Consider the following 144,179-nt stretch of genomic DNA (forward strand, 5'->3'; position numbering starts at 1 on the left):
CTTTGAATGTTTATTATAATGGAAAATAAACAACCCTTTTGCTAAATAAAATTAAAAACTATTTTAATAGTAACTTATACTCTAAAAAATATTTATATAATAAATAAGTTTTAGAGCATATTTTATAAATAAACGTGTATACACAATATACAGCAGATAAAAAGGTAACGGTCATAGAACAGTAGTATGGTTATAAAGTAACCTTCATTATTTTTCCTTTTTTTATACCGCATTAACAAATTTTTATAGCTTTCATGTAGATTATGTAAGTATCTATGACAAATAAATAAAATTTTTCGAAAAATTAAAATATTGAATTCAGTTACATATGTACATACTCACATAAGCAAGTATTCAAACGATTATATAATTATTACACTTTTAAATTATTGGTTGAACACGTTCTAATGTTTTAGAAAGAATTCTCTCTAACCTTAGTATAGAATTTAATTTCAAATTTACCAGGTTCTATACTGGGCCACGGTTGGGGTTTAATATCTACTGTTGTGAACATGTAAATTGGATTCGTGTCTGTCCCTGCAGAATAACTGCATACTAATGAATTTGATGTTAACATTTCTCCCCCACTAACCAGCAGTACTACTTTGTCTGCTGATAAGCCGTGACGTTTTTCAATAATATCCTTTAAATTCTGCACACTAAAAAAAATTAGCTTTGTTTAGTTTTTTAAATTAAATCTTTACAATCCAACATTAATAAGGCAAGAAAAATTAATAATAAAATACATATGTATTATTTATAAGTATGTATAAATATTATTGCTAAAAATCTAATTCATGTTGAGCTTACCTTGTCAAAGCCACATTCATATCGAATTTGATCATTCGACCACTATCAACATGGAAAACGTACAACATCTTCAAAATACTTTGACACTTTTATTTAAATATTAACGAAATATTAAATACCAAAACCAGCAAATTCAAATCTTAAAAAAATTAAGTTTTTGTAAATTATATAATTTTTTTTTTATAAAAAAGCATAAGATGGGTAGTTGTTATTGAATATTTTCTAAATCTAATATTGTTTAACAATTCGCAATTGTTTTCTTAATGTTCCTATTTATCAATTAACTTTGATTATTATGTATTTATTTAATATTAGATTGATGATAGACTATAAAAATAAAAGTAAAATGTTAAAACTTATATACGTATGTACGTAAACTGTGATATATTATGTACACACTCAGCGCAGCTTCTCTTAGTATTTACTATTCTTTTTTCAATATTTATAAAAATTTATTAAATACATTCATTAATTTACAACTTATAGTTTAATTCACCAAGAGCACGTTTTGTGTTTTGCAAATTACAATACCGTTAAAATAAAATGTACACATAAAATAAAAAAGTATTATATTATTTTGTATTATTATAACTTTATATTTAATATTACACGTGAATTAAGTTATTCACATTTTTGTTTTAAATTTTAAGTTAAAAAATAATTTTTCTTTTAAAGACTGTATCAAGAGCATTTGATTAATTAGTTTCGCCTAATCGGATGTTGTTCGCTCTTCTGTTAGAGATTTCAAACTTATGTTTGACCTAAAAATATAAGAATTATATTAATAAAAAAAACCAATACTGGAGTGATATTTAGTAAGCCTGTAACCTTCTTATTTTCTAAAACCTCTAATTTTTAAAAATCATAATTTGTGTAGGTACTCGTATGTCGAAATATTTAATTTCCATAAGCCTTCTTACTTCGATGTAGTTTTTCATTATTAAACCTTAGTTAAGTAATTTCTGTTAAGCCTAATCGTCATTTTAACCAAAAAATTTTTAAAAAATTTTGAGTTTTGCTTATATACATACATATGTAGTATATCTATATTTCATAACATATTATAAGGGTCATGCATGACAAAAAAGAACATACATACGTATATACATATTTGTAGCTCTACGCAAAATACTATAAATTATATATGAGTATCACTTGTGTGTAACTATATAATTTTACGAGTTTCAAAAAATTTAATTAACAAAACGCAAAATTCGAAAAAAAAATATTGCTAAGAAAACATAGGTAATTTGTAATTTGTAGCTTTTTCTAATTCCTGAATTATAGTGAATGCGAATGCCTTATAATCATTTTAGAGCGACTGTGTTCTTAATAAAATCAGTAGAAAAATTTAGCATTTGTTTAAAAATTTCAGCATCATCATACAGTGTGTGGCCTCTTTCATCGATCCATTCTTACGAAATTCAGCATTTTTTAATTTATGCGAGTGATTTTCGTTTTGCAATTTTTTTCATTTTGAAGGAAATATCTTTCTACTTGTATTTTCTTGTTACATCTTGCAACAATAAATTACAATAATTTTGCGCAACTTTACTTTTGCTTAACTAAAACAGTTTTAATTAAAGCCTTTTTGTCACCGATTTTATATTCAAAAACAATGTTTGACGGATTCTTCACTTCACAGATTTAGTAGATATATGTACGTAGGCAATAAGATCAAAATGCTAAATTTTAAAAATTCAGAATCAAAGTTTGTAGATTCCTAAGATAACGGCAAGCTAATAGGAACATATAGCCATCTAAGAAAATATATTTAAATATTATTAAATTAGAAAATATAATTAAATTAGTTTATCAATTTCATTTTCAGATATTTAAACATAGGCTGTTTATATAACATAGACGAAAATTTCAATTACAATAAACATTTAACTTTTTAAAATACAAAAAGTTTTTTACAATTTTGCCTCTAAATAAATTTGGGATTTAACTCATTAAAATATGTTTTCCAAATCATTATGGCTATTTGCTCTAGACATTTTGTTCATTAAAGTAAATTTTTTAAAAAATTGAAGCATAAAAAAAATTCCATCAGCTGAGTTTTGTTTTCAATTCACTGCAGACGTTTTGTTGTTAATATTAAAACACATACAAAAGCGAAGTAAATATATGTACATACTTATCTATTGTTTAAAAAAAAACAGTTAATTATTCTTTGTCATCTTGAAAATTATACAATAACCAATATTATTTTAACATCGTCAGTAAAAAACAAGCGAGGTATTCAAATCAGATTAAAATATTAGGTTTAAAATAAAGGAAGTATTTTAATTAAGTTTGGAATTAATATTATGCATGTCAATAGTGAATAAAAATATAAATATACAATCGTACATATAATTCATTTCACGCACACTCTTTGACGATTTATATTCCAAAAAATAACACTTGCGTTAGTATTGGTTTTTTTTCTTTTAATTTTCTAAAAAAAATTAAATCGCAATTTCATTGATTTAGAAATATTTAAAAATTTCAGGAATTAAATTTTTTGGTAAATAATATTAAAATATTTCTAAAATTCATTATTGTTACCTTATATAATATTTCATCTACCTTTTCTTCTTGAGTAAAAATGAAGTTCATTGATAAATAATTTTCAACAAAAGAAATCCAACTTTTTTATCCTTGATTTTTTATCACATGTCGAGTTGAAATTAAAAAAAAAAAAAACAATTTTCTACTAAACACATTTACAAAAAAAAGGCATTTGTTTTGTGTATTTTAAATACGTTAATTATATTCAAAATAATTTATTTTAAGTATTTTTTATAAATAGCAAAAATTAACGCGTAATCACTTTGTTTTTGTTAAAACTGTCACAAAAAGACTAGTGGATGGAACTACTACCACTTAGTCCAATTTTGTTTGACAGCAATTTTATAATATTATATTTATAAATTTCAATAAAATTTTGTATGAACTGTGGACACGTCATACAGAAAAGAACGTCACATTAACTTTTTGATATTTACCTATTTATGTGGAATCGAACAAAAATATAATGACATAATGCAAATACGTACTGTAACTTCATAAACAAATTGTTAAAAAAAATCTCGAGAATTAAAATTTGATTACCTAAAAACCTTTTATTAAAAAAAATCAGTTGTGCATTTGTAGGTTAATGAACGTTTCCATTCTTTACCTCACAGCGGTTAAGGCTATAAATATAATCAGAATGCACAGAAGCACTTCAAGATTTGACAGATACAAACAAAATACTCTGATTACCAATCTTTGATTGACATGTAAATGGTGGCTTTACGGGATTAAATGGTGGTACATGAAATATAAATGCAACTTAAAATATAGTTGAAGAAATTTGTTTTATTGTCAAATTTTGAATTTACTGCCTGTCAAAACATGAGACTCGATAACATTATCAGGATGTCTGATTTGTTAAAAAGATTCGAGTTTCTTTTTTACCTCGGATTCGGAGTGCTAAAAGATCTTGTTCTTCTTTTAGACTCATGTTAAACCGAAATCGCTCTTTGCAATCTCAAAACAAACAGTCACATTTCACAGAGCTTGTTCTGACAAATATTAAAATTGCAAAACGCCAGCTTGACATAGCAAAAATATCAAACATAACAAGGCTTTCTTTTATCTTGAATATATGTGTTAAGATTGCGAATATAACTGCTTATTGCAATGACATTTCAGAACTTCATATTTATTTTAATAATATTTTTTCCGGAGTTGGTATAACAACGTTAAACGCATAATAAGTACAGGAATTCGAGTAAAGATCAACCTTCAGATTTTTATACCAAATATAAAGTATAACATTTCATAACTGGATATATTAAGTAAGAACACGTAATATTTATGGATAATGTGGCCAATTAAGTCCAAAATCGGTTAGTGTGATAGATGAATTTGAAAAAAAAATGGAAAAACTCAGTCGTAGATAACCCAGCATTTACACATACAAGTTACTTGCAAGCAAGTTTGTATAATATTAATTGTCAATTAGTTTTTCGAAATGTCAAATTACTTGCTATGATGACGTAGGCGTTTATGAAGTTAATTTTTGAAAATGTCTTTGAGAAGAAAACAACTAGCAATATATATAATTGTTTATAAATTTTAGAAACCATAAGTTTGCTAAGTTTAATTTTTTCAAAACAAAATTCAAAAATTTTAAATTAAAAAAAAAAAAAAATCAAAACAACAAATTTTTTTTTGTGAATTTCTCAATATGTCAAATTACTTGCTCAAATTACTGGCAGCAAAATTTTCTTGCAAGTTGAACTGCAAGTAAACAAGCAAGTAGAAATATTTCAATTTTTTAGTAAAATTTTTGTATGTGTTGCAACTTTTTTGTACCATGTCAGACAACATATGTGAGAGAAATCACAGACATCTTTATACTCAAGACTCCGTAATACCATAAACTCCTGTAATGTATAAAGATGTCTATGGTAATACACAATTCAAACATAAACTCCTATAATGTACAAGCGATGTTAATATTTTTGTATTTTGGTCTATTGAGGTTGTACAAAAAATGAGACTAGCATTCTTTAGTATATAGTCAATTTTTACTGCCCGTATTGTGTATACAATAGGTAGGTCATGTGATGGCAACAAATTTTGCATATCGAGTTTTCGATGGGAATACACTTCTCCATAGTAGGGAAGTGTAAATAAACTACATGTTTTTAGCAACCTGTCGATCTGGCGTTCTGTCGGTCTGACGGTCTGTGTGTGCACGCATGTATCTCAAGATCTGCTAAACCGATTTTGATGAAATTTTATGTGTAAGTTTATTCCGAATGTGGCACGGATTGATCAACTTTTGGGATATATCAGGCCTCGGGAACTGCACTTTTTAGCGGGCCTGCTTTACATTTTTTACCATTGTGAAGAAAATATTCAACCGATTTACTTGAAATTTCATATATACATAGGCCTTGCTCGACCGTCCGCGAAAGGTCCTAACTTTTGAAAGAAATCAGGTGTCAGCATCTGGACGTTTACTACGGGCCAAATATACATTTTTGCGTATATGAAGAGAAATAATCAACCGATTTCATTGAAATTTAATATTTAAATTTTTCATATTGAAACAATGAACATATAAATTTTTTGGAAAGATCAGGGCTCGAAAAGAAGTATTTAACAGTCATTTTTATAATATTCCGTAACACTTTCACTTAACTAGACAATATACATTGCAGTCGGTTATGTGCTGATCACATCAGATTTTTTGTGTATATAATATATGTATAAATTGTAATAAGAAAATTATGTGTACTAGTATATAATACATAAACTTCGTATGGGAATTTATTTGCTGTTTAAAATTTAATTTTAATTTAAATTTAGTGAATAATTATATTAATTTTTTGTGTTATTAAATAAAATGAAGTTTTATAATATATATGAAAAAAAGATGGATTTTGAAAAATAGTACTAAAATTTATTTAAAAAGAAAAATTGGTGTACTTTTTAAAGTTTTAATTGTAATCATATTTAAATAAAATATAATAGTATATTTGATTACCTTCATATAAATAGAAATGCTCCAAAAGTGTTGCTTCGAAGGATGCAGAAGCAATAGTCTACGAGAAAAGGAGAACGTAAATGCTAAACCAACATTTGCTTCGCCAAAGATCGAAGTCATCAGGGATAAATGGATACAAGCATTAGGAAAAAGCGATTCGACACCAACGAAGTATTTTTAATTTGCAAGAGCTTTAAATTTTATTCTGTTGCCTGTGGCAAATTTAATTTAATCAATTACCTACCAATGATAAGATCATTTAATCAATTACCTACTAATGTTAGGATTTGAACAATATAAATAAGTATGTAGTTTAATCTCTAATAAAAGAAAATTAAAAAATTTTTGTGAATTTAGTTGAAATAAAAGTACCTATGATTTATGTCATAAAATTAATTGATTCTCTCATCAAATATTACTAGTTTTAAGAAAAATGGCTTACAAGAACAATTTTTCTAAATGTAAGGAACTAGAAAAATTTTTCTACCTTTAAGAACAATATATTTTGTTACCTGTAATTTATTATAATGTAATTTGGTACCTGTAATTAGTAACTAGTTTGTAAAAAAAAAATTAATTTTGTTAATAATTAAACGAAATCAAATAATTTCTCTATAATATGTTTTGTTTTTAATCGTTTTTTATTTTCCAAGCATCCCAAATCACCATGAACATTACTAATTTATTTGAAAATACCTAATATAAGAATATACTTATTTCTTAACAAAAAGTAATATGCAAAAGTCACGTTAATATGGAAGAGTCACGAAACTGCTTTTTTGAGAATTTTGAGTTTTATATATAGAAAATTCAGAATTTTCTAAGCTATCTACTATGTAAAAAACCCACGTAATTCTAACGTTAATATTTTCGGAAAAATAACGTTGTAAATTTTACACTTATCTGCAAATTGACATTATTGTGTATATTTTCAAATGCGTTTTTCTCGAAATACAAAAAAAATGGTTTCGTGACTCTTCCATATTACCGACCATATCATTTACACTTAATATTACTCTCAGTCAAAGGTTCAAAAGCTACATCTTTTGAAGATTAAAAAAAATTCAATTGAGACCTCTACTTAATTTTTATTAATGTAGAAAAAACTGCTGCTGCAAAGAAAACAGCTGACTAGATTTTTGTACACCTGTTATTTACGTAATAAAATGTTAAAGTCGTTAAAGTTTAAATTCTGTCTAGAACCTTGACTCTATATAGGATTTGAGATTTTAAAAAAATTCAAGCATGGCGACTTAGTAATGACGAGGCGTACATTCAAAAAATGTCCAATAAATAAGGCAAAGAACTCTGTGCGTATAAGCAGCATCATATGTTCTGATTTTCAAATTTTGTCAGTTTTATTCCATTAAACTAAAACCAATATTAATAAAATATATACTCGTATTACATCAAAATAATAAAATACATTTGAAATCAGAAATATATATATGCATGTCAAAATTCTAGACAAAAATATAAAAAAATCTTTAGCTGTATTAACTACCGGTCAGTTGTAAACTAAGGTATAGACTGAAATATGTCTTGTTTTAAAAATTGTATTATTTATGTAAAGAAGTTAGATCGCGATAAAACCAATGCTTAGGATCTTTTACGTATTATGTAAATTTCTTTTTTTTATGAATAATAATTGCAATTCTAATTGCCATATTTTAAGTCTTCTTCTGCCAGCAGCGCAGCCCTGCTGTCTGAGAACACATAGATGGTGCGGTTTCTATACCCCCTTTCCAAATTGATTCTCAGACAGATCTCTATTGCATGTATTTCGGCCTGGAACACTGTGCAATACGGGTCAAAGGTTGCATATATACGCGTGTCCGGGCGGACACCGTATACGCCCGAACCCACACCCGACTCCGTTTTGGACCCGTCCGCATACCACACGCTCGAACCCGACCTAAGTACCGGACCACCCCTATCCCACGTCCATCGATCGGGAAACAGAACCCTGTACCTGTGGTCGAAGTTGTACCGCGGCATACAGGTATCTGACATGGTTATTCTTAGAATCGGATCGCGCTCAATGAAGTCTCTGTGAGTTCTGTGGGCCAACTTTAGCCCTGCCCCGTCCTCGCCAGAGAGAAGTCGATAAGTCACCAGCCGAGCTTCCTTCAATATATGGAGGTGCAGTGGCGGCAATCCGATCATCACCTCCAATGCAGCGGTGGGACCCGTCCGCATCGCCCCGGTCGCTCCCAGGCAGGCCAGCCTCTGTAGCTTTTCCAGCTTGGCCCGCACATCCGCCTGCTGAGCCTTACGGCACCATACAATCGACGCATAGGTGACGATGGACCTAGCAAGGGCCGTATATAGCCACAGTGCTATTCTGGGACTAATTCCACAGGTCCCCCCGATGAAGCTCCTACACGTCCACAAGGCCGCCGTAGCTCTCCCGATAACTCTATCGATATGTGTATTCCAAGAGAGACGATCATCCAGGGTTACCCCCAGATACTTCACCTCCCTCGAGTAACTAATACGTTCACCAAACAGAATTGGGCTCGTTAATCTGTCCCTGCTTCTGCGTCTGGTGAAGGCGACCAAAGTTCTCTTGCTTGGATTTATATTTAACTCAACGCCTTTGCACCACCTTTCCACAACATGTAAATTTTGCTGTAGAAGATCAGAAATAGTGCTCTCAAATTTTCCCCGCCCGACGAAGGCCACATCGTCAGCGTATCCCCAGACACGCGCCCCGGAGCCCCTGAGAGCAGCGATTAGATCATCCACTACAATGGGCCACAGGAGGGGCGAAAGAACCCCGCCCTGCGGACATCCTTTTGCAGCGGAGATGAAGAGTATATCGTCAGCTATGGTGAACTTAATAATCCTATCCTGTAGCATCCGATTGACCCATCTGCTAGTCGTCGCATCAATCCCTCGTTTGTGCAACGACTCACAGATGACATGGAGCTGCCTTGCTGCACTTATAGAATTGGCATCGGAGAACAGAGTGATGCTCATTTGGGTGCCGGGCCATAGTGGTCATGCGGGCAACGAAGTTGCCGATGAGTTGGCGCGGAGGGGATCTGGGGCTGCCTTTCTGCGGTCTGCCTTCTTCCGCCGTGGGGGCCAGGCTTGCCAGCCTACTCGCGGCGGAATGCGGCCGTCACTGGCGGGACACGAAAGGGTGCCGTCATGCGAAGGTGTTTCTTCCGGCGTGCTCCGGCGGATTCGCCGCGGAGTTGCTGGGGATGAGCAGGAGCCGGGTTCGCACTATTGCGAATTTCTTCACGGGGCACTGCCCGGTGAAGTACCACCTGCATAGGCTGGGGAAGTCGGGCTCCCCCCTGTGCAGATTTTGTGGGGGTGGCGATGAGACCGCCGTGCAAGTTATATATCCAACTAATGAGATATTATCTAGAATAATAAAACTGAATTCTATTTAGCTCTAAGAGTAATAAAATATAAAATTTATTATATGATTCTTATAATTTCCACTTAAATAATCTAAATTCAAACATAAGAATCATAATTTCTTATTATTATTCTCAAGTACTTGACCTATCCTAATTTTTAATAAAGAATTAAAAAATATAAAGATCAAATTTCACATTTATTTTTCAAGTTCAACACATTTATTTTTCAAATTATTTTTTTTCGTTCATTAAAGTTGAGGAATCATGTTACAAAACGACAAAATAAAAATTGTTTCACAATTTCCTTTTCAAGTGCAACAAACTAAATTTATTGCATTTGAAAAGAAGAATGTTACGTAAAATATAATTTTTTTCTTGTTTTGATAAAATATGTTACTATGTAAAAAATTGAACAAAAATCGATTTTCGATTTTTGAATACTTTAATAATAAGATTTTAAAAAATAAAATTTAGTTTAAGTTTTGGTTTCGTCAGATTTAGTAATATAAAAAAATAAAATAAAATAAATTCTTTTGTTGTTTACTAAAAAACCTTTTGTTGTTTTATTAAAAAAAGTAACAAATTAAACTGGCGCAGTCGGTAGGATCGCCAACTGACGCCATTCGGTATAAAGTAATTAATTATTAAAAAAAAAAAAATGCAAAACAATTAAACTTTACCGAAATAAAATCATTATAATATTAATAACAAAAAGTTATTTATTATTACTAAGACCATTCGTTTAAATTAATCAAGATAGTATCAATAATTTAAAACGGGTCTGAACTAAAATATTATTTGAAAACAAAAAAGTGCGTTAGTTTTTTTCTTAAAAAAATTTATGGCGATAAAAGAACATAGTAAAACAAAAAGAATTTCATAAAAAGAAAAAATCTAAAATTAGATGAAATCATACCTCAAGAACACAATTTTGTCAAAAATTCAAGGAGAAGCAGCTATTAGCATTAGGCGATTAGAAAATGCAACGTGGGACGAAATTAAAACCCAACTAACAAAATCATTTGGTATCCCAGAGTCGTACCTGAAATTAAAGGAAATGGCCGACGCTGTCAAATTTATAAATGTAAGTCAATTTTATTCAGAATTAACTATAATTTTAGATAAATTAAATTTAAAATATAAGTTAGATCCAGATAGTCCGATAGATTTTAAGCCTTCTAATAATGAACATAGTATATTAGAAAAATTTTTGAACAAACTTCCGCGGTCAGATAATATGTACCTGAGAATAAAAGGTGTAAAAAGTTTAGAAGAAGCATATTCTGAACTATGCCAAACTGGCATTACGTGTAATTCAAATTATAATAATAAAAATCAAAATTATATTGCAAAAAGAAATCAAAATCATGCGGGACTTCCAAATCAAAGAAGTAACCGAAATATATTTCACAATAATAACAGATATAACAATAATAATAATAATTATAATAATAGTGGTAGTCGTAATGTTTCTAACTTTAGTAGAAGTTTTAATAACAATTATAATAACTCCGGGCAAAGTAAATTCAATAGAACAATAAATAACTTTAGTAGAAATTCTGGTAATAATTATAATAACTCAGAACAAAGTAGATTCAATAGAACAATAAATTTTAACAATAGTAATAGAAATCACCAATCTCCAGAACCGATGGATGTTGACGTAAATACAATAACGCAAAATAACACACAAAATAACTCTGAACAAAATTTTCATTTACAGCCTCGGACAACACTCTACCAATAGTAGAATTTACTATCGGTAATAAAAAATTTAATTGCTTGATTGACACAGGCTCCACAACTTCTATCATTAATGACTCACTATTCCCAGAAATTAAAAAGACAAAATTAAAAGAGCCTGTAGAACTAAACACTTTATTTGGAAAGAGCAAAATTTATTACACATTAATAACTGATGTTCCCATCGAATTTAATCATAAAGCTCAGATACTTTGGAGGGTAATTAATTTAAAAAATAAAAGTTTTGATGCAATTTTGGGTCAAAATGTTCTAAGAAATATTGTTGCAAAAATCGATTTAAAACAACACTTTATTGAAATTATGGGAAAAATAACAAAATTTAAATTTTCTTGTCCTTATGAAGTTGTTGACCAACTATATTCTTTAGACTTTAAAAATAACAATATTCTTGATTATATCAAAACTGACCATCTCAATAATGAAGAACATAAAATGTTGAAAAAAATTGTTTATGAAAATAGGGACCTATTTTACCAAGAAGGTCAAAATTTAACCAACATCAATTGCATAAAACATCAAATCATAACAACCGATAGTCGACCTGTTTACTCAAAAATTTATAGATTTCCTAAAATTCATGAACTGGAAGTCGAAAATCAGGTTAAGGAGATGCTATCACAGGGGATAATTAAACATAGTAGCTCTCCCTATAATTCTCCAATTTGGGTGGTCCCTAAAAAACTAGATCAATCGGGACAGCAAAAATGGAGAATCGTCGTAGATTATAGGAAGTTAAATGAAATAACTGTAGAAGACAAATTTCCGATTCCAAATATAGAATCACTTTTCGATAAATTGGGAAAAGCCCAATACTTCACAACACTTGATCTCGCTAAAGGATTTCACCAAATCCTTGTAGACGAAAAAGATCAGCAAAAAACAGCCTTTTCGACTCCTCAAGGACATTATGAGTTTGTCAGGATGCCATTCGGTTTAAAGAATGCTCCGGCAACATTCCAGAGGATGATCAATTACGTTTTACGCGACTTCATTAATATTAACTGCGTTGTATATCTTGATGATATATTAATTTTCAGTACTTCACTTCAAGAGCATGAAAATGCTATAATAAAAATTTTTGAAAAACTTAGAAAATTTAATTTAAAAATTCAGTTAGACAAATGTCTCTTTTTCTCTAAGGAATCGGAATATTTGGGACATCTTCTTACAGACAAAGGAATAAGACCCAATACAAAAAAAATTGATATTATAAAAAAACTTAAACTTCCAAACTCTCGAAAATCAATTGAAAGCTTTCTTGGGATAACCGGGTATTATCGGAAGTTTATAAAAGATTACGCAAAAATTGCGCAACCTTTAACCTACTGTTTGAAAAAGGATAATAAAATCGATGTAAGTAATCCAAAATATATTGCCGCTTTTGAAAAATTGAAAGAAATTATTATAAGTGATCCTATTTTAAGATATCCAAATTTTAATTACAAATTTACCTTGACTACCGATGCAAGTGATTTTGCGATTGGAGCTGTTTTATCGCAAAACGGCCATCCGATTTCATTTGCCAGTAGAACATTAAATGACCATGAAACTCGCTACAGTACTATAGAAAAAGAGCTGTTAGCAATCGTATGGTCTACAAAATATTTTAGACCGTATCTTTATGGTGTTAGATTCACGATAAAGACGGATCACAGGCCTTTGGTGTGGCTGAACTCTTTAAAAGAGCCAAATTCAAGACTCCAAAGATGGAGAATAAAACTAAATGAGTTCAATTTTGATATCGAATATGTGAAGGGCAAGGATAATAAAGTTGCCTATTTTTTAAGTAGAATTAATGTTGAAAATAATGAAATTAATGTATTACAGAATAATGTTTTGTCAGAAAATCAAAGCGGTGTAGCTACAATTCATAGTGGCGTCGAAAATTTGGGCGATCACATTCCGACTGTAGAAAACATCGTAAATAAATATTTAAATCAGATTCATCTTGTAGCAAAGAAACCTGGTGAACTGATTATAAAATACAATAAATATAGAAAAATTTTTATCTCTGAAGAAGACTTAAACAATGAAAATTATTTAAATGATTTCTTAAGGCGATTTATAAAAAACGGTACAACTGCAATTTATTCGGAATTAAATGACAGTAAATTTAATATTTTACAAAGAAAATTAATTGAATTGTTTAGTAATAATAGAAAAATTAAATTAATTAAATGCACTAAATTAGCTCAAGATGTAGAAAATGAAGATGATCTCATTAATATTATAAAAAATTTTCACGAAAAAACTAATCATCGCGGAATATTAGAAAATTTTAATGAAATCAAAGATAGTTATTTTTATCCAAAATTAAAAGATTTCATTTATAAATTTATAAATAATTGTAACACTTGTAATTTGGCAAAGTACGATCGAAGCCCAAATCAATATAAATTTAATTTGTCCGAAACACCTTCTGAACCTAACCAAATAGTTCATGGTGACACCTTTTATCTAAAGAAGGAAGTGTTTCTCACTACGATCGATAAGTTTTCAAAACACCTCTCAATTTCAAGTTAAGCGATAGAAATAGTGTCACAATAGTTCAAGCGTTAAGATTAAAAAATTCCATGTTTGGGAAACCAAAAAAATTTATATTTGATAATGAATTTGATAGCTTAAATATGAAAGATTTTTGTAGATTAGAAAATATAGAACTGCATTTCACTTCACCAAGAAGTCATATTGGTAATTCAGACATAGAAAGGGCTCACGGAACTGTCATAGAACATATAAGAATATTAACTATATCCGACCCGAATCTAGACACTGAAAGCAAAATTTTAAAAGCCGTAGAATATTATAATAATACGCTTCATTCAGTAACTGAAGTTAGACCATCGGATTTTATTAGTGGAAAAATCTCAAACTTTCAGGAAATCAAAGATAGGCTACAACAAAAAAAAGAGAAAATCTTAGGTAAATTAAATAAAAATAGAAAAGATTTCAAAATCCCAAATGACTCTGAAATATTAATACAAAACCCTGCTATAGTCCGTTATAAAGAACTACCTCGCTACAAGAAAATTAAAGTGAAAAAATACGAAAATAAAATTACAGATACTAATAATAAAAATTTACACCCTACCAGGATTAAAAGAAAATATAAATTCTTTTCAGGCAATACCAATTTTGAGTAATGAAAAAGCTATTAAATATAAAATATTTGGACTACCAAATTCAAAATTTGAACTAGTCGATATTCCAAATTCTGATATTGTATCTTTTAAAAATAAAACATATTATCTTACCCAGGAAAGATATATAAAGAAATTGCAATTAACTTCAAATTGTATTTCAAATCTTTTTATAATGGCATATGGTGACTGTTCTAAGACTACTGAAAAAAATTATAAAATAGAAGAAATTAATAAAGGTATGATTTTAATAATAAATGCCCAAAACCATACTTTAAAGAGCGATTGTAATGATATAACATATTTACTAAATAAAAATTATATAATTTACTTTAGCAATTGTACTATTGAAATAAATAATATTAAATTTTCAAACAAAAATAAAGAGTTTAAGTATAATATCGTTATTCCGAATTATACCACAATTAAAAATATTAATAATACAATTAAGTTAGAAAATTTAAATCTTAAGCAATTAGAAAATAATAAAGAAATTCATGAAATTAAAAATAAAAGAAAGTTTAATGAAAATTTAACATATTTTAATACAATTTTTGTAATAATAATGCTTTTTATTTTAATCATTTTAACTTATATGTTAATTAAAACAAGAAAAGAAAAACCTCTAAATAATATAAACAAAATTGATTCTCAACGTTTTGTCCAGGAGAACAAATATCTTAAGGATGGGGGAGTTATATATCCAACTAATGAGATATTATCTAGAATAATAGAACTGAATTCTATTTAGCTCTAAGAGTAATAAAATATAAAATTTATTATATGATTCTTATAATTTCCACTTAAATAATCTAAATTCAAACATAAGAATCATAATTTCTTATTATTATTCTCAAGTACTTGACCTATCCTAATTTTTAATAAAGAATTAAAAAATATAAAGATCAAATTTCACATTTATTTTTCAAGTTCAACACATTTATTTTTCAAATTATTTTTTTTCGTTCATTAAAGTTGAGGAATCATGTTACAAAACGGCAAAATAAAAATTGTTTCACAATTTCCTTTTCAAGTGCAACAAACTAAATTTATTGCATTTGAAAAGAAGAATGTTACGTAAAATATAATTTTTTTCTTGTTTTGATAAAATATGTTACTATGTAAAAAATTGAACAAAAATCGATTTTCGATTTTTGAATACTTTAATAATAAGATTTTAAAAAATAAAATTTAGTTTAAGTTTTGGTTTCGTCAGATTTAGTAATATAAAAAAATAAAATAAAATAAATTCTTTTGTTGTTTACTAAAAAACCTTTTGTTGTTTTATTAAAAAAAGTAACAAATTAAACTTGCACATTCTCTGCGAGTGTCCGGCACTAGCTGTTCGGCGCCGCAATTGTCTTGGACATGGGTCCCTAAGTGTTCGGGAACTGTTGTCCAACTCCCTTAGGGATATCTCCGGCTTTGTGATTGGGACGGGGATATTATAGACGGGAGAGTGGGGGGGCTACAATAAGTCAAAAATGGCTGCGGTGGCTTGGGGGGATGCTCCTGTCCCACTCGGTTCCCTTAGAATCTACAATCTACAAGTCTTCTTCTGGATTCTAACGAAAATGGTTTGAAAAAAAAAAGTTTTTGTGCACTGAAACGAACTTTTAATATTTGCAATAGATTTTCTGTTGTTCGTCAAAACGTCCATAGCATGAGAAATAACTTCGATGTGTTTTTTTCACATTTGGCTGTAGTGGATCATTTACGTGATATATAGAAATATATCTTATATTTCTATCTGAGGTTTGGATGTTTTCTAGTGTAAGAGAAATTGCTCTATTTCATAGATCTAATGTGGGATACGTGGTAGAAGGTATTAGTAGTGTTTTATAGTTGTGATATAGTGTTGGTGAGTTAAGTGATTAATAGTGCTCTCTGCTGTTTCGTTAGTGTTTGTCGCCTTCAAAGATGTACTGTTGTAATGTCTTAATTGTTTTTTGTTTTTAAATACAAGTGTTAAAAATCATAGAAAGACAAAAATAGGCAGAGCCAAACTGTCGTCAGACGTATCAATAGTGAGCTCTCTTAATCTAACCTAACACGCACCTGGATGGTCATTAATTCCTAAAACAAGTCAAACTGACTAACCATTAGTTTTTTTATGGTTGTTCTCTGATTCTATACTTTTCTTCTTTACACGTTCTTTCCATCCGAGCTTCACATCTAAAGTCATATCTAGGTGTGGCTTTATTCGCTGTGTTTTGGATTGATTTTTAAGCATCATTCAAACTTAAATGTGGTGGGTTTACTAAACTTTTGTTTGTGAAATTTACATGTGCAGATTTACGTTCATTTAGGTTTATTTTTCATGTTGTTTTGAACTACGTAAAAACATTTGTACAAACACACACAATGAATGACACTACGGAGACACACACTTACTGATAATACTCCAAAAGATTGAGTTCATGACGGTTCACAACCAAATTGCATTCGCAACACGAACCAGGAATACGTGCCGGCCCGCGGCCTGCCAGAACACCTGGTATTGAGACTTCCAAGCTTTGCTCTAAAAATCACTAAAATTCAGACACACCAAAGGGGAATGGACTTACAATTCCATTAATATTGTACTTAAAGCCTAGATTTCAAGTTAAATAGCGCATTATACCTTGTAACTAGTGCAATTGTGAAAAAAAACTTCTACAAAGAAAAAAAAAACTTGAATTTTTTCTTTTCTTTTCCTTCATATTAAATTTAATTAAACTTAATTCTATTTTTATTTTATTTAACTTTTCCATTAATAATTCGACATAATTTGTTTTCCTTTTTCCAAAAAAAAAAAATTTTCTTTTTTCTTCTTTTTGTTCTACAAGTACATATACGATATATTTTTCTTTTTCAAGTACTGGCGTACTTAAACTTAATATAAATCTGTTCCAAAAAGGAACATAGTAATAAAAATTATTTTTATAATTAAATTATTTTTTCCAACAAAATATATTAACAAATTTTCCAAAAAAAAATACAAAAAAAAATTGAGAAACAACCAATTGGAAATATGCATATAATTATTGTTAATTGAAATTAAAACTTTATTATATCTTTACTTTAAATATAACTTTTCATTTGCATCTTGCGAATTCTTTTACATATTTTTTTTCTTTTTCTAGGATCCCACGTTGTTGCTTCCTTTTTGCTTTCTTTTTATATAAATTAAAATTTTTTTTTCTGTCCTTTTACTCTTTTTTTTCTTCTTCTATTTTTTTTTCTCCCTTTTTTTTGTAAAAAAGGCATAGCATAACGGGTACAATTATTGATACTCCGAAAAACTGATACAGTTATTGACACCCAAATTGCAATAGCGCTTTTCGAGTATTTAAAATTATTAATCACAAAAGTTTATTCTGGGTTCAAATTATTTGACATTTTCTTCATTCTTCGTTAATTATATAATAAATTTTAATTAATTAGTAGGTAATTTATTAATTATTTTATAATTAATAGATTTTTATTAATTATATAATAAATTTCAATTAATTTAAAAAATAAAAAAAGAATATTACAGAATTTATTTGAGCCAAAAAAAAATAGTCAAAATCATTAAGAACTTTAATATGTAAATTTAGAATTTTTTAAGATTCCTGCTATATTTTTAGCACTTTTCCAAATTCTTTGAAAAAAAGTGCTTATTAGTTTCACTCTGTCCGTCCGTCCGTCCGTCCGTGGGCACTTTTTTTGTTTACAAAACTTCTACACCCTATATAAAGTCCTTTTCTTCTAAATTTTTGATGTCGTTTTTCTTCTAGACCCCAGCCTGCAGAAGCTTGAAATATTAGGGACTTTTAGACAATTAACAAATAGTGCATTTCGTCAAAAGAAAATTTTTTTTCATCTCCACCACCCCTCAAGTTATCGCCTCTTGAAATTTGTAAAATTTGAATTTTTGACACCTTATATTTCTGAAACCGTAAGCTTTTTCAAATTTCTATAAACCCAAAAATCTAACAGTAAATTTTATGACATTAAAAATTATAATCATTTTTCTTAACTCACACAATTAACCCTTAAAATCGAGCATTATGTTAACCCCACTTTATATTAATTTTTGCTTTATTTCAAAGACTGCATAAATCATTCATCCTAAATATATGCAATCCTAGAAATAGGATTACATATATTTGTATATCAATGAAAATAATTTTAATAGTTATAATTTTAATACAGTATTTAAAAGCAGAATTTTCACTTTTTGAAGGGAAAAGTCAAACCATTGGTTTGACCCAACTTTATTAGTCTAATTGTTGCACTTTTGGAATGAATGAACTTTTTTATGTTTATATAATCAAAATGAAAAACAAGTTATTAACGGTTATAAAATAAAGGTGTCAATAATTGGTTCAATTGTTGATGAATTTCTGTACAGTCAATAGCTGTATACTATGAAGGTACTCGTACAATTATTGACACCAGCTAAAAACTGCACATTTTGCAATTTTTGTAAGAATAGATAACTCGGCAAAGTGAAGAGCTACTGAGAAACGTTGCTTTATTAAGATAAAATATTTATAATAATTGTTAAAACTTGTGATACAACTGATATTTGAGAACATATGTATGTGTGTGTTCTCATATGAGTATAAGCTCAGATATGGGTTTTTATAAGCTTCTCTAACATTTTGCTATTATGTAATAAAATTTTATATATCTGACCAATGGTGCAGTGGTTATGGCACCGATCCTTTAAAAAAAGAGTCTCGAATTCAAACCCCAGTTAGATCATTATAAAAATTATATATAATATTATAACTTATTATACAATACTTATAAATATTATACAAGTAATTTTCATATATTCATAATATTCGATATTAAAAACTAAGAAAAATAAACAGTAAACATTAATAAACTTAAATATTTAATACGAAAAGAAAATCACCTATCTAGTTAAAAGTCTATGACGCAAGAAAACTAGGGCATGATATTATGCACCAGCCCTATGCTCATCGCAAGAAGTGAAAAAAGAAAAAAAAATAAATAAAACTTTATAGCTCTTATATAATAATTATGTAGTATGTAAACTTACTTGACGGTGTGTGATCCAAAATTGGTAATAACAAAGTAACTTCTGGATCAAGGCGTTTAAAATTAACTTTTTCTTTTCTAGATTGAGAGTTGTGAACTTCATATTATTATAACTTTGACTACTTTTCAAGCACTAGGAACATAAATCAGATTTAATGCTGTAATTATCAGTGTTTTAAAAAATGTCAATGCCTTTCTCGGCAATTCCCTTAATATCTCAGAAGTAATGAAATCAAAACCTGGGGCCTTATTCAATTTAAGCGACTTTATTGCTTGGCAAATTTTCATCCATAACAAGACCTCCTACTAAACAAACACTTGTATTCAGTCTATTTTGTTGAAGAATTTCTTCCAAGTGATCAGTAAATATTTCTGCTTTATCCCTATTGCCTTTTGACTATGATTTATCTAGTTGTTTCAGTTTGGGGTCTAGAACAAACAATTGGTTTCTTTAGTTGCCGATAAGCTCTTTATAAAAATGTGGTATGATACTGATTTAAAATTTTCTATTTTTCTTTTGTGTTTTTGAGAAGGTCTATTCACAATCATTTTATCGTCTGCGTTAGGATTATTACTCGGTGCAGGTCTGAATTCAAAGAATTTTGTGTTTTTCGAGGCGACTTTCTGTATCAATTTAATGAAACCCTCTATTTCAGAAACTAGTTGATCTATAATCTGCAGTTTAGCGTTGGGATTTATATTTCTAACAACACCATATTTGAAGACTAACCAATCTGTGGCTATTTTCTAATTCAGGGTTAATATTACAGCAAACTGATCGGGATTCAAATTTAAATCATCTTCCAAATTCAAAATTTGCCGAAATCCTTTTAGATATAAAAAGGTCAATAAGATCAGGGACTTTTTTGGTATCAGTAGGCCAATAAGGAACATCCCAATTTTCGGATAGCTTTCCTTAAGTCTCTACCTCTAGTTGAGGTCAATTTAGAGCCCCAATCGACATGTTTAGCATAACAATAGCCACCTCCCAATACAAATCCATTTCCATCCACGCATAGGAGATTCTAAAAATATCCTTTTTTATGTTGCATCTTGATGGAAAATATACTGTAATAAAATTAATATTGAATTTCAGAATTAATATTGAATAGAATAAAATTAATATTGAATAGAACTCCATTACCGCTGCACGTACCGAGCTTATTTTGTTTATTGACATTTTTCAGAAATTTTGGTATTGCTAGATATACGTTAGTATGTCTATTCTCCATAGTAGTTAATCTCATTGAGGTTTCGACAATTTTTTGTAGCATGTCTTGCATCATTTGCATTAAGCAACTGTCAATTTCTTTAGGTTTTTGCATTGCATTATTGTCAGTTTCTTTAGTTTTCGTGCCTTTCTTAGGTTCTTATCTATATAATCTTCCGAAATTTTGGAAGCATCTTCTGAGTATCTAACAGCACTTTTTACGTTATTTGATGTAAAAGCATTGGTTCTTTCATGATTGCCCAGGACGCATTTGGTCAATTGATAAGTTTATGGAAAAATTTCCAGAAATATTAGCTTTTTTCCAAAAACATTATTCAAATACAGCCATTATTGCACATAATTTAATGATAATTTCATAGCAATAGTTGAAAATTAACATTTCATTCAAGAAGTATTGATAAATATAACATCTTTCAACATTCCAAAACTCATATTCTTTTATCTCGGCTACTATACTTGAACTGTAAAAAAACATAATGGCCGTTAAAATTTACCATTACATAAAATCTGTATTTTTCAAATTTTGGATGTTGTTTTTCTTCTAGAACCCAGGATGTGGGAACCTGAAATTTTAGTAGCTTTTAGGCACTAACAAATAATTCATTTCGTTAGAAGAAAATTTTTTTCCATCTCCGCCCCCCTCAAGTTATCATCTCTTGAAATTTGTAAAATTTAAATTTTTGACGCCTTATATTTCCGAAACCGCAAGCTTTTTCAAATTTCTATAAACGTAAAAAGCTAACGGTAAATTCCATGACATTAAAAAATATAATGATTTTTCTTAACTCACACAATTAAACCTTAAAATAGGGCATTATGTTAACCCCTCTTTATAGAAATTTTTGCTTTGTTTCGAAGACTGCATAATTCCTTCATCCTAAATATGTGCAATCCTAGAAATAGTTTCGTATATGAGTCAAAATAATTTTGGTAGTGTGGTAGATTGTTTTTCAAGTAAACATCGATTGTTTTTCAAAGCAGTATTTTCACTTGTTGAAGGGAAAAGTGCTACAATACAAACCATTGGTTTGACCCAACTTTATTTATAACGTATTTAGCAAAGTATATCTATTAATAAGTAGTTCGACTCTCCGTCTACATCACACTCATGCAATCACTCACCAATATTTGTATATAAAAAATTCCTTTTGATAAATGAGTTAAGCAGTATACCTTCTTATTTTCATTTCCATACACATAAGAATTATTGGGAGAGGGAAAAAATACGCAATAAATGTCTAACTGTTTTTTTATAATTTATTTTTAAATACGGGAGTTATTAATTTTTTCGTATATAAAATATAGGAAAGAATATTAAGAATTTTAATAAAAATTTTAAATCACTTCGCTTTTATAATATGGATACACCATTTCTGCCACCTCGTACTGGAATAAGTTACAGAAATTCTTAATATTTTTTCCTATACTTTATACACGAAAAAATAAATAACTCCCGCTTTTAAAACTACATTATAAAAAACAGGTAGACGTCTATTGCATACTTTTTCCCTCTCCCAAAAATTCTTATGTGTTTAAAAATGAAAATAAAAAGGTATACTGCTTAACTCTTTTAACTAAGGGAATTTTTTGTATATCAAAATTGGTTAGTGATTGCATTATTGTGATGTAATCGCAGAATCGAACTACTTGTACTTTGCTTATCAAAAGATATAGTGTGGCCTAGACCCTGATTTTTTTGCGAATGGGTTTGTAAAATTGCTATATTTTTTAGTGAAGAATACATGACTTAATATAAAGTTAATAAAAATTTTATTAAATTTTAATTTAAGTTTCTAATTATTTGATTTTAATTTTATAATCGTTATAAAGATGCCACGTTTCAAGTTGTCCCCTATAAAAAACAAAAATAATAAAAAAATTATAAAGGAACTTGCATAAGTTTTAAAGTTTTTGATGCGGTAGTTTAGGTAAATTATCCAATTAGCCTTACTAACAATGTGAAAATAATTCCTAATAAAACTATAATCATATACATATGTACATACATATAAAAAAATTATATGGACTTTTAATATAAAAAGAATTCACATATGCAGTAGTGTTTATGAATTATGAGGCATATAAGTTTAATTAATGTAGTATACACATGAAAAATATATAGATATATATGTGATTATATCAGAAGTATGCATTGTGGGAGATATATCATACAAAATTAGCAAACTCGTTAATATTAAATGTACAATTTTCTAAAATTTGAAAAGAAAATTTTCAGTTGATTTTAGTGCAACTAAATACTTCGAAAAAAAAATGCACTATTTTTTTTCCTGTAGTATAGCATTTATTGAAATCTTAAAAAAATGAACGGAACGTGGAAGATTTTTTTTAAATCAATTTTTTAATGTTTTAATAACACAAAACTTTAAGAATGTAAGCACTAGTAAAGTAGAAAAAGATTGAGTTTTAACTTTTTCCAATTAAAAATTTGAAAAAAGTTGATCTTGTATGAGATTTATGGTGTTAAAAAGGGTCCTCTATAGATCCCATAAGAATACGTATTTAAATTCGTCAGCTGTGAACTGTTACTCTCTCTTAGGGTTGAGGCCCTAGAAAGCGTGTCCCAGACGCTTTGCATGCAAAAACTTTATAAAGTTTTTAAAAGTTTTTAAAAACTTTCTTATTCCAGACAGATCTAATAAGAGCAAACTTTTAAGAGTCAGAGCGTGTATAATGACTCTGCAAATAACGAAAATGACCTGAAGCACTCTTTTTTACAAGCAAGAAAGTATGTAAAATAAAAAATCGAAAATTTTCGATCATTTGCGCTTACAATTAAAGTAATTGTAATATGTTTAAGGTTTGAGTCAATGACGTTAAGGTATCCAAACTTTTAAGAAGCAATAATGTTCATTCTTCAATGAATGTTAATAACGACTCAGACAACTCAATAAATAAGTTAAAAATTTTAATAATTTATTTTTTTAAATGCATTTTTCTAGGAAATTTACAGTAATATCCAATATTTACCCAATTTGATTTAGTTTTGAATACGTATTTATTAAAATACGAAACTATTTTTAAGTTGCTCTTATAAAATCATTTTTAAGTTGCTCTTTAAGGGCTGTGACTTGACAAAACATATAAATATGTGTATATACATGTGTATATTCAACATTAACGAAATAATTAAATAATTTTATATTTTGAATAGTTTTATTCCAGCAAAAAATAAACTTCTCAATGAAAATTACAAATTTGAATAATTCACAATTTTTTTAAAGTATTTTTTTTATATTTTCAAAATGCAAAATTCCAAAACTTATTATTCACAAATTTTCCACATACTTATATATTAGGTTAGCGATTCTGATAAAATAATTTGATACATTTATGTATATAAATTTATACAACTTGAATATTTGTGTAATTTACTTTAGATTTAATTACAACTTCGAAAAAAATTTCCTAAACTAAATTAAATTTTAATTTGTTGTCCTATTCCGCAAACATTCTTTTGAACTAAAAAAAAATAGTTTTATTTTGTATTTTTCGCATAACTGAGGGTTAATTTAGAACTACGAATGCCTAATATAAGATTCTAACTTTTTAACATTACCTAAAAATGTTAGACGCTTGTTGCGAATTCCTAGCGTTCTCGTGTGTTATAATAAATTAAAATTGAAAGATAATTACATTCTAAACGCCAAATAAAAATGCCAAACAAAAATATTTGTGCTATAACATATATGTATTAGGTATATACTGAAATAATTTAAAATAAATTGTCTAACAGTACATATTTTATAAAAAAAATATTTTTTATTTGAAATTTTTTTTGGATATTTCATTTGGCTTTTTCTTTTATCAAAAACTACATATATACATAATATGATTTTCCTTTTTCCCTTATAGATTTCAAATATTATTTTATATTTAAATTACACACACACAAATGTGTGTATAAGTGATGTGTGTATGGATGTAAATATTTAAAAACTTCTGCCTAATACAGATTAGAGAAAATTTAATAAAAATCTGTCTGAGGTAGAAATGAGAAATTTTTGTAAAAAAATTTTTATATTATTATTTAAAATTAGTCACTCACAAAGAAGCCATTTTTGCGAAATTTAATATTTTTTCACATACTGTAATATAGTATGTGAAAAATAATAGTAATATATAAATTAATAATAGTAATTATAGTAATATATAAATTATATGCAAAAATGTCTAATTATAGTTAAGTATGTGCATATATACATGTATGTATGTATATATTTATGACAAATTGTAAAAAAACAAAATTTTACAAGAAACATTAAATTTATTTAATTATGATAATAACAAGAGTATATTTTTTTTTATAATTTATATTTAAATACATAAAATTTTATGATAAAAGTAAAAAATTGCATAAATTTTTTTATAAAATTCATAATAAAAAATAACATTTTATTTCCCATTCAATTGGGTGTTTTTATAACAATTATATAGAAAGAAGGAAGAAATTCCTGTTTATTTTCTATAACTTTTTCCTTAATTTTTTTTATTTGCATTTTTCGTCAATTAAAAAATAACTTTTTTATAACTCTAACAAAAGTTTAGATTTTTACTTAACGAAGGCATAACATTACAATTATATTATAATATGGTCAATGTTTAAAAATAAAACATGTATGTACATACTATAATCAATAATTATTGATACTATTATGTATATAAATATATAAGTATGTAAATATAAATATGTACACACATATGTATACATATATATATATATATATATATATATGTATGTTTTATAAACATATATAACTATGTATCTGCTAAATTTGTATATTTAAATTAATTTATATGCATGGGTATACATATATATTTTAGTCATGAACATAATATTTTTTATTACTTTTCTTTTTACATTGTTTTTTTTTGTCAGTTCTTCTAAAATATTGCATTTATCTTTAATTACACATTAAAATTTAATTAAAAGTTTTTGCTTTTTTTAAATATATCTAGACTTCATAAAAAATTGGCATTTAAATAAATCGAGAATAGTTAAAAAAATGAATTTTAATATTAAATTCTAAGTTTGATATTGTGATTAATTTTTGTTTTTAAAGTTACAATTGTAAATAGAGTAAGTATATAATTGTATGTATGTATATATAAACTGAAGGCAATTTGATAGAGAAATCATGTTTTTTATAATTAATATTTAATTTTATATTTTCGATCTCGATTTTTGTTTTATGATTTATATCAAACGATTTTTTTTGTTTTTAAGTTTTCATATTTCTTGGTTTTGTTTATTAAATGTACACATATATACGATTCCAAAGTACACATATATTTTGTATTTAAAATTTTAAATTTTAGTAAAAAATTATTAAAAAATTTTTTATATCTTTATATATATGTATCTTCTTATATTGTATATGAAATTAATTTATAAAATTTGTTTTTATTGAAAAAAAACTCAAATCTTTCTTATACTTCCCTATCCAAAAATTTGCACAAATTATCTCGTAAAAGAGACCATTTCTCTTCCAATTTCATTCTTTTAAAAATTGTAGTTTCTCTTATATGTAGATAGTAAAATAAATTATTCATCCTGTTTGCATAGATACTGAATAACAAGATTTTGGTGGATATTGAGTGCCAACATTTAGTTGACGCTATGTTAACATCTTGAAAAACATTATTGCCAAGACTACATTGACGATTAGCACCAATAGGACCAATTGTTGACGAGAGAACCAATCCTGTATAACAAATTTTAATAAAAAAGTGTTTAATACCTTTTCTAATACAAATAAAAATTTAGAAATTAATTAAAAATCAGTTTAATTTTAATTAATGCGTGCTTTAGCATTTATTAACGTAATTTAAATTTAAAAAAAATAAAACTAAAAAAATATTTAAAACTAATTTTAGTTTTCAAGTTAATTTTTTTTTTAAATGAACAACGCTTGGAATTTAATTTAGTGCAAAATTCAATTACTTAAAATTTAAAATGAATTTAAATGATAGATAGTAAAAAAATTATGAATTTGAATATATTAAAAACAGTTAAATTATTTATTTTGCAATATGCCTGCAATATTTTTACAAACCGAGCGGGTTTTTGTTTCTTTCTGCTATATGTATATTTAAATATTTTTAATTTTGCTTATATATGTATAATTTTAAATTTTGGGAAATTGATTGGCATAGACTTACCTTAACTTGTGGACTGACTAAATATAATAAAGGATTAGCTTTTAATCTTTCATTAAGTTCAACTTGTCTGCGAACTTCTTCACGACGTGCAGAACCTAATGCCGAGACTTCTTCACGACTCATCATTGAAGTTGCAATAGGTAATTCTTGAAAATCTGGTAAAGATTTTTTCCTCTGCAGATTAACGTTTATTGGTACGCTCTATAAAATACATACACATTTTTTGCAATTAACGGTTTTATTACAATATTGTGTCTATCTAAAGTATTATAAAATTGTCTAATATTAGTTTTCTTTGCTAGTAATTTTAATAACGTTTTACTTATTCCAACCTGATTTATTTTGCAGGCATATTTCTAGTTTTTTAATGTTTTTAATTAATGTTTAAAATTTAGTACAAATGTTTTTTGTAGGGAATTTTAGAATTAAAGCCATCTCATATTTATGAATTTTAATTTACGTCACATTCATTTGTATTTTACTACTTATTCACCTCTTTTAATTTCTTATTTTGCTTTAATTTGTACAGTGAATAATTAAACCTAAAACCAAATTAAAAATAAAAATATACATATATATATATATATGTATATATATGTATGTATCACTATATATTTTTGCGCTAAAAATACAATATGTATGTAATGATAAAAATTTCATTTACAACATCACCTCAACTGGTGGTGCTATTATCCAACTTTCAGAAGCTCGCCTGGCTAACAAAGCTGGTGAAAATTGCAATTCTTCTTCTTCCTCATCCTCTGGATACCATTCCATATTTAAAAATTTTTTTTAAATATTATATCCTATTTTTCATAAAGTTTTAAAAATCTTTGTCTCTAAAACGCTTCACCTAAATTCCTAAATTTCAGAATATACTTTTATAATTTTTGATATACAAATGTATGTATACGATTTGCGTGGCTTTGCCTTTTCTCTTCTTATTTGTGTGAAAACAATTGTCAAAAATTATTGTTATTTTTTATGACTCCCACACACAAAGAAAACGCACTTAATATTTTGTTGTACAACATATGTATGTACAAATGTAGAATATATTTTATTTTTAGTCTAATAATTTTTTGAAGTTAAATTTTCAAATTAATTAATGGAATTAAATTAAATTTAATTAAGTCCAATACTTAATACATTAATAAAGTGCAGTTACTGCAATATTGGCGATATTCTGAATAATTTTAATAATTTTTTGTAACCGAGCTCGTACACTCGAAAATTCACTGTTTCAAATATACGAGTATATACAATATATTTTTTTTATTTTTATGTAACAATTTGTCAGCCTTCTTTTCATTTGTTACTTCTTTTGCGTAATAATAATGAGTCAATATTTTCGAAAATAATTTTTTATAAATTATTTTTAATTATCGTTTTTATTCAAATTTTAATTATTTTAAAAAAATCTACTTTAAAAAAAACTTTTGAATAATATTAATTGTTTTTTTTTTTAATTTGATTTTCTTTGTCATCGTTCTTTTCTGCGGTTTACTTCAAATTTAATTTTTTTTTGCCCGAGAAATTATTTTGCTGCTATTGCAAAAGCTAGACTACTCAATTAGTTATGTTTATGAAAAACTGTAGCAACAAAATATAAAAATCTTATACCAACAAAATTTATATACTATAAACGTATTCAAAAAAGTTCATTTAGAAAAACAACTCAATTTGAGTATTTTTATTAATAGGACAAAAAGGAGAAAAAAAAACAAAATTATTGAGCTAAAAAGTTTTAATTTTGAGAGTAAAAAAATTTTTGAAAAAACCAAAGTGATTAAAAAATCTAAAATTGCAAAGCTATTTTATTTTAGAAAAAATGTTTTGAGCATTTAAAAACCAGAGATTAATTAGTTATAATGAATACATATGCACTTAAAATCAAAGTATATTTATTTAAGAAGTAGTTCGACTATTCGTTTACATCACACTAATGCAATCACTCACCAATGTTTGTGTACAAAAATTCCCTTAGGTAAAAGAACTAAACACTATACCTTTTTAATATTATTATTATACACATACGAATTTTTGGAAGAGAGCAAGAATACGCAATAGATATCTACCTAATTTTTTAAATATATTTTTAGAGGCATACAAGAGCATTTATTTCGTATATAAAAAAACCATTTCTGTATTTTTTTTCATCACAAAGTTGCCACCTTATGATGGTGTATTCATATTATAAAAACGAAGCGATTTAAATTGAGTATTAAAATAAAAAAGTAATTATTTATATGTAAATTATTTTTAAAAATTATAAAAAAAAAATTAAAAAGACAAATAATATTAAAAAAAAGAGAAAAAATAGAGTTGACCGTATCAACTCTGTAATACCCGTACGAATTTCTTATCCCATGTGCGTATAAATATACCATAGCTAACTATGTGACAGACTAGGACTTTAAGTTGGCATATTACCATATTAATTTATGCAAAATTTCAGTCCTAATAATATCCTTGTTTTCACGAGATTTCTATATTATAGTTTCAATAACTTCTGAGATAATGCCAAATAACTTTTGGAGTTGTATGGCTGCTACCAGAAAGAGTCAAGCAACTTCAACGACATTTATCAAACACATTGGCCTTACTTAAATATTCATTTGTGTGAAATTTCCATATCACAGCTTTTATAGCTTCTGAGATACATTTAGCCAAATAACTTTTGAAGTTGTATGGCAGCTACTAGAAGGAGCCAAGCAATTTCAATTATTTTTAGCAAACACATTGGCCCTACCAATATATTCGCTTGTGTTTTTAATATCATAGCTTTTATAGTTTCTGAGATATAGCCAAATAACTTTTAAAGTCCAGAAGGCGCCAAGCAATTTAAATGACTTTTATAAGACACATTGGCCCTAATAATATATTCTTTTGTGTGAAAATTCTATACCACAGCTTTTATAGTTTCTGAGATATTAGGGGTCTATGAAAAAAAAATGGGGGTATACGAAATGAAAAATAAATATGTTAATTGACTGGAAAAGCACGTGATGATTGAATTTATTTTTTGTTTAGTTTTGCTCGTGCAAGATTTACTTTACTCTTATTTAAATCTAATAGCTAAATTAATTAAATTTGAATTAAATAGTTTCATTTAATTTTAGTTTTAATTAATTAATTAAATTTAACAAAAAATATGAATTTAATTAAATAAGTTTTTTATTTAACTTTTTCATATGATAGGTCTACCTTGGTACTGTTAGAAATTTAAATCCATTAAAAAAGTAAAGGGGTAAAAACACAATAAGAGGTTTACGAGAGAAAAAAGTTTCGGGGCCTCTGGTTTATATAGCCATAGGCTTGAAGCAGCCATATAAACGAGATGTATACATATTACTATATTATATTGTGTATCTACGATGCATAGGTACATTATATACATACATATGTACAATTAACAATTAAAGATAAAATTTTTAAGTTGCTTTCATACACTCGAATGTTTGTACTTAACTTTTATGAAATGAAAAATGAAATATTCTGAAACATAAATTTTGTTGTTATAAAAATAACAAACTTAATTTAATTTTAGTTCAGTACTGCGTTTTTGATAGACTCGTTTGTTTAAAATATTTAGTTTCCTTCTTGCCTACACAACTCTCAATACCATCTTTTTCTTAATAAAAATGGAATATTTTGAATATTGAGGGTGGCAAGCAAACGAGAACTGACGGAATGGAACGAGTCGAACTACTTCTTAGATAGATATAATTTTCTTAAAACAAAAATATTAATAACCCTTTAGCTTTCTTTTTTAAAATTATTGGTTTTGTTGTAGTAAACCAAGTCAGAATTTAAAATTTGTTTTATTATTACTATGTATGTAGGTATACTCGTATCCTGCCCGTTATCAAAATTTAAATTAATCAATAGTAATTAAAAAGTTGTTTACCTTGTCTACATATGAACATTTTGTATTTATAAGGGGTGTTTTGCATACGGTGGCAAAAAATTTCAGGCATGATTCTTTGATAAATTTCCAGCAAAAAATTATGTGAGGGGTAATTTTTTTTCTCTTTATCTATCTTTCATAGTTTTTCCAGTAAAATTTGTTTAACGTAAGTATTTAAGAACATGTGAAAAATGCATTTTTTTTATACATTTTTCATGCACACAACATTCACAAATATTTTTACCGACCGTATTGTGTATACAATAGGTAAGTTATGTGATGGCAACAAATTTTGCATATCGAATTTTCAGTGGGAATGCACTTCTTCATGGTGGAGAAGTGTAAATAAATCACTTTTAACAACCTGTCGGTCTGGCGATCTGTCGGTCTGTCAGTTTGTCGGTCTGTCGGTCTGTGTGTGCACGCCTGTATCTCAAGTTCGGCTGAACCGATTTTGATGAAATTTTATATGTAAGTTTATTTCGTCCATAGTGGGGAAGTGTAAATAAACTACTTTTAACAACCTGTCGGCCTGGCGATCTGTCGGTCTGTCAGTTTGTCGGTCTGTGTGTGCACGCCTGTATCTCAAGTTCGGCTGAACCGATTTTGATGAAATTTTATATGCAAGTTTATTTCGTATATGGCTTTTAGGATATATTAGGCCTCGGGATCTGCACTTTTTAGCCAGCCTGTTTTAAATTTTTTACCATTGTGAAGAAAATATTCAACCGATTTACTTGAAATTTCATATATAAGCTTCCGCAAACCTCCTAATTTTTGAAAGAAATCAGGCATCAGCAACTGGACGTTTACTACGGGCCAAATATACATTTTTGCGTATATAAAGAAAAATAATCAACCGATTTCATTAAAAATTTAATATTTAAATTCACCATATTAAAACAATGAACATATAATTTTTTTTGGAAAGATCCGGGCTCGAAAACTGATCTGCGGGCCGATTTTACATTTTTCACCATATCTACGCAACGAATTGATGGAATTTCTTGAAATTTGACATTTGAGTTCTAGTTGTTGCCCAAACTAACTGGCGAGCATTTCAGGGAATTCGGATAGCACAAAGCGAAACCCTACTAAGAGCCAAATTTACATTTTTCTAGGTATGTTAACTTTAAGCTTACTAATGTCCTAAAAATTGGAAAAAAAGTGTTTAATAGACATTTTCATAATATTCTGTAACACTTTCACTTAACTAGACAATACACATTGCGGTCGGCTATGTACTGACCACATCAGATTTTTTTAGTTTAGTATGTGCAATTTGAACTTTATATGAAATGTATGAAATATGCATTTCTCGCATGTTTTTTGAACACATTTAACAGGTTTTACTGGCAAAATGTTATATGGGTTAACTTCTAGATCTTATCGCAGCATATCGTAAGAAACAAAAACAAATAACAAAAATTTTCGAGAAATTTCGAATTTTAAAAAAAATAAAGAAATAAAAAAAAATAAAAATTCAGACTTTGACAAGCTGTATCTCGAAAACTATGGCTCAAACCAAATTAATTGTAAAACCAAAAATAAAAAGCAATCAATCGCCTTTAAAACAACCTCCCAATGATAACTTTATGTTGTATGGTTTTTTCTTTATGTTGTATATGGTTGACCCGTTTTTTCAACAGGCTGTAGCTCGAAAACGAATATATCTGGACCTCTCCTTTCCCACCCTTATAACATTTTGATGGAAATTGATCAAAGAATCATTCCTGAAATTATTTGCCACTTGATGCGAAATATCTTATATATAAAATATGCAAAATATTTATTAAATTTTTATTATTAAATCATTAAATATTTATTACTAAATATTACAGTATTATAAAACAAAATATTAAAACTAATGTGCAATTTACATAACATAACGTAATATATAGAAACAAGTTCAATATGTGTTCTAAATAAAGTATATAAAATATAGTTTTTTTGTCGATAAGTCACAAGTAATTCTATTTATGAGCTCTCATTGTATTTATGTGACCACATGTATTTAATGTACAGATGTACGTATGTACGAAAGTAAATGTTCTAACTCCATTATTAGCCTTATATATTGCCTTAAAGCAATTTGTGAACAGCCCGCAAAATAGATTAGCCCAAATATCTTAATTTTTTTAAAATAAAATCTCCATTTCGAAGATTTCATAAAAAAAATCTTCACTAACCTTTTAAGACCGTCAAATAAAAATTCAATTGAAAAAAGTGGAAGAAATATCACGATTTCAAATCACGCACCAAGAAGAAAAATTAATGGCATGCACAACTACGTATGATGTTCAGCATTCCCACTTGGATACAATTGTATCTATTTGGATACATTTTTGCTTTAAATTTGAGTTTGAAACTTTGAAAAACATTTGAAAGTTTTGCTAAAATATGGATAAATTTTTTTTCCAAACACTAAATAAAGATTACAAAACAGCTAAAATGCTGCTAATATTAGATCGCGAAGTTATTAGTTTTTAAAAAATGTTATTTGTTGGCTTCTCTAAGCAGATTTCAGAATTTTTTAGAAGAAAGTAAAAAAGAAACTTTGTTAACTGTCTCTGGTATTCGAATCTAGAACATTTTTACAAAAACGTACTAGAAATATATCAGCGTAAGGTTGGTGTAATAGAAAATGCATTGGCTGTACATATTTTTTAAAATTTGTCCGTTTTCATAGTAAATCGTTTTTACCGCATAGTTCGACAACTACAGAACATATACATATGTTTTTTCTTACCTTTACTTTAACACTCAAAATGCAATAAAAGTTGTATGTGATTTCTTAAAGAATTTACTATAAATAACAAAACTCATATTGTGGAATAAAGCAAATTAATATTAATTTTGGGTTAATTTGTACACTAGTCTATTTAGTCCTTAGTCTACTTTGTACAAATTAACCAATAATTACCCATACATACGACGAATAATGCTACTCGTATTTTAAGAGGTTGAATACATTTTGGATACATTTTTTTCTCGAAATTGGATACATTTTGTTTTTACCGAGTGGGAACACTGATGATGTTATAAACCGCATACACATTTAGTTAATGCGCCAAGTCGATTAATATCGAATTAATGGTAGCGGAAGATATTAGAAATTTTTTGTCATAGAAGTAATGTTACCATACACACTTGTTACTTAATTAATCAACTTTTTGGTCAAATTTTTTGTGTGCTATGGAATATACGGAATGAGTGCAAAAAATTCAAGTTCTGAAAAATTTAGTTATTATCCGCTAAAAATTCTAATTCTGAAAAACTTTAGTAGCAAACACCTTAATTTTGAAGTTTCACACAAAAATATGACCAAAAAACCTTCATTTTGAACATAAATCTTCACTTTTGGGAGCGCTGTTGGTGAGATATTAAGTCTTTAATTGTACGTATGTATGTATATTGCGTATCGAGCAAAGTTTAACTGGAAGTTTAACGACGATTGAAAGTTTAACTGGACCGTAACATTGAGCTTGTTAAAAAGAACTTAAATTAGCAACAAGATATAATAATTTCTAAATGTTTTATTTAAATTTCTTAATGTTTGGTTATGCTATATGTACATAATGTAGTTATTCATGTATAATACTCATACTTCAACGAATGGTTTAAAATATATTAGGCGAGTATATCAAAGCCAGGCTCAAAATAAAAAATTAAAAAAAATTCACTGTACTCTCAGAACACAATTCGTTTCTAAAACATTACTTACATGTGGGAATAAAAGGACTTTTCAAAGCTTCCAAAGTGTTAATATAGAAACAATAAAACAAAGCAAAAAAAGACATAAATGATATTAATTTACCTTCAATTTAATTTTTCCAGCAATCCCACCCGCTCCACCACTACTTGGAGATGTTACTTTTTGTGTAACAAACAGGCTCTCAGTTCGTTTAGGTTGCGAAGGTGAAGGAATAATATCCTGTCCTAGTGTCCGTTGACGTAACAAAACATCTTCAAATGGCTGATTCGGTGATGAATACGTGGGTTTTGGTGTAGAGGTTTGGGTTATTATAGAAGACATCGTAAAACTATTTCCGGTTGGTACTGAACCGTTTCCAGTCGATATTTGCGGAGCCGGAGTTGATCCACGAAATTGTGAGCTTGCCCTCACATTCCGATTTGGGGTTGTGTCATCTGAGGAAGTTGTATTATTTATTATTGGTGCTACAGCAATATTACGATCAACTGAAGGTGGACGTGATTGTCCACTTAAACGGCTTGCAGCTCTAGTATAACGATCTACTGAATTATCGCGACTAGGCGGTCGTTTATAATGGTCAAAATGATCTATTGATGATTGAGTTCCAATTTCACCTAACATAGGCTTATTTGTTTGATTTACTGGGCGGGAATTTCTCCTCAGGTTAGTACGAGAACCGGACAAAGAATTTTGAGTTTTATCTGAGTTTATTAATTGAGACTGTTGTTGATTAGCGGCATTAAAAGAAGTGTCCGTCATACCACCATAATCTAAGTATGTTTGATTTCTACTATTGTAATTACTGTCATATGATTGATTTGTATTTGATTTTTGCGAAAATTTCTGCGTGGACTGTTGTTGTGATAAGTTAATATTGCTTGGGTTAGAAAAGTTCGTGGGCTCGTTTGTTACTGTATTTTGTGCTTGAGCTAATGTCGACGATATTTGTTGTGGTTGATTTTGATGTTGGTACGTTGATGGTGAGTTAATTTGATGTGATCTGGTTTGATATCTTTGCTGTTCATGCTGTTGAATTTTATTAATATGCTGAGTTAAATCTGTTCTTGGTGATACTTGCTGAGAGTACATTGTACTCGGAACTTGTGGATTGTCGAACGTCGATGGTGGAATCATGGATGGTTTGCGATTTAAAGCTGAAGTATCTAGGTTATTACCCATTATTTGATTACCAGAACTATTTTTTTGACCCTGTTTCATAGTAGGTAATACAGGGTCATCTGATGGTTGTGCTCTAACTCTTTCACGAAACCGTAAGCGCTCGAAACGCTCCAAAACTGATGGTTTAAAATCTGGTGCAAATTCACGTGCCGTAGCAACAGCACCCTCGCAATCTACCCTAGCTTTATCCGCTGCTTCATCTGCGAATTCGGCTTTACTACGAGCTGTTGCAGTACGTGATATTGCTATATCGGCCTTTTGTAAAGCATATTTAGAGGCTCGCTGTGCTGCTTGGATTGATGCTTCGATGCGTTCTCGGAATTTGCGGGAACGAATTAAAAACAAATGCTTTTTTTTGTTACTTGTTATTAATATATTATTTTTATATTTTCCTTCCTCCTTGTTACCATCTCTAAATGTTGTAACGCCATAGCCATGTTTTTTATTATTGTGCCATTCACCCTCATACCTAAACAAATATCTTGATAACTAAAATTATATGCTTGATAAAAGGAAGCACTTTTTACTTTAAACCATCGCTGCGTTCTGAAATACCATAACCATCACGTTTATCACGCTTCCATTCACCAATGTAAGTTTCTACAACACTTGGATCTAACTGCTCATCATCTAGGGTGAAACTAGCGTTTGACTCTGAATGGATTGATCTATAATGAGTATGAGTAAATGAGTAAACGCAAAAAAAAAAACAAATAAAATAAATCAATTCAAAAATAATCAAGAATCAAATGATATAAAAAGAAGAATATGTGTTTGAATAAAAAAAAATTGTATTAGGTAAATTTTATATGTAAATACTTTTGAGATAATACGGACTGTGAAGAACCGGTACTTATCCACGAAGCAGTCGAAACTGTAGATCTTATGCTACCAGATGCAGCAGTACCTCTTTTTTCAAGATCTCCTACACTTCTTTGTTTTCTCATTTTAAGTCCCTAAAAATTATTTAAAATAATATTTTAAATAATTAATAAATAACTTTAAAGCAATAAGGAGTAAAATCAAAATATTTACTGAAAAAATTCCTTTTTTTGATTTTTCTCCAAGACTATTTCTACGTGCTGGCTCATCATCTGATTTGGCTCGGAGCACAAATCCGCCTCGAATATCCTCCATACGGTGATTTCTTTTATCCGATGGATCCGCATTTTCATTGTTTAATGAACTCATAGAAGTGTGCATTGCAGTTTTTGGTCGATAATGAGATGCTAATCCATAAGGAGCCGAAGTACGCACACCATACCCATGTCGTTTACCTTCTTGCCATTGTCCTTGATATGATCCTGTAAGCACAAAGTTGAATAAGATCCTTGCAATTTCATATGCATAATAATACAAAATAATATGTGCAATAAATAAGTTCGCTTCGTGTTTCGCATTTCACTCCTATGCAGCGGAGTGTTTCTATAATAAACCATGTTTGCAAAGTTAAAGTAAATAAAATTCTACTCAAAATTTAATTTTTTAAGAATAAATTGCACGTTAGTCAGACGATATTATTCCGCATAAAACATAAATTTACTAATTTTAATGAAAAAAATGTTAAAAATATTAATGGTTTAACCATTAATTTTTATTAAATATCAAAACAGTACAGTTATACTACAATTAGAAAATTTTAATAGCAGCGCGACGTTAAGTGTATTTAGATGTAGTACAAACCTTTATAATACTATTTTTTTAAACCTTTATAAAACTAATTTTTAAACTCCTAAATACGAAAAACAACGAAAAAATGTTTTTTTTTGTTATAAAAAATACTGTACGAATTGAAATTTGATTACTCAAATTTTCTTTTTCCTTAGATCCGCCAACAGTTCGAGTGATTATCTAAAAATAAATTTTTGCCTCCCTTTTATTTTTCTGAATGCGGATTCTAAATCATTTCAATGCATTTTTTTTTTGAATAACATAGAACATTGAATATAATTATAAATACAAAAATATTGTAAGATATAAGTTTTGTAATGTTACACAAAAATCTCTAACTGAAAATAATGAAACTTGCAACAAATAGACGCAAAAAAATACCTACATATGTCCCTTTAGTTATTCATTTTTATTTCAAAAAAGTTAAATAAAATACTCTTTATTTTCAACGTTTTTTTTTAAGAAAAGCAAAGATAAAATAAACCCAAGTAACAATTTCCAAGAGTAATGACCTAAAAAATTGACCAAAAATCTCATAAAACACTCGTACCACACACGAATACTATCATAATTTCTTTTTCTTTTTTTTTCTTTTTATGCAACTCTTGTAAGGTTCTTACAATAAAGACTTAGCAAGTAGTGTTAAAAATTCTGCTACTCTCATAGCAGAACTACTTTCAGCAAGCCATAAAAAATTTTAATTCTCATAAAGTATTTTTTATAGGATGTGAACTCTTATAGAATTTTGTTCTCAAAAGAATTCCTTTGTTCTAGTTGTTAGGCACAGCCATTTTAGTATTGCCATTTTTCCTTATCTAAGTTTTAACCCTAATGAGACTAAGACTTCTTTTTTTGGAAAGAAGTCCGAAAAATATTTATTGTACAAAAATTATTAAATTAAAATTAATGAAAAGCAAAATTTTAGTTTATTTGAATATAGGAAAGCTTTAGTTGGAATTTATGGACATTAGTATATTAATTTTTTGCTTAACAATTCTTAAATTTCAAAATTTATGACAAAAAGGAAATAAGATATTATAGGGTTAGAATATAAAGAATATATACATACATATAATATGTATATATTCTTTATATGTATAAAAATTATCTAAAGTTTATTTATTTTTGGTTGGCGTTGCTTTTTTTCTAAGTGCAATACCAACTTTTATCAATAAAATTTTAATGCCATCAACTTTTTGATTTATAATCATGGCAAAAAAATTATTTTAATTTCCCATATTTATAATTTTGTAATATTAAACTTTTGAATACAAATATTTATTGACTACACATCATATACGTAAACATATGTATGTATATTTTGTTTCATTTTTGTTAAAAAAATAATTATTAAAAGCGGAATAGATATATTTTTTATAAAGTACGAAGTAAGACTGATATATTTATTCTACAATGTATTGTTTTCTCTTTCTAGTAACACTATTATAAATGGCTTGTGAAAGTTTTCGTATACCAAAACTAGTATGAGAGTTATATGCTTTAAAAACTTTTTTAATGGGAGCTTAACTCTTATTACAAGAATTGATAACTCTAGTAGTTGCGCTTTTAATGTTCTACAAGACTGAAATTATAAGAGTACTATTCTTTAAGAATTCTCATTATAGCTCTACAAGAGTCTTGTGTGATAAAAATTGTTCCTTGGAAATCACGCTTATTTCTTCTTAATTTATTATAAATTATTCAAATAAAAAGTCGCAGTTACCACCATCTGCATATGTTTCAGAGCCATATCCATCTTGCAGTCCATTGGCCCATGTGCCTTCATATTTGGCTGTAGAGGTTGTGCTTTGTCTCACTCCATATCTTCCTTTATAACCGCTAGTCCACTCACCCCTATACACTAAACGACCACGTTGTTCTACTCCAAGGCCATGTCGCCGGCCATTTTGCCATTGACCTTCAAATGATGAACCACTAAAATTAGATCGAAATAATTTTATAGTTTCTTTGAGAATGTTCTATATGAAAATTTCAATTTTCCAATAACCATTAAAAAACAAAAGTTAATTACTTGCACTTAACATAATTTCGAACTGTTGTTAAAGTTTTGGGGCTTATACTACATATTTCAACATATTAATTTAAGTTAACTTATAAGTTTTCTCCGATTTTCATTTCGATTGGGAAAAACTTTTATGTTTTGAAAGTTGGAATTAATGCCTTAATTTGCCTATTGTTCTATGTGCGACTTGTTTTCAATGCATATAAATGACGTCAATATTTTTTCGATGCAGTGTTAAAATCGGCGGAAAGTGAGACAAAAAGTGGAATTTATTTTTTGTATACTCTTATTACTGTTTAAGACAAAAATAAATTTGGATTAAACCAATGGTTAGTAAAATAGCACTTTTCTTTTCAGCAAGAGAAAACAAAATTTTTTTTTGAAAAACTTTTTTATTTCAATATTGTACCAAAAACATTTTATGCGATAAAATATAGTTATTGCATACTCAGAGAAAGAGCAAAAATTAAAAGAACCAATTATATAATAGTCGAACTCTTCGGTTAATTAAGTCTGTCAAGATAAATAACAACTTATGTTAGAAATTTACGTAATAATTGTACGCTTGTGTAAAGTTTGGAAAGGGAAAGGAAAAAAATTTCTTCTAACGAAATAAATTATTTACTAATTTTAAGAAGCTGCTAAAATTTCAGATTCAATTAAAGTCATGATATATCAGTTAATCTTAACGACCATACTCATATCGTCATTTTAATATTAAACTATGGCTTTTTTTGGTGAAACAAGCAAACCATTACTTTTTTAAGTTTGTAAAACATATACTTGCTTGTAAAATTTCAGCTTTCTATCGTGTTTAAAAAAGCTTTTTAAACAAACATATAAACGCACGGATGGCCAGATGGCGGCTAGGCGAAACGAGTGAAATTAATAAAACTTTCTTTAACTTTATTGGAAAAACGTTAAAAAGAAAACTGTATTGTATAAACTATAAATATGTAAAAAAATATTAGGGGTTTTTATCGATCGGCTATACTAACTTAAAGCATTTAACTATTCCTCAAGTTTTAATCTAACATTGGCCTATAAAAATAACATTTATTATATACATAATTACTCTCATTGCGTATATAAAGTATTTGAACACGGATTAAAAAAATATTTTTATATTATTTAAAACAATTTCAATGAAAAATTTATATATTACCTTGGCCAAATATACACACCAGATACTTCAAAACCATAATTCCAGGCACCAGCGTAAGCACCCTGATGTTTGGGACCTGTACAAACTCCAAATCCGTGTGCTTTTCCTTCTTCCCAGCCACCACAATATGTACCTCCATCTTCAAAATCGAATCTGCCACCATTTATTAGTGATCTTTTAGTATTCTGTGTATTATATGATCCGGGAGGTTGGGCTGTTGCTATTGATCCGTTTTGTAAATCAGGTGATTGTGGATGTTGCATTTTATTTTTAAAAGCAGTGTGATTTTGATCCTCCTTCTAAACTGCACTTTTGATTAATATTAACGATGTGTAATTTTTTATTTTTATTGAACTTTGTTCAATTCGAAATTCGAAATGTATTTAGACACTGTAATTTAGAAGCTTTATCTATTTTAACCAAAAATAAAATTATGTTTTTTAACAACATAGATGAATCTTTTATAATCATAAATAATAAAATAACTTTTTTATCAATTAAGATTACACCAATTTAAAATAGGTTAAATATTATTTTTTAAATTCATCACTTTCTGTCATGATTTTTAAGTTTAGACTATTTGTAATTTTATTTTTTTCTACATTGAAAAAAAGGAAATATCTCAATGACAAAAAAATTAACTTATGTATTTATGAATATTGTATGCATATTTATTTCTTGTTTTTATACAACTTTGAAGCTTTTTTGCAGCTGTTTGCCGCATACAAATAAAGTTTTAAATATTACGTGTTTATATATGTTTTTTTTTTAATAAGTTCTATTCATATACCGTAAGTTTATATACATATGTATATGTTTATAATTTTTTTCCTTTGATATCGTAGTTTATTACACCTGATGATTTTGTTTTTACCATTTGAATCTCTCACCGTTTTGTTAATTTTAATTATATAGTATTCCTTATATATGATAATAATTTTTAAAACTAATAACTTAATTTTATTGTTTTATAAGAAAAGCTTTTTTTAGCTTTTCATTTTCAGAATTCGTTAAATAATTTTCTTTATTCCTGTAAATAAAAACTAAAGTTTACGTAAAATTAATTTTATTAATCCAAATTATTATTTATGATTGATTCACTAATTAAAAATTATTAAATTATTTAAATTATAGATCTTATTGTATTTTAAAAATATTAAAATACATATATATTAGTATGCTAATAAATTTTAATTAATTGTATACATAATTAAAAACAGTTGAAGGTATTTAATGTTCTTGTAATTTAAACTTAACATGCCTTTAACATGATTTATAGGTATCATATAACAAACATATTCCTATGAAATATCTATGACCACAAATATGTATGTTTGTATAGAGTTAAAATTCTATCTTAAACTCTATAAGTTTCTTGTGATATAGCCAGTGGTCGAAGTGGGATACTCAAAGTGGTGGGATGGTAAAAAAAAAGTATTATTTTAGTTATTTTTTAAAAAAATAACTAAACAAAATTTACCAAACTTTGGAAGTAAACTAACGAGAATATTCATATTCAAAATTAAATCAACTAAAAATTGAATCAAAAACTGTGCAAATTGTTGCCAAAGAAATGCATAGACTACTATGTAGTAACGAAGTTTCACTAATAGAAAAAAATTATACGTTACTATTTGAAATTGGTCTTATTTAAAATTACATTTAATTTTTTGTTAAAAAAATTTTTAAAATTCATTAGAAAATATTCTTAAATTTTAAAAAACATGTTCCGGAACGCATTTTTCTCTCCTATTAAATAGTGGGATGGATTTCCAATTATTTAAAAGTACTGGGATGGCATCCCACTCCATCCCGCCTCACTTCGAGCACTGGATATAACCATAAAAATTCGAACAAGTTTATTTAAAAGTTAGCGAGTTTTAATGATACAAAACCAAAGATTATCGCAGGCATTTTTAATATTAAAGCTTATCAGATACAATACATATCATCAGATTTAAATTTTTAATAATATATTTAACGAAAAGGGAAATATAAAATCAATCAGCGAATTTAATGCATTAATTTGTTCATATGCATACATATGTACTCGTATGTAACATGAAATTTATACTTAAATTAAATCAGCTGTTTACTAGACCTATAAAAGAAAGTTAGTAAGTTTGTCAAGGCAGGTAAGCAAATTTTGAATTGGAAATATTAAAATATTCTGTGATATTATCTACAATGTCATAAAGTATTTTATGATAAACGATACTCAATATGTACGAATTTTTAAATACATATATTAATTTACATTAAAAACAAAAATTATAATTTCACACAACAATATTAAGCAGATTTATATGTAGTACGAAACGTTATATAAATTTGTTTCAAAACTAGAATTTCTTAAGGATAATTATACAATTAAGGAAACTTCTCTTTCTTATTTACATATTTTCTCTTTTCTGTTTTTACACAATTTTCACATACCATAGATACCGGTAAATAGAAAAAAACCAAAGTTTATATGTGGACTTCACGGGGAGTTTTTGAAATCTGATTTAATCACATGATTGTAACACTATCTAATAAAATAAAAGTACAAAAATGAAAAAAGAAAAGGTAAAAGAAACTTCTAATGAAATTTTTTTACTAGGTTATATTATTTAAATAAAATGAAAACATAATAAAATTCATTAAAATAAAACTAAAACAAAAAATAACAAGAAAAGACAAAAAAGATATAAAAAAATAAAAAAAAACAAAGGAAATTTAAAATACGACAGCAGAAAATCGAAAAAGTTTTAGGCTTTGTTATAAATAGATTTAACAGATTTAACAAGAGTGAGATAAAAATCAATGAAAAATATATTAGAAAATTTTTTAGAAAATAAAATTGCATAGTATATTGTTTAACATATCTGCCGATTTGGATTTAATGTTTTATTAAAAAATGTTTAAGAAATCAAAAAAAAAATTATTTCTTTTTATATAAATCACAGGATCCATCAACGTATCTTTTGCGCAAACTTGCAATAAACTTATTGAAATTGAAAATTTTCTAATTATAGAATCATACAATGAACCACATATGTATATATGCATGTAATACAGAAAAAAATAAAGTAATTTTTATTTTACTTGTTCATTAAATTTTTCCAATTTACTATTTCATGATCATAGTCTAATAATTATTATTAATTTTTTATTATATAAATATGAAATTAATGTTTTGCTTTTAAGTTAAATAAAAACATTTTTTTTTTAATTCTCCCAACAAAAATATTTCTTTAATTAGAAATAAAGTAAAACAAAACTTGCTATATATACATACATGGTTTTTTGTTATTTTATAAATTTAAATAAAATATTAAAAACTTTGATCTTTCCATTTCGATCACATTTTTAGACATTTTCGCTTTATTTTTACTGTTTTTATTTAATTATAAAAAAATTGCTGAATACAAATTTTTATTAACATGCATTTCAATTTCAACTTAAGGTTTGCAATAATAGAAATTTGTTTCACAACTTTAATAGAAAATTATTATCGAAAAATGCCTGTGTGAACATTTTTCTATTTTTTAATTAATTTGTAAGGGTAACGTAACTCCATCAAATTACTTTGAAATTCAAATTTGTTTAGTTCAACCAAATTTCTATACATTTTAGTATATATTTAGCGTAAATGGGTTGTCATAATAATTATTTTTTATCAGTTTACACGGGGGGTACCAGGATTTTTTAATTGATATTTTAAAATTTTAATTTAGAATTTTAGTTTAATCTTAATTCATTTCAATTGTATTTTGTGATGCATATTATTATTATTAAATATATAAAATATAATTCATATTTAATATTTTTTAAATAGTTAGCGCATTGATTTAAACTCGAAGGCCTAAAAATTTTTTTCACATGTATTAATATTTTAAATAAATTTTATAATATTTATACATACACGCATATATACTTATACACATACTTATATATACTTATACATATATAATGTAAGTCATGCAAATACTAATAAAATACACATGTAACAATATTTTTCCTAATATTTTTCTTTTAAAATTTTTTTAAACCTAATTATTTTTTTAATTATATTTTTTCCCCTTTCAAAATTATTCATTTACATTTTTTTTTTCATTTATAAAATAGAATATTATTTTGTCCTTGATAAAATTCCATTTGAGTGATATTTTCAAAGCATTTATTTAAAAATCGCTGCGAAAAAAGCTGAAAAACCAAAATTATAAAAAACCGTGATATCATAAAGTTTTTTTAAATTTATTTTGAATTTCCTTTTTCATAAAATAATTTTATTGAAGTTAATTTTTTTTTAAACTATTAAACCCGTTCTATTGTTTGTGTTGCACAATTTGTTCAAAATTTTCATGTTGATATATATAAAAAATTATATCTGCATTCATATGTATAAAAAAAATGTATTAATAAATGGATATCTCTTATATTTTTCCAATTTCAGCATATCAAAACTGGTGATTTTCTGTAAGATGAAAAATTAAAAACATATGTCCTTTTTTACTTAAATAACTTTTTAATCTAGGTTTCATTTTATTTCAAAATAGTTTTAGTTGTAATATTTTTACACCATATTTGGTATTTTTTTTTAATTTCACTTATACGTGTGTTATATTTTACACTACGTGTATGTAAGCATGTCAAATACATGTACATATTGTTATATACTATTGTAGAAATATAATATATGAACATTAATATAACACAAAGAATTACATTCAACGTAAAACTTCACATTTTTAAAACCAAAATATTTTATGTTCCGTTTTTATATAAGTTATTTTAATATTTATAGTTCTAGTATTAACTAAAATAAAACGCGAACCCTGTTTTATTATTCAGAATACGAAAATGACTGGGAAATCGCTCTATTTACACATACTGACACATTTTTCACTCATGATCAATGGAAAATTATAAATTAAAATAACTAATTGAAACTGTACGAGTATTAGTGAGAAAATTTTTGAATTAAAAAGAATCAGGGAAAATATTTTGAAAACTTTGCCAAATTGTGTGACAAAATGATTTTCTTTATGTTTTTTTTTATTTGTCAATTTATTTTTTGAGAGAAATACATTTTTAAGTGAGTTAATTAAAAATAAATTGTGTAAATATCTACGTTGAAAAAATTCAAATAATCAATGTATGTATATAGAACAAAAATTGTATACCCTCAGAAATTTCAGTGAATTTTTCAGTATTTCTTTAGATAGAATCGGCATATGTACATGTATATGTACATTAATATATAATGGACCTCTGTAAATCAAAGTAGTATTGCGGAATTTTAAGTTTTTTCTGATAAAAACTCAAAAAAGGCCAATTGCCATCTGTGTTATAAATGTCATTTGCAGAATATTTTTCTATTAATTTACGTAAAATTTTTCATTCCAATTGCGAAAAGATTCCATATCAACACAAGACTTGAATAATGTCATATCTTTTCTTAAATTTTTCAAGCGAGTCTGAACTGGCTTTAAAACTTTTATCACCAATTCTTTGCCAAAATTGAGAACATTTTTTTTTATTAAATTTCCAGAAACCAATAAGTTTTATTCTTTTGTCGATTGTAACCATTTAAGAACAACTTTGTCTACAAATTCGTATTTGATTTTTTTTTGTTTTTATTTTTTTTTAATAAAAATGAAAAAATCAAATGCTCATATATCAAATTTTTTAGAAACATTTATTTATCTTTTTATTTCATTTTTATTTGTAAAAACACTGTAGTAGTAATAGTTTCCATAATACACGTATGAGAAAATAATTTTTGAAGTTGTACGATAAATACCACAAAGAGTTGAGCGATTTCAACAACTTTCATCATACATTAGATTGAATAGTATATTTTAAAATACATTAGCTTTTGCGAATCTTAACACTAGGTATAGCTTTGATAATTTCTGAGATGTAACCATATAACTTTTGAAGTTGTATGGCACCTAGCACAAGCGCCCAATATATCTCAACAGCTTTTACCGAAAATGATTACCATTTTCTTATTTCTTTCAAAATTTGTATGGTATGGTATTTTGCCAAAATTTTATTTTGTCAAAATACCATACCATATTTATACTACACACAGCGTGATTCAGTAAAGAGTACAATACTATCACTTTTTATGCGTAAAATTTTAGTTTGGAACTAGTTATCAAATCTAAACGCTTCCGCGATACGAATTTTCACGAAAATTCTACTCGCCCAAGCTTTTTAACACATAACTTCCGTTCCGAAAAAGATAGAAGATTCATACGAACAGTTAATGAAAGGACTAGTAAACGGCTTGAAAGAAAAATATTATTCGAGTTAAGGAGAAATTCGGGTTGAGGAAATTCGAGTAATTGAACAATTTTTGAAAAAAAATCGTGCCAATGATGAAGGGACTGATTTTGCTTCGAGTTAAGGAGATGTTAGAATTGTAGAGGTTCCAGTTATTAAGGTTCCACTGTATGTACATACATCATTTTTCATTTTAACCGCTTTAATTTAGCAAAGTTGCACTTTTGATTATTATTATTATTATTATTATTATTATTATTATTATTATTATTATTATTATTATTATTATTATTATTATTATTATTTTTCTATTATTATTTTTATTATTTTTATTATTTTTATTAGTATTACTATTATTATTATTATTACTAATTTTTTCAATATTTTGATTCAAAGATTATTACATTTATTACTAGCAAAGAAAAAATTGGTTTTCTTCTCATCAGAATTTCGAAGCACTATGAAGAGTAAGCATTTTCTAAACTTCCTCAGAAAATAAATTCTCCGAAAATATTCCCTTATGAATTTTAAATATTCAAAAGAAGTTTTTCAATTTTGTTTGAAAGAAACAAAATTTTTAACTCTTAGAGAAATATACATACACTTGTACATTCGTATGTATGTATATAAAATAAAATGTAAAAAATTCTTTTAGATTCAAAATGTAAAATAACTTCAAATGTTTTTCCCTTTAACATACGTTACATGTATGTATGTATGTACGTATGTCTATAATGATAAAAATATGGTCGCAAAAAATAAAGAAGAGTCATTGTTGAGATCTTTCTCACAAAAGGTTCTACACTCCTGACTTGATTTTTAAATTATTGAAAAACACTTTCTTGAATATTATCATACTCTCTTAAACTTGGCTTAATTATGTATATTTAATTTACCTACATAATGATTCACTTACACAATAATAATTTAGTTTAATTTCGAAAAATGAATTAACTGTAAAATTCATTTTTCTCTCATCATAATATGTATAAATGATTTGAAATTCTATACTTATATTCCTACTCGATTAATGGTCACATTGCAGTTAAGTTGATTTAAAATAAGCATGTGTTTTCTTTTTAAGTGTAATAAAAATAATTATAAGTGTTTTAATTTGAACATTAAAAATAAATTGTATATAAGAATAATAATTATAAATGAATTAATAATTAAATTAAGTAAAATGTGATAATAATAATTTAATAAATGAAATGTTAAATTAAAAAATAAATTAATAAAATTGAAACACAAAATGGTCTTCTTGATAAAATAACTAGGAAGCCATATTGGTGACCCCAGACTAAAAAACACGTGAAACAAAAGAAAGACTAAAGTGAAATATTTATATGTTTTAAATATAAAAACTTTCATATATTTTAAATAAGTTATAATAAAAATTTAACTAATAAAGCAGGACATTACTAAATAATAATAATTAAAAGTTTAATGCAAAATTTATAAACATAATATTTTAATAAAAAAATGGATAACTAAACTAAATTTTAATTATAACACTTATAACAATAACCAAAAAAATAAAAATATATAGTGGTTAAATGGAAACATTTAGTTAAAAGTTTTACATGCACTCAATATTCATCATCATCCATTACAATTTTCATCATCATCACAATCTTACACAATCATCCAATCATCCAAAATCAAGTCAGGACATCCAAAATCAAGTCATTACACAATCATCCAAAATCAAGTCAGGAGTGTAAAACCATTTTTTATTGAACGCTAATTTAATTAATGAATTTTAAATGAAAATAATTTTAAATTAAACCAAGTTTTTCTTACCATTTTAAAATTTTTTTTTTAAGTTTATGATTCGAGGATTCATATATTTTTATGAAATTATTTTGAGGAGATTCTTGAATTTGCAATAGCTATTTTTGCATCGATACTATTAAATTTTTATGATTTAACTATTTTACCATTTTATACACTTACCGACCTATTAAGTGTATACTGAGCCCTATTAATACAATTCGTTTATTTTTAGAAGTATTAAAAATATTGATTTAATATCAAAGTTCAATTGAAAATTCTTTAAATTTTTCTTTTTTTAACCTTTTCGTAGTTTAGATTACCGTTCCGAAAATTTTTTTTTTCCATTTAAACATTTCATTTTAATTTGATACAAATTTTTTTTAGTTTTAAATCTTCTACCTTATACAATCAATTTAAATATGTCGAATGACGAGAAAATACCTATTAAACAGACCCATTCTACAAATCCTTTGATGCCTCCGGCTTCCGACCTTTTTCGGGCGAATCCTAGTGCTTTGGAGGAAGAAACAAATGCCGACTCAAACCCTTTCAGTCCTGCGACCGAGATAAAACACGAAGTAGACTCCGTGCGCGTTCGTTTACCCCCATTTTGGTCTGCCAACCCGGCGACCTGGTTCATTCAGGCGGAAGCGCAATTTGCGGTTTATAGAATAACCAGTAGTGATACCAAATACTGTCTAACTGTGTCTGCATTACCTCCAGATACACTAGATTCCGTGATCGATATTTTAAATAATCCACCAAGTTCGCAGCCGTATGAAACTCTTAAAGTTGCTCTCATGGAAAGACATTCGCTTTCCGAAATTAAAAAATTGGAATCTCTCCTGGATCGAGAAGATATCGGTGATCGTAGGCCATCCGAACTCTTTAGGTCCATGCGGATGCTAGCGGGTAGCTCATTTAATGAAAGTATTATCAGAAACTTGTGGCTTCGTCGTTTACCGCGCAACATTTACATCACCTTACTGGCCGTGTGTGATAAGCCTATGAATGAGCTCACTTCTTTAGCAGATAAAATATATGAGGCTTCTCAATCCGCGCTTTTAAATGCAGTTTCGAAAACGAACAACGCGAATATATGCGCTAGCTCTCCAGTTTCGGGTCAACTCACCGACACTTCGTCTAATTTTGAAAATCGTTTGTCGAGGATTGAAGAAATGTTAGCAAAACTCAATACGGGATCAACTTTTCGAAGTCGTTCTAGAAGTCGGAATTCCAGTCGAAATAGGTCTGCCTCTGGGCAACCCATGTGTTGGTACCACAAAAAATACGGGCGTGACGCGTTGAAATGTATAGGACGATGTAGATTCTCTGCCTCCTTTCATAGGGCGAACGCTACTTCCACAAAAACGAACTCCCCAAACTAAAGCGCCCCGTTATTGTTGCGGCTAATAACGGGAATTACTCTTCACGCCGCTTATTCGTAAGAGACGTTAACAACAACATTTTATTTCTTGTCGACACGGGCGCTGACGTCTCTGTTATACCAAATCGGGGAAACATTGGATGTAAAAATCGGCCTTCGGACTTCTTGCTTTCTGCTGCAAACGGCACTCCTATACAAACTTACGGTACTAAACTACTTCAACTAAACATCGGATTGCGCAGGCAATTTTCACACGCTTTTATCATCGCGTCAGTAGGTAGACCTATAATAGGGGCAGATTTTTTGGAACGTTTCGGGCTATTGGTCGATCTTAAGAACAAGAGATTGGTAGATCCAAGCACAAATATGTCGGTTGAGGTTTCGCAAGCTAAGGTTGACGTTGTTACACCTTTGCATTACGTCGTGGAAAGTGAATACGGCGAAATTCTTAAAAATTATCCAACCCTTACTCAGGATTCAGATTATTCCGTACCTGTTAAACATTCGGTCGTTCATCACATCGTAACCAAGGGACAACTTCCTTTTTCCTCTCCACGTAGACTTGATTCAGTGCGTCATAAAACGGCTAAAACAGAATTCGAATATATGGTCAGCATTGGGATATGTAGACCTTCTTCGTCATCCGTTTCGTCGCCACTCCATATGGTTAAGAAGAAAAATAACGTCGATTGGCGGCCGTGCGGCGATTACCGGCGTCTGAACGCGGTCACGGTGCCAGATCGTTACCCTATTCCTCACATTCAAAACTTTTCCATGAATTAATTTGGCAAGCGTATCTTTTCAAAAATCGATCTTGTTAGGGCATATCATTTGATCCCTGTTTCCCAAGACGACATGCATAAAACGGCAATAACTACTCCTTTCGGCATGTTCGAATTTAGTCGTATGCCTTTCGGACTTCGAAATGCCGCTCAAACCTTCCAACGATTTATGGACGAGGTCACTCGCGGCCTCGATTTCCTATTTGTATATATCGACGACATTTTGGTCGCCAGTTCTACTCCATCTGAGCATAAGCAACACCTGCAAATCCTTTTTAAGCGTCTGTCCGAATATGATATTAAGATTAACAGTTCTAAGTGTGTCTTCGGTGTTTCGGAATTGGATTTCTTGAGTCACAAGATTTCTAGTGCTGGTATATTTCCTTCACAGGATCGCGTAGAGGCGATAGTTAACTTCCCGGTACCTAATTCAGTCCGCCAAATACAACGGTTTATAGGTATGGTTAACTATTACCATCGGTTCGTACCCGATCTTGCTAAATTACTTTCTCCTATTTACACTCATCTCTCTGAGTTACTTAGGAGGCCAAAAACTGCCAAAAACTTTAGTTGGCCTGAAAGTCTCAATGACGCGTTTACGGCAGTTAAGGACGCTCTTGCCAAGATCACTCCTTTGGCACACCCACTTTCAGATGGAACATTTAGTATCGCTACGGATGCTTCTGATATTGCCGTCGGCGCTGTTTTGCAGCAGCAGCGTGATAACAACTGGGAACCACTCTCATTCTTTTCGAGAAAACTCACCCCCGCCGAGCAAAAATATTCAGCTTTCGATCGCGAGCTACTTGCTATTTATTTAGCTATAAAACATTTTCGGTATTTCGTAGAAGGACGTGAATTTTCAATACTTACCGACCACAAACCTTTAGTAACGGCTCTTTTCACCAAAACCGAGCGAAGCCCGTGGCAAGCCAGGCACTTAGATTATATTTCGCAGTTCACGACTGATATACGTCACATTCGTGGTAGTGATAACGTTGTCGCTGATGGTTTATCGCGAATAGATAGTTTGGATTCTTCTTCCGGCAAATTCATTGTCGATCTTGGAAGGGTTTCCAAAGCTCAGGAGACTGACGAGGAGTTAAAGACCCTTCTATCTGACTCATCATCGAGCTTCAAACTTCAAAAAATTTCTCTTCCTGGTTTGGACGTGTATTGCGAGGTCTCTACCTCACGATATCGCCCTTATATTCCAAGCCCTTTGCTTCGCAGTATTTTCGAACACTTACATAGTTTTTCTCACCCGGGAATTCGCGCTTCGCGTAAGCTTGCAACAGATAAGTATTTTTGGCCGAGGATGAATGTTGACGTCGCGAAATGGACTAGAGCTTGTTTAGCTTGCCAAAGATCAAAAATTCAACGACACACAAAATCACAATTCGGGAAATTTGACCTACCTTCGGGCCGATTCGAGCATATCCATATGGATCTAGTAGGCCCTTTACCGATTTCCTGTGGCAATTCATACATCTTAACAATTGTCGATCGTTTTTCGCGATGGCCTGAGGCTTACTCTATCAGGGACATGACCGCGTCGACAGTCGCGCGCACTTTCGCCGAGAATTACATTCCGCGATTCGGAACCCCATCTAGAATAACCACGGACCAGGGTTCACAATTTGAATCTAAGTTATTTGCAGAACTAACGAGTTTATTCGGTATTCAAAAGATCCACACGACCCCTTACCATCCTCAGTCGAACGGAATTGTAGAACGGTTTCACCGACAACTCAAATCCGCATTACGTGCCCGTGGTAACACGGTCCATTGGAGTTCCGAGCTCCCAATCGTGCTTTTAGGATTTCGGGCCGCAATCAAAGAAGACTTAGGATGTTCCCCGGCAGAAATGGTATACGGACAAAATCTCCGTTTACCTGGTGAGATTTTTGTCAACGAAAAACCAAATGTTAACGACTGCGACAATGTCATAACGCGGCTTCGCGAAACTATGCGTAATCTAATTCCAGCGGCACCGAGGGAAACCGAACAAAAAGTTTTCATTCCAAAAGATTTACATAATTGTCAACACGTTTTCGTTCGGGTTGATAAAGTAAAAACGGGATTAACACCTCCTTATGACGGACCATTCAAGGTCATTAGAAGATTTAGAAAACATTTTGTGATAGATATTAACGGACGAAATTCTTCTATTTCAATTGACCGTTTGAAGCCTGCATTTAGCATTTTGGCGTCGGAATCAAATAGTCACAGGGACCCACGTCACGTTGAGTTTAAATAATTATTGGAGATGGATAAATTTTTCTTACCTTTATCATCTTTTTTTTACTTTTAATTTTCATATTTCATACTACGAATTTTAATTTGAATCATATTAAAATTTTTTTTATCTCATTTTAAATACGTTAAATCTCGGGGGAGGGTGATGTTGAGATCTTTCTCACAAAAGGTTCTACACTCCTGACTTGATTTTTAAATTATTGAAAAACACTTTCTTGAATATTATCATACTCTCTTAAACTTGGCTTAATTATGTATATTTAATTTACCTACATAATGATTCACTTACACAATAATAATTTAGTTTAATTTCGAAAAATGAATTAACTGTAAAATTCATTTTTCTCTCATCATAATATGTATAAATGATTTGAAATTCTATACTTATATTCCTACTCGATTAATGGTCACATTGCAGTTAAGTTGATTTAAAATAAGCATGTGTTTTCTTTTTAAGTGTAATAAAAATAATTATAAGTGTTTTAATTTGAACATTAAAAATAAATTGTATATAAGAATAATAATTATAAATGAATTAATAATTAAATTAAGTAAAATGTGATAATAATAATTTAATAAATGAAATGTTAAATTAAAAAATAAATTAATAAAATTGAAACACAAAATGGTCTTCTTGATAAAATAACTAGGAAGCCATATCATCACTGCGTGTTGCCGTAATCATAATACTCAAGTTAAATACAACCAAAGAGTAAAAGACATCGTTTGTCGCCAATGAAAGGCAACGGCGTCTCAATAGTCAATACTTAGAAAATATGCAATACAAAGAGCAATTATGTGGTTACAAAACTCAAAAAAATAAAGTTTACTTAAACAAGTTAAAATACTGCTCTTAAAAGCAATCTGTTACATTTAAAACTACGTTCATTCATATACAAAAATATTCAAATGATTCCATATATACATATGTATGTATTTAGAATGAGACTAAAACAAAATTCAAAGACACGATTTACCTCAATTTTCTACATTCATAAAAATTTGAAAAATCTTCGGATTTTACAAAATTTGACGTGATCAGAACATAACAAACCTCAAGGTGTATTGCCTAGTTTATTGAAAGTGTAACAGAATATTATGATGCATTTGGCTCTTAGTAGAATTTCGGTTTGTTCCACCCGAATTCTCTAAAAAGTTTATACCAGTATATACTAGTTAGTTTCGGTACCAACCAGAACTCTCAAATATCAAATATCAAGAAATTCCATTAATTCGTTTTGTAGATATAGTAAAAAATCAAACCCCGGTTCGGTTTCCGAGTAAAAAGGAGAATTTACAATTTTACAGAAATCTAAAATTTTCCCGCAAAAAAGTCATGTTCCCGGCAGACCGGCATCTCTCTAAAAGTTATTCATTTGCGCTTTCCTACTATAAAGAAGTGCGTTCCCACCGACAGCTCGACATCCAAAATTTGGTGCTACCAGATAACCCACCTTATTGTAAAGAATGCGGTCGGTAAAAACATTTGTGGTTTTGGTACAATAAATAATCAAAACTGGCGTTTTTACAACTTTCAAAACAAATTTTCTTACCCTTCGATAATAAGTTTTTAGTAAAGATCTATTTTTATATAAAATTTCAGCTGTCTATCTTAAAGGGTTTATTTGTTTTGTAAACAGGTCCACGGACGGTCGGACAGAGTGAAACTAATAAGCACTTTTTTCAAAAATTTTTTTAAAAGAAATTTGTTGCACACCTTTTTATTGTTAAATACCTACGTATACAGTTGCACAAAAAATTCAAACCCGAAAGTAAAAGTTTGACACTGGAAAGGTAGAGCAGCGCAATTCTTTGTTTTTTGGAAAATGTTTTACAACATTTTAAAAATAATATAATAACTACCTATAAGCCTAAGTCTAGATTCACAATTTAGTAAATTGAATTAACGATTTTATGGGGGAAATGAACGAATTTTATGGAAGGAATAGGAAACAAGTAGTTGTAATCAGTCATTTATCAAATAGTTTTTAACTTAAAATTTTATAGTTACAACAGTCTTATGCCAAGTAAGACAGTTATTCAATATGTGTAACACATCTAAACAATAACGTATGTGGGAAAAATTACACATACTCGGCAAAGAACAAAATATAATTTAAATATGGTCTCTAATTAATTAATTTTTCACTTAAAACAATTGGAAGTCCTAGGCTGTGTTGGGACCCCTGGTAAGGTTAAAAAAGTAAAAACATTAATAATATTAAAGTCATTATTCTAATTAATAATTAGATTAATTATGACATTAACATAAATAAAATTAACCTTTAAGAAAATATTATATGAAATAATTTACATATTATCAACGCTTGATATTCCGAAAGTACATAAAATAAAAAATCAAAAAATTATCAAAAATTTCGAAGAGCAAACAATTAAATTTGCCTATTCAAAGAAAACTTAAAAGATACAACTCTTCATTCCAAGCCTATTTATATATACGAGAATAACCTAAATAAAACCCTTTACTTTTTTTTGTTTTTAGTTTCTATAGTTGACCTTGTAGGTCAATGAGTTTTCTTTTAAATAAGTCGGTATGAGTTATGATTGCCAAATACCAGAATTTTTTTTTCACCACTTTGTGTACTTATGTGTGGTAAATTTATACATATGTATGTAGTAAATTTTAAAATTACTTTTAAAAGTTATTTTGCTTAAAAAAATCTTTTGGTTTAGTTAAGCTCAAGTTTTAGTTCAGTTAAGCTTAAGTTTTTTTAATATTTCAATTTTTACACGTAGTTTGATTAATATCTTAGTAAAGTTCATAGTTCATATATTAAAAGATCGACTAAAAATTATAAAATATTACAGGTATCAGGGACATCTGACACCATGGATTGTTGTGAATGTTTTTTTTTATAAATACTAAATTTGCCTTACCGTTTGTAACGCTAAGAAATAACGATCTTAGATATAGACTCAAGTGTATGTTTTTGATCAGCGTCGAATTCTGAGTTGATTTAGCTTTGTCTGTCCGGTCGGGTACCGGTTTGGGTAGCTGAAATACAACTTCAAAATTTATTTGGCTATATCTCAGAAATCTGTGATATATCTGTGGTATTGAAATTTCACACAAATGAATATATTAGTAGGGCCGATGTGCTTGATATAAGTCGTTGAAATTGCTTGGCTCGTTCTGGTACCTCCCATACAACCTCAAAAGTTATTTGGCTATATCTCTGAAACTATGAAAGCTATTGTATTGAAATTTAACACAAGTGAATATATTAGTAAGGCCAATATGCTTGACAAAAGTCGTTGAAATTACTTGGCTCCTTCTGGTACCTGCCATACAACTTCAAAAGTTATTTAGCTATATCTCGGAAACTATAAAAACTATGGTATTGAAACTTCATACAAGCGAATATATTAGTAGGGCCGATGTGCTCGATAAAATTCGTTAAAATTTCTTGGCTCTTTCTGGTAGCTGCCATACAACTTCAATAGTAGTTTGGCACACACAGTATTTGGAAAAAATAAAACTGAAATTTTACATAAATAAATATGGCAATGCGGCAACTTAAAGTCATAGTCTGTCCCATAGTCAGTTATGCCATGTTTATTCGCAAACAGGATAACATATTTGTACGGGTATCACAAAGTTGACAAGGTCAACTCTATTTTTTCTCGTATTGAATTTAATTTTACAAATGTTTCACATTGTTTCACATTGTTTTTTTTTTAGACAGTCAGCTGTTTATGTCTAAGATTTGGATTACAGAAAAAATTAATAAATAGTTTATTTTGTCAGAATGAAATATTTTTTCACCTTCTTTTACTACCAAATTATCTTCTATAAATATTAGCAAAATTTTAACTCTTTATTTTTTGGAAACTGTTAGCTTTTTCCAATTCCTATAAAAAGAAAAACATTAAGGTAAATTTCTTGTGGGCCATCAAAAAATATACACTTTAACTATTTATTTATTTTAAAAAATGTATATATATTATAATCTTTCTTAATGCCATATATGTATATCTACAGGCCATCAAGCTCAGAGAGCAAATGAAAAATAAATTCCAAATTTATATGGAGCTTAAATGGAAGGTGTGTCGGAATTTATTTGTGTGACGGAAATTGGTCAATATTTTTGACTCTACTGATTCCACATATTTTTTGAAAATTAAAATTTAACTTTCAAAAAAATCGGTTGGTAAATTCCATCTGAAAAATGCATTAAAAAAAAAAATTGCAATTTTTAGTGCAGACAACCTTTCTTGTCTTCCAAATGGAAGGGTACTGAATTTTAGAGAAAAAATTTGTCAATTAAAAATAGAATTTAAAAATTAATTGAAGAAAAAAGCAAAAAAATAATAATTATAATCTAGATGTCTTTTTAAACTATACTAAATGAAATGAGATTCGTAAAGAATACACAAAAATTTCATAAAAAAAATAAAAAAATATTTCAATTAACATGCTTCGAAAACATAAAACATTAAGAGTTGTTTTTGTATTTTTTTCCGATTCAAAATTTCGGAAAATATTCTCAGCTTGGAGACCTGGAGGCATTAATCTTTCTACTATACTTAAAATCAATTTATACATACTAGATGTAGAAAAATTTAAATTTAATTTTTTTATTTTTTAAGAACTGGATATGTTGATCCAAAAGGAGATATGCAGAGAAGAAAAGAATATTATGTTGTTACCGTATATAAATACATCCTCGTAAGCATAATAACATAAAAAAATCTCATGTGAAGTCAAAATTACTGTTTTCACAAAGTCTTTCTTCTAACTTTGGTTTTTAATAACCATGTAAAAAATATTTAGTAAACTTAAATCTTTTAAGTTTGTAAAATATGCAAAAGTTCACTTTTTCGTGTTTACGAAATTCACAACACTATTTTATATACATAGCGTACCAGGTACAATTATTGACACTCTTAAGCGGTATTTCTCATAAAACTTTTCAATACAAAATCATAAAAATTTGAGCATGGGTAAAATATAAATTGAATATTTCACTTTCATAATCAAATACGAAAATTTATCAATTGTTAATAATAATATTAAAAAATGTACAATAAATTTTTTTCGTGAATACCAAAATGTACAATTATTGACACCCTGCTACAACTATTGACATTGCTTAATGGTACAATTATTGACACCCAAATATAGCTATTGTAAATGTATGTTTATCAACATGGAGTAAATGTACATTTATCAACATATTTTTATGAGAAAATAAAAATAATCATATTTGAAAACTAATTCGTACGTTTTTAGCCATTTTAAACAACTGAAACGTGTAGATAGCAGAAGGTATGCAATATTAGTTTTATTTGTTACATTTAGTATGACCTTCACAAATCTGAATCTGGAAAAGGAAAAGTGCAATTTAAATGCTCTGACCCATCAGCTGCTATGTTATTACCAATTTTGGATCAAACACCGTAAAGTAAGATTACATACTACAAAATTGTTCTATTAGGTATATATGCATTAAAAGCAATTCTTACGTAAATTCTTGTAAAACTGTGTTATGTAATAGAAAAAATTTGAAAAGCTTAAAAAATGTATATGTAAGTATGTACTCATATTTACTAAAATAAAGTTTCTTTGTAGCTCTTCTCTTTGCCGAGTTATTTATTCTTAAAAAATTTTGAAATGAATGTGCAATTTTTAGCTGTTGTCAATAATTGTAGCTTCATAGTATACTGCTATTGACACCACATGTAAATAATAAAAATTCAGCAAAAGTTCGACCAATTATTGGCACTCACATTTTATAACCGTTAAATATTTTTTTTTCATTTTGATTACATAAACAAAAAATTCAACAATAAACAAAGAATAAAGAAAATGTCAAATAATTAGAATACGTAATTAATTTTTGTGATTAATAATTATAAATACTTGAAAGGTGCTATAACAATTTGGATTTCAGTTACTGTGTGGATTTTTCAGAGTGTCAATATGTTAGTTGCTCCCATTACTCTAAGAATATAATATGTGAATCTGTTTATTACATATGTATATGTATAAGTATATTTCACTATATCGTTTCGTCATAAAGTTAATTTGGGAAACTTGTACTATTTGTATATTTGATATTAATCACAAATAGTTTTAATTTTTAAAAATGAGTAATCGAATTAGGAAAATAAATGTCCTTTCCAATTTAAAAAAAAAATGTTAAAATTATATATGTGAAGAGATTAAAAATTGTAAATAATTAAAATTAAATTTAAAATAAAAAATGAATTAAATGTCATTTTAGAATTCGAAATTTGCGAAAAAAAAGTAATAAACTAATTTAACTAACTAAAAAAATAAAGTTGGGTCTAACCAATGTTTTGCAATGTAGCACATTTCTCTTCAACAAGTAAACCTCTGCTTTGAAAAACCATCTCGCTATGTAATACATTATTAAAATCACTTTTATTCATATTCTATACAAATATATTTCAAAGATTGCATATACATATTTAGAATGAGCACTGTATGAAATCTTTGAAATAAAACAAAAAAAAAATTGAAAGAGGTGTTAACGTAATGTTCGAATTCAAGGGTTAATTATATGACAAAAAAAAAATTATATTTTTTAATGGCAAGACATTTATCGTTAACTTCATGTATATTTATGGAAATTTGGAAAAAATTACAGTCTTGGAGATATAAGGTGCCGAAAATTAGAATTTTACATATTTCGAGAGTCGATACCTTGAGAGGGAATGGAGGCGGAAGAAATTTTTCTTCTGACGAAATGAACTATTTACTTATTAGTTTCTAAAAGCTTCTAAAAATCTGAGGTCTAAGGAAATATCAAAAATTTGGAAAAGCGGATTTTAGATAACGGTAAATTTTAACGGCCAGTTTTTGTAAAGTGCAAATGTGGTATGCCACAGAAGAAGTCAGCCACTATTTTCCTGCGTTTGCAAAATTTGAAAAATGCTTATGATTTATTTAAAATAAATAGTTAAAAAATTAAATAAACCACGACGAACGGACAGAGTGAAATTAGCAAGCACCTTTTTCAAAAAATTGTGGAACTGTGCTAAAAATAAGCTGATAATATATTCGGCGGTATTTTTTCGTAAAGGTCGCGGCAAAAACACGGACATGGAGAGCATTTATAATTTTTTATTGTTTGCACTTTTTCACCAAAAATGCTTATTAGTTTCATCCGTCTACCCGTGGGTTTTTTTATAAGACAAGCAGTCGAAGTCGACCATTATTGTAGCAACATTTTTCTCGTATCTCCGAAGAGTATATACAAATTTTTTTTCGTAACATAATTTTGAAATACGATCGTTTTCAAAAAGTGTTTTAATTTGCTTAAGCGAATTGTGCTACTCTACAAACTATTCCTTTAATCAAATGTTTCTTAAGTTTATTAGTTTTAGTCTTCTTCCTATGGAGAATAAAAATCTTTTATTGCTATTAAAAGTATATGGAGTTTTAATCTGCTTCTGTCGCATTCTTCGGTAATTTTTAATTTTTGCAATAAATTTAAGATGTAAATTCAAATTATAATATTAAAGTTATAACGTTAATTAACTAAAAAAATGTTTTAATCAGTTTTCAGTTTTTCCACGTAAAATATTTATACGCGTACGAACGTATGTTCGAAGGGTATACTAAAATTGCCTCACGGTTTGTAACTCTAAGAAATAACGGTCTTAGATATAGACTCAAGTGTTGTCTGTCCGTCTGTCCGTCCATCCGTCCGTCCGTCCCGGCGATAACTCAAAAACTAATTGAGCTAAGTTCACCAAATTTTCTCAAATGATTTATTGTTGTAAGTACCAGACCTCTATTTAAATTGGACATGATCGGGGTACCGGTTCGGGTAGCTGCCATACAACTTCAAAATTTATTTGGCTATATCTCAGAAACTGTAAAAGCTGTGGTATTGAAATTTCACACACACGAATATATTAATAGGGCCAATGTGTCTCATAAAAGTCTTTGAAATTACTTGTCTGCTTCTGGTACCTGCCATACAACCTCAAAAGTTATTTGACTATATCTCAGAAACTATAAGAGCCATTGTATTGAAATTTCACACAAGCGAAAATATTAGTAGGGCCAATGTGTTTGATAAAAGTCGTTGAAATTGCTGGACTCCTTCTGGTAGCTGCCATACAACTTCAATAGTAGTTTGGCCATATCTCAGAAAATATTGAAAACACAGTACTGAATTATTATCATAAATTAACATGGTAATACGTCAACTTAAAGTCATATTCTGTCCCATAGTAAGTTTTGGCATATTTATTCGCACATAGGAAAACAAATTCGTACGGGTATCACAGAGTTGACAAGGTCAACTCTATTTTTTTTCGTTTTATGTTAAATTTTAATAATATTTCACATTCTATGATCATCCCTTTGATATAAACTGTACAAAAAGGAAGCTGCAAGACCATTAATGACCCTAATATTTATTTTTAAACATTAATTATAATGTACAAAAGAAGTAGTTATTTATTATTTTCAGACATGCTGTTCCTAATTTATATAAGTATGTGCATTTATTTGCTAGCCTTTACTCAATATACTGCTCTCTGGATTGCCCTATATTTATGCAATATACTTATGAGTGCTTTAGAATTAAATTATCATTAATTTTTAAAATAAAAAGCAGTCGTTATTATTATTTAATTATTTAAATTATTTTCAATTTTTTTTAATTAATGTTAATAAACGGTAAAAAATTCGTTTCAAGATGATTCGGAAGTCATCTTGATTTTTGCCCGTTATAGCAATAGTTCAACTCTATTCAAATAGATAATTTTTTTTAAGCTTGTTGAAAAACAAATTATGATAGTTATAATCTATTAAAAATGAGTTTTAAATATAATTAAAAAAATTAAAGAGAAATCTATGACGAATTTTTTTTGTGTTTATCAAAAGATTTTAGCTTAAAAATGGTGAATCTGCATATATTTCTAACAAAAAAGTAGAAACATTAATGAAACCAGTCTTGTTTTGCTAATAAAAAAATTTTGTTTTTACAGGAGTTTTTATTCCAAAAAAATTTGTCGCCAGTAGAAAATGAAAATGTATTTTAAAAATAAAATGTATGTATGTATGTATAATTATTTGATAATTTTTCTTTTTCGGCCCTTAAATATCTTTCATCTATTCAAAATTACTAATCATAATTACTCCAAAATAAAAAACTCAGTTTAATGATATATGTATGTAAGAATATTTGACAATTTTCAAAGCAGCTTTAAGTGTCTATATTATAAAGATATAAAAACATACGTTAAGTATGTATGTCCCAATTTTTTACTGAAACTCTTGAAAACACGAAAATTATAGAAAATGAAAGTTTCTATATATTTTAACTATGAAAAACGTATACAAAAACAGTTAAATAAAAAAATCAAATTATTTGAATGCACAAGAATTAACATTATTATCTTTTTTTCAGCAATTAAATTTTGTTAAATAATACATAAAAGCACGCACCATTTTTTAGATTTAATTTTTATATCATAATAAATATGAAGGATAATGTCACATCATTTCTTTCCACCTTTATGATACCAAACAATATATAAACGTCTATATTAAATTATTCCTGCACAATTATTTCATTTTGTGTCACATATACACTTAGTCAATACATATGTATTAGTACTTTTAATAATTAGATATATATTGCATACTCACATTTATATACTGTATGTAAATAAAAATAAAAAATATAAAAATTGGTTTATACATTCATATTAACATACATAGCTTCGAAACATATTTTTTTAATATGTATGTTTGTAAATACCTACATTATTTAAGTATTTTCATGACACACCAATACGCTTTAAATATATTTTAACTGCTATAAAACTTAAAACAAACGTACATCGTTATTTTTATAATTATAGTTTAGTTTTATCTATTTTTTCTTTTAATATTTTATACTATATGGCTTTTTCTATATATATATATGTATATATTTCATTGTTGGATTTTGGCACTAGAATTAAGAGAAAAATTATTAACATTTTCAAGTTTCGATATCTCTCTCGTGCAACGTCAACCAGTTGACAGTAGTGTGGGTGAGGTAATTTTATGCATAACGATTTTGTTTTACATTATTCAATATTGTTCTATATATATAAAGGCAAATTTTCACTAGTATATTAGAAGATGCATAATATAAATTTTAATATACTTATAAAACTAATTTATGCTCCTTATATTATTCATAATAACTTCAAAAAAAAAATATATATACATACATATATATGTATATATATATATATATATATATAATTTTGTATACATATTTAGGTATCTACTTCTGTTAATATGTGTAAAAATAAAAATTAACTAAATTAAAATATTAATTAATTTTATTAGATATATTGTATTTTCCTTGTTTATATACTACAAATATGTATATCATGTACACATATTACATCATGTACATATATATATTGCAGGCATGTGTAAAAGTTTAAGATATATTTATATTAAGATTTTCTGTATTATTTACATAATGCATTACATATGTATGTACAAACACACATAGTTCTTGTACAATTTTATGTGTATTTTTATAAATGTATAAATGAAAATATTTCTCTATGTTAGTATACTCGTATTATTTAGCGTTGCATACTTATATGCACTATATAATAATAAATATTATGTCTATAATATATATGCATGCACATGAAATAGGAAAAAAATCTAATAAAACCATTCTTAGATATTACAGTGATCAACTTAAAAAAATTAATATTATCCTTTAATGAAGCTAAATTATGATTTTTTTATATATATTAAAAATTTTGAGATTTAATAAATAAATGTACATATTTATGTAGGCATATATGTATAAAATATATGTACATATATGTATAAAAATTTCATTTTGTATGATTATTTATCAATTCACTTTTTATTTTACAAATTAGACAGTAAATCCAGTCGAATTAAAACGGTAATTTCATAAAAAAAATTATTTTCGAGGAAAAATTTTGTTTTATATTTTATAAAAATTATATTCTTTTTTAATTTTTGAAAAGAATATAAAAATACCGTATATAAGTTCAAATTGTTCGAAATAAGGAGATTTTCCATCGACAAACATCGCGACGTAACTGAGAAGGGACAAATAATTTTTATATATTTTCAAAAACGAAAAACTTTTAGGAAAATCATTTTACTCTCAGAAAATAAAATTTTCAAAAGTTTTCCTATTTAAAATTCAATACGTATAAATAAGTACATATATCGTATTCCGCCACACATACCATACCTATATGTTATATTATTATGTACAATAATTCATATACAGGCAAACCTCGTTTTGCGTTGATTGAACGTATTAACATTAAGACTGTTTTAGCGTAATATATTTGTATGTATTTACAATAATTGAAAATACTTTAGATTAAAACTTTCCTCCTTTTAAAAAAAAACGAATACTACCAACGTTGCTATACAGAAACCCTAAGGAATAAATTTCTTATTTTAATTTGGATTTTTATTCATCAAAATGCCGCCAATTATACAAATCAACTGGGCTCGCTGAGCTCGTAATGCTGCAAGCCACTGTGGGTAAACTAATGAGTGCAGTTAAAAACAGAAAAAAAGCGATTTTCCGCAGCAAAATGTCAGAATTCATTTTTTTCATGTCAGAAACAGTTTTTCTATATGGAATATAGAATACAAACATTTGAACAGCACACCCAGAATCGAGCAAAATTACCGTCGAAAATTTCACCACCAACAGTGAAGTAGAATAAATTCCTATTTTGTCACTGACCGCTTTTTTTTTATTATCTGTTTCCATCTGTTGATTTATCTGTGTGATATGCAAAACACTATGCAGTTGATTTTACCATTCCGCTTTTGTTCTGGACTAACGACGGAACTCGTGTGCCGTTGCAAGATTAACGGAATCGATTAACATTAGACAATACGACATAATTATGATTTACGACACAACCATTCCGTCTCAACAACAATTTCGCATGATCCAAATTGTAAAATAAAAGCTCACGAAAGCTTTATAGAAAACGAATTTGAAACACACATATGTCGCCTATAATAAATTTTTAAATACTATATGAAATCGAAGCGTACGGTGTTATCAAGTGGTTGAAAATGATTAAACCACTTGATTGAACACTTAGGGCCTGGTCGACTATCTCGGTATCTCGGAACTATGATATATTTGTATAATGTAATTTTCAAGTGAGAAGAATTATTCCGTATTGGGTATCTCGTTTTTTTCTAAAATGTATGCAAAAATTAGTCACTTTGTTTTTGAAAGTGAGACGTTCGGTCGATAATTTGAAAAAAAAATACAAAAATACAATTGAAAAATAGAAATGAAAGTGAAGATAAATGAACTGAATTGAAAAAATGAAAGTGAAGAAAAACTGTGTACAAAAAGCGAGATATACGTGTTAATATATTAATTTATTTTTTTTACTTAATTTATTTCTTAATTTATTTTTTTAAATAAAATATTAATACATTATGTCAATACAAAATATCTTTACATTGTCAATAATAAAACTGAAATATTTTTTTTTTTTAAAAATTGACATTGAAAAATCCTTTAAAAAAAGCAAAATCGAAAAATTGAAATTTTATGATTTGAATGCCTCAAACGACAAGGTGTACATATTTGCAATCACACACCTTTTTTTGTCTGTATTTAAAGTCCAACATAAAAGAAACCTTGCCATATTGTATCGTAAAACAATCGTATTTTGATATTTTAAAGTCAGAAAATATTTATTTGCGAAGCTGAAAACAAAACTAATAATGTTGTACATCACAAATTATAACAAATCTACATATGAACATATTGTTCGAAATGCCCACGGTACCAAGTTGTTTTATGATAAACATAACCTAGATTAGCCTGTACTATTGGACATGTTATCAATATTGGAACTTTGAGCTTTATGAAAAAATAAAAATATATACATATTAGTTGTTTTTACATTCTATAAGTTTAATATTCTTATTATACATGTAGGTGCATGAATAGGTATAAATGAATAGGTATGGATGTGTGAAAAGTTTTCAATACATGTGCACAATGAGTTGATTAAATAAAAAAATTTTATTTAAAAAAGGATTTTACTTTAGGACTCATTCCCAGGCAAATATATAGGTGTTGCTTAAAGCTCGGTAAGTTTAAAGTTTTTGAGTAATTAAATTTGTAAGCTTTTCACAATAAGCTTAAAATGTGAACATATACATAAGTATATGAACATGTAATAAAATGTGAACTATTATTTAACTAACACCACTATGGGATATGTATATTCGCTTGATTCTGATATTTTGCTTCTTTCTTAATTTTTTTAATATTACTTAACATAATTCGTCGGTTAAGAAGCAGAAAGCATTAAGTCAGGAAACTGTGTTTTGAGTAAATTCAATTTGAACAAATCGTATAAACTATATTCTGGATTTGCATGATTTTTTGCCACAACAAAGATTATATTATTCTGATTTAATTCATCTATGAAATCCGAATTCTCAAAAAATACACTTAGTGCTTTCTGCTTTTTAACCGACGAATGTTTGGAGATCTTCGATAATTCGGAAATGTACTTAAATTTCAAACTTAAATGCTGAAATCTTTTTTTGCATCATTAAACAGCTACATGAACTCACTAGTTTTCTCTTCAATTTTTTTTTTCTTTCAAGTAATATCTAAATTTTCCTATACAGGGTGTTTCACATAAGGTGGCAAATAATTTCAGGGATTTTTGATTCTTACTTAATCGATTCTTTGATCAATTTTCAGTAAAAAACAGTCCGGAGGAAGGTAAATTCATTTTCGAAATATGAATAAATGCTTTGTAATCATGCGACATAGGAAAACCATCAGGAACTTATTTTATAGGCGCTTGATTGCCCTTTATTTTCGGTCTTACAGTTAATTAATCAGAATTTTAATTTTTTTTTTTAACTTTTTTGAAAATTTGCGTTATTATTACTTTTTTTGTTTTTCACAATGTACTGCAATGTGAGCTAAAAGTTAACCTAAATAATATTTTCCTCTATCTCTTGTGTTTTAAAAGCATGCGAAAAGTATGTAGTTGATACATGCATTTTTCTCATACATACTAACAAATTAGAAGGATTTCTCCGAGCTTTTTTTGGTTTTTGGATGAAAGTGATGAAAAAAATCACCCGAGGCCCAATATGGATTTACTAGATTCAAAGTAAGTTTAAATTTCTTTTACTTTTATATTCCAAAATATTTTAATTCACTTACATACATTTCTTTCCATAGATTTATCCAAAACTTTAGATTCCATAAAAACGCTTTTATGTACATATGTACATATGTTTTAAACAAATTTAATGCCGCAAGAAAAATAGCAACAAGAGCTGAATTAATTAAGTTTTTCGAATAAAATTAATTAATATTGCTATTAAAATATACATCTAATTATACTTATAAGATGTTACTATTGTTTCCTTTTTCTTTAATTTTTTAAAATATTTTTCTCATTTGAAAGGACGAATGGAAGTTTCCCACAATATGTACATATGTATGTGAGAGTTATTTACAATAGAGTTAAGTTTAATTCATAATTTGTAAATTTATTAAGTTTTTAATATTCAAAAGAAAACATTTGTGTTTGTTTTATTTTGCACTAAATTTACTTCAGATGGCATTATTTTGTTAGGAGCGGATTTTCTAAGCAAAATTAGTTTGTATTTATTTTATTATAAAATGTTCATTCATACGATATTTAAAATGGACTTTTTTTTATATATTTACAGTTTTCCTAAAAATGATGAAATGAAAAAAAGTGGATTGCAATTATTAATAAAGAACTTTTCATTTCAAATACGTTCACAACATTTTGGTTCAAACAATAAATTAGAAATATTAAAGGAAAGAGCATCTTTGTTTCCATTTCGCTTACACATTTAAAAAATCGTATCTTGAAAAAAAAACATAGTGACGCCAAAAATTTCGGGTAAAACTTTTTTTTGCTCTAAGAATTGTCAATCTAAAATTAATATTAAATGCTAAATGTTGGTATAAAAAGTAAACAAAAAGATTTTGTTATTTTATTTATAAAATTAGTGCAGTTTGTAAATAAAAAATTCTAAAATATTTAATAATATGTGTTAAAAAAATAATACAATTTTATAAAAACTTATAAAAAAATTATAACAAGTGAAAAAAAGAAAAACATTTGTTGAAAAAGAAAAAGGTGTATAGTTTTAAATTGTTATTCCCATTTGCAAAAACAAATAGTTTTTTTACACCATATACACGTGAATATTATTCATTTCAATAAATACATAAATGAAATATTTATTCAATAACGCTTTGATTAGTGATTTGATTTTGCAAAGAAAATATATGTTTTTGTTTTGTTTTAAATTAAAATTACTTCGGATGGCATAATTTTACCAGGACCGGATTTTTTTGCACAAAATGAGTTTGTGTTTGACCAAATGTAGCATACAAACAAATATTTTAAATAAATCTTTTTTTTTTCGTATACATAAATACAGTTTTCCTAGAAAAGATGAAATGAAAGATATTTCTATTTATGGAGTGAAGATTTGACCAAAAAAATATAGAGGACATTCCGATGTCGTTTAATTCAGTAAGTAAAATAAAATATTACCGTGACTTATTTAAAAAATTTATTGTTTTAGAATAAATTAGTATGTGAAGCTCAATTCATAAATAAGAAAGAATAACGCAAAATATCATCTACTTCAGTGAGTAATAACCATTATATTGATTAAAATTGGTTAAAAATTATACTGTTTTAGAGTCATTAAAAAATTTGTGTATTTATATTTACAAAGCAGTACAAAATATAAAAAAAATATGCGGAGTTCAAAGGCAATAAGAATTTTAATTGTGATAATTAATATTATGATATTAAAATACATTTTTATACTTAATTTCAACTTATAATATAATTTTATTCAAATATTAATTGTTTAAAAATTAATGAGTTTTCTTCAAATTTAATTTTTTTACAGATATTTCAAATATAAAAATATTTTAAAATATTTTTGAGTTTTTACTTTAAAAAAAATTTTTAACTTTTTTGTTACAAATTAAACATACATATTTTGTAGTTCGACCTAATAAAAAAAATACGCTCGTGTTAGAATAAAAATAAAATGAAAAATAAATACGCTCATGTTTCACTTTGCCAATGCTTGGAACAAGAAAGAGACAACTAAGAGGACTTTGGCTTAGATAATTGTTTTTTCAAAATGCTCTTCCTTCAACATTTCAATATAATAGAATAGCAAATATGTTATCTCACACATTTTTTTATATGCGATGCGTCTAATAGAGTACTGATAATATTTTTTTCATCCAAATTTTTTTAGTCGAGTTGAGGTGGTAAAAAAACTATTACGTCACGTCACCTCAAATATGTTTTTCTGGTAACCGTGTCTGTAGGGACGATAAAAAATGTTTTTAGATTTGTGACAATAATATCTAACGTGGTGTCGAAAAAAAAAATTAAGATTGAATAATGTTAAAAATATTTTGGTAATTGACATATAGACCAAAAACAAAGAGAGCAATAATTAGCGATTCTTTAAGTCCTTGAAGCTTCCCATAGCATTTTAAAGAAATTTTATAAAAAAACTTTTATAATTATAAAAAATATTACAAAAAAAACTTTTTGTAAAGTATTTCGAAATTTCGCAATATGTTTTAAGCTTTTACACAAACATGTATATCAAATGTACAGTTGACATGTTTACAAAAAAGGAGATTTTATGTTTTATTACTTTTTTCTCTATAGTATAGAATATTAACAAAATCTTACAAAAGTTAACACAGTCTGGAAGATTTTTTTTAAACCAATTTTTAATGTTTTTATAGCACAAAACTATGCTATTCTACTAATGAAACTAATGATTTCTATTTTACTATTAAAATAGAAAAGTGGTTTTTGATTTAAAAAGGACGCTCTTAAAAAACAATTTATGATGTTAAAAGAGAGGACCCCTAAAACTTAAATAAGATACGTGTAGTTTCCCCAGCTGCGCAACGTCTTAGGGTCTAATATGTAAAAATGCGAAATTCGCAAATTTGCGTAAGTTAATTTGCCGCAACTAGTTTCGTACTATTTAACAAAATCGCATCGCAAAAATTTTAAACTGGCAGCACTTTTTTAAATATTTTGTTTTCGACTTTTCTGACAGTTTTTTCAAAGTCAAAGTATATCTACTAATAAGTAGTTCGACTCTCCGTTTACATCAAACTAATGCAATCACACCAATATTTGTATACAAAATATTTCCTTAGCTAAAAGAGTTAAGCAGTATACCTTCTTATTTTCATTTTTATACACATAAGAATTTTTGGGAGAGGGAAAGAGTACGCAATAGATGTCTACCTGTTTTTTTATAATGTATTTTTAAAAGCGGGAGTTATTTATTTTTCCCTATATAAAGTATAAGAAAAAATATTAAGAATTTTAAAGGCAGGATTTTTATTTTTGTAACTTATTCCAGTACAAGGTGGCAAAAAAGGTGTATTCATATTATAAAAGCAAAGCGGAAAAAATGTGTTTAAAAAAATTATTATAATATAATTTTGAAAAATAATAAAAATTAATTTTAAAAGGACGTATAATATTAGAAAAAATTTTAAATAGCTGTGAAAGAAAAATATTTTACAGTATTTTATAAACCATTCAAGAATTTCATGGATAATTTAAAGATTTTAGAAAATACTTTTATTAAACTTTTTAATGATATTTGTACAGAAAATAATTTTGAATGTAAAATATATGAACACTTATAAACTAATTTCAACTATGAATGTTGTGAGAAGTCCGACAAGTCATATTTCATTAAACTGTATATTAGAATTAGAATTTACCACATAATAAAAAGTTTTAATAAGACTATAAAACAATTAGAAAAAAAAATATTTTTAGTGTTAAGCATTTGTAATTGATAATTATTAATAAATAAAATAAATAAATCTTTAAATTCTTTATTTTTATTTCAATCTTAATAAATTTAGAACATATTTCAAATGAATCGGTAATAATTATATTTCATAAAGTAATCAGTATGCATACACCTTTTTTCTTTATAAATTACTTTATTTCTTTGTCACTACCTGATACTGATCAGACTGTGTATCTACTGTACCAGGTACATGCATGTGTACATTCATACATGAAATTTCAAATTCTTTTGATTTCATACATTTGAATTTTTTACCTAACTTTAATGAAATGAAAAATAAATTTTGTTATTATCAAAATAAAAATAACAGAATTTTTACCTAACTTAATTTAATTTTATTTCAGTTCAATTTGATACACACGTTTGTTTACAATATTTTGTTTTTTTCTTGCCTACACAACTCCTAATACCATCTATTTCTAAAAAAAAAATGGAATATTTTAAGAATTTGGAAGCAAGATGCAAATGAAAACTAACGGAATGGAACGAGTCGAATTACTTATTAATAGATATACTTTGTTTCAAAGTAAACATTTGAACTACATATTTTAAAATAGTCATACATTTAAATATATGTATATTAAGGAGGTGCTTAATGTTAATTTTTTAAAAAAATATGAATTGCGAAAATTTTTTAGTAGGTAGGTTAAGGTATCTGAGATATATGGTTCAGCAAACCATTGCACTTATTATAACCGAAGTTTGTAAGGCTATAGAAACAAAAGTTAAATACCGTCAAAATAAAACTTGAAAGAATCAATGTCAAGAAAAAAGAAACAAAACAAATTTAGAATAACGCACGAATTTCATCATTGGGATGAACCAGGATGGTTTTGTATTTTATATTGACCCATAATTATAATTATAAATTACAAAAATTTAGTTATCTGCACTAAATTTGAAAACCAGTTTTTTTAATTTAAAAAAGCAAAATAAATGTAACAGTGTGTCATTCAAATTGTCTCAAAACAAAGTTTTTGTTACAGTTTCTGTAACTTTAATAATGCTTTATAAAAAGTTTAAGTACGGTATTAATATGATTGTAGTACCGCATCAGAACTTTCAATACCTTTATAGTGTAAAAAAAACTGCTAAAGCTTTTGATACATTTTGAAATACAATTTTTACAATATTAATGCATACTTCGACGTTTGTTTGGAATTTTCTATATAAAGTTCTGTGCAAATGTTTATTTTCAACAAACGTTACCATATCATTAAAAACAGCGAGCCTTATTCTAGTTGTCGAAGTAGAGCGACAATTGTCGTCACGACTTGAATTTGATATTCTAAATGGCGATTACAGTGACACGTGTCGTGGAATAGCGGGAAAATGTGTTTCAGGTATATTCCAGTTGTCGTTGTAGAGCGACACATGTCGTAGTGAAACGACGTTTTTTGTCGAAATGTATTTAACAAGTGACAAGCGAGATGGATACACCAAAAATGTAAGTTTAAACAAAACAATTTAATAAAAATATAAAAAATAATAAATTTTGTAATTTAATACATAAATTAAACCATATAATATATAATTTAATTTTTATTTTTAACTTAAAAGTAACAACAAGGAAGCAATTTGAAGAATTGGGAAATTTTATGACGGAGAACGCCTTTATTGCGAAAGGCCTTAAATTTGCTGAGAATAGCTGCATAAGCAAATTCGAGTTTGATGCGAAATGGAACCAGCTAACAGAAAAGCTTAATAGCTTGGGTCCGCCCATTAGAAGTACTGCAGGATGGCAGAAGGTAATTTTAACATAAGTTTAATTTAAAATTTAATTAATTTATGTAAATTTCAGGTAATTTTCAATAAAGGAATCATGAGATGATCCCGGATTATTAGCATCCACATACCTGGTGCGCATTTTATGATCGCAAACCTTTAAGTCACATTATATTAAAATATTAAAATTGTTGTTTTTTTTTTCAATTTCATTACTCTCGGAGTCTGATGAATCCATAAACCATAATGCAAATGACGACATTTTTTATTTCCCTCGGATTAAAAATATAAATATATACACCGAATTTTTTTTTTTAGTTTGAACTTTACTCGCCAAAATTTCTTTTTAAAATGTATCAATTTCACTTGAAACGTTTCATTTTCGTTTATTTCTCGCAGTCACGTCACTCGACAACTAGAATACCACATTTCAAGTGATGTGACAGCGACAACGACAAATGTCACGTAAGTGACGCGACAACTAGAATAAGGCTCAGCATTTTTATGCTGCAGTTAAGGAAAGAAACTTAATAACTAAAACTTAATTGCTGAAAATATATGTTAGTTTATTATGACGTGATAAGAAAAGCATGCTCGATTTTGTCGATACCCAATTTACTTTTATTTGACGTATGCACTACGTATTTGATGCATTTAGGAAAAGTGTACAATGTCAAGAGCTTTTACTAAACTTTTTGGAATATGATACTTAATGTCTTTATATCTAACAAGTCCCAATGCTCAGGGAGAAACTTGAAAGCACGACCTTATTTTATATGGGTTTTTTTAAAGTATAAGTGGCTATTTTTTGAGAAGAAATATTAAAATAAATTCACACTTATTATAAAGCAGGTAAAATTTAGAAAATATATTTGAATTTAAAAAAAATATATTAATATTTTCATTGATAATTATTTTAAAATTATAAAAAAAGCGGAAAAACAACAAGCACATCCTTCGCCTTCAACGTATTATATGTTACTGAAAGCATTTCATTGAGCCTTATTCTAGTTGTCGAAGTAGAGCGACAATTGTCGTCACGACTTGAATTTGATATTCTAAATGGCGATTACAGTGACACGTGCGTGGAATAGCGGGAAAATGTGTTTCAGGTATATTCCAGTTGTCGTTGTAGAGCGACACATGTCGTAGTGAAACGACGTTTTTTGTCGAAATGTATTTAACAAGTGACAAGCGAGATGGATACATCAAAAATGTAAGTTTAAACAAAACAATTTAATAAAAATATAAAAAATAATAAATTTTGTAATTTAATACATAAATTAAACCATATAATATATAATTTAATTTTTATTTTTAGCTTAAAAGTAACAACAAGGAAGCAATTTGAAGAATTGGGAAATTTTATAACGGAGAACGCCTTTATTGCGAAAGGCCTTAAATTTGCTGAGAATAGCTGCATAAGCAAATGCGAGTTTGATGCAAAATGGAACCAGCTAACAGAAAAGCTTAATAGCTTGGGTCCGCCCATTAGAAGTACTGCAGGATGGCAGAAGGTAATTTTAACATAAGTTTAATTTAAAATTTAATTAATTTATGTAAATTTCAGGTAATTTTCAATAAAGGAATCATGAGATGATCCCGGATTATTAGCATCCACATACCTGATGCGCATTTTATGATCGCAAACATTTAAATCACATTATATTAAAATATTTACAAATATTTAACAAGCAATGTTATACATACCAACATAACGTTTAAGCTATGATAACCCTTCCGGTTATAATGTAAATGCTGATGATTTTTTGACGGAGTTATAATTCTAACGTGTGTTCCGTCTACACAGCCGATCACTCCCGGAAACAAAAATTTTTCATAGAATGCTAATTTAATTTCATTTCTTTCATTCTCTTCTGGAAACTTTATCAAACTGCTGCAAATTTCAGCTTCTAAAGTTGTTAGAACTTCTTTTAAAATTTTAGAGAACGTAGGCTGCCCTAAACCTGTATACACTCCATTTGGCAAATCCAATAGAGCTGTCCCTAATCTTAAATCTTTTGATCCTTAATTGTTGTTTTTTTTTTTCAATTTCATTACTCTCGGAGTCTGATGAATCCATAAACCATAATGCAAATGACGACATTTTTTATTTCCCTCGGATTAAAAATATATACACCGAATTTTTTTTTTAGTTTGAACTTTACTCGCCAAAATTTCTTTTTAAAATGTATCAATTTCACTTGAAACGTTTCATTTTCGTTTATTTCTCGCAGTCACGTCACTCGACAACTAGAATACCACATTTCAAGTGATGTGACAGCGACAACGACAAATGTCACGTAAGTGACGCGACAACTAGAATAAGGCTCATTATTTTTAAATGAACAGCTTCTCCTAGGGTAAGTTAACTCAAGATATGGGGAGTAACTGTGGTGTCAAGTTGAAAATATAATTAATGAAAGATAATTCTTAAATATTTATATAAATACATAGTAAAGAAAAAATTTGAAGAGGGAATTAGAAAATAATATCTAAAATACAATCAAATATTATTTGTTAAATATGTACAAATTTTATATAAACTTCAAAATTTTACCTCTATTTTTATTTGAAAAAATATTAAAAACTTACTATCATTTATATCAATTACCTAAGAAAAAAAAATATTTAAAATGTTTGGAAAAAACAATCATATATTTTTATGACCGGATTTGAATATTTTTTTATTTTTGAAATAAATGGTATTTTACCAAATGACTCAAACGTCATTCCGACTGTAAAAAAAATAACAGGTATTTTAAAATTTTTGTTCAGGTATTTTAAAATTCTTTCCGTTTAGAATTAAGATAGGTCATACATACACATGCAGGGACATTTTATAAATAGATTGCTCTTGTTTACCTGATAATAAAATATGAAAAAAGAGCACAGCAAAATTTTTGAAGCACTCAATATAACATGTTTGAAATAGTTTTTAAATAATTATTTAAAAAAAAATTTATTGTAAGTAGGTACATACATATTTATTTTTAATAACTTAAAAACTAACTGAAATTATTTGAAGCAATTTTATAAGTAACGTATAAATAACCGAAATGAGATAATTCAAATTGTTGAAATGTGTCAACCTATATTACTTTTAATAACATTTTTGTTAGCCGACACTACTCAACTTACCTTATTGGGAAATACAAAATGTGCATAAAAAATCATACATCCTTCCTCATTAACATTTGAAACCATATTGAAATATGAATTTGAAATTTTTTTTCATTTTTTCTTTCCTCCTACCTTTCTTTCTTTTTCGTGCAATAGAATTTAAATGGGAAGCTTTTTAAAAAATGTGTATAATATCCTGAGATTTTTTAAATATTAATCTCTTTTTTACTTAAAAAAAAAGAAAAAAATAATAAAAAATATGACACGATCAGTGGCATTTAAAGAAAAAAGCCAAAAATTCGTAATATTTCGTAAAAAAAATTGATTATTGGGACTTGTTAGATATAAAGACATTATGATACTTGTAACAGTGGTGTTTTTTTTTTTTGCAAAAATCAAAATTTTCCAGAAAATATGAAATAAAAAACAAAATGAATTATTTGCTAAATGTAAAACTTTTATTATTATTACATATTTGAATTTTATTTAATTAACTTATATAATTTTAGAATCCACAAAGCCAACGCAATAATAAAATATTGTCCTTGCGACTAAATATTTATGTAATTAAATTTACAATTTTTAACTTACATAAATTAATTTAAACGTAAACAAAATATTTAACTAAGTTGCTTTGAAATAAGACTTCTATCATTTTTTTTATTATATTTATTTATCATTATATTTTTTATTTATTTTAATAAATTAGAAAAAATAATTAGAAAAAATAAATTAGAATGATTTTTATTTAAATTCTAAAAACAGAACAAATTAATCAAATATACGAAAAAGGAAAAACATTTCAGCCTCCAGTTGATACATACATTCATATGTATATAAAGATTTAAAATTCATTTAAAAAATATGTAGTAGGCTTGAAAGAAAATATCAAAGATGAAGCATTGATATGCACATACGAAACATTTTCCAATCAATTTGGCACTATTTATTTGACAAAAATTATCTTTTAAACATGATTTTTCTGGTTGTTATAACATTGAACATGATAAAATATATTTTGCACCCAATTATAAAGGCTTTTTTAGAACAAAATTCGATAAATTACATTTCTACATAAATACTTCAATAATTGCAAAACTTTCATGATAACGTATACAGCCCTATCATGAATTCCGCTCGTAGACTTTTGAATGATCATAAATTCCTTCGTAAAGATTATTGATCATTAGTGGCGGGGCCATTTTTCAGAGTGTCAACGTCAGTATTTTATTTCAACTGCCAAATGTTAATTTAAATTTTTTGGTTGCTATTTTAGTAAATAACTTTTATACAAAGTTTTGTAGTTTTGTTTTTAAATATTTATGAAAAGTAAAAGGAAAAATTTTTTAGCAAATATGAATTTATTTTCATTCATAGTAACTCTGTTAAAGTAATTCAAACTCAAATAAAAGTATTCAAAACATAAAAATTTGGTACAAACATTTCCTTAAAATAACATGTGATTGTTTCTTTCGTAGACTTTTAAGGGCGCTTTTTCTACGAACGTAATTTATGACTCCTCTATTATGAACATTCCAAGCAGTAATTCGTAACTGGGAATATAATATTCATAATTTCCGAATTTAAGAGCTGCGAACTCAATTCATGATAGAGCTGAAACTATGCAAGTAATAGAAAGTTGTAAAATAGTATTATACTTGAATATCAAATAATTTTGCAGCCATTTTGCTTAAATGAATGTAGATATGTATATACAATAAATACGACAAAAAATTGACTAAAACTAAATTATATTAACTTAAAAAACAATCAATTTACTTAATAATACTTGTATACATAATTATATATACTAAAAATTGAAATAGTAATATATTATACAATAATTTTAAATAAAGGGTACCTATTAAAAAAAATTTGTATCACAACGTTATGGGTAACTGAAAAATAAAGAATTTAATTTACAACAATTACTGTAAAACCAAACTTTAAATAGAATTGAAAATACTCTGCCTAAAATATTATATTAGTAACCAATAACGAGCTTTGATTATAACTCAAATCTATTCAAACAATGCAAAAAAAACTGAAAATAACTAAAAAATTGTAAAATGTAGTGTTTCAAACTTTTTTGGTTTCCATATAGAAAGATATTGAATTATAGAGAAAACATTTGTAAGAAATTTTATTTTGGTTTTTCTATAGATTGTCGCATAGGGAGCCCCTGTAATTTGAAGCCGATAATTTTATTAAAATGTCACTGTATGTATACTGAATCCTGCATCCGTTTTACTTTTCATTAAAAATTTTATTAAATTCAATTTATGAGAAAAATATTGATTGTGCCCGATTTCAAATTTGATACTGTTAAATATTTCCTTGGAATACCTGCAAGTCTTCATTGCAAAATGTTATTTAGGCTTTCAGAATTTTAAAATATTAGACTTTATTGCAATACAATCATTCTCTTTAAATTAGGTAGCTTGTTTCTTTGGAAAATAATTTACGCTCAGTAAATTGTAGTCTGTTTATTTCAACTCCAATCTTATCCAAATTATAACAATGCATACAAATTTTATAAATTTTTATATAAAATCGTCTTGTAATATTATTATTATATAAAATTTATTTCAATTTGCATAAATTTATTTGCAATTATTCAAAAAAGGTTTCCAAAACATAAATTTAAAGTCTATACAAAATTTTCTCTATAATTCGGTATTTTTACTTTTGGAAGACAAAAAAGGTTGGATACGCTAAATTTTGCAATCTGTTTTTTTAAATGCAACAATATATTTTCCAGAGCAATTTACCAATTATTTTAAGAAATTAGAACTTTAAGTAAAATTAATTAGAAGCAAAATACATAGATGTATTGGATTTTTTTCAAACAAGTAATATGTTCAAAACCTAATTTGATTTACAGATGTGCATACAAGTTAGCAAATAATTTTTAATGTGATATCATAGAATAAGTTCCGCATTAGGAAACCAATTCATTTTTGTATTGTATTAATGAGAGTAATAAAAAATTTGAATCTTTAGTATATTGTTACCATAGAATATTCATGATATAGTGTATGTCGTTAAATTCAAATTTTTTATATGAAAAAAATTATTTTTATTAGCTCGCCCCTGTTCAATCATTTATTAATTTTGAATATATGTATGTTTATGAAACATATAATAACAAAATATAATATGACTAAAAATTTTTAAATGAAAAGTTAATCAGAATATATATCTTGCTTTTCGTGTAGTCAAACACCAAAAACATATAAACAAAAAACATAACTAGAAATAAATCTTCTATTTCAATTCTAAAATTTAGTAAACTTCACGAATCTTTATAATTAATTATCTTTTAAGCTTTCTATCCTTTTCCTTCTTGTTGCAATTTCTAAATCAGTTTAATTTTTATTCGGAGTCGAAACTTTATGTTTTTAAAAAGTTTAAGACATTGTATGTGTATAAAAAAGTTTTAAAAAGAATTAATAATTCTAACGATAAAGAGAAATCCAATATTCCAAAATCGTTTTTTAAATATTTCCATTATGGGTTAAATTTTTGAAAATCCTTTTTCCTTATTTATTTTAATTATTTTGCCTTTGTAGCAATTAATAAATTTTTCCAGAATAGCTGGTGTCAACTGCATTTTGCATCGCTGTTTTAGTACTAACTTTTCGCTAAAGCTTTTTTCTTTCTTTGTACTAAAATATCATAAAAAGGATTATGGCTAATCGATTGCGTTAAACGTTTTATCCATTCCAGTTTATCCTCTTCTGTAGCCGCTGACATGCGATAAACAGTATGTTTTCCTTCAACAACCTTTAAAATAAGCAAAGAATTATTTTCCTTTTATTAAGTTCATTAAAAATTGTTAAAGTATTAAATAATTATTGCAAAGTTTGTACTAAAAATGGATCGCACTGTAACAACTTTTAAGTTCCGTGACTTCAATAATGCTGTAAAAAAGATTTAAGTATCCGTGACTTCAATAATGCTTTAAAAAAGATTTAAGTACCGTATTAATACGGTTGTAGTACCGTCTCAGAGTTTTCAATACCTTTACATTGTAAAAAAAAAAAACTACTAAAGCTTTTCGTACATTTTGGAATACAATTTTTACAATATCGACACATATTTTGACGTTTGTTTGAAAATTTCAATTTAAAGTTCTGTAAAAAGGTTCATTTTTATAAAACGTTACCATATCTTTAAAAACATAGCATTTTTATTCTGCATTTTAGGAAAAAAAACTTGATAACTAGAACTTAATTGCTGAAAATATATGGGCTTTTTCGATAATTCAGTTCTGTACTGAAAGATCTAACTTGGTTTGTAAAAGCTTATTACGCATACTTACAAACTTCTACAATCTTAATGACATATCTTTGCATGTCTGAAATGTCTATAATTTTTTTTAACAAGCTTTTTTTTTTGTTGTTTGCAAATTGTCAATTTTATAAAAATAAAAAAAGAAAGATGTCTGAAGAACAAAAAAAATTTTTAAGCAAATATGTTACAGATCAGATAATTTATCTACTTAATGAAAAAATTTAAAAAAGTAATATACGTTTTTATCTGGAAAATAAAAGAAGACGAAAGCATTTGTTACTAACATACATTAAAAAAAACGAAAAGAACCTTGTACCTAAGGTACCCAATTACTTAGAAACAATCAATTTGATACCGGATACTATATTTTTTGAACATTTCAGGATGGAGCGCGTTTGTTTTGTAGTAAGTTTGTTTCATCATCAAGTCTGGCTTGTATCAACATTTTTAATTTACATTTATCCCAAAATTTTTCATTTTCTAGCTCTCTATGAAAGAAAAATATAAATTATTAAATGTACAAAACAAAAATTGCATAAATTTACCCCATTAATTCTTCAATATCCGACATTTTTCTATTTTACTAATTTTCACTTTTATTGCAGTATTAAAAAAAAATCTTTAAAATTGCCTAAGAACTTAAAGCTCAATCGTATTTTCGAACGAGCTTTTTTTGCACGAGAACATTATCGAACATGCTACTCTTACAGATTTTGCAGATTCGATTTATCGAACGTGCTTTACATTCAGAACTAAGTTAGAACTGAATTATCGAAAAAGCCCTATGCTTGATTATTTTATCGGTTATTTCTGGCAACATTTATATGTCAAGGTATAAGAAAAGCGTGCTCGATTTACTTTTATTTTACGTCTCCGCTACGTATAAAACGCATTTAGGAAAAGTGTACAATGTCAGGAGCTTTTACTAAACTTTTTTTAATTTGATACTTTGTAAAATTTACGTCGTAAGCGCATTATTGAAGTCGCGGGTTGTTGTAAAAATTTGCAAAAATGTATAACGAAAATGGATAGTATAGAAACTTGTAGGGGATTCTCAATAATTCAATTCTTGTTTTTTTAACACTTAGTACCATTTTGGCATTTCGTTAGAAATGTATTTCGTGTTAGAAATGTAAATACAAACTGTTCTAAAAGCGTGTTTAAAAAAAATTGTGGCTACTATTTTTTCAGAATGAGCTTTTATTTTCTATGCTGCTTACTTACCATTTTCGAACTTCGCATATTCATTGAAAAAGGTACCATTAAAACATTTTTAAATGTTGTAAAAATACTTTAAAAAGAAATCGTACCTTAAGTCAAATTAAGAACCATTACAATGCCAAAATTAAGAAAGCCAATTCAATGCTTGTTTTTATAAAAAGATGGGACAAAGACCCATAAATCAAGAATACGCTTGTCAAGTTTTACCAACCCACCATATTTTTATCACATTCGTTTAGAAAAGAATTAACCAACAGAGATAGAAAATAATAAACCAACACAAAATAAAAAATTTTGTAATATTTATTAACATAATACTACTGACGGACGTGTAATAAATAAATGTGTCCTTTCTTACACATATCATATAAATGTTGCCAGAAATAACCAATAAATAAACTATCAAATATTTTCAGAAATAAAGTGTTTGAAAATTTCAATTTAAAGTTCTGTGCAAATGATATTTTTTAACAACGTTACCACATGATTAAAAACATAGCACTTTTATATTGCATTTTAGGAAAAAAACTTAATAACTAGCACTTTATTGCTGAAAATATTTACTAGTTTATTTAATTTAATGACATTTATAGTAGTTTATATAATTTAATGACACGTTTAAATGACATCTATAAGAAAAGCGTGCACGATTTTTACGATGCCCGATTTACTTTTATTTTACGTATGCACTTCGCATAGAACGCATTTAGGAAAGGTATACAATGTCAGGAGCTTTAACTAAACTTTTTGGAATGTGATACTTTGTTAAGTTTACGTTGTAAGCGCATTATTGAAGTAACGGACATTTTTACTTGACCTAACAATAAAATGGTAGTAGTTTTATGTAACTTCAAAAAAACTTCAACAATAACAACTTGAGCGTGAATTTATAAATTTGAAAAGCTTAAATTTTTATATATGATACTACATTTACCTTTCCTTCTGAATCAGTCTTACAAGCTTTAATGATATCAGCACCTCCGCTGGCGTATAATTCAAAACAATGTGGTTTACTACGATCCTGAATTTCCCTTACCTGCGGAAAGTATAGTTAGTTATTTGTTCAAATAATGAAAGGCGTATCTTAAAATTTAGATACAAAGAAGTATAATACAATAATTACCGAGATATTTTCTAGTGGAATAATTCCTCGGGGTTCCTTATCCGTAGTGTATTCAAAATAGTACAAGCAGTTATCGTTTAATATAAACCATCTACGTTTCCATGATTTGTATCTAAAATGTGTATTGGTTATCCATTATCAAGTGTTTCTAATTAACGTAATTACTATATTTTTATATTATTGAACAATATTAGATACATATTTAAACTTTACGGTGATATCGAAATCACTGAAAGTAGAAATTTTTTTTATTTATTACGCAAATTTCGAAAAAAAATAAAAATGTACGATCTTTTGACAATCATCCGTACGAAAAAAAAAACAACTATGAAGAGCTTGTCTTCAATGGTTTAAAGATGGTCCTATCTTTAGTATTACTATTTTGTTGCTAAAACTTAATTTTTTTGTTTTTTTTTTATTTGAATTTTTGTTATTTGAATTTGATTTTTTTTGTTATAAATAAAATTATTGAAAGTTGTGTTAAAATTAGATATGTACATACATAAATAAAACTATTGTAGTCAAATAATATTGTTAGAATTATAATGATTTGAACAACTTCGAAAAAGTTTTCGATGCTTTTTATACATATGTACTGATATTTTTTTGGTTATATATACATTGTAATTATAAGTATAATCTGTAATCATATATTGTGACACTATATGGATAATATATTTTAATATATATTTTAAATAGATAAGTATATTTTAAGTAGATGTATGTTGTACAGAAGTTATCTTATATTTTGTATGTAATTGATTTACAATTCTTTATTCTTATTGTTAACTTGAGGAATTAATATAATTTAAAGGAATCTTTAATATTTTAAATCCTTAAGAATAAGATATGTGCAATACATTTTAATAGATTTCCTAAAACATGTATAATGCGAAAGTTCTGAAGAATATAACTACCGCATATAGTACGGCGGGCACATATACTGCAACCCTGGACAACGAAATTGTTTCTAATATCCATTTTCGTAGCCACATGACAAGTAGTAAAAACCTTATTATTTCATTTATTTAGTATAACTACTTGAGCTGCAGGTGTGCAAATGCATTTAAGATATCGAAGAGAGAGAGCAAGCACAAAACGGTATGAAATCTTCACGTTGTCTAATATCCCATAGATTGATACGATTATTACTTCTAATATGGAACAACATAAATGAAATATTTCTGATATAAGATGACATATATCTTAATAATATTGGCCCAAGTAAGATCTTACAGAAGAAATAACACACTAAAAGAAAACGAAACAAAAAAAAAAACATGTAGAAAAGGAAAAAGATAAAATGTACACCGATTTTCTGCTTATTAATTTTCGTTTTATTTCAATATTCTCATAAATTGAATATGATTTAGCTCGCTACACAACATATGCGATTACTTATGGATAAGATATAATAATTATTATTCTTTTTATTGTTATTGATCGTTATAATACAATATATATATAGATTTCTGCAAACTAAATTAAATTAATTTATGTTACCTTTTTATATTTGGTTTTATTTATGAACTTAAATAACCAAAATGGCTCTGCATCAACTACATGCACTTATATTTATATATACTTACATGTAGTAATTAAGATTCAATTAGTTTGCAGAATAGGTGAATTCAAAATTTTTAAACATTCTCATATACATTGTGTAAAATAAATTTAGGCAATAGAAAACACCAAAAAAAAAATTACGTCATGCTACACAAATTCAATAGCATTAATTTTGTTTACAGGTGAAGTTAATGTTATAATTTTCTACATGCACAGAATTGGTTCCTACATGCCGTTAAAGGTATGCTGTAATTACGTTATCAGGCAATAACATATTTATCTGTTAGAAATATCGTGTTCATTTTACTTTTGGTATTTGGTTTGGCAATGTATTCGATTGCGATTAAATTTTTGAAAATTCAATCATAGATAATAGATATAGAAACATAAAATTCCATACAAATTTATTATTTGTCAAAAGAAAACATTCAATAAAGTCAGTTGAAAATATAATTTTTCTTGTAAGTAGGTAGTGTAAGAAACTCGAGTGGTCCTTACTCATACTCACATAGGATATATTTACCCATAACCCACAAAAGTTTGCCGACGGCTTATATACATAATCTTGCAAAATACAATATTATAACATGTTTCTAAGATTTTAGTTGAAAATAGAAGAAGTGCGATTTACCGCGGTAAAATGTGAAAATTGTTATCGAGTATACATATATAAATGATACTGCCTAGAATAAAGTGAAATTTCCGCTGCCGAGCTTACAGTTTTCGTTGAAATAGTCTATAATCACGTTTTACCGCTGATGATTTTTTGCATCATTTGTTTCATTGGTTTTATGTGCAAAATGCTGGAACTTAATTCTTCCGGTCCGTTGTTGTTCCGGGCTAACATTGAATATCATCCGCCGTTGTCGTTCACCGCTTTGATTTTGTTTTTGCATTTATTATACATATTCTATAACGTGCATATAATGAGTATTTTACTTCAATAAGAATGCATTTACAGAGTCCTATAAAATTAGACTATAGCATTCTTGAATCCATATAAAAATTTCGTGTCGCTGAACAGTAAAATAATTTATTTGCTGTTTAAAATTTAATTTTAATTTAAATTTAGTTAATAATTATATTTATTTTTTGTGTTATTAAATAAAATGAAGATTTATAATTTATATAAATAAATTTCTTCTTGTGTTCGTAATATTTTGTATGAAACAAAGGTGGTATTTAAAAAAAAATAATACTATAATTTATTTAAAAAGAAAAATCACTTAATAAATTTACTAAAATTTGGTGTACTTTTTAAAGTTTTAATTGTAATCATATTTAAATAAAATATAATAGTATATTTGATCACCTTCATATAAATAGAAATGGCTCGAAAGTGTTGCGCGAATAATGCAGAAGCAATAGTCTACGAGAAAAGGAGAACGTAAATTCTATACCTACATTTATTTTGCCAAAGAACGAGGACATCAGGGACAAATGGACAGAAGCATTAGGAAAAACGATTCGACACCAACGAAGTATTTTTAATTTGTAAAAGCTTTAGATTTTATAATTGTGGCAAATATAATTTAATCAATTACCTACTATTGTTAAGATTTTAACAGTTTATATAAGTATGTGATTTAATCTCTACTAAAAGAAAATTAAAAAATTTTGTGTAATTTAGATGAATACGTAGGTACATTTATGTGATAAAATTTATAGGTTTTCTGGTCAAATATTACTAGTTTTAAGAAAAATGGATTACAAATTATATTGTTTTAGTTAAATATGCTATGTAATTTTTTTAAAAACAATTTTTTTATATATTTACTATTTTGGTTTTACCTAAAAATATTTTGTTATCTGTAATTTATTATAATGTAATTGGTACCTATAATTAGTAACTAGTTTGTAAGAACAAAAAATGTAATTTTGTTAATAGTTAAACGAAATAAAATTATTTCTACATATTTTTTGTATTTAATTTTTCAAACATTCGTATTTTGTATTTTATTTTTCAAACATTCCAAATCATCATGAACATTTCTAATTTATTCGAAAATACCAAATATAAAATGTATTTAAAAAGTACGATGATCAATTTTCAAAACACTGTATGAATGCACCCGTGACTTCAATAATGCGCTCACGACGTAAATTTTACAAAATATCAAATTCTAAAAAGTTTAGTAAAAGCTCTTGACAATGTACACTTTTCATAACTGCGTTTTATACGTAGTGAAGACGTAAAATAAAAGTAAATCGCGTATTGAAAAAATCAAGCACGCTTGTCATATAAATGTTGCAGAAATAACCGATAAAATAAACTAGCATATATTTTCAGCAATAAAGTTCTATTTATCAATTTTTTTTCTTAAAATGCAGCATAAAGATGCTATATTTTTAATGATGTGATAACGTTTTAAAAAATGAACATTTGAACAGAACTTTAAATTGAAATTTTCAAATAAACGTGAGAGTTGTATGGATATGGTAAAAATTGTATTACAAAATGTACGAAAAGCTTTAGTAGTTTTTTTTACAATGTAAAGGTATTGAAAGCTCTGAGATGGTACTACAACCGTATTAATACCGTACTTAAATCTTTTTTAAAGCATTATTGAAGCCACGGTATTAGTAAATTATGTATTGTCAAGTCTTATATAAAGATGTCTGTGACAGAGTACAGGTGCTAGAGAAAACGAAATGACATACAGACCTCAAAGCAAATTGTAAAATTTACTCATTGATTGATTAGTACTGGCATATGAATGCAATTTTTTATATTTTGTAAGTCAACGGCTTATTACCTAATATAATTTTTAAATTTCCTTTTTTCATTAAATTAAATGTTTGTGTACATAATGTATACTTTGAGTACCAATGTATCAGCCTATACTCAACGGGGATCACAAAAATAATCTATGCTCCAATAATCCAATGTGAACTTTTTAAAACATCACATTTTTTTTGAATAACTAGAAAGATAAATTAAGTTTCTTTCGAAGAAGAAAAAACTTAATAATTTAAATTTATGAATTTCATCCGCGATACAGGAACTTGTGGTAAGTTTTTTTAATTTGCAAACTTTTTAAGATGCTGCATTATACAGGATTCAAAATCATCAAATAAAAGTTGTACGATTTTGTTAAAAAAAATAAAATTTCAATTTAAATTTTAATACAATGTATCCTTTTTTTATAAATGCATTGTATTATTTTACATTTGAAAACTTAAAAATCTTGATGTTTTTTATTATCTCATTTCATACTTTAATAAGAAATTGTTTTTACAACTGAAATACGAGTGACTATATAAAAAACCATATGTATCGAAAAAATTTTGGATACACAATTTGACAAATATTTCAGTGTTAAACAAGGTCTCAGACACAACATCAAATAAATTCTGAACATGACACATCGTCAAACTTTTTTGTTGATATTTTAGAAAATGATACAACTTGTCTGATTCGTCGTAGATGCAATTTTGAAGATACCTACAATGTATTGTTACCGACGGCGGGTGCCGCTGACGCCCTCACGCATGCTAATATAACTGGGCTACCTACTAATAATTTAAGACCTTAAAGTAACGATCGCAAACTACCAAAAAAAACCTTAAAAATATTTGAAAAAATATCCAAATTGCAATATTTTATAAATTTTAAGCAGGGAATTGCTAAAAGGAAACGACTAATTTCTACGAGGCAAAAGAAAATATTTGAATAACTTGTATATCAAATCAATGGTAATTTGTGCGATTACAATACTCACTTAACTGTGAATAAAGTTCTTAATTTTCAAGGAAAATATTTATTTATAAATGTTAACAGTTTTGGAAAATGGAAAAACAAAAGTAAAAAATTATGTTCAAACATTAATATGGATGAGAAAAATTAGGCGGTTAAACATTAAATTAGCTTAGCAAAGAACGTATCACTTTCGTGACTATCACGTGTATTACTCCTAGCAAGTGAGTATCTTTTGATCTTAAATTATGTTAAAAAAGAAAAGTTTTTAATAAAATATTTATGTTTTGAAAAGATAACTGCTAACACTATTGCAATATACAAAATATTTTCAAAAAAACTTCTATAAAAAACATTAAAACTCTCATGAGCTTTGCTTCTACAAATAGAATTCGCTGTTTGACCTCATCATAATAATTAAGTAATAGTAATGTGATTCTTACCTTCCACCTTGTTTCCATAACCACCCTTCCTTATCTGGATTGAAAAAAGTGTGCATCAAATCATTTCCATCATCTTGTGGTATTTTAAATGGCTCTGTTCTTATAGATTCATATAAGGATTCTAATAAACTCCTTGGTAAGTCTCCACCATTATTAATGCCACGATTCATTGTTATAAATTGCTCCACAGATGGTTTATCTTTTACTGAAGGATTGTGTAGAGATGTATTTAACATAATAATAGCAAAACTAAGTACATAACATGTATCCGTATTTGTGAAAATATCTGGATTTAATTGACAGTAACGTTGAGCAAAACATTCCATCATGCGGTCAATTTTTTGTGCTTCACCAGGCAGTCGAAATGACCACAAAAATTGTCTAAAATCAGGAAAATATATTTATATACGTCGTATATGTTTTTGAAATCTTAAATTTCTACCTTAGAGCCTGAACCAAAATCAAATTAGTGAAATCATGTAATTCGACAAAAGCTTTTAGAACCTGTTCGTTGAAATCATTTTTTTCACCTAAGTAGTCTCCTAAAAAATTATGAATAAATAGAATTAACTTTGCTATACCATTTTAAAATATGTTTTAATACTCGTATATGTAACGTATGTGCATTTTGCTGTGGACAAATGTATCTAGATACATATGTATATTATGTGCTGTTTCAATATTAAGTTTTAGTTGCATTTAATTTTTGTACATACATATTTTATGTACAAAACATAATCAAATAAAATTCATATTTTCTTAGCTTATACAAGGAAATACTAAATAAACAATAATATATGTATGTACTTTGTTCATAACATTTTTAACTTGTGGTTTTTACTTTGAAAAAATATATTTTTAAAAGTCGTGTAGTTTTTGACAGAAAAAAGTAATCTGACCTTCAGTTTGATAGAAAAAATAGACTTAATATGTACTACCATGGTTTCGAATAGAAAGAATGCAAGACTGTCAATTGTACTAAAATTTCCGCGAGCAAATTGATGTCTTTAAAATACTCATAATTCTAAGCTCATCATTTTTACGGTTGTGAAAATTTGTTTTTCAAAGTTTTTTCCTGTTTTGAAAATTTTTAAATTGGTACAATTTTAAAAGTTGAAGGTCGTATCTTAAAAATTATAAAAATGATGTTTTTCACCATTCGCGCCGCGTACCCAATTGTATTTTATATGAATTTAAATATATATTATATGAATTTAAATATATATTTTCACTCATAATTAGTAGCATCACTTGAAGAGATGGCATATTATTGAAAAATATTTTGATTTTTGATACAAAATTTGAAATTTCGAAATTAATTTTATTGAGAAAATTACAAAATTTTTGAATAACAACCCGATTACGTCAAATGATGTGATTAACAAAATGGGTGTACAAATAGTTACACATGTTTTTAAAGCTGCTTACCTATAGCCGTTTTATTAAGTCCTTCCCCTTTATACAAAAAGTGTGCAACATCTTGTGGATCCATTACTAGAAGGTGGTTATCGACTAGATACTCTATACCTAAAAAGAAAGCATAGTAATTTATAACTTTATAGTGTTTAACATATTTTTATAAAATACGACAAAAATTCTACTAAACTTATTTAAACCAAGAAAAAGTAAAAATAATATAATTGAAGATAGTAGAACCCAAACCTATATATTTGCGGATTAATAAGTTTTGAGTAAAATACAAAAAATGTTTTGTGAGTAATTCAGCACCTCATATTGCAAATTATGTTATTTATACTCGTGAAAAAATTTGCTTTCTGGGGGGGCCAACTATTGCTTTTTGATTCAACATCAACATCGAAAACGACGACACCATTCATCGCAAGAAGGAGTACCTTAACCAAACGTACCCCACCCATAGGAAACACAATTGATGAAGCAACTGAAGGAGGAGATCATCATCGTGGGAATCCCGAAGATAATGAGAAGTATATCCTAAAAGAAAGGCTAGCACAAATTGAACAGCTATGTGAAAAACTAAAAAATGAAGTTGAAGACCTGAAAACTGAAAACTTAACTTTAAGAACTGCTTTACTAAGACTCAACAAAATTAATTCAGACAGCACTAGCTCGTCAGAACTGACTCATTTTGAGACTGATTCTGATACAAATAAAAAAATTGCAGTATCAAGAAGGCCAAGTAAAAAAAGGAAAGCTAAATGCTCTCCGGAGGCTACTACTCAGGCGAATCGGGCGTGTGGTGGTAGTTCCGATGCTAAACAAAACAATAACGTTGTACCTAATCAGCAAAGACAACCAACCAATCCCAGCACTGTAAGCAATATTCCTACAGTCAACAAAGTGGCAATATCCACGAGCGAAAACAAGGCAACAAAAGTTCATGCACCACCTCCTATAAATATTGTAGGTATAAATTAATTTAAAACTATACAAAACATAGTCAACGCTGTGACCAAAAAACACAAAATTGTATCATTAGCCAACAACGTCTGGAAAATCAATACAGAGACTCCTGACTGCTATAGAGCCCTAGTACAAAAACTAGAAGCCGACAAAATACAATGGTTTACGTACGAGAACAAAAACGATAGACCTATCAGTGTGATGGTAAGAGGTCTGCACTCATCATGCGGAATATATGATATTATAGCAGACGTAAAGCAACAAGGCTTAAAAATCACAAATGCTGTTAACATTCAAAAAAAGGAAAGGGTTGTGAATAATAACGGAGAACAATCTTCAATTATGAGAAGTCTCCCACTATTTAGGCTAACCTTTGATAATAAAGAAAACATTGATAAAATATACAACATCAAAGCCATCTTAAACATAATTGTAAAAATAGAACCGTTAAAAAGGAACCCTAGTCATATACCGCAATGCAAGCGTTGTCAGAGCTACAATCACACCGAAGCGTACTGCAAAAAAACACCTAAATGTGTTAAATGTGCTGAAGAACACTTAACGGCGAATTGCAGCAAAAGCAAAGACTCTGCCCCACTATGTGCCAACTGTAATGGAAGACATCCTGCAAACTACCGAGGTTGTGAGATAGCTAAAGAATTTCAAAAAAGACGTAAGCAAAAGCTAAAAACAAAAAATCCAAGTAGAAAACCTACCCAAGTTCAAATTGACAATGCAACTCCCAACCTTAACACGCCACTAAATTGCAACAATATTACTAGTAACTCGTATGCGCAAATATTAAGGGGTAAGCCAAACCAAGACAACAATAACTCTATTGAAAAAACATTATTACTAATATTACAAAAACTTGACGAGCACAATCTTGCGGACAAAAGAATTAATGATAAAATAACTCAGCTAGAAAATAAGTTAAACCAGATTAAAGCTAGAACAAAATAATGCCAGACCTAAGAATTTTAACATGGAATGCCAATGGGATTCTGCAGCACTTAAATGAATTAGAATTAGTATTACGAAATGATGATATTGACGTTTGCTTAATTTCGGAATCTCACTTAGTTAGTGATTTATATATCAAAATAAGGGGTTACAGCTTTTACCACGCTTGTCACCCAAATGGCAAAGCTGAAGGGGGTTCTGCAATATTTATTAAAGAAAATCTAAAACACAATGAAGAAAGCAAAATAGAACTAGAAACTATGCAAGTAACAACAATTAAAATTCACTCCCTTAAAAGCATACAATTTAACATATCGGCATTCTACAGCCAGCCTAAGCATAATCTTAAAAAGAATGATTATGTTAGTCTCTTAGAAAGCCTTGGCCTTTTCTTTATCATTGGAGGAGATTTCAACGCAAAACATGTACATTGGGGGTCAAGATTAACAACGACAAAAGGGAGAGCACTGTATGAAGCATCTAATGACTTAAATTGCAAATTTATCTCAACAGCGAAACCAACATATTGGCCAACTGACACTAATAGAATTCCCGATCTACTGGATTTCTTTATTCTAATAGGGCTAGCAGACAAATTTACTAAAATTGTGGAATGTCCAGATCTCCACTCTGATCATACTGCTATTATTCTAACTGTTAGCAAAACAATAATAAATAAAGACAATAAGATAGCGCTGGTAAATCACAAAACTGACTGGCAAATGTTTCGGAAATGCCTGGAAGAAAAAAATATTTTAAAAATTCCATTAAAAAGTGCTTACGATATCGAAGAAGAATTAGATAACTTTGTCAAAATATACAAGACGCGGCTTGGCAAAGTACTCCACAGCAAAATAAAAACGCAAGAAATCAAAGTTCAGTTACATATCCCGCTGAAATAAGGCAATTAGTTGCAGAAAAAAGAAGACTTCGTAAGAGATGGCAGGTAACCAGAGCTCCCTCTGATAAAACAATACTAAATAATGCAAGCAACAAATTGAAAAAGGCACTAAAGGAAAATAAAAACAAAACTATAGAACACTTTCTAACTGGGTTGTCCGCAGGCAAAGAAAATGATTATTCCCTTTGGAAGGTAGCTAAAAGTTTAGATAGACCCACACAGCAAGTACCACCAATCAAAGCTAACGACAGTTGGATAAGGCAGAGCAAAGATAAAGCTGAAGTTTTTGCAAAACATCTGGAGAACACATTTACTCCTCTCCCACGACAAACTGCGGAAGAATTTGCACCACAACAACCAAACTCTGATCGTTTACCTGTAACCAAAGTTAAGCTAAAAGAACTTAAACAAGAAATAAAAAACCTGAAAACTAAAAAAGCGCCTGGTTACGACTTAATCACAGGGGAAATATTGAAGGAATTACCAGAGATAGCTGTTAAAAAACTTCTTCACATAATAAACGCCATATTAAATAATAAATACATACCGATGCAATGGAAATCTGCTGAAGTTATTATGATATTAAAACCAGGGAAACCCCCAAATGATAAATCTTCCTACAGACCAATATCGTTACTACCGGTTATGTCTAAAGTTTTTGAAAAAATATTTCTGAACAGATTAACCCCAATTATTCATAATAGGAAACTGATACCGGACCACCAATTTGGATTCAGAACAAACCATTCGACCATAGATCAAGTACATTGTATTACTGATATTATTGAGAAGGCGCTGGAAAACAACCAAATTTGTGCGGCACTATTTCTCGATGTGGCCCAGGCATTTGACAAAGTCTGGCATAAAGGACTATTATATAAACTTAACAAAATGCTACCGAAAGATCACTGTCAAATTCTATCGTCATACCTGTGTGGAAGGACTTTCCGTGTTAAATGTGAAGAAGAATACTCTGCCCTAAAACCAATCAGGGCTGGAGTTCCGCAGGGCAGTGTTCTGGGGCCCATTTTATACGTTCTATTCACCAGAGATGTCCCAACAAATCAACTAAGTACTGTTGGTACTTTCGCAGATGATACAGCCATTTTAGTAACAGCAAAAACGATAGATGAAGCGACAACCGGCCTCCAAACTTCAGTTGACAAAATTAGCAAATGGACGAAGATGTGGAGAATCAAATTAAATGAGACAAAGTCAGTTCACATAAACTTCACGAACAAAAAATATGAGCTACAAAGAATAGAAATAAACTCAAACATTATCCCGTATGCTAACACAGCGAAATACTTGGGCATGACTTTGGATGCAAAACTAAAGTGGAAAGAGCATGTAAAGAAGAAAAAAGATGAAATGAAAATAAAAATCCGAAAACTTGACTGGCTAATTGGAAAGTATTCTAAATTGAACCTGCAAAACAAATTATTAATATACAACCAAATAATCAAACCCATATGGACTTACGGTATTCAATTATGGGGTTGCACGAAAAAATCAAATCATCAAAGCATACAAGTACTACAAAATAGGGTACTGAGAAATATAACAGCAGCGCCGTGGTACGTTCGTAACAATGTGATCCACCGCGATCTAAAAATAAATTTAGTAACAGAAGAAATTAAATCCAGGCAATTAAACACAAAGATAGAACACTTCGCCATCAAAATATTGAAGTTAGGAGCTTAGTTCAGACTCCAAATCACCAAAGAAGATTAAAAATACTGAAGCCGTTTGATTTGATTGAATAAATCAAGTTCAGAATAAACAAGTAAATTAATTTTATTACAGCGGTCAAGTGTCCATATTTAAATTTTTCAAATTTCATTGTAGGTGTTTAAAAAAATAATAGACATTTTAAAAAACAAAATACAAAAAAAAAAAGTTTAATTAAAATGAAATCGTTTTCGCTCAAGAAAAGTCCTTCTAAAATTTTTTTTTTTTAACAATAGGATGTGATGGCAACAAATTTTGCATATCGAGTTTTCGGTGGGAATGCACTTCTCCATTATAGGGAAGTGTAAATAAACTATTTTTAGCAACCTGTGGGTCTGTCGATCTGTCGGTCTGTCGGTCTGTGTGTGTACGCATGTATCTCAAGTTCGGCTAAACCAATTTTGATGAAATTTTATATGTAAGTTTATTTCCACCATGGCACGAATTGATCAACTTTTGGGATGTATCAAGCCTCGGGAACTGCACTTTTTAGCGGGCCTGTTTTACATTTTTGAATATTTTGAAGAAAATATTCAACCGATTTACTTCAAATTTCATATATAAGCTTAGCTCGATCGTCCGCGAAACCTCCTAACTTTTGGAAAAAATCAGGTGTCAGCAATTGGACGTTTACTACGGGTCAAATATACATTTTGCTGTATATAAAGAGAAAAAACCAACCGATTTCAATGAAATTTAATATTTAAATTCTTCGTATTAAAACAATGAATATATAAATTTTTTGGAAAGATCAGAACCCGAAAACTGATTTGCGGGCAGATTTTACATTTTTCACCATTTCTACGGAACGAATCAGTGGAATTTCTTTAAATTTGATATTTGAGGTCTGGTTGTTACCGAAACTAACTGGCGAGCATTTCAGTGAATTCGGGTAGCAGAGAGCAAAACTCTACTAAGAGCCAAATTTACATTTTTCTAGGTATGTTAACTATAAGCTTACTAATGTCCTAAAAATTGAAAAGAAGTATTTAACAGATCTTTTTATAATATTCTGTAATACTTTCACTTAACTGGACAATACACATTGCGGTCGGTTATGTGCTGACCACATCAGATTTTTTTTTTATTGCTGTTTCGCTCCTGGGAAGAGCATAGGACTGGTGCACGATATTGTAGATAATCATTAACACCAGTTTCTTACCAGATTAAAAAGACTGAAGCCGTTTGATTTGATTGAATAAATCAAAAAATTAATTAGGGGGTTTGTCCACTGGGTATCACTCCCCTTCCTCCTCAACGCATTAGTACATAAAATTGCTAGATAGGTTACATTAACTTAGTTGCAATATAATATTGAAATAAAAAAAAAAAAAAAAGCCTTTTTGTAAAGAAATATTAAAGATAAACAAGACATTTTCAATAAAAAACGTAATTTAAGAATGCAAATGTGGAGTTTTGTTGCAACTACATGCAAGTATTGGGTTTCCTTGCAACTAAAGTTACAAAAAAGGTTTTTGTTGCAATGATTTTGGTTAAACAAAAAAACAAAATATTTTTAAACTCAATTTCATTCAATTATATTTAAACTGAACAATAAAAATGTTTAATAAAAGACTTAAAATTAACATATTACTTTCTTTCGTATTTCATGTAACTTAACTTTAAACTATTAAAATGTTTCGTAAACAAATCAAAATTCCTGATAACAAATGTTTCGTAAACGTTTATTTTGATTTCATTATGTTTGAAGATTTATTTCTTCGGTTAGTACAAGGAATTCAAAAATATCAAACGCATTCTCATACCGACCCTGCTTTTTGTTTTATTTCATCGAATATTTTTGTCGAACTTTGCTTAATTATCAAAAATTTTACGTTACTAATCACAAATTCTAAGGCTTTTTAAAATTTTAATTTATTGTGCTGACCCTGCACATAATTGCTAAATTTTCTGGTAATAAATGCTAAATTATTTTAAGTTAGGAAGTTATTCAAAAAGCCATTTTTTTGGTTTGCTATGCTAAACCCATAAAATTATTTATGAACAAATTACATACATACTTTCAAAAGTATATACTCATACTTGAAATTCGCCAATTAACACTCTTTCAAGACAAAATCATATTAGGCCTGTCTGGTATAAAAAAATTTTTAAAAACTTTATAAAGTTTTTGCATGCAAAACGTCTGGGATAATACTTTTTGAACAAAAATGAGAGAAAATGGTGACGTTTTCATTTTCTTAATGTTTAAAGTTTTTTCAAATTTTGTAAAGTAAAATTTAGTGCTTTATAAACTTTTAAAACGAGAAATTATGTCATTGCTTCTTGTTTTAAAGTTTTTTCAACTTTTATCCCAGACAAATCTATTTTGTCAAACATTAAATCTACAAATAATGTATTTTAAAACGCCATTTTAAGGCTACTAATACTACAATTCAACATGGAAATACAAACAAACATGGGATTTTTTTACAAAATGACAAAAAATAGAGTTGACCGTGTCATGGGACAGACTATAACTTTAAGTTATTATATTACCAATTAATTTTTGCAAAATTTTAGTACGGGGTATGGCAGCTACCAGAAAGAGGAGAGCAATTTTAACGACTTTTATTAAACACGTTGGCCCTACTAATATATAGTCGCTTGTGTGAAATTGCAATATCACAGCTTTTATAGTTTCTGAGATATAGCTAAATAGCTTTTGAAGTTGTATGGCAGCTACCAGGAGCCAACCAATTTTAACAACTTTTATCAAACACATTGGCCCTACTAATGTATTCGCTTGTGTGAAATTTCAATATCACAGTTTTCATAGTATCTAAGATATTGTCAAATAAATTTTGGGTTTGATTCTTCTACGATTTTTTAAATTGTTTTTTTTAGTGAAATAACGGGGTTTAGCAACATATTTATGATAGGAAAGACTTTATTTTCACATGAGCAAAAAAGCCTTTTGAATTACTTTTTATGTAATATTTAATAACGTATGAATTATTATTTTTTGTAAGCAAACTTTAAGTTTTATATTAGACGAAATATAAAATTATATTACAATACCTTTTTTTGGATCCATGTTGAATTTTTTCCGACCTATTGACATTTGCTTATCTTTGTTGGAATGTTTACATCCTTCTTGTGAATCCAATGTCTCCATTTCAGATACAACTTCGCACAACTCATCCTTGATTTGCTGGATAGAAAAAAAAAATCATTTTGAGTTTCAAAAAATACCTATATGTTTGAAGTCCCAAATATGGTCAATTTAATAAAAATCTAGTAAAATAGCGATCAAATAAAAAAGCAAATAAAATATTAAGAAAATACAGAAATGCGTTCAAATCTTATTCTTCTTTAAAAATCTTCTTATTTTTTTAATGATTTCTAATATGAGAATTCCTGTAAGTCTATGTTTTTGTATAAATTTTGAAACAACCCCAGCATTTATGATAAATATTTACTTCAACAAATCAAAGTATGTCTATAAGTAAAAGATATACATACTTCTATTTAAACACTTACCTTCCCATTATTGTCGAATACATAGGTTTTTTGAATATTTTGAGTGTGATTGAATGAATCATATTCGAAGGCTTTTGATCCTTTTATCGGCGTCTTACACGCGATACAGAAATTATTATCATCATTTATGCTATTTCTTTTGTAGTTGTAATTATTATTTTGAATCAATAGCTTAAGGTTAACACTATCTTCCCCACTTGTATTTGTTTCATCAATAAACAAAAAGTCATTACATTCTAATAATGGTGAGTTTTGCAGTGACGAAAAGGTCCTTGCTTTAGGTTTATCACTTATATCACTATCATCACAGTTATTATTGCAATTACTTATATTATGAACCATATGAGAAATACTACTATTACTACTATTATCACAACTGCTATCATCCAGTATGGAACCCAAACTACTAGCTCGGAATTTGCGAAAATGTTGTGATATTACGTCTTCATTTTCATTGAAAACAAAGCCAGAACGGTTCGTCATCAATGTTGTCGTTCGCGAGACGAGTGTTGTGGTTGTTTTTTTGATTTCAGATCTTTTATTATAAACCAATTTACTTCCATCAGGACTGGGAATCTTAGTTACTTTAATGTCTGTAATGCAATCGGTTTCTATTTTGAGTTCTGATTTGCTATTATAGTCATTAGGTACAATAAACAAACCCGTCGTCGGTTTCTGAAACCGACAGCAGCATTTTGAACACAATTGCCGAACATTACGGCCACTTAGCAAACTTTTCTTATCGCTACATAAACTGCTATTATCACAATTAGTATTAAAATTATTATTATCAGAGTTTTTTAATTCACTTTGAATTTTTGGCTTCGCACTCCCATAAAGATTTTTAACCGGAATGTTCACATGTTTATCGTCATTCTGATGTTTAGGTAACGGTATGTCTGCATAAAATGTGCTGTTAGATGTCAAATCAATGCAACTTTTTTGCAGTTTTTTTGCATCAATAGATTTCTTGTTTCTTTGTTGCCGACGTAATGATGAAAACCAGTTCGACATACTTTTTCTGTTTTCAATTTTATGTATTAAATATAATTTATAAAGCAAATATTTATTCTTATGATTTCCAATTACAGTTTTTTAACTAACTGAATAACAAACAAAAACCATGTCCTTATAATTTCATATAGTACTTTAACTTTCTATAACATTTATAATTATATATATTATGCACCCTTATTGTGAATTTCCCTCGTAGAATTCTATGAACTTCGAACTAAGTTACGCACGTAGAGTTTTAATTATAAATCTCACTTATAGAAGGTATGAATCTGCAATAGCAATATTATTTTTCGGAGTGCCAAAATCGATATTTTATTACAGCTGTCAAGTGTCCATATTTAAATTTTTCAAATTTCATTGTAGGTGTTTAAAAAAATAATAGACATTTTAAAAAACAAAATACAAAAAAAAAAAGTTTAATTAAAATGAAATCGTTTTCGCTCAAGAAAAGTCCTTCTAAAAATTTTTTTTTTTAAACAATAGGTAGGTGATGTGATGGCAACAAATTTTGCATATCGAGTTTTCGGTGGGAATGCACTTCTCCATTATAGGGAAGTGTAAATAAACAATTTTTAGCAACCTGTGGGTCTGTCGATCTGTCGGTCTGTCGGTCTGTGTGTGTACGCATGTATCTCAAGTTCGGCTAAACCAATTTTGATGAAATTTTATATGTAAGTTTATTTCCACCATGGCACGAATTGATCAACTTTTGGGATGTATCAAGCCTCGGGAACTGCACTTTTTAGCGGGCCTGTTTTACATTTTTGAATATTTTGAAGAAAATATTCAACCGATTTACTTCAAATTTCATATATAAGCTTAGCTCGATCGTCCGCGAAACCTCCTAACTTTTGGAAAAAATCAGGTGTCAGCAATTGGACGTTTACTACGGGTCAAATATACATTTTGCTGTATATAAAGAGAAAAAACCAACCGATTTCAATGAAATTTAATATTTAAATTCTTCGTATTAAAACAATGAATATATAAATTTTTTGGAAAGATCAGAACCCGAAAACTGATTTGCGGGCAGATTTTACATTTTTCACCATTTCTACGGAACGAATCAGTGGAATTTCTTTAAATTTGATATTTGAGGTCTGGTTGTTACCGAAACTAACTGGCGAGCATTTCAGTGAATTCGGGTAGCAGAGAGCAAAACTCTACTAAGAGCCAAATTTACATTTTTCTAGGTATGTTAACTATAAGCTTACTAATGTCCTAAAAATTGAAAAGAAGTATTTAACAGATCTTTTTATAATATTCTGTAACACTTTCACTTAACTGGACAATACACATTGCGGTCGGTTATGTGCTGACCACATCAGATTTTTTTTTTATTGCTGTTTCGCTCCTGGGAAGAGCATAGGACTGGTGCACGATATTGTAGATAATCATTAACACCAGTTTCTTACGTCATTGAATTTTACTAGGTAGGTGACGAGCCTATCGTAGTTTTATATTAAATATTTAAGGTTATTGATATTTACTATTTTATTTTTCTGGTATTTTTAATATTGGATATTATTGAAATAAGGTAATTAGTTAATATGTATAGTATCATGTAATTTCTATAAAGCTATATAATATTGAATATAATTGTTATAGTGACCTGACTGGGCTTTGAACCCGAGACCCTTAAAGGACCAGTGCAATAACCACTGCATCATTGTTGATTCTACTAAATACTTGCATTTTCTTATTTTACATAAAAAAAAATTAACAAATAAACAAAAACTAAAAAAAATTAACTGACCACTCTTGAATATTGGTATGTATTGCTACTTTTGCCAAACGATTCTCGTATTTTAAATTTTGACAGAAATTTTTCAGATACTACAGAATGCTACTTTCGTATACTTTTCATTATCTTTCTAAGTTTTTGAAAAAATAAAACTAAACAATAAGTGTTACATTTATTTTACTTTATTAAATTAAAAAAACCCTGCATTTCAAATTTACTTTTTAGTTTTATTTTTATAGGACTTAACTTTGTATCTTAAGAGATCTTGTCACATAGCACCAAAATACTTGCGAATCGCAAATTAACTTACGCACATTAGCGACTTTCGCATTTTTGCATAACGGGCCACCTGACTTTCTACGTTTGAAAATTTCATTTGTTAAAATTTTGATATTTATTTTCATTACGAGTGTGATTAATTACGAATTTCGGAATACAATTCTACTTCTTCTTAATTTTCGTAAAAAATTAAGTTCTTCTTTCGTAAAAAATTAAGTTCGTAACTTCTCCGAATTTCAGTGCTACGGGTGAGATTTACAACAAGGGTGATGATGCTTTCGCAGTAATGTTAAAAAATAATGAGCAGCGTTCCCACTTGGATAAAATTGTATCCATATGTTAAAACGTCGAAATTGGCTACATTTTAAAATTTTGCTGAAATATGGATACATTTCCTTTTCCAACACTAAACAAACGTTACCAAACTTTTAAAGTGCTACTAATATTAAATCGCGAAATTGCTTTATCTTCCAAAAATATGTTATTTGCTGACCAAATAAAATTTGTCCGTTTTCAAGGCGAATCGTTTCAACAGCTACAGAACATATATTTTCTGACCTTAACTTTTAAAGTGCAATAGAAATTGCGTGTGATTTCTAAAAGAATTTACTAAAAATAACGAAACTCACATTGTTGAATAAAGCAAATTAATATTATTTATATGAGTTTATTTGTACAAAATAAGACGACTTTGTATAATAACAATACTTTAAAAGGCTGGATACATTTTGGATACATTTTTTTCTCGAAATTGAAAACAATTTGTTTTTACCGCGTGGGAACACTGATAATGAGTATTTTTTACATATACATATGCAAACATGTGAATAAAATAAAACTAATGTGGTAAATTAAAATTTTAGAGAAATACAGAATGTTAATTTTATTTAAATTTTAAATAAAACAGAATTTGGAAAACTTTTCTACACTGGCACTAATGCACATACATTCATACACATATTTAAATAGGCAATAAGTAGGTGCAAATTAACATTAGTACATGTATTTGTTCAAAATAAAATATATATACATATAGAACTGGTTTAAGTATTGCGCCTGGGAATCAAAAATAAAAAAAATATTTTAAATATTAGGACGAAATAATGTTATATTGTGAGAAAATAAATACACTTATCAACAAGATGTAAACTTATGTCGTTTAAGTTGTGCTTTGGAATAGTGAGTTGCACTTTAGATTTAAAAACTTTAAACCTTATTTTATTTTCATTTGCGTATAACACACAAATTGCAACAGTGGTGTTTTTACAGACTGTAGATGTAAAAGTGTGAGTGTTCGAGCCCTTATATCAAATCATGTATTGTTCTGAAACTGTTTAATTTTACTATAAGTTAGAAAAAATAAACTTAATTAGGAGTTAGTTTTCGAGTAAAAAATACTACAATGTATTTCTTAAATTTTGAGTAGCAAATACTTTAAAAGTTATGAATGAAGTCACTATTTGTCAATATGAACATACATATGTACATATTTTTTGTTTTAGCTTAAGGTATTTTTAAAGTCTTTGCTTAAATTCTATTCTCGGTAATCAAAACCACAAAGTAAAAAAATATACACACCAGATCTTGAATATAACAAATGGGTATACATAATAATATTTCTAAAAAGGAATTGATTACACACATAGCTTTTCATTGCATAGGTATTAACAGATAAGTGAATACTAATTATATTCTATTGTATTTTCTTTAATTACTAATTATATTCTATTGTATTTTCTTTTTCTATTGTACGAGTATTTTATTTTTCATATAGGTAATTCGATTTTTTTTTAACAATTAAATCTAAGGTTTGTGCAGAATCATCAAATAAAAGTTGTACGATTTTGTCAAAACCGAAAAAAATTATTTTGATACAATGTTTCCTTTTTTTTAAACACATTGTACTATTTTACATTCGAAAATTATGCTTTGAATTATTTCATTCCATTGCTTACTTTAATAAGAAAATTTTTTGCTTCCATTTATTTTATTTTAAAAATTTCTATAAAACTGAAATAAGTATATAAAAAAACGTAAACACCAAAAAAAATTTTGGATACGCGATTTAACAAATATTTCAGTATTAATAACGTCTCAGACACAACATCAAATAAATTTTAAACATAACACATCGTCAATTTTTTTTGTGTTATTTTAGAAGATGATACGATGTGTTTGATGCGTCGTAGATGCAATTCCGAAGATACCATTAATAAGTAATAGAAGTATTTAATAAATTTTTAAAATAATCTCAAATACTTATGTTCAAAAAAAAAAGAAAGATCACACTTACTACACATCGAAAATTTTAGTACTCGGCATTTTCAATAGTTTCAGCTGTAAAAAGTTAGATGGAAAATAGAACAAGATTGATGGATTGAATTGGGGGTTTACAAGTCGAATGTTTCAAATTTTCATCGTTTCAAGCTAAATCGTACAATTTTGCTTGATTTGTAAACGCTGTCAACGAAAATCTTTATAAAAAGTTTTGGCCTACAAGATTACCGCTTGAAAGAAACTGTCAGATGATGCTCTCAGTAATTAAAAATCTTAATTGAATATTATTAAATTTAAAAAGTTTTTACTAACAGTAGCTTTATAAATTTTTTGGAATCTCATCATATTTTAAAATGATAACAGAGAAATCGTCTAAATAAACGTTTAAATCCATTATAATCGTCTAAATCCATTATAAACGATTCCCGCATACAAAATTTAATCTGATTAAGTAATCTTTATTGTGAAATTCAAAATTTATATTAAAGTTTATAAGTACTCGAAAAAATTATGCACGCGTACCACATACATTACTACCTATATATACATATTTATGTCTATTTTTTTGCTGAATTAATATAGTACTTCTGGCAACCCCTAAACATATTTATAAGGATGTCTTTATCTGTATCATATTTCGTAAGTTTCGTCATAGTTTTCCTAAATTTTTAGAAAGAATTCAAAGATCATAATAAGTAAGCACTGTTAAAAAGTTTCTTTATATACAATATTGTGTGTTACGACAGCATCAATCGTTTCTCCAATGAGCGTTATTTTTAATTCGAATTGATAGCACTTGAACAACCAGTACAAGGTTGAGTCTGAGAAAAACAGAATAAGATAAATTTCTATTTTTGCAAAGGTTTGATCCTAATATTTATTAATCTTTAAAGCGTATGCATGGATCAGTGAAATCAGTTGTATAACAAAATTAAACGGAGAGTCGTTTGATGTTCTATTCTTATCAAATGATATTCATACATTATTCTTTGCTAAAAAATTATTTTTGCGTTTGCAAAATTTGAAAAATGCTTATGGTTTCATTGCAACAAATATTTAATAAAGGCTATTTTTAGGGCTTTGGTGGGGTATAACTTCTAGAGAGGGGGAGATAGGTAAAAATTTTGTTCTACGAAAATAAGCTTCTTGTAAAGGTCTATGTACGTATTAAATTTCAGCTTTCTATCTTCAAGGGTGTAGAAGTTTTGCAAAGAAAAAAAGTGTCCACGGACGGACGGACGGACAGAGTGAAACTAATAAGCACTTTTTTTTCAAAAAATTTTTGGAAAAGTGCTAAAAAATAGGGTTTGTTCGGAATCATCAAATAGAAGTTGAACGATTTTGTCAAAATCGAAAAAAAATCAAATTTCAATTTGATTTTCGATACAATGTATCCCCCTTTTCTCAAACACATTGTATTATTTTACATTTAAAAACTTAAAAATCTGATGCATTGTATTATTTAATCCTATTGGTTACTTTAATAAAACTTTTTGTTTCAATTTATTTCAATTAAAAAGCATATAAAAAACATATAAGCATCGAATAAAATTTGGATACACAACTTAACAGATATCTGGATGTTAACAGCGCCGCAGACACAACATCAAATAAATTCTGAACATAACACATCGCCAATTTTTTTTTTGATATTTTAGAAAATGATGCAATGGGTCTGATGCGTCGTAGATGCAATTCTGAAGATACTCATATTAAGCAAACAAAAAGGACCTACTTCTTCAATAGTTTTTTTACCTCCTTGCCTTACGATTGAATCTCGAAGAATAGTCACATGCAGACAATTAAATTTAGCGCAATTGTATGAGTGGAATTATCGTAAAATAAAACTGAAGTATTTTTGTTTTTATTTACTCTATTTATATAAAAAAAAAAAAACTATTTTATTTTTAATACAATTGGTTAATATGTAATAATATTAAATAAAAATTGAAAAATGAAGACCTTAAGCAATAATGAATTTAGGATGAATTATCACTTCCACATTCCAATTGTTCTAATGTTTCCTTCCTTATAAATTTCACAGTCAGAATCGTACAATATAATTGAAAAATTATCACTTTATATAATAAATTTTCAACTGTTTCAGACATTTTTACGATTATTTTACAGGAATTGGATTTAATAAAATGTTAAAATTTTTTTTCAACACCGAACAATTACGCTATAGGTAAAGAACTGAAGTAAACTCGTAAAATATTTCAATTAGACAAACTAACGGTTTATTAAAAAAAACTCTTGAAACCGTTATCTGTATAAAGGTCAATTTAGCTAGAATATAAAAAAGACCATGTGCATTAAAGAAATTCATATGATTTTTATCGAAATTGTATATGAACACAAATATAACACAGTTCTCGCTATATATCACGATATACTGTGTTTATGAAAAGACCTTATTAGTTAAATCAGCTGTACTCTTTTTTACCAGTTTTTGCATTTAATTGTTGTCCTTAAAAATTTCTTTTTGTGTCAGTTTTCTTTTTTTGTTTTTCTTAATTTTTATTTTTCCTGAAATAGGGTTTTTGACTTTTTAGCACTTTTCCAAAAAATTTTTGAAAAAAAGTGCTTATTAGTTTCACTCTGTCCGTCCGTCCGTCCGTCCGTGTGTCTGTTTACAAAACTTCTACACCCTTGAAGATAGAAAGCTGAAATATATTAATAAATAACTCCTTATATTTTGTACGTATATAAATCTTTACTAGAAACTTATTTCCGTAGAACAAAATTTTGACCTATCTCCCTCCCTCTAGAAGTTATACCCCCCCAAAACCCTAAAAATGGCCTTTTTTAACTATTTGTTGCAATGAAACCATAAGCATTTTTGAAATTTTGCAAACTTAGAAAGGCAGCGGCTTGCTTCCACTAGTGCGGTATACTATAGTTAACATTTAGAAAAACAAAATGGCCGTTCAAATTAATCGTTATGCAAAGTCCTTTTTTTCCAAATTTTTGATGTCGTTTTTCTTCTACACCCCAGCTTGTAGAACCTTGAAATTTTAGGAGCTTTTAGACATTAATAAATAGTTCATTTCGTTAGAAGAAAATTTTTTTCCATCTCCACCCCCTCTCAAGTTATCGCCTCTTGAAATTTGTAAAATTTGAATTTTTGACACCTTATATTTCCGAAACCTCAAGCTTTTTCAAATTTCTATAAACACAAAAAGCTAACTGTAAATTCAATGACATTAAAAAATATAATTATTTTTTTTAACTCACACAATTAACCCTTAAAATCGAGCATTATGTTAACCCCACTTTGTATTAATTATTGCTTTATTTCAAAGACTGAATAGATCGTTCATCCTAAATATATGCAATCCTAGAAATAGTTTTGTATATGAATGAAAATAATTTTAATAGTGTGATAGGTATACATAGACTGTATTTAAAGCAGTATTTTCACTAATATTGTTGAAGGGAAAAGTGCTACTATACAAACCACTGGTTTGACCCAAATTTATTTATATTTTTTTTTACAACACTGTCAAAAATATATTGCGTATGTATCACATTATTGTTTTGCTGTATTGTGTTTATGAAAATCTCTTATAATATACAATGTATTCTTATAATACAATTTATATAATATACAACATAAATTGAATTTGAAAAAATGAAACGAGAAACGTAAATTCACGATGCCGCCGGCAAAAAGGTCGTACAATTTTTAGATTATTTAATATTTCTTTAGATTATTTACTATTTCATATCGATCACAATTATCGATATGACATAATTTTCTATAAAATATTTAAATTAAAAAATAAATTTTTATTTATTCACCAATAAGTAAATAAACTAAAACAGCATAAAATAAACTATTAAAAGAATTTTTTGCGTTTTATCGAAAATGGCTATAAATTTATGTACATATAAAATTTCAAATCAAAAAATGGGTTGCAAAGATTTTACTAAAAAACCCCAAAATTTATAATTTTAAAAAATGTTCGCAATTTTTTTAAATTTTAAGTAATAAGCATAAAAAGCAAAAAAATCGACGAAATTCATTACATTTGACAATCTAAAAGTATGAATGTAACTAATAGCTATTAAAGAGTGTTACTTGAAGATGCTATTCCTATTGAAACAGAAACTACAGCTAGTAAACAATGTTAACAAAGTAAAAACAGCGTAATGTTTTCATAAAATTTTGTACCAAGGGACTGCACTAACATCTATTTTAAAATAAAAGATTTACCCATTCCCAATTTTCTAAAATATTGTACCCTTCAGATTATTTAATATTTCATATCGATCACAATTATCGATATGACAACTATTTGCATACTCTTATGTTGTATTATGCATACTCTTTACATTTGAACAATCCATTTTTAATCAATAAAATTTCTTTTAGATAAAAAATATAAGGAGTTATAAATTTTTAAGCTCAATTAAAAAATGGTACATTTATTGATTGAAAACATGGTACAATTAGCGTAATTAAAAGTTTTATTAATAATTTTTAATCTCTTTTTTGTTTCAAAAAAAGAAGACGATAGTGTGATTTAAGTCACTTTTTAAAGTCTCTATTGCACGGAGGATTTTTCAATATTGCTATATAGCTATATTGCTATATATATACTTAATATATAGTTATTTTTATAATATAATGTACCGTTTAATACAAAAATATATGCCATAATTAAAAAATATTAAACGCCTTTTCGTAATTTATAGATATGTGATTCTAATCAGAGGTGCGACGGATTAATTTGAAGTTTGCCTAAGTTTTCCGCAGATTAGAAAATTTCAAGTCAAAGCATTAATTTAGAAATTTTTGCGTAAAAACACAATTGTTATTGTTGTTAAATGGAAAATAAACATTCCACATATATACTGCTGCTATTCGCCAACAACAATTTTCTTTTGTCACAGGGAACCTAGCTACTTACATACGAACACAAAGTATTTAGTAAAATACTTTACCAAAAAGCTTATCCGAAAATCTTCCAATAAGGGCATGAAGATAGGCTAATATGTAAACATGTAGGTATATATGTACATTGATATTGAAATATAGATTTCAATTTATGTACTTACTTAGTTAAGTTACGTATATAATTATGTTATATTTACGTATAATAGTTCAAATTTTGTGATTTTTGATGAGTCAATCAATTACAATGAAGGGCAGGTACACATATTCACATTATCAATGGAATTCAAAATTCACATTGTATGATTTCTACTATATGAACAGTTATAGCAACTACGGAATACATATGTACATACATATGGATGCGTACGAATTTAACCTACACTTTTAAATATTTTTTCAAATTGTTTTTAAATGTTTTCTACATGCCTAATTAGTATTATGAACTTTTGGTGAGATTCAAAAAAAAAAAAAATTTATATGTATATATGTGTGTGTTCATCTATTACAAAATACAAATTTCATTATTAAGTTTTAATTCTTGTTTTTTAAACGCAAAATTTCCATTGTAAGTGATTACGTAAAAACTAAAATTATTCCAAAAATATCAACATTAAAACAAATTTCCATTTTCCTCCACGAAACCGCATTCATTTCGTATGGAATCCATTCAATAATAATTGAAATACGAGCAGGAAATTATATTCTAAACACTTAAACTGTTTTATTAATATTTTTTATCATTAATTTATTTCCAAATATGTTATTAGTTCAGTTAAGCACATAAAATTATTTTTTCTCCAACACTATTATTTTATTTGTGATTAAGAACTATTTTTATTATTTACGCTCGCTTTTAACAATTGTAAAACTTCACCAAAGTACTTGTATAAATAGCAATGTTACTCATACAAATAATATACAATTTTAGTATTTCATTAATTACGCATACAAGTACAATTACTACTTTTCCGGAAACGACTAAACAATATAAAAACTTTGACAGATACTCCTAGATTATTCTTAGTGCGCATTTTAATTTTATTCAGCAGATCAATTACTAAACTAATTCGTTTTAGGTTGAATTTTAAAAACAAAATCCCTAATCTTAAGAGTTGCCTTACTACCTTAAATTTATTCTTTTTTCTATAATGGACATTCAATAAGAAATTAAAATTTTCTGTCAAACTTCTTTTTATACCTCCAATTTGACTTTTATCAAACAACGCCATGTAATTGGCAATACTTAACAACAACATTATATATTAACAACAAAGCAATTGTGAAAAACTCATCGAGGTTTTGACATTTTTCTATATTAAAAAAATATCTATTGAATTGTATTATTTAAATTATATATATTAGGTCGTTAGGTTGGGTACGTTTGAAAGTCTGGATTTTTCTGAAAGACGTATGTATATATTTAAAAACGAAAAAAATTGGAGAAAAATAAGTAAGTACCTACTTATTTTTGAAAAAGAGCAATCTAAGTCAAAATTAAAATTGTGAACGTAGTTATAAAAAAAGTTCGATGAAAAAATTAGTCGATTTTAATTTGCACAAAATTCATTCGAAAAGTATTTCGAATAATTTGAAAATTAATTAAAAAAATAAGTAAGGAAAATAATTTTGCCATTTATAAAATTTTTCCAACCAATTACAATTTTTAAATGAATTTGACCTATATTAAACTACCTTAATCGTGAGTATAATCTTTCCTTGAAACCTAAGTAAACCTTCTTAAAGCATTGCCTTGACTTTTTGTACACCTTCCATCTTTCATTACTTTTCTTTTAATTACCAGTTGATTTCCACACTACTCTTCAAAAATATATGTACATACATATATGAAATTAGATTTTAAAGAGATAGGAACGTAAAATAAAACTTTTTTACAATTATTTAATTTTACTGTAAAAGTGAGTAAATTTTTGTTTCCTTATTATTAACGCATTCTTATATAAAGCTAACCGCTCAAAATTTAAAAAATAAGCGATAAAAACAAACAACAAAAAAAATGTCTGCTATTTTATTTAAAAATAATTAAGAAATTTTATAAGTATGTTATACAACATCACAAATTTATGAGAATGAGGAACTACATTTCGTAAAGAAAAGTATACTTTACGTACTAAACAAGACCTATATTGAAGATGGAATTTCCACAAATCATATCTACTTATTATATTGGTCAAAATTTAATAATTAGACAAATAACATAAAAATATACATATATGAATATTTAAAATTAGTCGGAAAAAATTACTTTATTGAAAAAGAAATTTGTCATATTTAGTAAGTTTTCATAAAAAACATTTCATACAAATTTATCAATTCGAGTATTAGATTGATTTCACCTAAAAATTTCTTTACATTGACAAATGCCAGTTCTAAGGTTTTCATTTAATTTAATAAATGGTGTGACATTTTATAAGAAAATCAAACGTTGTTGCCGTTACGTTTCTGAATGTACAAATAACTGAAACCTATCGCACTATAGACATTCGAAACTAGTATACTATCATAGCTTAATAATGAACAGAATCTATTATATAGCATTCATGTTTGCAAATTTGACGCTATATAACAGATATTAACTCAGATTTTAAAAATAATCTTATTGAAAAAAAAATATCAAGGTCTTACCCAGCATTTACACATACAAGTTACTTGCATGCAAGTTTGTATAATATTAATTGTCAATTAGTTTTTCGAAATGTCAAATTACTTGCTATTATGACGTAGGCGTTTAGCAAGTTAATTTTTGAAAATGTCTTTGAGAAGAAAACAACTGGCAATATATATAATTGTTTATAAAATTTATATTTTAATTTTTTCAAAACAAAATTCAAAAATTTTAAATTAAAAAAAAAAAAAAATCAAAACAACAAATTTTTTTTTGTGAATTTCTCAATATGTCAAATTACTTGCTCAAATTACTGGCAGCAAAATTTTCTTGCAAGTTGAACTGCAAGTAAACAAGCAAGTAGAAATATTTCAATGTGTTAGTAAAATTTTTGTATGTATTGCAACTTTCTTGCAAGTAACTTGTACGTGTAAATGCTGGGTTAGTTTTTTTACATGCAAAAATTGATACGAAACTGGAAAGACCAATCGAAAACGACAATTTTCAAACCCCTTGATGCATCTACCCCATGACGTCAGATTTATTAACACCTTAGCTTTAAAATTAACATCCACAACCGATTTATATTGCAATTAGTTTAGTCAAATTCTTGTTTTAATTTGTTGAGTTGGTACAATTTATTTCAAAAGTGTGAACATATTATATATTATATGTTTTGATATATGACACAAAAACAAATTTTCCTTCCGTTACCCAGCATTTACACATACAAGTTACTTGCAAGCAAGTTTGTATAATATTAATTGTCAATTAGTTTTTCGAAATGTCAAATTACTTGCTATTATGACGTAGGCGTTTAGCAAGTTGATTTTTGAAAATGTCTTTGAGAAGAAAACAACTAGCAATATATATAATTGTTTATAAATTTTAGAAACCATAAGTTTGCTAAGTTTAATTTTTTCAAAACAAAATTCAAAAATTTTAAATTAAAAAAAAAAAAATCAAAACAACAAATTTTTTTTTGTGAATTTCTCAATATGTCAAATTACTTGCTCAAATTACTGGCAGCAAAATTTTCTTGCAAGTTGAACTGCAAGTAAACAAGCAAGTAGAAATATTTCAATGTGTTAGTAAAATTTTTGTATGTATTGCAACTTTCTTGCAAGTAACTTGTACGTGTAAATGCTGGGTTATGATATATTTTTTATGTTAAATAATTCGATTTTTTTATTCTTTTAAATTTTTGGTAAAAATGACATTATTCACTTTTGAATGTATGAGAAACGCCAAATATAGTTTAGCCTTATTTACTTCAACAATTTTTGAATTTGACATTTGTTACGAATAGGTATTTTCATTAGCAGTGCTTTTCCTTTTAGCTCTGCCGCAGTATATTTTCGAGTAAGACCTGACTGAATTAGTAAAGACTGCAAACATGACACATTTTTTGAGTTTTCTATTAGAACATGATAACAATATTGTTGAAAAAAACAAGTTGTAAATACAGTATTACCTAAAATTTTATTGCTTTTCGATGCAATAAAAAAATTTAATTTAGTCAACAGTTTTAATAAAAAAATCCTTTGAACATTTTATAACTAACCAATTAGTTAAAAAATTTTTTTTGAAAAATTAGATATCAGCACTTTTTTACTTCTCGACATCATACAACTTTTCAAGGAATTGAAATATAAATATGTTATACAAGTTGAAAATGAAACATTTGCACATATTAATTTGTACATTTCATATTCAACTGTTTATATTAGTTGTATTCATAGCAAACAGCAAAACTGTACATTTCATGTCCTGATAGAAAACATTAAAATAACAAAAAAATATAATGTAGCATCCAAATCGTCTCAAAACAAGCTTTTATTACATAGTAGCCTATGTTAACCTAACAAACAACATATTGTAAAAAAACGGTTAACGTCAATTATAAATTTTTTAAACCAACAAATACAAAATATAGAAAATGATGTTTTAATCAAGCTCAAGTTAAGACTTAAGTTTAAACCTTTTAGCAAAACTAACACAAAAAATTAAAATAGTCAACACATGCATCCTTAAGTTTTGACAGTTTAACAGCCTTATCGTGTAAAATTGTTAGTTTTTAAAACTTAGTTTTTTTCTAGGTTTTCCGGCGCTCATTGCAAATGCATACTTTGCAAATTTTTTTCTCTTCTTTTTAAAGATCGATCATCTTCAAAAGCAAAGTGAATAAATTTTGTATGCATTTAAAAAGAAACGAGATAAGCAATACGGTATAATTTTTCTCACTCGAAAATTATATTGTACAAATACATATGTTGCATAAATAATCGATTGGTGACTGAAATAACGATACACAATTAATCTCTAAGCAAAGCGAATAAGAATTCGCCGTTTTTAGAAAAAATTTTTCATTATTCAACTAGAAAAACAAGATAAGCAATAAGGTATAATTTTTCTCACTCGAAAATTACATTATACAAATATGTATATGTTACATAGTTACGCGATTGGTGACTGAAATAAGCAGATACACAATTAATATCTAAGCAAAGCGCACATAAAAATTTATGTTGTAAAATTTGTATACGCTTTCATAAGTATACGGTTTGCTTTATTCTTGCTTTTGGGATTTATAAATATTTTTGATCAGTTGTACAATATTTTCAGTTTACAATTTGGATAAAACTTTGCAACGTTTGTTCATACAAGGACTGCCTACTGAACACGGACGAAGCTAACGCGGCTACTTGGCTCTTTAAATTAATTATTTGGCCAGTTGTAAGGTTCAAAACAGGTATAATTTTAGTTTGTAATTAATAATAAAAACAAAATTAAATTATAGATAAAGTCAGGTATATTTCTAATTTTAATGGATTTTAATTTTATTGTTGTCGCAATTAGAAGAAAATCAGCTTTGACAAAATGAGTATGTAGCGCACGAAATATATCAGCAAAAAATAAAAAGAATTTTATTCCGAATAAAAGGGAGTTTACTTTTCGTACACCTAAAAAAAAAGCGTTTTACTCTTAATTTGGACGTTATAGAATCTCATATAAAGTTTGCCCCACTTTCATAGAAATTAAATAAAAGAACTGTCAGATAACTTATTTATTAAAAAATAATATTCGAGTTTTTTATGGAAAAAATTGAGTAAAACCTAGTTTTCTGAACAACATATCAAAAATTCAGATTTCAACTCGAAATTTTAACTATGATTTTAATTAAATCTATTTTTGAGTTTATTCAATATTTTTTTGAACCCCCATATCTGAGAAAATTGAAGGTAAAAAATGATACAATGGTTAAAAAACAATTTGGTGCTATAATTTTTAATTCTAGAATGCACAACATTTGTCGTATATTATAGAATAAATTTGCTAAACAAACATTCGTAATTTTAACACATACATGCATTCACAAAAGAGAGTTGAACCAGGCCTTGATATTTTTGTTATGTCAAGAAAGTATCATAACAAAAAAAAATCCCTTTGCTTATTTCAGAAGAGAATATATAAACAATAAATAGTTCGACTTTAAATAACTCAGCTCAAAACCGACGAACCAGTAAAGAACAGTAATAGGCTTCCTTTTTTTTGTTGTCGAACTCTACAACTCTAATAATATAACAAACTGAAAAATAAACCAACATGAATGATTATTTGAACTAGCATTTTCATAAACCGTTTGCAAAATACATTTTCTAATTAAAATATATGTAAATAGTACGAGAGTATAAGTATACGTATTAGAATATTGGCAACCTCTTGGTATTCGAACTTCACTTTCAGAAACAACTTAACTCTAGATTTGTAAAAAGAACTCTGCAGTATCAAAAATCAAAAAATGAGTTTTCTTGGTTACAAAAATCCATACATACATATACTGGGTTTTTAGATTATTTTCTATTACATAGTATGTAACTTACAATTTTAAGGATCTTACCTGAATTTCTAATAAAAGTTCCTGCTTCTGCCTGCGTAATTCAATCAATAATCTCTGCTGCTCTGGTGTTAGATCTATAAAATAACAATTTTTCGCTATCATAATCTTATCATTATATTTTTATACAATTTTAAAGTTAACTGATCGAACTAATTTTATTAATAAGGATACATATGTATGTTCAAGGATACATATAAATGAAAAATATGAACAATATTTAAAACAAAAATTAAATCAAAATTGTGAATAGATTTGTTCTATTTAAATCGTGAAACTAAAAAAAAGTTAATATTAAACCTACATAAACATTTTTAAAACATTCACCTGGTGTTTCAAAACTGCAATGACTGAAAGCTGCCATTACTTGTAGCAAATAATATTACCATTTAAAACTTGGGTCAAGTTAAACAATAAAAAAAAGTTTGATTTTAGTGCAACGATTTCATTCTTTTATATGTACAAAAGCCTTTTAGTTTATTTACAAAACATATGGGAATAAACAAAAGATTCAAAACAATAAAGGATACCATTTAGAAATCCAACATGGCGACGAATAAAGTCGAGCTAATTTTGACAATTCATTTGACGTTATTATAATATAGCTGCAACAAGAAACAGACGTACCATCGTTAAATAGTTCACTTTTGGAATAGCACGAAATTCAGTATAAAACATTATTCAATTTAAAATTAGAACTTTCTTTTTTCTAAATTTCGCATTTAATTCAAAAAATTTACATTTGAAATGCTTAATTTAATTTCTAAGATCTCCATAAACACCAACTCTGTAATAAAAATAAAACAAATTGAAATATTAAAATTTATTTCTATTTTATTAAACACATTTCATTATGCTGAAAAGTGCTTTTAAACAAAAATAAAAACTCGCTCTCCCATATTTAAGTCAAAGTATTTTTTCAGTTAAGTTTCTTTATTTACCTTTGGTTTTATTGACCAAAGTGTTTAGTGAGAGATACTGAATAGAGAGAGGTCTAACGCAACGGCAATATTAACTGTTCAGAATTTTCCGGACACTGTGAATTATCGTGGATGTTTTGCGACGACGATTAATTTCGCTGTATTTTCTTTCCATTTAGGAAAGTTCCTTATGTAAATGTGTAATCTATATGAATTTTGACATGTACTGAAAATTGTTCTTTTTCTGTTTTCAACTTTTACAGCAAAAAAAAACAAAAAACAGCAGAAGTAAAACAAAAAAGAGAAATCGCAAATATATGATTGATTCACAACACAATTTGTGAACACTTAATATACACTCTTTTGTTCTACAAATGGGATTGCCAGTTTGATAAATTTCTATCAAAAATGGTAACTATGTTTCATTTGGTAACTTCGTAACTTTGTAATTTGATTCACAACTTTTTTGTAAATTATCAAATTATTGATACTCACATTAATAAATGTTATTTCTTTTTTGAATAGAAAAAAGTATTGTTACCCCTTTATTAGTAAGAACTCCTAAAAAAATAGTTGTTTTCAAACGTCGTTGTCCAAATTATTATAAATGGAAGTTTCATTTGTCAAAATGAGAATCAAAAGGATTACGACTGTCTTGAATTTTAAAAGAAAAATTTGAAACTTAAAATTTTTGTTAAGGAAATTTTTGTAATTTTGTGCAACACTTTCACCAAAAAAAAAACCCTTTGCTGGACACTTGCTTTCTTTTATTATTGTTTTGGTTTTCTGCTTACAACCTGGTTTTGTATGATATGTCATATACAGGGGTATGATCATAATTACAGTTACCTCGTTTATATGGCAGCTTCAAGCTTACTTGAAGCCTATTTTATGAACATATAAACACTGCTTGACTTGAAATCGGCTTCACTCAAGTCAATCAAAAAATTTTGCCTACTTGACTTGAAATGTTGAAGTAAAAACACCGCTTGAAAGCTTGAGAGCTTGAAAATGACAGAATTTAATATTTTGTCTAATGTCTTTATATCTAACAAGTCCCAATACTCAATTTTTTTTACGAAATGTTACGAATTTTTGGCCTCGTTGTTGGTTTTTTCTTTAAATGCCACTGATCGTGTCATATTTTTTATTATTTTTTTCTTTTTTTTTACGTAAAAAAGAGATTAATATTTTAAAAAATCTCAGGATATTATACACATTTTTTAAAAAGCTTCCCATTTAAATTCTATTGCACGAAAAAGAAAGAAAGGTAGGAGGAAAGAAAAAAAAAATTTCAAATTCATATTTCAGTATAGTTTCAAATGTTAATGAGGAAGGATGTATGATTTTTTATGCACATTTTGTATTTCCCAATAAGGTAAGTTGAGTAGTGTCGGCTAACAAAAATTTTAGTAAAATTAATATAGGTTGACACATTTCAACAATTTGAATTATCTCATTTCCGTTATTCATACGTTACTTATAAAATTGTTTCAAATAATTTCAGTTAGTTTTTAAATTATTAAAAATAAATATGTATGTACCTACTTCCAATAAATTTTTTTTAAATAATTATTTTAAAACTATTTCAAACATGTTATATTGAGTGCTTCAAAAATTTTGCTGTGCTCTTTTTTCATATTTTATTAGCAGGTAAACAAGAGCAATCTATTTATAAAATGTCCCTGCATGTGTATGTATGACCTATCTTAATTCTAAACGGAAAGAATTTTAAAATACCTGAACAAAAATTTTAAAATACCTGTTATTTTACAGTCGGAATTTTCGAGTCATTTGGGAAAATACCATTTATTTCAAAAATAGAAAAATATTCAAATCCGGTCATAAAAATATATGATTGTTTTTTCCAAACATTTTAAATATTTTTTTTTCTTAGGTAATTGATATAAATGATAGTAAGTTTTTAATATTTTTTCAAATAAAAATAGAGGTAAAATTTTAAAGTTTATATAAAATTTGTATTTAACAAATAATATTTGATTGTATTTTAGATATTATTTTCTAATTCCCTCTTCAAATTTTTTCTTTACTATGTATTTATATCAATATTTAAGAATTATCTTTCATTAATTATATTTTCAACTTGACACCACAGGTACTTCCCATATCTTGCGTTAACTTACCCTATGAGAAAAAAAAGCTGTTCACTTAAAAATAATGAAATGCTTTCAGTAACAAATAAAACGTTGAAGGCGAAGGTTGTGTTTGTTGTTTTCCGCTTTTTTTTAAATTTTAAAATAATTATCAATGAAAATATTAATATATTTTTTTGATTTTTCAAATATATGTTCTAAATTTTACCTGCTTTATAATAAGTGTGAATTTATTTTAATATTTCTTCTCAAAAAATAGCCACTTCGATTTAAAAAAGGCCATATAAAATAAGGTGTGCTTTCAAGTTTCTCTCTGAGCATTGGGACTTGTTAGATATAAAGACATTATTTTGTCCTAAAATGACAGTAGAAATAGAGTGCTTTATGAATTTGAAACTATTAAGTGTCAATACAAATGAAAGGTAAGTTAATTTTTGAACATATGTACATGATATTTTGTATTTTTATTTTGATATTTATTATTATAAACTTATAATTTTTTGTAGAATATGTCGAAAAGAAATATTTGGAGCAATGAGGAGACGCGGGTTATGCTGGAGCTTTTTAAGGAACAAAAAATTATAGAAAAAATCGATGGCAAAAAATATCCTTCATCCATAATTTTCTGCTTCTTTTCTGAGAATTTTGTATAATTTCAATATTTTTCTTCATGTTATCACTATGTCTTTTAAAATTGATATTTATTCTATTTTTTAATCTTCTTAAAAATTTCACTCTATTTCTATTATTTTTTTTTTATAAAAACTTTGATTATATTTTCCTGATGGATTTTATAATTTTCCATGCACTTTATTAAGAGTTTTTGTTTGTTTTTACAATCCATATTTTCTAATATTAATTACAACTTCTTTTTTTTTTAATTACTTTGTTTTCTATTACTTCAAAGACTGTCAAATTCAAGCTGATTTCAAGCTAAATGTCATTTTCAAGCTTTGAAGCTGACATATTAAAAACGCTGCTTGAGTTTCAAGCTGATTTCAAGTCAAGTACTCAAGCTGCCATATAAACGAGGTAAGTGTTTATTTGCCATAAACTCTTATAATAAATATACAAGACATGTTAATATTTTTGTATTTGTGTCTATAGAATAGGGTTTTACTGGTTTTACAAAAAATTAGACTATAACATTTCTTTAGTCCACATATAAAATTCGTACGGGAACTCTGTGTCGCTGAGCGGTATAATAATTAATTTGCTGTTTAATATTTTAAAATTTAATTTTAATTTAGTAAATAATTATATTAATTTAATCAATTACCTTATGTTAAGATTTTAACAATTTAAATAAGTAGTAATTTAATCTCTGATGAAAGAAAATTAAATAATTTAGTGTAATTTAGTTGAATTCATAGGTATATTTATATGATAAAATTTATAGGTTTTCTGGTCAAATATTACTAGTTTTAAGAAAAATGGAATAAAAATTATATTTTTTTATATAAATATATTATGTAGGCAATAAAAAAAAGTGTATTTAAATTTTTTTTTTAAAAAACAATTGTTACATATATTTACTATTTTTGTTCTACCTAAAAAATGTTTTGCTACCTGTAATTTATTATTCTAGTTTGTAAGAACATGAAATTTAATTTTGTTATTGTTTAAATAAAATATAATAATATATGTATATGTTTTGTATTTAATCTATTTTATTTTTCAAACATCCTATATCGCCATGAACTTTTCTAATTTATTCGAAAACTCCTAATATAAAAATATATTTCTTAACATAAAATACGAAGATCAATTTTCAATACACCGTACGCAAAGTATATCTACTAACAAGTAGTTCGACTCTCCGTTTACATCACACTAATGCAATCACTCACCAATATTTGTATACAAAAAATTCCCTTAGTTAAAAGAGTTAAGCAGTATACTTTCTTATTTTCATTTTTATACACATAAGAATTTTTGGGAGAGGGAAAGAGTACGCAATAGTTGCCAACCTGTTTTTTTATAATGTAATTTTGAAAGGCCACACTTTATTATTTGTTCCTATATAAAGTATAGGGAAAAATATTAAGAAATTTAAAAGCGACACAATAAATTCTGTAATTCATTCCAGTACAAGGTGGGAAAAAAGGTGCATTCGTATTATAAAAGCGAAGCGGAAAAAAAGTGTTTAAAAAAAATTATTATAATTTATATGAAAAATAATAAAAATAAATTTTAAAAAGACGTGTAATATTAAAAAAAAAATTAAGTAGTTGTAAAAAAAAAAATTTTTTTTATAATAATGAGTAAACATTATTTGAAGTGTTTGGGATGTAATATTGTGTGTGAGGCAAAAGAGCCGACACGAAAATTTCTTTTGTTGCCATAAGATGTAATTATGTACTTTTGAAAATATTTTATGAGAGGTAAATATGTACTTTTGAAAATATTTTAAATTTTTAGTGTTAAGCATTTGTAATTAATAATTATTATTAATAAATAAAATAAATAAATTATTTTTAAATTTTTTATTGTCATTTCAATCTTAATAAATTTAAAACATATTTCCTATGAATAGGCAATGATTATATTTCAGAAAGTGATCAGTATGCATACACCTTTTTTTCTTTATAAATTACTTTACTTCACTACCTGATACTGTGAATCTACTGTACCAGGTACATGCATGTGTACATTCATACATGAATTTTCAAACTCTTTTGCTTTCATACATTCGAATTTTTTACCTAAGTTTTATAAAATGAAAAATAAATTTTGTTATTATCAAAATAAAAATAACAAAATTTTTACCTAACTTAATTTAATTTTATTTTAGTTCAATGTTTTTGATACACTCGTTTGTTTATAATATTTTGTTTCTTTCTTGCCTACACAACTCTTATTACCATCTATTTCAAAAAAAAAAATGGAATATTTTAAGAATTTGGAAGCAAGATGTAAATGAAAACTAACGGAATGGAACGAGTCGAATTACTTATTAGTAGATATACTTTGCACCGTACATATGGATTAGTAAATTGTGTATTGTCTAGTCTTATATAAAGATGTGTTTGGTACTTACATAATATGTAGATAACATTGCTTTAAAAACATTAAAATAAAAGTGTAAAAATACAATGCCAAAATTGAGGGTTTTCGTTTATTCAGTTCTAGAATAGTTCTAGCTTGTTGTACGTTCGAAAATTCACGCTACATACACTGGAAATATAGAACGTTCGGAAATTACTGGCTGCAATAAAGTTTGTTCGGAAATTCAATCTGCAAAAAAGAAATGTTAGAAATGTAGCGCAGACCTCTAGTGTAAATTTTGTCGGTGCTTCATGAAATTTCTCTTTCTTTTTAAATTTAAAATTCAAAATAAATTTTAAATTTCAAAATGGCAGATTCAGATATTGAAGGTTTATTAAAGTAAATTTTCTTTAAAACTTCAAATCTTGTGGAAATTTCCTAATTTTGCAGTGAATTGGAAGTATTTACGAAAAGTATTAGGATACAATTTTATAAACAATGTTATTTCTGTTATTTTTGAACGACTGAATATTTAGAAGTTCTAGAATTTGTAGAAACAAAAAAAACTTAGCTAAAGTTCTTGCATACTGTTTAACGCTGCGACTTAAAAATTTTAGTTTTAATGTAGAACTTTTAACGCAGCGTGCATAAACGAAAACCCTCATTGTTTGCAGTGCAAATAAGTATTGAGCGTATTTATATTTGCAACTAGACACACTAAATTTCTAAAAGAACAGACACATAGAACTGAATATGGTAAAAATGAGCCCATTAATAGGTGTTGTACTGTATTCAATCGTTTTAGCTATCTTTTTTCACCTACATATTCCAAGAACACTTTCAAAAAAAAAATTCTTGACACTTTATACTAACCATAACCTACCACAATTTTTAAGTAATTCATTGACCTAATTATAGTTTTTTTTATTGTCATAAGTAGAAACATTTTTGACTTTTTTTAGTAAATTTTTTATAATATCATATTACACTATATTGTACTTTGTTATAATTTGTGTTTTTTCTTTTGATTCACTTTTGTTTGTTATACTTAAAATTTCTAATTTTGCTGCATCAGCAGTTATGTATTTATTGTTTGTAGGTTAAATATTAGTATTTAAAATATTAGTATATAAATATTTTTTTTTCTTGTTTCCTGTATTAAGTATAAGCAATTTTTTTTGTATTTTGTATGTAATAAGTTTCTTTTTTGTAAATTAATATAAATTACGTTAGCACCTTGTTTGGTGTAAATAAATAAAAATAAAAATAAACAACAACAATGATCCGCTGGAGGATCCCTACCTTCACCCTCCAGTAGAGCAGCCCGAATTTCAGAAACAGGTCAAGGTTCCAAGCATTTTTATTCGATATGTCTATGACCCTAAGAAAGAAGTGAGCCCCAAAAAACCTTTGCGTCTTGAACAAGTTTGCCTTGGAAGAATCCAAGTCCCAATATTTTTCACGAAAAAGAGCACAGGATGAACAAAATTACTGTCTTTACCACGTGCTCTCAATGCGCAAGAATGAAACCATGTTCCAGGGGTCCCACAAGACCACTACGATGCGGCACCGAATCATACTGCGTCATCTGCCGGCCCAGTGCATGTGATGACAGCAGATGAAAGGGAATTCTCGGAACATAAGTAGAGGTATGGTGAACTCCCCACCAATACATACCATTGTCATTGTTTGAAATTTCCCAAGTAACAATGTCCAAGAGTAATACCCTAACAAATTGACCAAAAATCTTATAAAACTCTCATACCACAATCGAAAACCCTCATATTTTTTTTTCTTTTTTTTATGCAACTCTCGTAAGGTTCTTACTTAGACTTAGCACTTGTAGTGTTAAAAATTCTGTTACTCTCATAGCAGAACTACTTTCAGCAAGCCATAAAAAATTTTAATTCTCATAAAGTATTTTTTATAAGATGTCAACTCTTATAGAATTTTGTGCTTTAAAGAATTCCTTTATAAGTCTAGTTGTTAGGCACGGCCATTTTAGTATTGTCATTTTTCCTTATACAAATTTTATATCCGTAATGAAACTGAGAATTCTTTTTTTGGAAAGAAGTCCGAAAAATATTTATTGTACAGAAATTATTAAATTAAAATTAATGAAATGCAAAATTATAGTTTTATTTGAATATAATAAAGCTTTAGTGGAAATTTATGCACATTAGTATATTTATTTTTTGTTTAGAAATTCTTAAATTTTAAAATTTATGTAAAAAAAAAGAAATAGGTTATTATAAGTACGATTAAAAAATATGTTAAAATTTAATAAAATTTAAATTTAATTTAAAAAATTTTTTAATTATTTTTAATTTAAAAATTTTTTAATTTTTTAATTAACAACTAAAATAATTTTCTAATTATTTTTAGTTGGCGTTGCTTTTTTTCGAAGTACAATATCAACTTTTATCAATAAAATTTTAATGCCATCAACTTTTTGATTTATAATCATGGCAAAAAAATTATTTTAATTTCCCATATTTATAATTTTGTAATATTAAACTTTTGAATACAAATATTTATTGACTACACATCATATACGTAAACATATGTATATTTTGTTTCATTTTTGTTAAAAAAATAATTATTAAAAGCGGAATAGATATATTTTTTAAAAAGTTCGAAGTAAGACCGATATATTTATTCTACAATGTATTGTTTTCTCTTTCTAATAACACTATTATAAATGGCTTGTGAGAGTCTATTATAAATGGTTTGTGAGTTTTCGTATGAGAGTTATATGCTTTAAAAACTCTTTGAATGTGAGCTTAACTCTCATTACAAGAATTAATTAATCTAGTAATTGCGCTCTTTTGTTCTTATAAAGATCTCAGGATCTTTTAGTGTTCTACAAGACTGAAATTATAAGAGTAATATTCTTTAAGAATTCTCAATATAGCTCTACAAAAGTCTTATGAGATAAAAATTATTAGTTGGGTTGCTTATTAATTTGGAAACCACACCAGAACCTCATCAGGACCGGTTTTATCACCGCAGTTTATAATCAATAAACCATGTTTGATCTGAAGCTTTACCTCTTCCGATGAATTTTTTTCACGGGTAAAGCACAATGGTTGGTTTCCTTACTTTTTCATAACGTTAGATTTCCACTGCAGCTTTAAATCCAGAATCACGAACCTAGCCTCCCTTCTGAAGGTTCGACTGATTCCATTGAGTTTCGGTGGAGATATGCTTAGCCACTTGTATCTCCTGCTAAATAGTTCAGTCTTTTGAGGGTTGTTAGTCAGCCCACTGTCGTTTGTATCAGTCCTCTTTTAGGACAGGTTGTTCTTTTTTAGGACACTAAATATTGATTCTTTTTGGATATCGCAACAGTCAAGTCTCCAGCGTAAGCCCTACAGCCCACCCCCTTCATGCGTGAAGCAATTGAGCCCTTGCGGGATTGCCTGCCGACTCAGAGAGCCCTGACAGGAAAAATGTTATGTATAATCATAATGATCAAAGCATGTAAGTTCAAGTTCATATTTGACATTTATTCTTCCTCACGGGTTATTAATTCAAATGTTTTCTTTTTTTTTCAGTAGTTGTTATTATGGCAGTTTTTCTTCGTTGGACATGCATGGGTACATAATTATGTGTATGTATGCTTTTCTACTCTTTGTTTGCTCTTTTAAAATAAGCAAAACAATAATTACTACTACGTATTTTGATAGAATATAGAATAGACACACATTTCTTTTTAAGTCATTCTTTTATAAGATTACATTTGTCAATATAAAAATACAATATTTTCCGTTTTTTACTTATTTTTAAATTATTTTAAATACTTATTTTTAATTATTGGTTATATAACCTATTGAGCTATTTACAACAAAAAATAGATTCTATGTATTTTTAGAAATTTTTTTCTAATTTTTTTTATAATATGTTAAATGAATGCCTTTTTTAAATTTTTTTTTTTTTTTTCCTTTGTTCACTCCCAGAAGGAGCATAGGGCTAGTGCATGATTTCTCATGCACTAGTTTCATAGCGTCATAGGGTTTAACTAGGTAGGTGACTAGCCTGCCGTAGAGACTAGCCTGCCGTTAAATTAATTTTTCAAAATTGTTCTTAAAAAAAATAAATTTTTAAGAAGTAAAAGTTCTTAATAATTTATGTTCTTAAAAAAATAAATTTTTAAGAAAAGTTGAAATTACAATATTGAAGATTAAGAAATAGAAAGCGCAATCATTACCTTAATCAAAGACCGTATGTTTAAAAGAATCAATCTAGTGCAAATTTTTTAGGATATGAAAAATTTGACGATTATTCCGATTTTTGCCAGACCCATCTATTGAGCTTTGTTGATGTCTGCTATACATCAAGGTATATAAAAACAAAAAACAGAAAAAAAGAAAAAGCAAAATATAAAAAAGAAGTCGCAAACATATGATTGCGAAAGTGAAGTAATATACAAATCTTTTTTTCCTTACGATCAGCAGGGTTGCCATTTTGATAGATTTCTACCTAACATTGGTTTGATAGCTTTTCCGTAAACTCCCAAATTCTTGATACTGACATTCTTAAATTAATGTTAATTGTTTAAAACAAAAAAAGAGTGTTGTTTGTAGACGTCGGTGGTAAATATTATGAATGGAAGGTTCAATTGTCCAAAAAATTAACCTAATGCTTACTGACTGTCTTAAATTTTAAAAGGAAAATTTAAAATTAAAAACTTTTTAGAAGGAAATCCTTGAAATTTTGAGCAATAATCAAAGAAATAAACTTTGCGATTACAAGATCAGAGTTTTGTCTATCACATTGTTATTTTAGAAACATTTTCTTAACTAGGTAACTTTCAAAACGTAAATGGTAATTTTTTTCCCTTCGTGCAGCAACATTTTGTACAATCTGGTTTTGAATATATGTATGATGTATCATACGTTCATACATATTTATGTTGTGTACTTACATATGTATATGATAATTGGTTAATATGTGTACGCATACAAATAGAATAAAAATGTAGAAATAAAATAAAAAATTATTAGCAATAATTAAGTGTGCGTGCTTATTTTTGTTTGCATAGAATACTTAGTACGAATGTGTTCTAACATTTTAGCATTCTAACATTAAAATTTAACATTCTAAACAAGAATTTTTATTCGGTTCAATGTTCAATATTCTGGTTCGCATATTTTTTAAAATTTCATATTTATAAAGATTTAAAAAACTATCATATATGTATAGGCAAATATCATAACATAAAATACATCACACTAAAACCACTTAGAAAAAAAATTGTTTTGACATTTTTTTTTCATTTGTTCTAACATTTTTTCATTTTGATTAATTTTTTTAATTCTTCTGTTTATATTTTATTTTATCTTCCTTTCCATTTCTTCTTTAAGAATAAATAGTATAACAACAGTTGGTTAATTGTTATACATACATGTTTTTTGTTTTTTAAACCAATTGGTTTTTGAGTAATTTTTATACAAGATGTTGCTAAAAAAAAGGGGAAACACATTTAAAAATTTTTTTCAGGCAAAAAATTTTGCACTAGATTGGTTGTCTTCTAAATATATATTTTTTGCCTAAATACATTTAAGGAATATACCCCACAATTACACACAACGTAATACTTCACAAGAACGCTTTTTGGTTATAAGGTTGTTCTAGTAAAAGAATGTTTTAAACTTTTGAGCTTCATGGTTTTTTAACGCTTCCACTGTCTCTGGTTGAATGTCTCATTTTCTTAATTGTGTTGCAATTTGCGACCGTCATCAGATTAGTTTTGTGTTGAATGATTTAAGGTGTCAGGTTAATTTCGTTGCCTGATAGTTATCATTGACTTTTGGATATTTGTTTTTCCCTCGGGATGGCTAGGACTGATGATGTTGTGGGAGTACGTTATAGTTTTGATTTGCGCCGGGCAGATTATGGGGTATTGCGTAGTTTAATTGGCTCGTTAAATATTGGGTGTACTTGCTGTCAATGTCAATGTTGAGGATTGTGTTTAATTTTTCAATTCTAGCGTTTTTGATTATTTTATTGAGACTTCTCCTTTTGTTGTCGATAGGTGTCCTGCGGTGCAACCACCTAGGTAAAATAGCGAGGTGCATTCTCTTGGCAATTTACAAAATTCGGCATTGAGGGCATTTCTGATGGCTGCCCGCCTTCTTTGCGGCTCCTAGACCAATTTTCGGACGATTCTGCGGTCGTTTCTGATCTTTTCGTTTGCAATTGCTCTAGTGCCTTCTTGATTGGTTAGCGTTTCCCCTTTGATGATGTATTGTTGGGACAGTGGATGACAGATTTTTTTTTGATTTAAGTGGTTTGGGTTTGAGGGTTGATGAGGTTTTTCGGCATATTCTGCTTTTACGTGACAATTATTCCTCGTGTCCTGATGGTGCAGCGCTGTGGTTTTGAGTAAAAGTGCTTCTAGTTTTGGCTGTCCAATTTGTGGGAAATGAATAAGAGAACTGGTGTGTTTCCCAGTATTTTGAAAAAGTTTTTGTCGTGCCAGTTCATAAAAGGAGACCCCGTTGTTTGATTAATAATTAAGGGCCAATAGCAAAGATGTCTACTATTCTTAAATTGTTTTACAGGATTTTGGCTGATTACGTTTTTCTCATACTGTTAACCTTTTATGTGATCAAAACAGTAGAGTAAGTCGATGGATACGGTATGGAACGGGGGGTCAGGTCGACGTAATTTTCACTGATAATAGTATATAGCGATGGTGGAGCGCACAGATATGCTAAGTAACAAATTTTTCAAAATGCGTGGTATAGATTTCATTGCCGTACGTGTATTAGTTTGCGAGATTGGTGTGAGTAAAATAGGTTAAGTGCAAGGCCGAAGTAGCCGAAAAAGGCCAAGTGCTTTCTTAGAATGCTTAGATTACCAAAGCTGACATATTGATGAAGCATAAATATGCTAAGTAATAAAAATAACTTAAAATAAAACTCAATATTACTTCGTCATTTTGTACACAATTATGCTAAGTGCATAACTTGCAAAGCAAAGCTAAAAAGTAAAATTTTACACTATTAGCCATATGCTAAGTGCACGACCTATTGTGGAAAAATTCAAATTTAATTAAAAAAATTACTTAAAATAAAAGACTAATTTAAATAGTTTAATTAAAGAACAATTTAGGATGAAAATTAAACTGTGTAGCGTAAGTTAAAAAGATAGTTTAGTATCTGGCTTCTTTTCGGAAACTTGCAAACTTTCAAAACGCTGTCCTGCACAATTTTAAATTTGTTACATAGCATATCTGTGCGCTTCACCATCGATAGATAGTTTTGACAGGATTCCTCATCGGGTAATATTATAATATTTTAAATTACAAGATGTTGGATTCGGTATCCGTTGTTTAAAATGGGTTTTGTTATGGGATAGATCTTGGCACTTAACATTTTTTTTATTATAAAAACTAAATTTTCTTTTATAGGAAAAGTTTAATTCCAAGATCAAAAAAAATTTACAACCATACTCGTACATATGAATTTTAATTTTAGATAAATAATTGCTCTATTCTAGGTAGTAGTAATTGAATTTAAAATCCCCATCCCTAATAATAATTTGAACAACAGATAACAGAAAATGACCCACGTTGGCCCGAACGACTGAGGCTTCCAATAATACCGCAAGGACTCAGGGTGGCATCCATTAATTATTTTGTCTCGCGATTGCGCATTGTTGGTTTTTCTTGCACACCTTGTTTCTTGAATCACTGTTGCAGATCTGATTATGCTGTGCTGGCAGGCCCCACAATTGGCATGAAGATCCTGCTTGAAAATATTTTTTTTGATTTTTTTTTGGTGAGTCGATTCGGATATTTCTATATCGATTTCTAGATATTACTGTTATATATGCAGATTTGGCAGACCAGGATCGTAGTAGGTTTATTTTAGTTAGAATTGAATTTATTTTAGTTTTTTGCTTCGTGTTGCGAATGCGAAATTCCGCTGTGAACTCAATATTGTGGAGTGTTGTTAGGTAGTGTGCATCTCTGCACTGTTCTTCATTGTGCAAGTTTGTACGAATGTTTTTCTTTCTTTAAATCCTTAAAACTAGGACACCCATATTGGGAATTGAAATATTTATTAAATATTTTTTTTTATCTTTTATTTATATTACTTTGATCTTTTCTGGCAATTGGATTAAATTTTCGTTGTTGTCTTGCGCGTATATATTCTATTTTTGTATATGCTTACCTTTACCTTTTATTTTCTTTGTTTTATTTGTACCTCGTGCAACCTATACTTTGAGTTGCCAGGTATAATTTTTTTTAAAAGAAGTTTAGCATAAATTATTTCTGAAACATTCTGAATACTTTTTTTTTTAATTTTCACTTAATATTTTTTTACTAATAAGTGAATCCAAATCTATAATTAGTTTATATATATATATAAACATATACATATAAACATAATACATATATATATTATTATCATCAATTATTATTAATTGCATTTTTGTATTATTCTTAATTGGATTAATTGAATACGTTGAATTCAGGATTACTGAACTTATATCTATTTTAAGTGAATAATTTTAGCAATTTGTTCGTTAGTAGGGGAAATTTGGAATTTTGATTTTTTTTTTTGGTTCCGAATTGCGAACTGGAATATATTATTTCTTTTTATTTCAGACATAACTTCGAGATATTACACAGCTTGCAGTATTATCATACATTTTTTAATTATATTTCCTAACAGTTTCATCATAATTGTCAGAAAGGGAATATCAGGTGTCCTTTCTATCATTTTTGTCCAAAGTTGTCCTTGCTGCCTCTGGAGTTCCGCAGGGTACCCATTTGCGTCCTTTTTTTTTCATTATTTTCGACATTTATTGGGCCCCGTTCTATTGATACTTTTCGGATCGACTCAATTCAGATGAGATTGTTTCGTTTCGCATTGCGTGGTTACGTTGGCCCGATCCACTCATGTTGCCGCAGTATACAGATAGACCATTATTGTTAGACTTCAAAAGGTTATACTCTTGTGGAGTAATCGCTGTCTTGGTTGTTAACCAACTTATTTCGGGGAACGTTCCCGTAATATAAGGTTGCGCTAGTGTCTGTACTTTTTAGAAATTTGAATTATGTTTGACTGTGAGTTATATAGCGTTTGCCTTGCGGCTTAATTCTTTTTCCTTTGTGCTAATTGTTGTTTTTTTTTTTTTTTTTTTAAATTTAATCAAATAACTTCTTGTGTTTCTTATACTATTAAACTCTATCCTTACTAACTCTCTACTACCCTTTTCCTCCTCATCAAATGATGACGATTTTGCTAGACAATCTGATAGTCGCACTTTTGTGTGTCTAAATGATGATTGTTTTGCCTCCTTCATGCTATATTAATTTGCGTAGCAATTGATGCTAGGTCTAAGCAATTCGTCTGATACATATACATATATAATTTTCATGAACGAATTTACAATAAAAATGTTATATGTACTTATAAATACAATGTTATACTTATAAATAAATAAATACACTGTAACTCACTTTCCAAACAAAAGTTGGTTATCGTATATACTTAAATGATAAACGAACTAAATGTTGCGATTTTATGTCACGATCGAGAGTGATTATTGAGCCACCGAAATTTTGCTGTCAAACCCATTTATGGCATACTAGAGTTGATTGTCGCCATTTAAATTTTGAAAATTTTTGCAGTAAATCTAATGAGTGCTGAGAACAAAGTAATTACTAAAAAAAAAATTGATGTCAAACGCGTAGGATTTTCACGTAACTGTTCATTAATGTAAAAAAAGAAAAGAGCTAAAAAAAGCTCTTGGTTGTCACTACTAATTCACTGATAGTCCAACATATTGGCCAAGTGATAGAAATAAAATACCAGATCTTCTAGATTTTTTTATTTTCAAGAAAATCTCGCCAAATTCCACTAGTTTAGAAGATAACTATGATTTGGATTCGGATCATTCTGCAGTTATATTAAATTTAACTGAGACAGTTACCAAGAAAGAAAATAAGCCCATGTTGGTTAATTAATCCACTGCCTGGATTAGTTTCAAAGAAGAGATAGAGAATAAAATAAATTTAAGAATCAAAGTATGAACCCAAGATGATCTGGATTCTGAGGAGGAGAATTTTAATAAAATCATACAAAGCGCTGCCTGGAGTAATACAAAACAATATGAGTATAAATCCGTGGGTATGACTTACCCGAGATAAATACTGAATATGATAAGCGAAAAGAGAAGAGCTAGACGCAGATGGCAAAACTCACGAGATCCGGCAGATAAAACTGCACTCAATCGACTCACTCATAATTACATTAAAAATTTGTCAGCCGAAAAAGAAAGTAATTATTGCTTATGGGGGTTGCAAAAAATATTAAAAGGCCAATTTTACATGTCCTCTATTAGGGAAACAGATGGCAAATGGGCAATGAAAATAAAGATAAAGTTGAAATATGTGATGATCATCTTGAACAAATTTATAGGCCAAATGACATACACTCAAACATAAATATTGCAATGGAAGATGTGAGAGCAGAAAACGTTATCGCTCCATTTGCACAAAGAGAAATAGTGGAAGAAATAAAAACTTTAAAGTCGAGGAAAACGCCGGGTTTTGATTTAATTACTCATGAGATACTGAAGCAATTACCAAAAAAGGGTATAACAATGTTAACTTTTTTAATAAATTCTGCATTAAGGTTAAAATATGTGCCTAATGCTTGTAAGGTGACAGAAGTTATAATGACACCAAAACCTGGTAAACCTTTAAATGAGACCAAGTCTTATAGACCAATTTCTTTGCTACAAGAAAGTTAAGAAGTTAGTTAAGAAGAAAAAAACAGAATTAGAATTAAAATATAAACAAATGTATTGGCTCCTAGCTCGCGAGTCAAGGTTGCCGATACAGAATAAGGTCCTGCACTGTAACCAAATTATTAAACCGGTTTGGTTGTATGGTATCCAGTTGTGGGGATGTGCCAAACAAATACATATCCAGCAAATACAAACGTTCCAGAATAGTGTTTTACGGAATATGGTGAATGCCCCTTGATATGTGCGAAATGGAGATTTGACGAAATTTACGAAAGGACGGTGAGGGATATAACTCGTCTGCAGCAACATGTCAGTGTAAAGGACACGGCTTCTTGTTATCCGGGATTCTCCCAGAAGACTAAAGAGGACTTTACCTTCTGATTCAGCGCATCTTTCTATTGTAAAAACATTCGGAAAACGTCATAATTTATACTAAAAAATGTTTAGATTTTGATGCCACAAAAAAGGTGGAAAATAAAATGGAGCTTTGATTGCTAACACTAAAAATTATTAACATTACTGAGGGGTTAGTCCTCGTGACATGACATATACAAAAAGCACTATAGATTATTTGACAGCCAATTTATATTTTATTTTAAATTTGTTCCTAATATGGTTCTTTAATAATACCTTCAAGGAAGCAATGACAAAAATTTAACCGTTGGTGATTTCAATGTATTTTGATTAAATAACAAAATACATTGAAATCAACAACGATTTATTTGTAAATCCATATTTTTGATTCATTTGTAAATTCATATTTAATACATAATGGATTTAGAAATAAATCAAAAATATTGATCGGCTACGATTCGGAAAATATATCTTCCAAATGAAATGGTAGGACTAATCAGAATATCAAAATAAGCGTGCAATAAATGAAAGAGAACGGGTATTTTCGCTTATTGTTCTGTTCCATGTGTTTTACCTATAAATTTTAATAATCTTTGTTTATTAAAAGATTATTGAAATTAAAACTGTCTCACAAGGCTGTATCAATTCGAGGTACCAAATGACATTCTCCGGGTCATTAATTTTTGAAAATTTAAGATAAACTCGATTTATAAGCTGATCTTTTGTGTGACAGAAGAGAGACAAGAATTATTGTACATTTTTCTAAGTCATTAATCAAAAAAATTTAGTATAAATAAGCATTTGCAGAACTCTCCAATGTTATCTTATCTAGAAAGTTAACTTTTTTTAAAAATGAAAAGTTAAAATTTCAAATTTTCGAATTTTGAAGTCATGTGATTCTAAAACTGTTGACCTGATGTAAGTAGTTGACTGAACAATGTAGCTAATGTATGATCACATGGATGATCACTATTTCAAAATCCGTTCTCACTGTGTACACCGTTTCCATATAATTGCACAGTCGTTTTTGCGGGATCAGAAAAAAAATTTAAAGCCTTCCAGATTCGGCGAATCTAGAATCCCGCCCTTTCGAATGGTCGTTACGTCTCAATGAAGATAACTAGTAATTAGAGCGACCTAATGTCAAATTAACGTCAAAATTAACGTTGTGAAACGTGTACTTCTTTGCCGATATCTGGACATACTCGCAGGACCAAATGATGGACAGAAACATGTGCAAAAACAACAACAACAATATATAAAACTGCACAGAAAATAACTTGTCTGTACCTCATCTAAAGAGAAGTAAAATTTGCTTATTGCATCGAACCCAAAGTGGTACTTTGAGGCGAAGTTCATCGTGAGCAAGATCGTTAAAAATGAGGCTCAAGTAAAACTCTGCAAAAGGAATGCTGAAACAAAATTAAACACCAGAAGGCAGCAGATGAATTCGAAGCAAATAGGAGCATATACCTCCTGAGACTTTAAAAAAGAATGGGATGAGCAGTGAAAGATCGAGGGTTGCCAAGTCATAAGCTAACTTTGAAAAGGAAGATTGGCAATGCAGTAGAGGAAACCTAGTTTCCCAGTATTTGCCTTCTCCTGCGGGTGAAGGCCGCACATTCTCCAACAAGGTATACCGAGGTCACCTCGTCCAACAGGCACAATTTGCAAACACCCACACTTTCTAGGCCCAGCCTCTTAAGGTTGTTCCTAAGTCTACCATACCTCGTCACCGGTGGGAACTTTCAGCTGATTCTTGCCGAACCCCACTTTTTCCTAAAGCGCTCTGGATCGTAATTTTCCAGAAGATCTTTGGTCTGTCGAAGCCTCAGAATGTCTTCCCAGCGCTCCGAACGCCGCCTCTCCATTTCCTTCTTTCAGTTTGCACAATCGTATGTTGTTCAATTCCGCAGAAAGATCCCGGCACAAGAAGATATGTGCTTACCCCCTCCTCGCAACGCGCCGACCGCAACGTTTTCTTCTATGCCCCCTGTCCAGGAAAATGTAACGCGGTTGTATCTATCCAATTTCTTGAGCTTCTCAAGACAGCCCCACACCAGCCGGGTGGATACCGACATGATCAATATTTCTTGACCCCAGTATCCCCTTTCAAGGTTGAACTACATACACATGTCAATGACCAATTGACCAAAAACACCCGCACCCGCAACTCACAGGTCTTTGATCCATTCGTGTACCGCACGATGGCGTGTGACCTGCCTGGTGATTATACATCCACTTCATGATACCACGTCCTACCTGAAATGCCCTTGCATACCATGACAGCCGGGTAACCTTTCCTCTTGTCCCTTCTTCATTTCTTCGCCAAAAAAGCGTGCTGAAAAATGACACACCTAGGTATTTCACCTCCGTTTTTCTATTTAGGCGAATTTCTCCGAACACCTGCATAGTATGCAGACGCTCCAGCTTGTTTGCCCTAGTGAAAGTCACCAAGGTTGTCTTGCTCGGATTAAGTTTGAGCCCCAAAGTTACCACACCATGCCCGTATCACCTGTAGGCCCCTTTGCACTATGTCGCAAAGAGTTTCCCCAAACTCACCACTAGATTTTATAACAATTTCATCACCATAGGCCTGGACGACTATACCCTGGCGGTCTAACTCCTCAAGGAGGCCACGTACTACCAGGTTCCACATCAGTGGAGAAAGAAGTCTACACTATGGACACTTCCTAATCAAGGAGGTGACCGCCTTGCCCAAGGCGAAGCTATAGAAAATAATAGTCGAGCATCTTCGAACCACCAAAGGCAACGATGGTGAAGTTAGAGAAAGAAAGTAGCGATATAGTGCTCATAGTAGATCTCGGAAAGTGTTTGGATTCACTTTACGGTGGGCCTCGAGTTTCAATACATCTCACCATGCAAAATCCCCGAAGAACCAATTTGTTAAATTGAGAGATATCACGCATGCCAAGTTGATGGTATAAATATTGACGAAGCATGGATAGAAACGTCAATGGAGTCTCTTAATTTATTGGTGAACATGCGATGTTACACAAGCTATAGTGATTAGCCGGTTGGGTCAGCCGCCATTGTTTCAAAACACAAAGAATTTATTTTTCCGTGGCCTTTCTCCGATGGGTTGGGGAGTAGAAATATTCACAGCAGCATGCTTGTGGATATTTCACTAAAATCCGGACAAAATCCAGACCAGTCTGATCTTAGAGTAACGGCAGTGTAAGAAAATCTGGCTGGGTTAATAGCCACATAACTTATAGACAAATATGAAATGTCCAATAACAAGAATATAAATGCGGTATTGATGTCTACCTCGGCAGAGGCCACGGCTGTTGGCGGGTGCTCCGATGAATGTTCAGAGAAGTCGCCAGTGGAAAAAAAGATAACTTAATGAAATTAATGAACTCGTTTGGCAAGAGCTCAAGTGTTGCAAGGTATCCCCCTATGGAGGTAAGTTAAAAGAAAAACCATAGAAGGTTATACTGAAAGAAAGTCTAAAGTCTGAAACAACAAAAGTAAAACCTCTGGAGGTAATGTAAAAGGCCCATTACATTAGAGATCAATGGTCAATTCGCGTATAAACTCCTTGGAGAACCTTTTAAGACAGAAAATTTAAGATTATTGGAACAGCCGAATGCAGTTTCAAATGGTACCAAGAAAGACAAAAAAAGGTGTAATCGAGTATAAAACAGATGAGAAGAGTTGGCTACAGAAACCGATTGGATTTTTAAAACCAAAAGAAAGTCAAAGGAGAGAAAAGCTACGAGTTCACCAGAAATGGAACCGGCACTAGAAAGTAATAGCACCAGAAAGTAATAGCAATATCTCCACCACAGAAGAATGCCTAACTTAAAAAACATAAACCTCTGCCGGGTATAGTAAGTAGTGTAACTAATTACACGCAGCTAATAAGGATTCTCAAAGAGGAAAGTATTAACATGAAAGTAAACATGATGAACAACGATCAAGTAAAAATAAAATAAATAATAAAAAAAATAACGTAAAACGTATAATTTATTTCTTGGTTTGTGTTTCTAATTATAAAAAGTATAAAAGAAAAACGTGCTTTCGTTATACAAATATTTTTTCAGAAAATCTGAAAATAGAGCTATTTTGGGGCTAAAAAGTTCCAATATCAGATTTTTCTGGGACCCTAGAGGCAAAACTCTATCTAATGCCTTTTGTCCCATATCTCTAGCCCTTCTAGAAATACCCGTACTTTTTACCACCTGAGAAGTAGCTATATATGTATATATAATAATAAACAACAATTGTGTATGTTCTATTAACTTAAAAATTTATTTCAATTTTTTGTCGCATATTAGAACTTTAAAAACTTGTAAATTGTCATAAAAACAATGACAATTGTACATAAAAAAATGGAGGGGATTGAAAAAATTGATTTTCAGGGTCAGACATAAAATTGTCAAAATGTAAAAAAATTTTTTTTGGTAGATATTTACTTCGCAAAAAAAGAAAGTTTAAAACGAGGGAAACGATGTTATGTAAGTTAGTGGTATTAAAAATTAAAAGAGCGTAAATCGCAATGTCGTATATCGAGAGAGCGTAAATCAAGGGATACCTGTAAAGACAATTAACTAAAGTTGTTAATAGAGCCAAATTAAATTGGCATTAAGTAATGCCAAATTGGAGGCCAAAGATTATGGTCAGAAACCTAAATGCTTCATGTGAGCCACAGGATATTAAAAGTGAACTTATCCAAAGGGGATTCAAATCTGTAGATGTCACAAATAAAATTAAAAGAATAAAAGAAAACGATGTGAATACTATTAAAAAGTTGCCCCTTTTCATGTTGTCCTTCGATCACACTGAGGACATAAGTAAATAAAATATATAATATAGAATACCTTCAGCACATGAGAATAAAAAAAGTTGAGCTTCTTAGAAATAATGGATACATCCCGCAATGCAACAGATGCCAGAGGTTCGGCCATACCAAAGAGGGGCTAAATGTGTTAAATGTGCTGGTAATCATATGACGGCAAAATGTAATAAGAAGTACAATTTCCAGGCCAGGTGACCAAAACTGTAACGAGGCACACCCTGCTAGTTATCGGGGCAGTTTAGTGGTTAAGGAATTACAATAAAGGAAAATGAAAAGGAATCGACCTAAACGGGTCCTAGGCAATCACGAAAGAATCGCAAAAATGATCGATGCTTTTACATTAAATAACGTGAAAAGTGGTGCTACATGCACACAAGTGGCTTGCAAAGCGACAAAAAATTATATTGATAAAAGACTTAAGAAAGGCATGAATAATAAAGAAATTAACAATAATACAATGCAAAAAACTAAAGAAATTGACGGTAGCATAATGCAAATGATGCAAGACGTGGTACAAAGAATTGACAAGATCTTAATGACTATTCTTCATAGTAGTAACTCCTAAGCCCAAATGCCTTCTAAGTAGAAGGCACGGATGTACTGGCTTATAGGTGCTATAGGACAACTCACATTGGTAACCATTCAAAAGGATTTAATATTAACCCTTAGTGAGAAAATATTAACCCTCAGTCAACAAAACCAGAGATTGGGTAGGCTTTAAACATGATGTTATTAGACACATAAATCTTAATGTTGAACTCCAGACTAGAGATAAACTAGATTTCGAGGTGAAGGGTTTTATCAAATTGATACAAAAAGCCGCATAGAAAAATACAAGATTCTCTGCATTGGAGCCTGTATCAAGTAATTATATCAAGGACATAACTGATTTAATAGGCAAGACGTAAATGGCAAAAGTCGCGTCAACAAGACGATAAAATTATTGTGAATAGAATTTCTCAAACACTCAGAAGAAAAGTAGAAAATTTTTGAAACGAGAAATATATAAAGGACTTATCGGCGACGAATTGTTCGTTGTGGAAAGCTACGAAGAGTACCAAGAAGCCGATAAAGCGAATTCCCCCACTGAAAAAAGCAGATGGATCAGGGGCAAAAGCAACAGGGATAAAGCTGAACTATTTGTTCATTGATATGGATGAAAGCACTATGGCTTTATTTAATGAAAAATGAAATTTACCAAGCGATAAAATCGCTTAAATTGAATAAAGTCCAAAGTTTTGATTTTATTACTGCTGAGACAGTAAAAGAGTTGCCGAGAATCGCTATAACATTTTTGAAACAATTCATAAATGCAGCAGTCAATTTGAGGTATGTTCCCAGCGTTTAGAAAATAGCGGATGCTATTATGATAGGAAAACCGGGGAAACCTTTGAATGAGAAAAAGTCGTGTATACGTATGATTCTCAACCAATGATATAAAAACTTTTTGAAAAACTGTTTACCATTGAAGTATATAGGTTGAATTAAAGTCCTCCTCTATTGATAGGTCTGACGAAAGGTTGGATTCGCCTATCTTTGTCTTTCGATGATTTTTAACACCTGTATTAAAAAGAAAAAATTTCGTGGCTTCCAAAAGTTTTTAGTTGCTGGCTCTTTTTGGCCCATTTACTCGTGTTATGAAAACGTGTTAGAATAATTTAAGTCCCAAAATCGGCAAGAAGGAGTCATGAAAAGGAAATTAGTTTACCCTCTTATTGAGTCGGAAGATCTATGGATACAGCTATATCTATCTATCCTAGAAAGAGAGGAATGGGACGTCAAATATTTGGGTTTAACGTTTGACAAGGGAGTTCGGTGAAACAAACATGAAGTATTCCTGGCAAGGGCTACCAGGGCCATCATGGTATACAGGGCTGCCGCGAGTAAGTTTTGTGGATGTAGCCTTTTATCATGAGGTGGATGCAAACCATTATAACAGTGCCGCTTCTAATCGAGCGCGGTAGGGGCGGTAGTGTGAGGAAAAAGGACCGCGCTCGAAAAGCACAAAAAGTAACTTGGTTTCCTCCCGGATGGTGTGAGACTGTCTAGGCAAGCTTGATCGGTTGGGTCAAGACAATCGGGTCAAGTTGTGCAGGGTGCCAGGACACCTTGAAGCAAAGAAGAGGAAAAAGGCTGAAGTTAAGCAGCGCACGTCTGAGGCTACGGCAAGCGAGGGTGCTTCTGGGTAATTACAAAAAAAGTAAAATTCTGTCTAGACATAAGTGGTGTTTCCTGGCTTTTACAGTAAGGTACTTGGGATTTGTGCTGCAGATTTCAAGAAACCTAGTCTGATTATGTAGTTGAATACAATGATTGTGGGATCAAACTTCGCCTATGAAACGAATATGTGGCGACCGACGATGGAGGCATACAAACGTAGTAAAATTGGCAGCGTTCAAAGGGTTGCATATATTGGTATTGCAGGGCATTAAGTTTGACGTCGACGAATACCTTGATTACGTTCTTCATTTACTTCAAGCGGAGCTTTATATTGCTGACCTTGTGGCCAGCTGTCCCGTTAAACGCAGGGGAGCTTGATACTGGAATGAGAGGCTCTATGATCTATAACACATATGTTAATAATATACAATACACATCAGCTTTTAATAATATTAATTTTTACCTGTAAATGCATGTGAAATCCTTATTCCCGTTATTAGAAAGAAAATCGAATTTCACTAATTTGAAAGGGTTTGAAGTGTAATTTACGTTGAAAAATTGCAAATTTTGTTTTGAATAAATATTGTAGGTATAATTTCCTAGTAGTTTTTCTAATTTTAAATTACTACCATGCATATATTTTAATCCCTTAAAAAGATTAAAAAAATGAAAATAAATTTTATGCGAAAATATGAAGTAATACGTAAACAGCAAAGTTCTTTGGGGCACTTGATATGTCTCCTGTAGGACTCATAAAATTCATAATGTGATCAATCGAAATTTTTTTTATTATAACCTTAAAGACAGATTTTGTTAGTTAAACCTGGGTTTACTTTGAAGCATAATGGTAAATTTACAAATTTTTGTAATTTTAATACTACAACACTTTGATGTCCTTTAAACCCGTAGCAACTTCCTGGTTCTAGCGACTGCCGCAAAATCTCTCTTGGTGTATTCGAAAATGATAATAAACGAACAATACTGGTAAAAATTTTTTGATACAGAGAAAAATATGTGACTTTTGTATATACAATTTTAGCGCCTAATGTTTCTTGGGCATAGTTTACCATTGCTGCTTTTTGAATTTCGCTATTTTGTTTCGCTATTGGGTCTACTTCAAAAAATCTGCCCGTTTTATATAAGTACAATTTAGAAATTTTTTTTTGAATTTCAAAACACAATTTTTTTACAGTTTCTTTACACGTGTTTTTCGCCAGCTGTAATAAACATTCCACATTTTTATCTTCAGGCACTTCCATAATTGATTTTGTGTGTCCCAATTCGCACTAAAATAATCCTTGCACATTAAATGGAAGAATACCTAATCTCAACCATATTTGAAAAACTTACCATAATTCCTTGAACACTACTTTCTAGTTCAAAGAGCTTTTTTAGTTGGAGACTAAAATCCTTGTGGTAAAAGTAAAACGCTATAAGTACGCTAACCAAAAACATTATATTAAAAATATAAAAGGTATAAATTTTGGGATTCAAAATAAGTTTTGTGCAAAATTTCCTGCTCTTCGAAGAGTTGTACGTATCTAATGCCATTCTTTAAAGCATAATGGTTTGTCACAATATATTTTTGAATCTATAATTTTCTGTTTAAAATTTTCTTTACGATTTGAATCGGCTTGCTGTATAAAATTTATTTTATTGTATGAGTATATATAATATGTTTGTCGTTATATTACTTTCCGTCTTCAAAAATTAAACAAGTAAAAACGTTTCAGTCGGTATAAACTGAATGAATTATACGCTACACCTTTCAATGTTGTATAGCAATTACTCGAGCCAGTGAAATCATGCTGTAGAAACTTCACGGATATGTTTGACCTATAATTGGACATACGACCGCCAAGTTTCATGAATCTGACTTTATTATTTTTCTGAATATAAAAAATTTGCTTTTGGAATTGTATGGCAGGTACCCGGAACTGTCAAGTAATTGTACTAAAACTTCAGAAATATATTTGACCTAAAATTGGACACACGACTGCTAAGTTTCACGAATCTGACTTTATTTTTCTGAATATAAAAAAATTGCTTTTGGAATTGTATGGCAATCACCCGAACCGATGCAACCATCCCATTAAAATTTAGAGCAGGTACCCGAACCTTTTGTCCCAATTAGTCCAATTACAATAGGGATCGTCCTTGGCACAAAAGAAACAACTTGTGAAAGTTTGGTGTCGATTGCATTATTCGTTTTTGAGTTATCGTGCGATCGGATGGACGGACGGACATGTCTAAATCGACGCAGAATTTTACGCCGAGCAAGAATATATATATGTCCATACCGCAGATGACTCCTTCAAGTAGTTACAAACTCCATTAATAACCAAAGTTAATATACCCTTCACGAAGTGCAGGGTATAAAAAAGCAAACTGAATACAAACATACATATATTATGTACTCTGCTTTTTACAGTTATATTAAATATTTATTTTCTTAATCTACATTTATGTATACAATATCAATTTATTTTTCTAATTTTCTTAAGGCACATAAATTGTTTTAATTTTGTGTAACAATCTATTGATTTCTAAATAATTAAAAAAATTTTTACTACTATTTTTTATACATTATTACTTTAAGTATAAAAAAAATGTACTTATGTTGAAGATATTTTATTTGAAAAATCATCAACCTCGTGTGAATATGATGTAGCCAACTATCTTTAATCAAGTTAAATATGAATCTCCTACCACAAAATTGTTCTAAACCTTACATAAATATTTAAAATTTCCTACATATAAGCAAAACTGTGTTTTAAGTATTATGCATATTTATGTATATCTGAATTAAATAGAGAACAGATTATGAAATAGTGGTATATAAATTAGCGTGGAATATATTTTCTTAAACTAAAATTTGAACGCCAATATCAAAATATAATTTAAAAAAATAACCTAGGCGACTTTTAAACTAGTTATCTATTCTAGTAAGGTCAGTTATCTTTTTCTCGTAACAGTAACATCAAGCTATTAAAAATATCAATCAAAATTCTATATTCTTTTCCATTTTCGACATTTCTAAGATATAAAAGTTAATTTCCCACTTCCACATAACGAACATATGCACACGAAGATAAGTTTTCTATAAAATTTATTCGTAATCTAACATTATACGAATTAGATTGAAGAATTTAATAAAATACAATTAATATGATACATGCTAACCCCATAAAAGTTTTCAAAATCTAAATTAATCTCGTTCTTTTCAAATAATTTATCAGTAAAGCGTAAATAAATTTGTATTGGGCTAAAGAAGGAATTAAATTGTCTCTTTGCTGCCTTAGCTGCGCTATTACTCTAGGAATATCCAAATCCTGAAAAATTTGATTTATGGATTAAGATGCCTTAAATATATGGAAATTTGTGTTTACTTGGTTATGATCGAGCGTATACAATAACAAATCGGCTACTAACGTTACTCCTGATCGGCCTGCTCCGTCGCGGCAATTTATAAATACAGGAGGATTAGAATTATGGCCAGGAGGTACCTCATTTATTGAAGCTGATCTAACTGAGCTTAATTCTTCTAGGAAATTTAAGAAATTATTAACTTCGCGAGGGCAACTCTGCTCGGCCCAATCTGCAAAATTTAAATGCCAAACAGATCTTTGACGTTTCGTTTGTTGGTGATATATTCGCAATTTGCTTGTTGTACACCTATCGGTTCGTTGCGAAAATTCTTGATATATTTGAAACTGAAATTTAGAATTTTTATCGTTTTTTGTAAGTTAAGAAGACTTAAGTCTTCTAACCCTAAAACACGACTTACTTGACCACAGTCAACGGACTTCTTGGTATCTGGTGGAATATAATTTAATTCGTCTGATAACTGCACAATGAAGTATATATCAGCCTCCCAAACACATTGCCAAAATATTTGCGTGGTTTGATTGTTATGTGGAGATTGTCCCAATATATAAAATCGTTGATTTACCCCAACAGTCGCCTTTAATATTTATATTGAAAATTTTTAATGCATACAGGGTGTGCCAGAGTCGATGGCGTTTTCGAAGTAGGGGATAAATTGTGTCTAATCGAACAAAAAACACTGAGTAGGATTTTGCCTTTTGGACCTTCTTTCTCGAGTTATGAGGTCCGAAAGTTCACAAAGCAAACCTAGTATATTCTTTTTAAAGCTCATAAAATTCACGTTTTAGCGGTGGATCATTGATATTAAAAACTTTCTCAGTTTCAGCGACATTTAAGTGCGAGTGAAAATTCTCAAAAAAAATTCTTCATTAAATTTTCCTTTAATCGTAATTTACTCATAAATAAGGATAATCATAGTGAAAATATAAAAATTTAATGATTTTCAGAAATTTCTACTGTGAAGCTTCATAACTCGAGAAAGAGGACCGACAACCAAAATCTCACCAAGCGTTTTTGTTCGCCTAGACGTATTCCATCGCCCTGCTTCGGAAGTACAATCAAGTCTCGCAAACCCTGTATGTTGGAATATGAATTACCGAAATATATGAAGCATTAACGTATCCATGCCTATTTTCCATTGTAGGAGTTATCCTTACTCGATTATCTTTAGGCAATATTAAGTATATATAATTATTTTATATTACATAAATATGTAAATGAATATTTAAATTTATTTGTGAAACTACTCACCATCATAGGGTAAAAACATTGGATCTGCATTTTTTGTTTTGTTTTCTTCCAAAAGCGCGCACTCATACCTAGCGTTTTCCCGCCTTTTCAGTATCCCTTCAAACTCAATAAAGAGTTGCGGGTCGTTTAACTTTGCATCTAAAATCTGGCACTATAAAAATATGCTACAATAGTAACCGTATTTAATTGTTAAAATATTTTTTGCGTTACCAATTTATCCTTGCTAAAAGAAGCTGACAAAGGTTGTAGTTTTGGTAGACCAGTTGACCATCGATGACGTAGATTAGATTCTTCTTGATCTAATTCTTCTTTGTGTTTATGTTTTGTTTTTTCGCGACCCAATGTTGCACTTTTCTTTTCTGTAATGGAAGACGAATTTGCTTGTTTATTACTGCGGCCAACTAAAATTCCCCATCTTTTTCTACGTTTTTCTTTGATATTGGTAGTAACATTTGCAGAAGACGGTGATTCGAAATTATTGTTGGTAACTGATAATGATACACCAGATGAATTCAAAAAGGTTGAAGATGGTGATTGATGCTTCGAATGACATATTTCAACACCAGTTGCGTTATTATTATAATGTTCTTTTGAATACTTTACAGAGCTTAGTTGTAAGTTTAAATAATCGGTGGAGGATGTTACTCCTGGTATGTGTAAATTACTAAATTGTGGTTGAGTTTGTTGGTGAGCTTGATGTTGATGATGTGTCTGTTGTACTAAATGGTCCGATTGATGTTGAGGATCTTGGGTTTTCTGTAACGAGTAACTTGGGCTCAGGTTTGCCTTATCTTCATTTGACAAATATTTTTGCGGTAGCTGATGTGAATGTTGCTGACGAATCATTTCA

The 144,179-nt window shown here is 28.3% G+C and overlaps 8 protein-coding genes across 17 annotated transcripts in view; 1 reads left to right on the forward strand and 7 right to left on the reverse strand.

The window, feature by feature from the left end:
• Window positions 1-3,637, reverse strand: part of LOC129612399 (RB1-inducible coiled-coil protein 1) — a 9,578-nt gene extending 5,941 nt beyond the window's left edge. Inside the window, exons 1-3 of one of the 5 annotated variants that reach the window (XM_055525966.1) lie at window positions 3,385-3,637; window positions 811-949; window positions 463-659 (exon numbers count right to left, since the gene is read on the reverse strand). In XM_055525966.1, coding sequence (XP_055381941.1) covers window positions 463-659; window positions 811-878 — 265 coding nt within the window. In that variant the 5' untranslated portion in view covers window positions 879-949; window positions 3,385-3,637. Of the gene's footprint in view, window positions 1-462; window positions 660-810; window positions 2,628-3,363 lie in introns of those variants that run through there. The other 4 variants (XM_055525963.1, XM_055525965.1, XM_055525962.1 and 1 more) reach the window with 4 other exon arrangements.
• A 6,586-nt stretch (window positions 3,638-10,223) lies between these two features.
• LOC129612433 (uncharacterized) lies at window positions 10,224-15,542 on the forward strand. The gene is made up of 2 exons (XM_055526023.1): window positions 10,224-10,801; window positions 14,605-15,542. Exons 1-2 carry the CDS (start codon window positions 10,622-10,624, stop codon window positions 15,370-15,372), a joined length of 948 nt encoding a protein of 315 aa, XP_055381998.1. The 5' UTR covers window positions 10,224-10,621; the 3' UTR covers window positions 15,373-15,542.
• A 9,631-nt stretch (window positions 15,543-25,173) lies between these two features.
• Window positions 25,174-28,738, reverse strand: LOC129612482 (uncharacterized). The gene is made up of 3 exons (XM_055526097.1): window positions 27,742-28,738; window positions 27,070-27,270; window positions 25,174-26,612 (listed from the first exon to the last, which is right to left on the reverse strand). Exons 1-3 carry the CDS (start codon window positions 27,844-27,846, stop codon window positions 26,526-26,528), a joined length of 393 nt encoding a protein of 130 aa, XP_055382072.1. The 5' UTR covers window positions 27,847-28,738; the 3' UTR covers window positions 25,174-26,525.
• Window positions 28,739-33,266: 4,528 nt separating this feature from the next.
• LOC129612353 (GATA zinc finger domain-containing protein 14-like) lies at window positions 33,267-36,310 on the reverse strand. Its single transcript, XM_055525911.1, has 3 exons — window positions 36,281-36,310; window positions 34,797-36,221; window positions 33,267-33,308 (listed from the first exon to the last, which is right to left on the reverse strand). The coding sequence occupies exons 1-3, from the start codon at window positions 36,308-36,310 to the stop codon at window positions 33,267-33,269; spliced, it is 1,497 nt and encodes a 498-aa protein (XP_055381886.1).
• A 248-nt stretch (window positions 36,311-36,558) lies between these two features.
• LOC129612481 (junctophilin-1-like) lies at window positions 36,559-64,280 on the reverse strand. Its single transcript, XM_055526096.1, has 5 exons — window positions 64,245-64,280; window positions 40,733-41,775; window positions 39,268-39,479; window positions 36,909-37,177; window positions 36,559-36,829 (listed from the first exon to the last, which is right to left on the reverse strand). Exons 2-5 carry the CDS (start codon window positions 40,993-40,995, stop codon window positions 36,668-36,670), a joined length of 906 nt encoding a protein of 301 aa, XP_055382071.1. The 5' UTR covers window positions 40,996-41,775; window positions 64,245-64,280; the 3' UTR covers window positions 36,559-36,667.
• An 8,445-nt stretch (window positions 64,281-72,725) lies between these two features.
• LOC129612355 (putative nuclease HARBI1) lies at window positions 72,726-74,997 on the reverse strand. The gene is made up of 3 exons (XM_055525912.1): window positions 74,952-74,997; window positions 74,610-74,908; window positions 72,726-73,047 (listed from the first exon to the last, which is right to left on the reverse strand). The coding sequence occupies exons 1-3, from the start codon at window positions 74,995-74,997 to the stop codon at window positions 72,952-72,954; spliced, it is 441 nt and encodes a 146-aa protein (XP_055381887.1). The 3' UTR covers window positions 72,726-72,951.
• Window positions 74,899-115,119, reverse strand: LOC129612475 (cytohesin-1). 6 transcript variants are annotated; one of them, XM_055526082.1, is made up of 10 exons: window positions 114,888-115,119; window positions 114,564-114,637; window positions 97,820-99,157; window positions 97,358-97,490; window positions 89,788-89,886; window positions 88,802-88,901; window positions 88,360-88,740; window positions 82,654-82,765; window positions 82,465-82,566; window positions 74,899-79,799 (listed from the first exon to the last, which is right to left on the reverse strand). In XM_055526082.1, exons 3-10 carry the CDS (start codon window positions 98,831-98,833, stop codon window positions 79,647-79,649), a joined length of 2,094 nt encoding a protein of 697 aa, XP_055382057.1. In that variant the 5' UTR covers window positions 98,834-99,157; window positions 114,564-114,637; window positions 114,888-115,119; the 3' UTR covers window positions 74,899-79,646. The 6 variants fall into 6 exon arrangements, with proteins under 6 accessions (XP_055382057.1, XP_055382063.1, XP_055382062.1 ...); XM_055526088.1 differs by lacking the exon at window positions 97,820-99,157; XM_055526087.1 differs by lacking the exon at window positions 114,888-115,119 and having other exon boundaries at window positions 97,820-98,840.
• A 26,663-nt stretch (window positions 115,120-141,782) lies between these two features.
• The window catches only part of LOC129612345 (tyrosine-protein phosphatase non-receptor type 14), an 11,881-nt gene continuing 9,484 nt past the window's right edge, over window positions 141,783-144,179 (reverse strand). Inside the window, exons 4-9 of the mRNA XM_055525896.1 lie at window positions 143,540-144,179; window positions 143,330-143,480; window positions 143,176-143,243; window positions 142,479-142,655; window positions 142,081-142,404; window positions 141,783-142,023 (exon numbers count right to left, since the gene is read on the reverse strand). The exon at window positions 143,540-144,179 is cut by the window's right edge and continues 325 nt beyond it. Of these exons, the coding sequence (XP_055381871.1) occupies window positions 141,895-142,023; window positions 142,081-142,404; window positions 142,479-142,655; window positions 143,176-143,243; window positions 143,330-143,480; window positions 143,540-144,179 (1,489 nt within the window). The 3' untranslated portion in view covers window positions 141,783-141,894. The remainder of the gene's footprint in view (window positions 142,024-142,080; window positions 142,405-142,478; window positions 142,656-143,175; window positions 143,244-143,329; window positions 143,481-143,539) is intronic.

The sequence above is a fragment of the Condylostylus longicornis genome, unplaced genomic scaffold, assembly GCF_029603195.1.
Source record: "Condylostylus longicornis isolate FDR11 unplaced genomic scaffold, ASM2960319v2 ptg000072l, whole genome shotgun sequence".
NCBI classification, from domain to species: Eukaryota; Metazoa; Arthropoda; class Insecta; order Diptera; family Dolichopodidae; genus Condylostylus; species Condylostylus longicornis.

What these genes read in the sequence shown, in the direction of transcription:
- LOC129612475 (XM_055526082.1), bottom strand. Translation starts at nt 98,833, where the DNA reads ATGTCGAACTGGTTTTCATCATTACGTCGGCAACAAAGAAACAAGAAA. An exon ending in ACTTAATAAAACGGCTATAG is followed by an intron (nt 88,902 to 89,787) that starts GTAAGCAGCTTT and finishes ATAATTTTTTAG; the next exon opens with GAGACTACTTAGGTGAAAAA. An exon ending in TTATGGAAACAAGGTGGAAG is followed by an intron (nt 82,766 to 88,359) that starts GTAAGAATCACA and finishes TACACATTTTAG; the next exon opens with ATACAAATCATGGAAACGTA.
- LOC129612353 (XM_055525911.1), bottom strand. Translation starts at nt 36,310, where the DNA reads ATGGCTATGGCGTTACAACATTTAGAGATG. An exon ending in CGTTACAACATTTAGAGATG is followed by an intron (nt 36,222 to 36,280) that starts GTAACAAGGAGG and finishes AACAAAAAAAAG; the next exon opens with CATTTGTTTTTAATTCGTTC. An exon ending in CTGGAAAAATTAAATTGAAG is followed by an intron (nt 33,309 to 34,796) that starts GTAAATTAATAT and finishes GTATCCAAATAG; the next exon opens with ATACAATTGTATCCAAGTGG.
- LOC129612482 (XM_055526097.1), bottom strand. Translation starts at nt 27,846, where the DNA reads ATGGAATGGTATCCAGAGGATGAGGAAGAAGAAGAATTGCAATTTTCA. An exon ending in TAATAGCACCACCAGTTGAG is followed by an intron (nt 27,271 to 27,741) that starts GTGATGTTGTAA and finishes TGTATTTTATAG; the next exon opens with AGCGTACCAATAAACGTTAA. An exon ending in TAGTCAGTCCACAAGTTAAG is followed by an intron (nt 26,613 to 27,069) that starts GTAAGTCTATGC and finishes TTTGTTATACAG; the next exon opens with GATTGGTTCTCTCGTCAACA.
- LOC129612481 (XM_055526096.1), bottom strand. Translation starts at nt 40,995, where the DNA reads ATGCAACATCCACAATCACCTGATTTACAAAACGGATCAATAGCAACA. An exon ending in GGTGTGTATATTTGGCCAAG is followed by an intron (nt 39,480 to 40,732) that starts GTAATATATAAA and finishes ATCTAATTTTAG; the next exon opens with TGGTTCATCATTTGAAGGTC. An exon ending in TGAAACATATGCAGATGGTG is followed by an intron (nt 37,178 to 39,267) that starts GTAACTGCGACT and finishes TTGTGCTTACAG; the next exon opens with GATCATATCAAGGACAATGG.
- LOC129612433 (XM_055526023.1), top strand. Translation starts at nt 10,622, where the DNA reads ATGAAATCATACCTCAAGAACACAATTTTGTCAAAAATTCAAGGAGAA. An exon ending in ACGCTGTCAAATTTATAAAT is followed by an intron (nt 10,802 to 14,604) that starts GTAAGTCAATTT and finishes AATTCTTTTCAG; the next exon opens with GCAATACCAATTTTGAGTAA.
- LOC129612355 (XM_055525912.1), bottom strand. Translation starts at nt 74,997, where the DNA reads ATGTCGTCATTTGCATTATGGTTTATGGATTCATCAGACTCCGAGA. An exon ending in GGATTCATCAGACTCCGAGA is followed by an intron (nt 74,909 to 74,951) that starts GTAATGAAATTG and finishes AAGGATCAAAAG; the next exon opens with ATTTAAGATTAGGGACAGCT. An exon ending in AGGGTTATCATAGCTTAAAC is followed by an intron (nt 73,048 to 74,609) that starts GTTATGTTGGTA and finishes TGTGACTTAAAG; the next exon opens with GTTTGCGATCATAAAATGCG.